Consider the following 144,179-nt stretch of genomic DNA (forward strand, 5'->3'; position numbering starts at 1 on the left):
TTGCAAGAAAACAGCAGAATTCTGCACGAAATCGTCAAAATTCTTAGAGAAAACCGCATATTTCGATGCAAAACGACGATTTCTCGCCGATTTTCGTTGTTTTCTGGCTTGAATTCGCAAAGAAGAGCACGAAATCTACAAAATCATGACTTTTTACAAATCATCGTTTTGCATCGAAATATACGGTTTTCTGTAAGAATTTTGATGATTTCGTGCAGAATTCTGCTGTTTTCTTCCAATTCAGCCGTTGAATCTTGGTAAAAAGTCATGATTTTGTAGATTTCGTGCTCTCCTTGGCGAATTCAAGATAGAAAACAACGAAAATCGGCGAGAAATCGTTGTTTTGCATCGAAATATGCGGTTTTCTCTAAGAATTTTGATGATTTCGTGCAGAATTCTGCTGATTTCTTGCAATTCAGCTGTTGAATCTTGGTAAAAAGTCATGATTTTGTAGATTTCGTGCTCTTCTTTGCGAACTCAAGCCAGAAAACAACGAAAATTGGCGAGAAATCGTCGTTTTGCATCGAAATATGCGGTTTTCTGTAAGAATTTTGATGATTTCGTGCAGAATTCTGCTGTTTTCTTGCAATTCAGCCGTTGAATCTTGGTAAAAAGTCATGATTTTGTAGATTTCGTGCTCTTCCTTGCAAACTCAAGCCAGAATACAACGAAAATCGGCGAGAAATCGTCGTTTTGCATCGAAATATGCGGTTTTCTGTAAGAATTTTGATAATTTCGTGCAGAATTCTGCTGTTTTCTTGCAATTCAGCCGTTGAATCTTGGTAAAAAGTCATGATTTTGTAGATTTCGTGCTCTTCTTTGAGAATTCAAGATAGAAAACAACGAAAATCAGCGAGAAATCGTCGTTTTGCATCGAAAAATGCGGTTTTCTCTAAGAATTTTGATGATTTCGTGCAGAATTCTGCTGTTTTCTTGCAATTCAGCCGTTGAATCTTGGTAAAAAGTGATGATTTTGTAGATTTCGTGCTCTTCTTTGCGAATTCATGCCAGAAAACAACGAAAATCGGCGAGAAATCGTCGTTTTGCATCGAAATATGCGGTTTTCTGTAAGAATTTTGATGATTTCGTGCAGAATTCTGCAGTTTTCTTGCAATTCAGCCGTTGAATCTTGGTAAAAAGTCATGATATTGTAGATTTCGTGCTCTTCTTTGCGAATTCAAGCCAGAAAACAACGAAAATCGGCGAGAAATCGTCGTTTTGCATCGAAATATGCGGTTTTCTGTAAGAATTTTGATGATTTCGTGCAGAATTCGACTGTTTTCTTGCAATTCAGCCGTTGGATCTTGGTAAAAAGTTATGATTTTGTGGATTTTGTGCTCTTCTTTGCGAATTCAAGCCAGAAAACAACGAAAATCAGCGAAAAATCGTCGTTTTGCATCGAAATATGCGGTTTTCTCTAAGAATTTTGATGATTTCGTGCAGAATTCTGCTGTTTTCTTGCAATTCAGCCGTTGAATCTTAGTAAAAGGTTATGATTTTGTAGATTTTGTGCTCTTCTTTGCGAATTTATGCCAGAAAACCACGAAAATCGGCGAGAAATCGTCGTTTTGCATCGAAATATGCGGTTTTCTCTAAGAATTTTGACGATTTCGTGCAGAATTCTGCTGTTTTCTTGCAATTCAGCCGTTGAATCTTGGTAAAAAGTCATGATTTTGTAGACTTTGTGCTCTTCTTTGCGAATTCAATATAGAAAACAACGAAAATCAGCGAGAAATCGTCGTTTTGCATCGAAATATGCGGTTTTCTCTAAGAATTTTGATGATTTCGTGCAGAATTCTGCTGTTTTCTTGCAATTCAGCCGTCGAATCTTGGTAAAAAGTGATGATTTTGTAGATTTCGTGCTCTTCTTTGCGAATTCAAGCCCGAAAACAACGAAAATCGGCGAGAAATCGTCGTTTTGCATCGAAATATGCGGTTTTCTGTAAGAATTTTGATGATTTTGTGCAGAATTCTGCTGTTTTCTTGCAATTCAGCCGTTGAATCTTGGTAAAAAGTCATGATTTTGTAGATTTCGTGCTCTTCTTTGCGAATTCAAGATAGAAAACAACGAAAATCAGCGAGAAATCGTCGTTTTGCATCGAAATATGCGGTTTTCTCTAAGAATTTTGATGATTTCGTGCAGAATTCTGCTGTTTTCTTGCAATTCAGCCGTTGAATCTTGGTAAAAAGTGATTATTTTGTAGATTTTGTGCTCTTTTTTGCGAATTAAAGCTAGAAAACAACGAAAATCGGCGAGAAATCGTCGTTTTGCATCGAAATATGCGGTTTTCTCTAAGAATTTTGACGATTTCGTGCAGAATTCTGCTGTTTTCTTGCAATTCAGCCGTTGAATCTTGGTAAAAAGTCATGATTTTGTAGATTTCGTGCCCATCTTTGCGAATTCAAGATAGAAAACTACGAAAATCAGGGAGAAATCGTCGTTTTTCATCGAAATATGCGGTTTTCTCTAAGAATTTTGATGATTTCGTGCAGAATTCTGCTGTTTTCTTGCAATTCAGCTGTTGAATCTTGGTAAAAAGTGATTATTTTGTAGATTTCGTGCCCATCTTTGCGAATTCAAGATAGAAAACTACGAAAATCAGGGAGAAATCGTCGTTTTGCATCGAAATATGCGGTTTTCTCTAAGAATTTTGATGATTTCGTGCAGAATTCTGCTGTTTTCTTGCAATTCAGCCGTTGAATCTTGGTAAAAAGTCATGATTTTGTAGTTTTCGTGCTCTTCTTTGCGAATTGATGCCAGAAAACAACGAAAATCGGCGAGAAATCGTCGTTTTGTATCGAAATATGCGGTTTTCTGTAAGAATTTTGATGATTTCGTGCAGAATTCTGCTGTTTTCTTGCAATTCAGCTGTTGAATCTTGGTAAAAAGTGATTATTTAGTAGATGTCGTGCTCTTTTTTGCGAATTCAAGCCAGAAAACAACGAAAATCGGCGAGAAATCGTTGTTTTGCATCGAAATATGCGGTTTTCTCTAAGATTTTTGACGATTTCGTGCCGAATTCTGCTGTTTTCTTGCAATTCAGCCGATGAATCTTGGTAAAAAGTCATGATTTGGTAGATTTCGTGCTCTTCTTTGCGAATTCAAGCCAGAAAACAACGAAAATCAGCGAAAAATCGTCGTTAGGCATCGAAATATGCGGTTTTCTCTAAGAATTTTGACGATTTCGTGCAGAATTCTACTGTTTTCTTGCAATTCAGCCGTTGAATCTTGGTTAAAAGTGATTATTTAGTAGATGTCGTGCTCTTTTTTGCGAATTCAAGCCAGAAAACAACGAAAATCGGCGAGAAATCGTTGTTTTGCATCGAAATATGCGGTTTTCTGTAAGAGTTTTGATGGTTTCGTGCAGAATTCTGCTGTTTTCTTGAAATTCAGCCGTTGAATCTTGGTGAAAAGTGATGATTTTGTAGATTTCGTGCTCTTCTTTGCGAATTCAAGCCAGAAAACAACGAAAATCGGCGAGAAATCGTCGTTTTGCATCGAAATATGCGGTTTTCTCTAAGATTCTTGACGATTTCGTGCAGAATTCTGCTGTTTTCTTGCAATTCAGCCGTTGAATCTTGGTAAAAAGTCATGATTTTGTAGATTTCGTGCTCTTCTTTGAGAATTCAAAATAGAAAACTACGAAAATCAGGGAGAAATCGTCGTTTTTCATCGAAATATGCGGTTTTCTGTAAGAATTTTGATGATTTCGTGCAGAATTCTGCTGTTTTCTTGCAATTCAGCTGTTGAATCTTGGTAAAAAGTGATGATTTAGTAGATTCCGTGCTCTTCTTTGCGAATTCAAGCCCGAAAACAACGAAAATCGGCGAGAAATCGTCGTTTTGCATCGAAATATGCGGTTTTCTGTAAGAATTTTGATGATTTTGTGCAGAATTCTGCTGTTTTCTTGCAATTCAGCCGTTGAATCTTGGTAAAAAGTCATGATTTTGTAGATTTCGTGCTCTTCTTTGCGAATTCAAGATAGAAAACAACGAAAATCAGCGAGAAATCGTCGTTTTGCATCGAAATATGCGGTTTTCTCTAAGAATTTTGATGATTTCGTGCAGAATTCTGCTGTTTTCTTGCAATTCAGCCGTTGAATCTTGGTAAAAAGTGATTATTTTGTAGATTTTGTGCTCTTTTTTGCGAATTAAAGCTAGAAAACAACGAAAATCGGCGAGAAATCGTCGTTTTGCATCGAAATATGCGGTTTTCTCTAAGAATTTTGACGATTTCGTGCAGAATTCTGCTGTTTTCTTGCAATTCAGCCGTTGAATCTTGGTAAAAAGTCATGATTTTGTAGATTTCGTGCCCATCTTTGCGAATTCAAGATAGAAAACTACGAAAATCAGGGAGAAATCGTCGTTTTTCATCGAAATATGCGGTTTTCTCTAAGAATTTTGATGATTTCGTGCAGAATTCTGCTGTTTTCTTGCAATTCAGCTGTTGAATCTTGGTAAAAAGTGATTATTTTGTAGATTTCGTGCCCATCTTTGCGAATTCAAGATAGAAAACTACGAAAATCAGGGAGAAATCGTCGTTTTGCATCGAAATATGCGGTTTTCTCTAAGAATTTTGATGATTTCGTGCAGAATTCTGCTGTTTTCTTGCAATTCAGCCGTTGAATCTTGGTAAAAAGTCATGATTTTGTAGTTTTCGTGCTCTTCTTTGCGAATTGATGCCAGAAAACAACGAAAATCGGCGAGAAATCGTCGTTTTGTATCGAAATATGCGGTTTTCTGTAAGAATTTTGATGATTTCGTGCAGAATTCTGCTGTTTTCTTGCAACTCAGCCGTTGAATCTTGGTAAAAAGTCATGATTTTGTAAATTTCGTGCTCTTCTTTGCAAATTCAAGCCAGAAAACAACGAAAATCGGCGAGAAATCGTCGTTTTGCATCGAAATATGCGGTTTTCTGTAAGAATTTTGATGATTTCGTGCAGAATTCTGCTGTTTTCTTGCAATTCAGCTGTTGAATCTTGGTAAAAAGTGATTATTTAGTAGATGTCGTGCTCTTTTTTGCGAATTCAAGCCAGAAAACAACGAAAATCGGCGAGAAATCGTTGTTTTGCATCGAAATATGCGGTTTTCTCTAAGATTTTTGACGATTTCGTGCCGAATTCTGCTGTTTTCTTGCAATTCAGCCGATGAATCTTGGTAAAAAGTCATGATTTGGTAGATTTCGTGCTCTTCTTTGCGAATTCAAGCCAGAAAACAACGAAAATCAGCGAAAAATCGTCGTTAGGCATCGAAATATGCGGTTTTCTCTAAGAATTTTGACGATTTCGTGCAGAATTCTACTGTTTTCTTGCAATTCAGCCGTTGAATCTTGGTTAAAAGTGATTATTTAGTAGATGTCGTGCTCTTTTTTGCGAATTCAAGCCAGAAAACAACGAAAATCGGCGAGAAATCGTTGTTTTGCATCGAAATATGCGGTTTTCTGTAAGAGTTTTGATGGTTTCGTGCAGAATTCTGCTGTTTTCTTGAAATTCAGCCGTTGAATCTTGGTGAAAAGTGATGATTTTGTAGATTTCGTGCTCTTCTTTGCGAATTCAAGCCAGAAAACAACGAAAATCGGCGAGAAATCGTCGTTTTGCATCGAAATATGCGGTTTTCTCTAAGATTCTTGACGATTTCGTGCAGAATTCTGCTGTTTTCTTGCAATTCAGCCGTTGAATCTTGGTAAAAAGTCATGATTTTGTAGATTTCGTGCTCTTCTTTGAGAATTCAAAATAGAAAACAACGAAAATCAGCGAGAAATCGTCTTTTTGCATCAAAATATGCGGTTTTCTCTAAGAATTTTGATGATTTCGTGCAGAATTCTGCTGTTTTCTTGCAATTCAGCCGATGAATCTTGGTAAAAAGTCATGATTTGGTAGATTTCGTGCTCGTCTTTGCGAATTCATGCCAGAAAACAACGAAAATCGGCGAGAAATCGTCGTTTTGCATCGAAATATGCGGTTTTCTCAAAGAATTTTGACGATTTCGTGCAGAATTCCGCTGTTTTCTTCCAATTCAGCCCTTGAATCTTGGTAAAAAGTCATGATTTTGTAGATTTCGTGCTCTTCTTTGCGAATTCAAGATAGAAAACAACGAAAATCAGCGAGAAATCGTCGTTTTGCATCGAAATATGCGGTTTTCTCTAAGAATTTTGATGATTTCGTGCAGAATTCTGCTGTTTTCTTGCAATTCAGCCGTTGAATCTTGGTAAAAAGTCATGATTTTGTTGATTTCGTGCTCTTCTTTGCGAATTCAAGATAGAAAACAACGAAAATCAGCGAGAAATCGTCGTTTTGCATCGAAATATGCAGTTTTCTCTAAGAATTTTGATGATTTCGTGCAGAATTCTACTGTTTTCTTGCAATTCAGCCGTTGAATCTTGATAAAAAGTCATGATTTTGTAGATTTCGTGCTCTTCTTTGGGAATTCAAGCCAGAAAACAACGAAAATCGGCGAGAAATCGTCGTTTTGCATCGAAATATGCGGTTTTCTGTAAGAATTTTGATGATTTCGTGCAGAATTCTGCTGTTTTCTTGCAATTCAGCCGTTGAATCTTGGTAAAAAGTCATGATTTTGTTGATTTCGTGCTCTTCTTGGCGAATTCAAGATAGAAAACAACGAAAATCGGCGAGAAATCGTTGTTTTGCATCGAAATATGCGGTTTTCTCTAAGAATTTTGATGATTTCGTGCAGAATTCAGCTGTTTTCTTGCAATTCAGCCGTTGAATCTTGGTAAAAAGTCATGATTTTGTAGATTTCGTGCTCTTCCTTGCAAACTCAAGCCAGAATACAACGAAAATCGGCGAGAAATCGTCGTTTTGCATCGAAATATGCGGTTTTCTGTAAGAATTTTGATAATTTCGTGCAGAATTCTGCTGTTTTCTTGCAATTCAGCCGTTGAATCTTGGTAAAAAGTCATGATTTTGTAGATTTCGTGCTCTTCTTTGAGAATTCAAGATAGAAAACAACGAAAATCAGCGAGAAATCGTCGTTTTGCATCGAAAAATGCGGTTTTCTCTAAGAATTTTGATGATTTCGTGCAGAATTCTGCTGTTTTCTTGCAATTCAGCCGTTGAATCTTGGTAAAAAGTGATGATTTTGTAGATTTCGTGCTCTTCTTTGCGAATTCATGCCAGAAAACAACGAAAATCGGCGAGAAATCGTCGTTTTGCATCGAAATATGCGGTTTTCTGTAAGAATTTTGATGATTTCGTGCAGAATTCTGCAGTTTTCTTGCAATTCAGCCGTTGAATCTTGGTAAAAAGTCATGATATTGTAGATTTCGTGCTCTTCTTTGCGAATTCAAGCCAGAAAACAACGAAAATCGGCGAGAAATCGTCGTTTTGCATCGAAATATGCGGTTTTCTGTAAGAATTTTGATGATTTCGTGCAGAATTCGACTGTTTTCTTGCAATTCAGCCGTTGGATCTTGGTAAAAAGTTATGATTTTGTGGATTTTGTGCTCTTCTTTGCGAATTCAAGCCAGAAAACAACGAAAATCAGCGAAAAATCGTCGTTTTGCATCGAAATATGCGGTTTTCTCTAAGAATTTTGATGATTTCGTGCAGAATTCTGCTGTTTTCTTGCAATTCAGCCGTTGAATCTTAGTAAAAGGTTATGATTTTGTAGATTTTGTGCTCTTCTTTGCGAATTTATGCCAGAAAACCACGAAAATCGGCGAGAAATCGTCGTTTTGCATCGAAATATGCGGTTTTCTCTAAGAATTTTGACGATTTCGTGCAGAATTCTGCTGTTTTCTTGCAATTCAGCCGTTGAATCTTGGTAAAAAGTCATGATTTTGTAGATTTTGTGCTCTTCTTTGCGAATTCAATATAGAAAACAACGAAAATCAGCGAGAAATCGTCGTTTTGCATCGAAATATGCGGTTTTCTCTAAGAATTTTGATGATTTCGTGCAGAATTCTGCTGTTTTCTTGCAATTCAGCCGTCGAATCTTGGTAAAAAGTGATGATTTTGTAGATTTCGTGCTCTTCTTTGCGAATTCAAGCCCGAAAACAACGAAAATCGGCGAGAAATCGTCGTTTTGCATCGAAATATGCGGTTTTCTGTAAGAATTTTGATGATTTTGTGCAGAATTCTGCTGTTTTCTTGCAATTCAGCCGTTGAATCTTGGTAAAAAGTCATGATTTTGTAGATTTCGTGCTCTTCTTTGCGAATTCAAGATAGAAAACAACGAAAATCAGCGAGAAATCGTCGTTTTGCATCGAAATATGCGGTTTTCTCTAAGAATTTTGATGATTTCGTGCAGAATTCTGCTGTTTTCTTGCAATTCAGCCGTTGAATCTTGGTAAAAAGTGATTATTTTGTAGATTTTGTGCTCTTTTTTGCGAATTAAAGCTAGAAAACAACGAAAATCGGCGAGAAATCGTCGTTTTGCATCGAAATATGCGGTTTTCTCTAAGAATTTTGACGATTTCGTGCAGAATTCTGCTGTTTTCTTGCAATTCAGCCGTTGAATCTTGGTAAAAAGTCATGATTTTGTAGATTTCGTGCCCATCTTTGCGAATTCAAGATAGAAAACTACGAAAATCAGGGAGAAATCGTCGTTTTGCATCGAAATATGCGGTTTTCTCTAAGAATTTTGATGATTTCGTGCAGAATTCTGCTGTTTTCTTGCAATTCAGCCGTTGAATCTTGGCAAAAAGTCATGATTTTGTAGTTTTCGTGCTCTTCTTTGCGAATTGATGCCAGAAAACAACGAAAATCGGCGAGAAATCGTCGTTTTGTATCGAAATATGCGGTTTTCTGTAAGAATTTTGATGATTTCGTGCAGAATTCTGCTGTTTTCTTGCAACTCAGCCGTTGAATCTTGGTAAAAAGTCATGATTTTGTAGATTTCGTGCTCTTCTTTGCAAATTCAAGCCAGAAAACAACGAAAATCGGCGAGAAATCGTCGTTTTGCATCGAAATATGCGGTTTTCTGTAAGAATTTTGATGATTTCGTGCAGAATTCTGCTGTTTTCTTGCAATTCAGCTGTTGAATCTTGGTAAAAAGTGATTATTTTGTAGATTTCGTGCCCATCTTTGCGAATTCAAGATAGAAAACTACGAAAATCAGGGAGAAATCGTCGTTTTGCATCGAAATATGCGGTTTTCTCTAAGAATTTTGATGATTTCGTGCAGAATTCTGCTGTTTTCTTGCAATTCAGCCGTTGAATCTTGGTAAAAAGTCATGATTTTGTAGTTTTCGTGCTCTTCTTTGCGAATTGATGCCAGAAAACAACGAAAATCGGCGAGAAATCGTCGTTTTGTATCGAAATATGCGGTTTTCTGTAAGAATTTTGATGATTTCGTGCAGAATTCTGCTGTTTTCTTGCAACTCAGCCGTTGAATCTTGGTAAAAAGTCATGATTTTGTAAATTTCGTGCTCTTCTTTGCAAATTCAAGCCAGAAAACAACGAAAATCGGCGAGAAATCGTCGTTTTGCATCGAAATATGCGGTTTTCTGTAAGAATTTTGATGATTTCGTGCAGAATTCTGCTGTTTTCTTGCAATTCAGCTGTTGAATCTTGGTAAAAAGTGATTATTTAGTAGATGTCGTGCTCTTTTTTGCGAATTCAAGCCAGAAAACAACGAAAATCGGCGAGAAATCGTTGTTTTGCATCGAAATATGCGGTTTTCTCTAAGATTTTTGACGATTTCGTGCAGAATTCTGCTGTTTTCTTGCAATTCAGCCGATGAATCTTGGTAAAAAGTCATGATTTGGTAGATTTCGTGCTCTTCTTTGCGAATTCAAGCCAGAAAACAACGAAAATCAGCGAAAAATCGTCGTTAGGCATCGAAATATGCGGTTTTCTCTAAGAATTTTGACGATTTCGTGCAGAATTCTACTGTTTTCTTGCAATTCAGCCGTTGAATCTTGGTTAAAAGTGATTATTTAGTAGATGTCGTGCTCTTTTTTGCGAATTCAAGCCAGAAAACAACGAAAATCGGCGAGAAATCGTTGTTTTGCATCGAAATATGCGGTTTTCTGTAAGAGTTTTGATGGGTTCGTGCAGAATTCTGCTGTTTTCTTGAAATTCAGCCGTTGAATCTTGGTGAAAAGTGATGATTTTGTAGATTTCGTGCTCTTCTTTGCGAATTCAAGCCAGAAAACAACGAAAATCGGCGAGAAATCGTCGTTTTGCATCGAAATATGCGGTTTTCTCTAAGATTTTTGACGATTTCGTGCAGAATTCTGCTGTTTTCTTGCAATTCAGCCGTTGAATCTTGGTAAAAAGTCATGATTTTGTAGATTTCGTGCTCTTCTTTGAGAATTCAAAATAGAAAACAACGAAAATCAGCGAGAAATCGTCTTTTTGCATCAAAATATGCGGTTTTCTCTAAGAATTTTGATGATTTCGTGCAGAATTCTGCTGTTTTCTTGCAATTCAGCCGATGAATCTTGGTAAAAAGTCATGATTTGGTAGATTTCGTGCTCGTCTTTGCGAATTCATGCCAGAAAACAACGAAAATCGGCGAGAAATCGTCGTTTTGCATCGAAATATGCGGTTTTCTGTAAGAATTTTGATAATTTCGTGCAGAATTCTGCAGTATTCTTGCAATTCAGCCGTTGAATCTTGGTAAAAAGTCATGATTTTGTAGATTTCGTGCTCTTCTATGCGAATTCAAGCCAGAAAACAACGAAAATCGGCGAGAAATCGTCGTTTTGCATCGAAATATGCGGTTTTCTCTAAGAATTTTGACGATTTCGTGCAGAATTCTGCTGTTTTCTTGCAATTCAGCCGTTGAATCTTGGTAAAAAGTGATGATTTTGTAGATTTCGTGCTCTTCTTTGCGAATTCAAGCCAGAAAACAACGAAAATCGGCGAGAAATCGTCGTTTTGCATCGAAATGTGCGGTTTTCTCTAAGAATTTTGACGATTTCGTGCAGAATTCCGCTGTTTTCTTCCAATTCAGCCCTTGAATCTTGGTAAAAAGTCATGATTTTGTAGATTTCGTGCTCTTCTTTGCGAATTCAAGATAGAAAACAACGAAAATCAGCGAGAAATCGTCGTTTTGCATCGAAATATGCGGTTTTCTCTAAGAATTTTGATGATTTCGTGCAGAATTCTACTGTTTTCATGCAATTCAGCCGTTCAATCTTGATAAAAAGTCATGATTTTGTAGATTTCGTGCTCTTCTTTGGGAATTCAAGCCAGAAAACAACGAAAATCGGCGAGAAATCGTCGTTTTGCATCGAAATATGCGGTTTTCTGTAAGAATTTTGATGATTTCGTGCAGAATTCTGCTGTTTTCTTGCAATTCAGCCGTTGAATCTTGGTAAAAAGTCATGATTTTGTTGATTTCGTGCTCTTCTTGGCGAATTCAAGATAGAAAACAACGAAAATCGGCGAGAAATCGTTGTTTTGCATCGAAATATGCGGTTTTCTCTAAGAATTTCGATGATTTCGTGCAGACTTCTGCTGTTTTCTTGCAATTCAGCCGTTGAATCTTGGTAAAAAGTCATGATTTTGTAGATTTCGTGCTCTTCCTTGCAAATTCAAGCCAGAATACAACGAAAATCGGCGAGAAATCGTCGTTTTGCATCGAAATATGCGGTTTTCTGTAAGAATTTTGATAATTTCGGGCAGAATTCTGCTGTTTTCTTGCAATTCAGCCGTTGAATCTTGGTAAAAAGTCATGATTTTGTAGATTTCGTGCTCTTTTTTGAGAATTCAAGATAGAAAACAACGAAAATCAGCGAGAAATCGTCGTTTTGCATCGAGAAATGCGGTTTTCTCTAAGAATTTTGATGATTTCGTGCAGAATTCTGCTGTTTTCTTGCAATTCAGCCGTTGAATCTTGGTAAAAAGTGATGATTTTGTAGATTTCGTGCTCTTCTTTGCGAATTCATGCCAGAAAACAACGAAAATGGGCGAGAAATCGTCGTTTTGCATCGAAATATGCGGTTTTCTGTAAGAATTTTGATGATTTCGTGCAGAATTCTGCAGTTTTCTTGCAATTCAGATGTTAAATCTTGGTAAAAAGTCATGATATTGTAGATTTCGTGCTCTTATTTGCGAATTCAAGCCAGAAAACAACGAAAATCGGCGAGAAATCGTCGTTTTGCATCGAAATATGCGGTTTTCTGTAAGAGTTTTGATGATTTCGTGCAGAATTCTGCTGTTTTCTTGCAATTCAGCTGTTGAATCTTGGTAAAAAGTCATGATTTTGTAGATTTCGTGCTCTTTTTTGCGAATTCAAGCCAGAAAACAACGAAAATCGGCGAGAAATCATCGTTTTGCATCGAAATTTGCGGTTTTCTGTAAGAATTTTGATGATTTCGTGCAGAATTCGACTGTTTTCTTGCAATTCAGCCGTTGGATCTTGGTAAAAAGTTATGATTTTGTGGATTTCGTGCTCTTCTTTGCGAATTCAAGCCAGAAAACAACGAAAATCAGCGAAAAATCGTCGTTTTGCATCGAAATATGCGGTTTTCTCTAAGAATTTTGATGATTTCGTGCAGAATTCTGCTGTTTTCTTGCAATGCAGCCGTTGAATCTTAGTAAAAGGTTATGATTTTGTAGATTTTGTGCTCTTCTTTGCGAATTTAAGCCAGAAAACCACGAAAATCGGCGAGAAACCGTCGTTTTGCATCGAAATATGCGGTTTTCTCTAAGAATTTTGACGATTTCGTGCAGAATTCTGCTGTTTTCTTGCAATTCAGCCGTTGAATCTTGGTAAAAAGTCATGATTTTGTAGATTTCGTGCTCTTCTTTGCGAATTCAATATAGAAAACAACGAAAATCAGCGAGAAATCGTCGTTTTGCATCGAAATATGCGGTTTTCTCTAAGAATTTTGATGATTTCGTGCAGAATTCTGCTGTTTTCTTGCAATTCAGCCGTCGAATCTTGGTAAAAAGTGATGATTTTGTAGATTTCGTGCTCTTCTTTGCGAATTCAACCCCGAAAACAACGAAAATCGGCGAGAAATCGTCGTTTTGCATCGAAATATGCGGTTTTCTGTAAGAATTTTGATGATTTTGTGCAGAATTCTGCTGTTTTCTTGCAATTCAGCCGTTGAATCTTGGTAAAAAGTCATGATTTTGTAGATTTCGTGCTCTTCTTTGCGAATTCAAGATAGAAAACAACGAAAATCAGCGAGAAATCGTCGTTTTGCATCGAAATATGCGGTTTTCTCTAAGAATTTTGATGATTTCGTGCAGAATTCTGCTGTTTTCTTGCAATTCAGCCGTTGAATCTTGGTAAAAAGTCATGATTTTGTGGTTTTCGTGCTCTTCTTTGCGAATTGATGCCAGAAAACAACGAAAATCGGCGAGAAATCGTCGTTTTGTATCGAAATATGCGGTTTTCTGTAAGAATTTTGATGATTTCGTGCAGAATTCTGCTGTTTTCTTGCAACTCAGCCGTTGAATCTTGGTAAAAAGTCATGATTTTGTAGATTTCGTGCTCTTCTTTGCGAATTCAAGCCAGAAAACAACGAAAATCGGCGAGAAATCGTCGTTTTGCATCGAAATATGCGGTTTTCTGTAAGAATTTTGATGATTTCGTGCAGAATTCTGCTGTTTTCTTGCAATTCAGCTGTTGAATCTTGGTAAAAAGTGATGATTTAGTAGATTCCGTGCTCTTCTTTGCGAATTCATGCCAGAAAACAACGAAAATCGGCGAGAAATCGTCGTTTTGCATCGAAATATGCGGTTTTCTGTAAGAATTTTGATGATTTCGTGCAGAATTCTGCAGTTTTCTTGCAATTCAGATGTTAAATCTTGGTAAAAAGTCATGATATTGTAGATTTCGTGCTCTTATTTGCGAATTCAAGCCAGAAAACAACGAAAATCGGCGAGAAATCGTCGTTTTGCATCGAAATATGCGGTTTTCTGTAAGAGTTTTGATGATTTCGTGCAGAATTCTGCTGTTTTCTTGCAATTCAGCCGTTGAATCTTGGTAAAAAGTCATGATTTTGTAGATTTCGTGCTCTTTTTTGCGAATTCAAGCCAGAAAACAACGAAAATCGGCGAGAAATCATCGTTTTGCATCGAAATTTGCGGTTTTCTGTAAGAATTTTGATGATTTCGTGCAGAATTCGACTGTTTTCTTGCAATTCAGCTGTTGGATCTTGGTAAAAAGTTATGATTTTGTGGATTTCGTGCTCTTCTTTGCGAATTCAAGCCAGAAAACAACGAAAATCAGCGAAAAATCGTCGTTTTGCATCGAAATATGCGGTTTTCTCTAAGAATTTTGATGATTTCGTGCAGAATTCTGCTGTTTTCTTGCAATGCAGCCGTTGAATCTTAGTAAAAGGTTATGATTTTGTAGATTTTGCGCTCTTCTTTGCGAATTTAAGCCAGAAAACCACGAAAATCGGCGAGAAATCGTCGTTTTGCATCGAAATATGCGGTTTTCTCTAAGAATTTTGACGATTTCGTGCAGAATTCTGCTGTTTTCTTGCAATTCAGCCGTTGAATCTTGGTAAAAAGTCATGATTTTGTAGATTTCGTGCTCTTCTTTGCGAATTCAATATAGAAAACAACGAAAATCAGCGAGAAATCGTCGTTTTGCATCGAAATATGCGGTTTTCTCTAAGAATTTTGATGATTTCGTGCAGAATTCTGCTGTTTTCTTGCAATTCAGCCGTCGAATCTTGGTAAAAAGTGATGATTTTGTAGATTTCGTGCTCTTCTTTGCGAATTCAAGCCCGAAAACAACGAAAATCGGCGAGAAATCGTCGTTTTGCATCGAAATATGCGGTTTTCTCTAAGAATTTTGATGATTTCGTGCAGAATTCTGCTGTTTTCTTGCAATTCAGCCGTTGAATCTTGGTAAAAAGTCATGATTTTGTGGTTTTCGTGCTCTTCTTTGCGAATTGATGCCAGAAAACAACGAAAATCGGCGAGAAATCGTCGTTTTGTATCGAAATATGCGGTTTTCTGTAAGAATTTTGATGATTTCGTGCAGAATTCTGCTGTTTTCTTGCAACTCAGCCGTTGAATCTTGGTAAAAAGTCATGATTTTGTAGATTTCGTGCTCTTCTTTGCGAATTCAAGCCAGAAAACAACGAAAATCGGCGAGAAATCGTCGTTTTGCATCGAAATATGCGGTTTTCTGTAAGAATTTTGATGATTTCGTGCAGAATTCTGCTGTTTTCTTGCAATTCAGCTGTTGAATCTTGGTAAAAAGTGATGATTTAGTAGATTCCGTGCTCTTCTTTGCGAATTCAAGCCAGAAAACAACGAAAATCGGCGAGAAATCGTCGTTTTGCATCGAAATATGCGGTTTTCTGTAAGAATTTTGATGATTTTGTGCAGAATTCTGCTGTTTTCTTGCAATTCAGCCGTTGAATCTTGGTAAAAAGTCATGATTTTGTAGATTTCGTGCTCTTCTTGCGAATTCAAGATAGAAAACAACGAAAATCAGCGAGAAATCGTCGTTTTGCATCGAAATTTGCGGTTTTCTCTAAGAATTTTGATGATTTCGTGCAGAATTGTGCTGTTTTCTTGCAATTCAGCCGTTGAATCTTGGTAAAAAGTGATCATTTTGTAGATTTCGTGCTCTTTTTTGCGAATTCAAGCTAGAAAACAACGAAAATCGGCGAGAAATCGTCATTTTGCATCGAAATATGCGGCTTTCTCTAAGATTTTTGACGATTTCGTGCAGAACTCTGCTGTTTTCTTGCAATTCAGCCGTTGAATCTTGGTAAAAAGTGATGATTTAGTAGATTTCGTGCTCTTCTTTGCGAATTCAAGCCAGAAAACAACGAAAATCAGCGAAAAATCGTCGTTAGGCATCGAAATATGCGGTTTTCTCTAAGAATTTTGACGATTTCGTGCAGAATTCTACTGTTTTGTTGCAATTCAGCCGTTGAATCTTGGTTAAAAGTGATTATTTAGTAGATGTCGTGCTCTTTTTTGCGAATTCAAGCCAGAAAACAACGAAAATCGGCGAGAAATCGTTGTTTTGCATCGAAATATGCGGTTTTCTGTAAGAGTTTTGATGGTTTCGTGCAGAATTCTGCTGTTTTCTTGAAATTCAGCCGTTGAATCTTGGTAAAAAGTCATGATTTTGTAGATTTCGTGCTCTTCTTTGCGAATTCAAGCCAGAAAACAACGAAAATCGGCGAGAAATCATCGTTTTGCATCGAAATTTGCGGTTTTCTGTAAGAATTTTGATGATTTCGTGCAGAATTCTGCTGTTTTCTTGCAATTCAGCTGTTGAATCTTGGTAAAAAGTCATGATTTTGTAGATTTCGTGCTCTTCTTGGCGAATTCAAGCCAGAAAACAACGAAAATCGGCGAGAAATCGTGGTTTCGCATCGAAAAATGCGGTTTTCTGTAAGAATTTTGATGATTTCGTGCAGAATCCTGCTGTTTTCTTGCAATTCAGCCGTTGAATCTTGGTAAAAAGTCATGATTTTGTAGATTTCGTGCTCTTCTTTGCGAATTCAAGCCAGAAAACAACGAAAATCGGCGAGAAATCGTCGTTTTGCATCGAAATATGCGGTTTTCTGTAAGAATTTTGATGATTTCGTGCAGAATTCTGCTGTTTTCTTGCAATTCAGCCGTTGAATCTTGGTAAAAAGTCATGATTTTGTAGATTTCGTGCTCTTCTTTGCGAATTCAAGCCAGAAAACAACGAAAATCGGCGAGAAATCATCGTTTTGCATCGAAATTTACGGTTTTCTGTAAGAATTTTGATGATTTCGTGCAGAATTCTGCTGTTTTCTTGCAATTCAGCCGTTGAATCTTGGTAAAAAGTCATGATTTTGTAGATTTCGTGCTCTTCTTTGCGAATTCAAGATAGAAAACAACGAAAATCAGCGAGAAATCGTCGTTTTGCATCGAAATATGCGGTTTTCTCTAAGAATTTTGATGATTTCGTGCAGAATTCTGCTGTTTTCTTGCAATTCAGCCGTTGAATCTTGGTAAAAAGTGATTATTTTGTAGATTTTGTGCTCTTTTTTGCGAATTAAAGCTAGAAAACAACGAAAATCGGCGAGAAATCGTCGTTTTGCATCGAAATATGCGGTTTTCTCTAAGAATTTTGACGATTTCGTGCAGAATTCTGCTGTTTTCTTGCAATTCAGCCGTTGAATCTTGGTAAAAAGTCATGATTTTGTAGATTTCGTGCCCATCTTTGCGAATTCAAGATAGAAAACTACGAAAATCAGAGAGAAATCGTCGTTTTGCATCGAAATATGCGGTTTTCTCTAAGAATTTTGACGATTTCGTGCAGAATTCTGCTGTTTTCTTGCAATTCAGCCGTTGAATCTTGGTAAAAAGTCATGATTTTGTAGATTTCGTGCTCTTCTTTGAGAATTCAAAATAGAAAACAACGAAAGTCAGCGAGAAATCGTCTTTTTGCATCAAAATATGCGGTTTTCTCTAAGAATTTTGATGATTTCGTGCAGAATTCTGCTGTTTTCTTGCAATTCAGCCGATGAATCTTGGTAAAAAGTCATGATTTGGTAGATTTCGTGCTCTTCTTTGCGAATTCATGCCAGAAAACAACGAAAATCGGCGAGAAATCGTCGTTTTGCATCGAAATATGCGGTTTTCTGTAAGAATTTTGATAATTTCGTGCAGAATTCTGCTGTATTCTTGCAATTCAGCCGTTGAATCTTGGTAAAAAGTCATGATTTTGTAGATTTCGTGCTCTTCTATGCGAATTCAAGCCAGAAAACAACGAAAATCGGCGAGAAATCGTCGTTTTGCATCGAAATATGCGGCTTTCTCTAAGAATTTTGACGATTTCGTGCAGAATTCTGCTGTTTTCTTGCAATTCAGCCGTTGAATCTTGGTAAAAAGTGATGATTTTGTAGATTTCGTGCTCTTCTTTGCGAATTCAAGCCAGAAAACAACGAAAATCGGCGAGAAATCGTCGTTTTGCATCGAAATATGCGGTTTTCTCTAAGAATTTTGACGATTTCGTGCAGAATTCCGCTGTTTTCTTCCAATTCAGCCCTTGAATCTTGGTAAAAAGTCATGATTTTGTAGATTTCGTGCTCTTCTTTGCGAATTCAAGATAGAAAACAACGAAAATCAGCGAGAAATCGTCGTTTTGCATCGAAATATGCGGTTTTCTCTAAGAATTTTGATGATTTCGTGCAGAATTCTGCTGTTTTCTTGCAATTCAGCCGTTGAATCTTGGTAAAAAGTCATGATTTTGTTGATTTCGTGCTCTTCTTTGCGAATTCAAGATAGAAAACAACGAAGATCAGCGAGAAATCGTCGTTTTGCATCGAAATATGCGGTTTTCTCTAAGAATTTTGATGATTTCGTGCAGAATTCTACTGTTTTCTTGCAATTCAGCCGTTGAATCTTGATAAAAAGTCATGATTTTGTAGATTTCGTGCTCTTCTTTGGGAATTCAAGCCAGAAAACAACGAAAATCGGCGAGAAATCGTCGTTTTGCATCGAAATATGCGGTTTTCTGTAAGAATTTTGATGATTTCGTCCAGAATTCTGCTGTTTTCTTGCAATTGAGCCGTTGAATCTTGGTAAAAAGTCATGATTTTGTTGATTTCGTGCTCTTCTTGGCGAATTCAAGATAGAAAACAACGAAAATCGGCGAGAAATCGTTGTTTTGCATCGAAATATGCGGTTTTCTCTAAGAATTTTGATGATTTCGTGCAGAATTCAGCTGTTTTCTTGCAATTCAGCCGTTGAATCTTGGTAAAAAGTCATGATTTTGTAGATTTCGTGCTCTTCCTTGCAAACTCAAGCCAGAATACAACGAAAATCGGCGAGAAATCGTCGTTTTGCATCGAAATATGCGGTTTTCTGTAAGAATTTTGATAATTTCGTGCAGAATTCTGCTGTTTTCTTGCAATTCAGCCGTTGAATCTTGGTAAAAAGTCATGATTTTGTAGATTTCGTGCTCTTCTTTGAGAATTCAAGATAGAAAACAACGAAAATCAGCGAGAAATCGTCGTTTTGCATCGAAAAATGCGGTTTTCTCTAAGAATTTTGATGATTTCGTGCAGAATTCTGCTGTTTTCTTGCAATTCAGCCGTTGAATCTTGGTAAAAAGTGATGATTTTGTAGATTTCGTGCTCTTCTTTGCGAATTCATGCCAGAAAACAACGAAAATCGGCGAGAAATCGTCGTTTTGCATCGAAATATGCGGTTTTCTGTAAGAATTTTGATGATTTCGTGCAGAATTCTGCAGTTTTCTTGCAATTCAGCCGTTGAATCTTGGTAAAAAGTCATGATATTGTAGATTTCGTGCTCTTCTTTGCGAATTCAAGCCAGAAAACAACGAAAATCGGCGAGAAATCGTCGTTTTGCATCGAAATATGCGGTTTTCTGTAAGAATTTTGATGATTTCGTGCAGAATTCGACTGTTTTCTTGCAATTCAGCCGTTGGATCTTGGTAAAAAGTTATGATTTTGTGGATTTTGTGCTCTTCTTTGCGAATTCAAGCCAGAAAACAACGAAAATCAGCGAAAAATCGTGGTTTTGCATCGAAATATGCGGTTTTCTCTAAGAATTTTGACGATTTCGTGCAGAATTCTGCTGTTTTCTTGCAATTCAGCCGTTGAATCTTAGTAAAAGGTTATGATTTTGTAGATTTTGTGCTCTTCTTTGCGAATTTATGCCAGAAAACCACGAAAATCGGCGAGAAATCGTCGTTTTGCATCGAAATATGCGGTTTTCTCTAAGAATTTTGACGATTTCGTGCAGAATTCTGCTGTTTTCTTGCAATTCAGCCGTTGAATCTTGGTAAAAAGTCATGATTTTGTAGATTTTGTGCTCTTCTTTGCGAATTCAATATAGAAAACAACGAAAATCAGCGAGAAATCGTCGTTTTGCATCGAAATATGCGGTTTTCTCTAAGAATTTTGATGATTTCGTGCAGAATTCTGCTGTTTTCTTGCAATTCAGCCGTCGAATCTTGGTAAAAAGTGATGATTTTGTAGATTTCGTGCTCTTCTTTGCGAATTCAAGCCCGAAAACAACGAAAATCGGCGAGAAATCGTCGTTTTGCATCGAAATATGCGGTTTTCTGTAAGAATTTTGATGATTTTGTGCAGAATTCTGCTGTTTTCTTGCAATTCAGCCGTTGAATCTTGGTAAAAAGTCATGATTTTGTAGATTTCGTGCTCTTCTTTGCGAATTCAAGATAGAAAACAACGAAAATCAGCGAGAAATCGTCGTTTTGCATCGAAATATGCGGTTTTCTCTAAGAATTTTGATGATTTCGTGCAGAATTCTGCTGTTTTCTTGCAATTCAGCCGTTGAATCTTGGTAAAAAGTGATTATTTTGTAGATTTTGTGCTCTTTTTTGCGAATTAAAGCTAGAAAACAACGAAAATCGGCGAGAAATCGTCGTTTTGCATCGAAATATGCGGTTTTCTCTAAGAATTTTGACGATTTCGTGCAGAATTCTGCTGTTTTCTTGCAATTCAGCCGTTGAATCTTGGTAAAAAGTCATGATTTTGTAGATTTCGTGCCCATCTTTGCGAATTCAAGATAGAAAACTACGAAAATCAGGGAGAAATCGTCGTTTTGCATCGAAATATGCGGTTTTCTCTAAGAATTTTGATGATTTCGTGCAGAATTCTGCTGTTTTCTTGCAATTCAGCCGTTGAATCTTGGTAAAAAGTCATGATTTTGTAGTTTTCGTGCTCTTCTTTGCGAATTGATGCCAGAAAACAACGAAAATCGGCGAGAAATCGTCCTTTTGTATCGAAATATGCGGTTTTCTGTAAGAATTTTGATGATTTCGTGCAGAATTCTGCTGTTTTCTTGCAACTCAGCCGTTGAATCTTGGTAAAAAGTCATGATTTTGTAGATTTCGTGCTCTTCTTTGCAAATTCAAGCCAGAAAACAACGAAAATCGGCGAGAAATCGTCGTTTTGCATCGAAATATGCGGTTTTCTGTAAGAATTTTGATGATTTCTTGCAGAATTCTGCTGTTTTCTTGCAATTCAGCTGTTGAATCTTGGTAAAAAGTGATTATTTTGTAGATTTCGTGCCCATCTTTGCGAATTCAAGATAGAAAACTACGAAAATCAGGGAGAAATCGTCGTTTTGCATCGAAATATGCGGTTTTCTCTAAGAATTTTGATGATTTCGTGCAGAATTCTGCTGTTTTCTTGCAATTCAGCCGTTGAATCTTGGTAAAAAGTCATGATTTTGTAGTTTTCGTGCTCTTCTTTGCGAATTGATGCCAGAAAACAACGAAAATCGGCGAGAAATCGTCGTTTTGTATCGAAATATGCGGTTTTCTGTAAGAATTTTGATGATTTCGTGCAGAATTCTGCTGTTTTCTTGCAACTCAGCCGTTGAATCTTGGTAAAAAGTCATGATTTTGTAAATTTCGTGCTCTTCTTTGCAAATTCAAGCCAGAAAACAACGAAAATCGGCGAGAAATCGTCGTTTTGCATCGAAATATGCGGTTTTCTGTAAGAATTTTGATGATTTCGTGCAGAATTCTGCTGTTTTCTTGCAATTCAGCTGTTGAATCTTGGTAAAAAGTGATTATTTAGTAGATGTCGTGCTCTTTTTTGCGAATTCAAGCCAGAAAACAACGAAAATCGGCGAGAAATCGTTGTTTTGCATCGAAATATGCGGTTTTCTCTAAGATTTTTGACGATTTCGTGCAGAATTCTGCTGTTTTCTTGCAATTCAGCCGATGAATCTTGGTAAAAAGTCATGATTTGGTAGATTTCGTGCTCTTCTTTGCGAATTCAAGCCAGAAAACAACGAAAATCAGCGAAAAATCGTCGTTAGGCATCGAAATATGCGGTTTTCTCTAAGAATTTTGACGATTTCGTGCAGAATTCTACTGTTTTCTTGCAATTCAGCCGTTGAATCTTGGTTAAAAGTGATTATTTAGTAGATGTCGTGCTCTTTTTTGCGAATTCAAGCCAGAAAACAACGAAAATCGGCGAGAAATCGTTGTTTTGCATCGAAATATGCGGTTTTCTGTAAGAGTTTTGATGGTTTCGTGCAGAATTCTGCTGTTTTCTTGAAATTCAGCCGTTGAATCTTGGTGAAAAGTGATGATTTTGTAGATTTCGTGCTCTTCTTTGAGAATTCAAAATAGAAAACAACGAAAATCAGCGAGAAATCGTCTTTTTGCATCAAAATATGCGGTTTTCTCTAAGAATTTTGATGATTTCGTGCAGAATTCTGCTGTTTTCTTGCAATTCAGCCGATGAATCTTGGTAAAAAGTCATGATTTGGTAGATTTCGTGCTCGTCTTTGCGAATTCATGCCAGAAAACAACGAAAATCGGCGAGAAATCGTCGTTTTGCATCGAAATATGCGGTTTTCTGTAAGAATTTTGATAATTTCGTGCAGAATTCTGCTGTATTCTTGCAATTCAGCCGTTGAATCTTGGTAAAAAGTCATGATTTTGTAGATTTCGTGCTCTTCTATGCGAATTCAAGCCAGAAAACAACGAAAATCGGCGAGAAATCGTCGTTTTGCATCGAAATATGCGGTTTTCTCTAAGAATTTTGACGATTTCGTGCAGAATTCTGCTGTTTTCTTGCAATTCAGCCGTTGAATCTTGGTAAAAAGTGATGATTTTGTAGATTTCGTGCTCTTCTTTGCGAATTCAAGCCAGAAAACAACGAAAATCGGCGAGAAATCGTCGTTTTGCATCGAAATATGCGGTTTTCTCTAAGAATTTTGACGATTTCGTGCAGAATTCCGCTGTTTTCTTCCAATTCAGCCCTTGAATCTTGGTAAAAAGTCATGATTTTGTAGATTTCGTGCTCTTCTTTGCGAATTCAAGATAGAAAACAACGAAAATCAGCGAGAAATCGTCGTTTTGCATCGAAATATGCGGTTTTCTCTAAGAATTTTGATGATTTCGTGCAGAATTCTGCTGTTTTCTTGCAATTCAGCCGTTGAATCTTGGTAAAAAGTCATGATTTTGTTGATTTCGTGCTCTTCTTTGCGAATTCAAGATAGAAAACAACGAAAATCAGCGAGAAATCGTCGTTTTGCATCGAAATATGCGGTTATCTCTAAGAATTTTGATGATTTCGTGCAGAATTCTACTGTTTTCTTGCAATTCAGCCGTTGAGTCTTGATAAAAAGTCATGATTTTGTAGATTTCGTGCTCTTCTTTGGGAATTCAAGCCAGAAAACAACGAAAATCGGCGACAAATCGTCGTTTTGCATCGAAATATGCGGTTTTCTGTAAGAATTTTGATGATTTCGTGCAGAATTCTGCTGTTTTCTTGCAATTCAGCCGTTGAATCTTGGTAAAAAGTCATGATTTTGTTGATTTCGTGCTCTTCTTGGCGAATTCAAGATAGAAAACAACGAAAATCGGCGAGAAATCGTTGTTTTGCATCGAAATATGCGGTTTTCTCTAAGAATTTTGATGATTTCGTGCAGAATTCAGCTGTTTTCTTGCAATTCAGCCGTTGAATCTTGGTAAAAAGTCATGATTTTGTAGATTTCGTGCTCTTCCTTGCAAACTCAAGCCAGAATACAACGAAAATCGGCGAGAAATCGTCGTTTTGCATCGAAATATGCGGTTTTCTGTAAGAATTTTGATAATTTCGTGCAGAATTCTGCTGTTTTCTTGCAATTCAGCCGTTGAATCTTGGTAAAAAGTCATGATTTTGTAGATTTCGTGCTCTTCTTTGAGAATTCAAGATAGAAAACAACGAAAATCAGCGAGAAATCGTCGTTTTGCATCGAAAAATGCGGTTTTCTCTAAGAATTTTGATGATTTCGTGCAGAATTCTGCTGTTTTCTTGCAATTCAGCCGTTGAATCTTGGTAAAAAGTGATGATTTTGTAGATTTCGTGCTCTTCTTTGCGAATTCATGCCAGAAAACAACGAAAATCGGCGAGAAATCGTCGTTTTGCATCGAAATATGCGGTTTTCTGTAAGAATTTTGATGATTTCGTGCAGAATTCTGCAGTTTTCTTGCAATTCAGCCGTTGAATCTTGGTAAAAAGTCATGATATTGTAGATTTCGTGCTCTTCTTTGCGAATTCAAGCCAGAAAACAACGAAAATCGGCGAGAAATCGTCGTTTTGCATCGAAATATGCGGTTTTCTGAAAGAATTTTGATGATTTCGTGCAGAATTCGACTGTTTTCTTGCAATTCAGCCGTTGGATCTTGGTAAAAAGTTATGATTTTGTGGATTTTGTGCTCTTCTTTGCGAATTCAAGCCAGAAAACAACGAAAATCAGCGAAAAATCGTCGTTTTGCATCGAAATATGCGGTTTTCTCTAAGAATTTTGATGATTTCGTGCAGAATTCTGCTGTTTTCTTGCAATTCAGCCGTTGAATCTTAGTAAAAGGTTATGATTTTGTAGATTTTGTGCTCTTCTTTGCGAATTTATGCCAGAAAACCACGAAAATCGGCGAGAAATCGTCGTTTTGCATCGAAATATGCGGTTTTCTCTAAGAATTTTGACGATTTCGTGCAGAATTCCGCTGTTTTCTTCCAATTCAGCCCTTGAATCTTGGTAAAAAGTCATGATTTTGTAGATTTCGTGCTCTTCTTTGCGAATTCAAGATAGAAAACAACGAAAATCAGCGAGAAATCGTCGTTTTGCATCGAAATATGCGGTTTTCTCTAAGAATTTTGATGATTTCGTGCAGAATTCTGCTGTTTTCTTGCAATTCAGCCGTTGAATCTTGGTAAAAAGTCATGATTTTGTTGATTTCGTGCTCTTCTTTGCGAATTCAAGATAGAAAACAACGAAAATCAGCGAGAAATCGTCGTTTTGCATCGAAATATGCGGTTATCTCTAAGAATTTTGATGATTTCGTGCAGAATTCTACTGTTTTCTTGCAATTCAGCCGTTGAGTCTTGATAAAAAGTCATGATTTTGTAGATTTCGTGCTCTTCTTTGGGAATTCAAGCCAGAAAACAACGAAAATCGGCGACAAATCGTCGTTTTGCATCGAAATATGCGGTTTTCTGTAAGAATTTTGATGATTTCGTGCAGAATTCTGCTGTTTTCTTGCAATTCAGCCGTTGAATCTTGGTAAAAAGTCATGATTTTGTTGATTTCGTGCTCTTCTTGGCGAATTCAAGATAGAAAACAACGAAAATCGGCGAGAAATCGTTGTTTTGCATCGAAATATGCGGTTTTCTCTAAGAATTTTGATGATTTCGTGCAGAATTCAGCTGTTTTCTTGCAATTCAGCCGTTGAATCTTGGTAAAAAGTCATGATTTTGTAGATTTCGTGCTCTTCCTTGCAAACTCAAGCCAGAATACAACGAAAATCGGCGAGAAATCGTCGTTTTGCATCGAAATATGCGGTTTTCTGTAAGAATTTTGATAATTTCGTGCAGAATTCTGCTGTTTTCTTGCAATTCAGCCGTTGAATCTTGGTAAAAAGTCATGATTTTGTAGATTTCGTGCTCTTCTTTGAGAATTCAAGATAGAAAACAACGAAAATCAGCGAGAAATCGTCGTTTTGCATCGAAAAATGCGGTTTTCTCTAAGAATTTTGATGATTTCGTGCAGAATTCTGCTGTTTTCTTGCAATTCAGCCGTTGAATCTTGGTAAAAAGTGATGATTTTGTAGATTTCGTGCTCTTCTTTGCGAATTCATGCCAGAAAACAACGAAAATCGGCGAGAAATCGTCGTTTTGCATCGAAATATGCGGTTTTCTGTAAGAATTTTGATGATTTCGTGCAGAATTCTGCAGTTTTCTTGCAATTCAGCCGTTGAATCTTGGTAAAAAGTCATGATATTGTAGATTTCGTGCTCTTCTTTGCGAATTCAAGCCAGAAAACAACGAAAATCGGCGAGAAATCGTCGTTTTGCATCGAAATATGCGGTTTTCTGTAAGAATTTTGATGATTTCGTGCAGAATTCGACTGTTTTCTTGCAATTCAGCCGTTGGATCTTGGTAAAAAGTTATGATTTTGTGGATTTTGTGCTCTTCTTTGCGAATTCAAGCCAGAAAACAACGAAAATCAGCGAAAAATCGTCGTTTTGCATCGAAATATGCGGTTTTCTCTAAGAATTTTGATGATTTCGTGCAGAATTCTGCTGTTTTCTTGCAATTCAGCCGTTGAATCTTAGTAAAAGGTTATGATTTTGTAGATTTTGTGCTCTTCTTTGCGAATTTATGCCAGAAAACCACGAAAATCGGCGAGAAATCGTCGTTTTGCATCGAAATATGCGGTTTTCTCTAAGAATTTTGACGATTTCGTGCAGAATTCTGCTGTTTTCTTGCAATTCAGCCGTTGAATCTTGGTAAAAAGTCATGATTTTGTAGATTTTGTGCTCTTCTTTGCGAATTCAATATAGAAAACAACGAAAATCAGCGAGAAATCGTCGTTTTGCATCGAAATATGCGGTTTTCTCTAAGAATTTTGATGATTTCGTGCAGAATTCTGCTGTTTTCTTGCAATTCAGCCGTCGAATCTTGGTAAAAAGTGATGATTTTGTAGATTTCGTGCTCTTCTTTGCGAATTCAAGCCCGAAAACAACGAAAATCGGCGAGAAATCGTCGTTTTGCATCGAAATATGCGGTTTTCTGTAAGAATTTTGATGATTTTGTGCAGAATTCTGCTGTTTTCTTGCAATTCAGCCGTTGAATCTTGGTAAAAAGTCATGATTTTGTAGATTTCGTGCTCTTCTTTGCGAATTCAAGATAAAAAACAACGAAAATCAGCGAGAAATCGTCGTTTTGCATCGAAATATGCGGTTTTCTCTAAGAATTTTGATGATTTCGTGCAGAATTCTGCTGTTTTCTTGCAATTCAACCGTTGAATCTTGGTAAAAAGTGATTATTTTGTAGATTTTGTGCTCTTTTTTGCGAACTAAAGCTAGAAAACAACGAAAATCGGCGAGAAATCGTCGTTTTGCATCGAAATATGCGGTTTTCTCTAAGAATTTTGACGATTTCGTGCAGAATTCTGCTGTTTTCTTGCAATTCAGCCGTTGAATCTTGGTAAAAAGTCATGATTTTGTAGATTTCGTGCCCATCTTTGCGAATTCAAGATAGAAAACTACGAAAATCAGGGAGAAATCGTCGTTTTGCATCGAAATATGCGGTTTTCTCTAAGAATTTTGATGATTTCGTGCAGAATTCTGCTGTTTTCTTGCAATTCAGCCGTTGAATCTTGGTAAAAAGTCATGATTTTGTAGTTTTCGTGCTCTTCTTTGCGAATTGATGCCAGAAAACAACGAAAATCGGCGAGAAATCGTCGTTTTGTATCGAAATATGCGGTTTTCTGTAAGAATTTCGATGATTTCGTGCAGAATTCTGCTGTTTTCTTGCAACTCAGCCGTTGAATCTTGGTAAAAAGTCATGATTTTGTAGATTTCGTTCTCTTCTTTGCAAATTCAAGCCAGAAAACAACGAAAATCGGCGAGAAATCGTCGTTTTGCATCGAAATATGCGGTTTTCTGTAAGAATTTTGATGATTTCGTGCAGAATTCTGCTGTTTTCTTGCAATTCAGCTGTTGAATCTTGGTAAAAAGTGATTATTTTGTAGATTTCGTGCCCATCTTTGCGAATTCAAGATAGAAAACTACGAAAATCAGGGAAAAATCGTCGTTTTGCATCGAAATATGCGGTTTTCTCTAAGAATTTTGATGATTTCGTGCAGAATTCTGCTGTTTTCTTGCAATTCAGCCGTTGAATCTTGGTAAAAAGTCATGATTTTGTAGTTTTCGTGCTCTTCTTTGCGAATTGATGCCAGAAAACAACGAAAATCGGCGAGAAATCGTCGTTTTGTATCGAAATATGCGGTTTTCTGTAAGAATTTTGATGATTTCGTGCAGAATTCTGCTGTTTTCTTGCAACTCAGCCGTTGAATCTTGGTAAAAAGTCATGATTTTGTAAATTTCGTGCTCTTCTTTGCAAATTCAAGCCAGAAAACAACGAAAATCGGCGAGAAATCGTCGTTTTGCATCGAAATATGCGGTTTTCTGTAAGAATTTTGATGATTTCGTGCAGAATTCTGCTGTTTTCTTGCAATTCAGCTGTTGAATCTTGGTAAAAAGTGATTATTTAGTAGATGTCGTGCTCTTTTTTGCGAATTCAAGCCAGAAAACAACGAAAATCGGCGAGAAATCGTTGTTTTGCATCGAAATATGCGGTTTTCTCTAAGATTTTTGACGATTTCGTGCAGAATTCTGCTGTTTTCTTGCAATTCAGCCGATGAATCTTGGTAAAAAGTCATGATTTGGTAGATTTCGTGCTCTTCTTTGCGAATTCAAGCCAGAAAACAACGAAAATCAGTGAAAAATCGTCGTTAGGCATCGAAATATGCGGTTTTCTCTAAGAATTTTGACGATTTCGTGCAGAATTCTACTGTTTTCTTGCAATTCAGCCGTTGAATCTTGGTTAAAAGTGATTATTTAGTAGATGTCGTGCTCTTTTTTGCGAATTCAAGCCAGAAAACAACGAAAATCGGCGAGAAATCGTTGTTTTGCATCGAAATATGCGGTTTTCTGTAAGAGTTTTGATGGTTTCGTGCAGAATTCTGCTGTTTTCTTGAAATTCAGCCGTTGAATCTTGGTGAAAAGTGATGATTTTGTAGATTTCGTGCTCTTCTTTGCGAATTCAAGCCAGAAAACAACGAAAATCGGCGAGAAATCGTCGTTTTGCATCGAAATATGCGGTTTTCTCTAAGATTTTTGACGATTTCGTGCAGAATTCTGCTGTTTTCTTGCAATTCAGCCGTTGAATCTTGGTAAAAAGTCATGATTTTGTAGATTTCGTGCTCTTCTTTGAGAATTCAAAATAGAAAACAACGAAAATCAGCGAGAAATCGTCTTTTTGCATCAAAATATGCGGTTTTCTCTAAGAATTTTGATGATTTCGTGCAGAATTCTGCTGTTTTCTTGCAATTCAGCCGATGAATCTTGGTAAAAAGTCATGATTTGGTAGATTTCGTGCTCGTCTTTGCGAATTCATGCCAGAAAACAACGAAAATCGGCGAGAAATCGTCGTTTTGCATCGAAATATGCGGTTTTCTGTAAGAATTTTGATAATTTCGTGCAGAATTCTGCTGTATTCTTGCAATTCAGCCGTTGAATGTTGGTAAAAAGTCATGATTTTGTAGATTTCGTGCTCTTCTATGCGAATTCAAGCCAGAAAACAACGAAAATCGGCGAGAAATCGTCGTTTTGCATCGAAATATGCGGTTTTCTCTAAGAATTTTGACGATTTCGTGCAGAATTCTGCTGTTTTCTTGCAATTCAGCCGTTGAATCTTGGTAAAAAGTGATGATTTTGTAGATTTCGTGCTCTTCTTTGCGAATTCAAGCCAGAAAACAACGAAAATCGGCGAGAAATCGTCGTTTTGCATCGAAATATGCGGTTTTCTCTAAGAATTTTGACGATTTCGTGCAGAATTCCGCTGTTTTCTTCCAATTCAGCCCTTGAATCTTGGTAAAAAGTCATGATTTTGTAGATTTCGTGCTCTTCTTTGCGAATCCAAGATAGAAAACAACGAAAATCAGCGAGAAATCGTCGTTTTGCATCGAAATATGCGGTTTTCTCTAAGAATTTTGATGATTTCGTGCAGAATTCTGCTGTTTTCTTGCAATTCAGCCGTTGAATCTTGGTAAAAAGTCATGATTTTGTTGATTTCGTGCTCTTCTTTGCGAATTCAAGATAGAAAACAACGAAAATCAGCGAGAAATCGTCGTTTTGCATCGAAATATGCGGTTTTCTCTAAGAATTTTGATGATTTCGTGCAGAATTCTACTGTTTTCTTGCAATTCAGCCGTTGAATCTTGATAAAAAGTCATGATTTTGTAGATTTCGTGCTCTTCTTTGGGAATTCAAGCCAGAAAACAACGAAAATCGGCGAGAAATCGTCGTTTTGCATCGAAATATGCGGTTTTCTGTAAGAATTTTGATGATTTCGTGCAGAATTCTGCTGTTTTCTTGCAATTCAGCCGTTGAATCTTGGTAAAAAGTCATGATTTTGTTGATTTCGTGCTCTTCTTGGCGAATTCAAGATAGAAAACAACGAAAATCGGCGAGAAATCGTTGTTTTGCATCGAAATATGCGGTTTTCTCTAAGAATTTTGATGATTTCGTGCAGACTTCTGCTGTTTTCTTGCAATTCAGCCGTTGAATCTTGGTAAAAAGTCATGATTTTGTAGATTTCGTGCCCTTCCTTGCAAATTCAAGCCAGAATACAACGAAAATCGGCGAGAAATCGTCGTTTTGCATCGAAATATGCGGTTTTCTGTAAGAATTTTGATAATTTCGGGCAGAATTCTGCTGTTTTCTTGCAATTCAGCCGTTGAATCTTGGTAAAAAGTCATGATTTTGTAGATTTCGTGCTATTCTTTGAGAATTCAAGATAGAAAACAACGAAAATCAGCGAGAAATCGTCGTTTTGCATCGAAAAATGCGGTTTTCTCTAAGAATTTTGATGATTTCGTGCAGAATTCTGCTGTTTTCTTGCAATTCAGCCGTTGAATCTTGGTAAAAAGTGATGATTTTGTAGATTTCGTGCTCTTCTTTGCGAATTCATGCCAGAAAACAACGAAAATCGGCGAGAAATCGTCGTTTTGCATCGAAATATGCGGTTTTCTGTAAGAATTTTGATGATTTCGTGCAGAATTCTGCTGTTTTCTTGCAATTCAGCTGTTGAATCTTGGTAAAAAGTGATTATTTTGTAGATTTCGTGCCCATCTTTGCGAATTCAAGATAGAAAACTACGAAAATCAGGGAGAAATCGTCGTTTTGCATCGAAATATGCGGTTTTCTCTAAGAATTTTGATGATTTCGTGCAGAATTCTGCTGTTTTCTTGCAATTCAGCCGTTGAATCTTGGTAAAAAGTCATGATTTTGTAGTTTTCGTGCTCTTCTTTGCGAATTGATGCCAGAAAACAACGAAAATCGGCGAGAAATCGTCGTTTTGTATCGAAATATGCGGTTTTCTGTAAGAATTTTGATGATTTCGTGCAGAATTCTGCTGTTTTCTTGCAACTCAGCCGTTGAATCTTGGTAAAAAGTCATGATTTTGTAAATTTCGTGCTCTTCTTTGCAAATTCAAGCCAGAAAACAACGAAAATCGGCGAGAAATCGTCGTTTTGCATCGAAATATGCGGTTTTCTGTAAGAATTTTGATGATTTCGTGCAGAATTCTGCTGTTTTCTTGCAATTCAGCTGTTGAATCTTGGTAAAAAGTGATTATTTAGTAGATGTCGTGCTCTTTTTTGCGAATTCAAGCCAGAAAACAACGAAAATCGGCGAGAAATCGTTGTTTTGCATCGAAATATGCGGTTTTCTCTAAGATTTTTGACGATTTCGTGCAGAATTCTGCTGTTTTCTTGCAATTCAGCCGATGAATCTTGGTAAAAAGTCATGATTTGGTAGATTTCGTGCTCTTCTTTGCGAATTCAAGCCAGAAAACAACGAAAATCAGTGAAAAATCGTCGTTAGGCATCGAAATATGCGGTTTTCTCTAAGAATTTTGACGATTTCGTGCAGAATTCTACTGTTTTCTTGCAATTCAGCCGTTGAATCTTGGTTAAAAGTGATTATTTAGTAGATGTCGTGCTCTTTTTTGCGAATTCAAGCCAGAAAACAACGAAAATCGGCGAGAAATCGTTGTTTTGCATCGAAATATGCGGTTTTCTGTAAGAGTTTTGATGGTTTCGTGCAGAATTCTGCTGTTTTCTTGAAATTCAGCCGTTGAATCTTGGTGAAAAGTGATGATTTTGTAGATTTCGTGCTCTTCTTTGCGAATTCAAGCCAGAAAACAACGAAAATCGGCGAGAAATCGTCGTTTTGCATCGAAATATGCGGTTTTCTCTAAGATTTTTGACGATTTCGTGCAGAATTCTGCTGTTTTCTTGCAATTCAGCCGTTGAATCTTGGTAAAAAGTCATGATTTTGTAGATTTCGTGCTCTTCTTTGAGAATTCAAAATAGAAAACAACGAAAATCAGCGAGAAATCGTCTTTTTGCATCAAAATATGCGGTTTTCTCTAAGAATTTTGATGATTTCGTGCAGAATTCTGCTGTTTTCTTGCAATTCAGCCGATGAATCTTGGTAAAAAGTCATGATTTGGTAGATTTCGTGCTCGTCTTTGCGAATTCATGCCAGAAAACAACGAAAATCGGCGAGAAATCGTCGTTTTGCATCGAAATATGCGGTTTTCTGTAAGAATTTTGATAATTTCGTGCAGAATTCTGCTGTATTCTTGCAATTCAGCCGTTGAATCTTGGTAAAAAGTCATGATTTTGTAGATTTCGTGCTCTTCTATGCGAATTCAAGCCAGAAAACAACGAAAATCGGCGAGAAATCGTCGTTTTGCATCGAAATATGCGGTTTTCTCTAAGAATTTTGACGATTTCGTGCAGAATTCTGCTGTTTTCTTGCAATTCAGCCGTTGAATCTTGGTAAAAAGTGATGATTTTGTAGATTTCGTGCTCTTCTTTGCGAATTCAAGCCAGAAAACAACGAAAATCGGCGAGAAATCGTCGTTTTGCATCGAAATATGCGGTTTTCTCTAAGAATTTTGACGATTTCGTGCAGAATTCCGCTGTTTTCTTCCAATTCAGCCCTTGAATCTTGGTAAAAAGTCATGATTTTGTAGATTTCGTGCTCTTCTTTGCGAATCCAAGATAGAAAACAACGAAAATCAGCGAGAAATCGTCGTTTTGCATCGAAATATGCGGTTTTCTCTAAGAATTTTGATGATTTCGTGCAGAATTCTGCTGTTTTCTTGCAATTCAGCCGTTGAATCTTGGTAAAAAGTCATGATTTTGTTGATTTCGTGCTCTTCTTTGCGAATTCAAGATAGAAAACAACGAAAATCAGCGAGAAATCGTCGTTTTGCATCGAAATATGCGGTTTTCTCTAAGAATTTTGATGATTTCGTGCAGAATTCTACTGTTTTCTTGCAATTCAGCCGTTGAATCTTGATAAAAAGTCATGATTTTGTAGATTTCGTGCTCTTCTTTGGGAATTCAAGCCAGAAAACAACGAAAATCGGCGAGAAATCGTCGTTTTGCATCGAAATATGCGGTTTTCTGTAAGAATTTTGATGATTTCGTGCAGAATTCTGCTGTTTTCTTGCAATTCAGCCGTTGAATCTTGGTAAAAAGTCATGATTTTGTTGATTTCGTGCTCTTCTTGGCGAATTCAAGATAGAAAACAACGAAAATCGGCGAGAAATCGTTGTTTTGCATCGAAATATGCGGTTTTCTCTAAGAATTTTGATGATTTCGTGCAGACTTCTGCTGTTTTCTTGCAATTCAGCCGTTGAATCTTGGTAAAAAGTCATGATTTTGTAGATTTCGTGCTCTTCCTTGCAAATTCAAGCCAGAATACAACGAAAATCGGCGAGAAATCGTCGTTTTGCATCGAAATATGCGGTTTTCTGTAAGAATTTTGATAATTTCGGGCAGAATTCTGCTGTTTTCTTGCAATTCAGCCGTTGAATCTTGGTAAAAAGTCATGATTTTGTAGATTTCGTGCTCTTCCTTGCAAATTCAAGCCAGAATACAACGAAAATCGGCGAGAAATCGTCGTTTTGCATCGAAATATGCGGTTTTCTGTAAGAATTTTGATAATTTCGGGCAGAATTCTGCTGTTTTCTTGCAATTCAGCCGTTGAATCTTGGTAAAAAGTCATGATTTTGTAGATTTCGTGCTCTTCTTTGAGAATTCAAGATAGAAAACAACGAAAATCAGCGAGAAATCGTCGTTTTGCATCGAAAAATGCGGTTTTCTCTAAGAATTTTGATGATTTCGTGCAGAATTCTGCTGTTTTCTTGCAATTCAGCCGTTGAATCTTGGTAAAAAGTGATGATTTTGTAGATTTCGTGCTCTTCTTTGCGAATTCATGCCAGAAAACAACGAAAATCGGCGAGAAATCGTCGTTTTGCATCGAAATATGCGGTTTTCTGTAAGAATTTTGATAATTTCGGGCAGAATTCTGCTGTTTTCTTGCAATTCAGCCGTTGAATCTTGGTAAAAAGTGATGATTTTGTAGATTTCGTGCTCTTCTTTGCGAATTCAACCCCGAAAACAACGAAAATCGGCGAGAAATCGTCGTTTTGCATCGAAATATGCGGTTTTCTGTAAGAATTTTGATGATTTTGTGCAGAATTCTGCTGTTTTCTTGCAATTCAGCCGTTGAATCTTGGTAAAAAGTCATGATTTTGTAGATTTCGTGCTCTTCTTTGCGAATTCAAGATAGAAAACAACGAAAATCAGCGAGAAATCGTCGTTTTGCATCGAAATATGCGGTTTTCTCTAAGAATTTTGATGATTTCGTGCAGAATTCTGCTGTTTTCTTGCAATTCAGCCGTTGAATCTTGGTAAAAAGTCATGATTTTGTGGTTTTCGTGCTCTTCTTTGCGAATTGATGCCAGAAAACAACGAAAATCGGCGGAAATCGTCGTTTTGTATCGAAATATGCGGTTTTCTGTAAGAATTTTGATGATTTCGTGCAGAATTCTGCTGTTTTCTTGCAACTCAGCCGTTGAATCTTGGTAAAAAGTCATGATTTTGTAGATTTCGTGCTCTTCTTTGCGAATTCAAGCCAGAAAACAACGAAAATCGGCGAGAAATCGTCGTTTTGCATCGAAATATGCGGTTTTCTGTAAGAATTTTGATGATTTCGTGCAGAATTCTGCTGTTTTCTTGCAATTCAGCTGTTGAATCTTGGTAAAAAGTGATGATTTAGTAGATTCCGTGCTCTTCTTTGCGAATTCATGCCAGAAAACAACGAAAATCGGCGAGAAATCGTCGTTTTGCATCGAAATATGCGGTTTTCTGTAAGAATTTTGATGATTTCGTGCAGAATTCTGCAGTTTTCTTGCAATTCAGATGTTAAATCTTGGTAAAAAGTCATGATATTGTAGATTTCGTGCTCTTATTTGCGAATTCAAGCCAGAAAACAACGAAAATCGGCGAGAAATCGTCGTTTTGCATCGAAATATGCGGTTTTCTGTAAGATTTTTGATGATTTCGTGCAGAATTCTGCTGTTTTCTTGCAATTCAGCCGTTGAATCTTGGTAAAAAGTCATGATTTTGTAGATTTCGTGCTCTTTTTTGCGAATTCAAGCCAGAAAACAACGAAAATCGGCGAGAAATCATCGTTTTGCATCGAAATTTGCGGTTTTCTGTAAGAATTTTGATGATTTCGTGCAGAATTCGACTGTTTTCTTGCAATTCAGCTGTTGGATCTTGGTAAAAAGTTATGATTTTGTGGATTTCGTGCTCTTCTTTGCGAATTCAAGCCAGAAAACAACGAAAATCAGCGAAAAATCGTCGTTTTGCATCGAAATATGCGGTTTTCTCTAAGAATTTTGATGATTTCGTGCAGAATTCTGCTGTTTTCTTGCAATGCAGCCGTTGAATCTTAGTAAAAGGTTATGATTTTGTAGATTTTGTGCTCTTCTTTGCGAATTTAAGCCAGAAAACCACGAAAATCGGCGAGAAATCGTCGTTTTGCATCGAAATATGCGGTTTTCTCTAAGAATTTTGACGATTTCGTGCAGAATTCTGCTGTTTTCTTGCAATTCAGCCGTTGAATCTTGGTAAAAAGTCATGATTTTGTAGATTTCGTGCTCTTCTTTGCAAATTCAATATAGAAAACAACGAGAATCAGCGAGAAATCGTCGTTTTGCATCGAAATATGCGGTTTTCTCTAAGAATTTTGATGATTTCGTGCAGAATTCTGCTGTTTTCTTGCAATTCAGCCGTCGAATCTTGGTAAAAAGTGATGATTTTGTAGATTTCGTGCTCTTCTTTGCGAATTCAAGATAGAAAACAACGAAAATCAGCGAGAAATCGTCGTTTTGCATCGAAATATGCGGTTTTCTCTAAGAATTTTGATGATTTCGTGCAGAATTCTGCTGTTTTCTTGCAATTCAGCCGTTGAATCTTGGTAAAAAGTCATGATTTTGTAGATTTTGTGCTCTTCTTTGCGAATTCAATATAGAAAACACCGAAAATCAGCGAGAAATCGTCGTTTTGCATCGAAATATGCGGTTTTCTCTAAGAATTTTGATGATTTCGTGCAGAATTCTGCTGTTTTCTTGCAATTCAGCCGTCGAATCTTGGTAAAAAGTGATGATTTTGTAGATTTCGTGCTCTTCTTTGCGAATTCAAGCCCGAAAACAACGAAAATCGGCGAGAAATCGTCGTTTTGCATCGAAATATGCGGTTTTCTGTAAGAATTTTGATGATTTTGTGCAGAATTCTGCTGTTTTCTTGCAATTCAGCCGTTGAATCTTGGTAAAAAGTCATGATTTTGTAGATTTCGTGCTCTTCTTTGCGAATTCAAGATAGAAAACAACGAAAATCAGCGAGAAATCGTCGTTTTGCATCGAAATATGCGGTTTTCTCTAAGAATTTTGATGATTTCGTGCAGAATTCTGCTGTTTTCTTGCAATTCAGCCGTTGAATCTTGGTAAAAAGTGATTATTTTGTAGATTTTGTGCTCTTTTTTGCGAATTAAAGCTAGAAAACAACGAAAATCGGCGAGAAATCGTCGTTTTGCATCGAAATATGCGGTTTTCTCTAAGAATTTTGACGATTTCGTGCAGAATTCTGCTGTTTTCTTGCAATTCAGCCGTTGAATCTTGGTAAAAAGTCATGATTTTGTAGATTTCGTGCCCATCTTTGCGAATTCAAGATAGAAAACTACGAAAATCAGGGAGAAATCGTCGTTTTGCATCGAAATATGCGGTTTTCTCTAAGAATTTTGATGATTTCGTGCAGAATTCTGCTGTTTTCTTGCAATTCAGCCGTTGAATCTTGGTAAAAAGTCATGATTTTGTAGTTTTCGTGCTCTTCTTTGCGAATTGATGCCAGAAAACAACGAAAATCGGCGAGAAATCGTCGTTTTGTATCGAAATATGCGGTTTTCTGTAAGAATTTTGATGATTTCGTGCAGAATTCTGCTGTTTTCTTGCAACTCAGCCGTTGAATCTTGGTAAAAAGTCATGATTTTGTAGATTTCGTGCTCTTCTTTGCAAATTCAAGCCAGAAAACAACGAAAATCGGCGAGAAATCGTCGTTTTGCATCGAAATATGCGGTTTTCTGTAAGAATTTTGATGATTTCGTGCAGAATTCTGCTGTTTTCTTGCAATTCAGCTGTTGAATCTTGGTAAAAAGTGATTATTTTGTAGATTTCGTGCCCATTTTTGCGAATTCAAGATAGAAAACTACGAAAATCAGGGAGAAATCGTCGTTTTGCATCGAAATATGCGGTTTTCTCTAAGAATTTTGATGATTTCGTGCAGTATTCTGCTGTTTTCTTGCAATTCAGCCGTTGAATCTTGGTAAAAAGTCATGATTTTGTAGTTTTCGTGCTCTTCTTTGCGAATTGATGCCAGAAAACAACGAAAATCGGCGAGAAATCGTCGTTTTGTATCGAAATATGCGGTTTTCTGTAAGAATTTTGATGATTTCGTGCAGAATTCTGCTGTTTTCTTGCAACTCAGCCGTTGAATCTTGGTAAAAAGTCATGATTTTGTAAATTTCGTGCTCTTCTTTGCAAATTCAAGCCAGAAAACAACGAAAATCGGCGAGAAATCGTCGTTTTGCATCGAAATATGCGGTTTTCTGTAAGAATTTTGATGATTTCGTGCAGAATTCTGCTGTTTTCTTGCAATTCAGCTGTTGAATCTTGGTAAAAAGTGATTATTTAGTAGATGTCGTGCTCTTTTTTGCGAATTCAAGCCAGAAAACAACGAAAATCGGCGAGAAATGGTTGTTTTGCATCGAAATATGCGGTTTTCTCTAAGATTTTTGACGATTTCGTGCAGAATTCTGCTGTTTTCTTGCAATTCAGCCGATGAATCTTGGTAAAAAGTCATGATTTGGTAGATTTCGTGCTCTTCTTTGCGAATTCAAGCCAGAAAACAACGAAAATCAGTGAAAAATCGTCGTTAGGCATCGAAATATGCGGTTTTCTCTAAGAATTTTGATGATTTCGTGCAGAATTCTGCTGTTTTCTTGCAATTCAGCCGATGAATCTTGGTAAAAAGTCATGATTTGGTAGATTTCGTGCTCGTCTTTGCGAATTCATGCCAGAAAACAACGAAAATCGGCGAGAAATCGTCGTTTTGCATCGAAATATGCGGTTTTCTGTAAGAATTTTGATAATTTCGTGCAGAATTCTGCTGTATTCTTGCAATTCAGCCGTTGAATCTTGGTAAAAAGTCATGATTTTGTAGATTTCGTGCTCTTCCTTGCAAATTCAAGCCAGAATACAACGAAAATCGGCGAGAAATCGTCGTTTTGCATCGAAATATGCGGTTTTCTGTAAGAATTTTGATAATTTCGGGCAGAATTCTGCTGTTTTCTTGCAATTCAGCCGTTGAATCTTGGTAAAAAGTCATGATTTTGTAGATTTCGTGCTCTTCTTTGAGAATTCAAGATAGAAAACAACGAAAATCAGCGAGAAATCGTCGTTTTGCATCGAAAAATGCGGTTTTCTCTAAGAATTTTGATGATTTCGTGCAGAATTCTGCTGTTTTCTTGCAATTCAGCCGTTGAATCTTGGTAAAAAGTGATGATTTTGTAGATTTCGTGCTCTTCTTTGCGAATTCATGCCAGAAAACAACGAAAATCGGCGAGAAATCGTCGTTTTGCATCGAAATATGCGGTTTTCTGTAAGAATTTTGATGATTTCGTGCAGAATTCTGCAGTTTTCTTGCAATTCAGATGTTAAATCTTGGTAAAAAGTCATTATATTGTAGATTTCGTGCTCTTATTTGCGAATTCAAGCCAGAAAACAACGAAAATCGGCGAGAAATCGTCGTTTTGCATCGAAATATGCGGTTTTCTGTAAGAGTTTTGATGATTTCGTGCAGAATTCTGCTGTTTTCTTGCAATTCAGCTGTTGAATCTTGGTAAAAAGTCATGATTTTGTAGATTTCGTGCTCTTTTTTGCGAATTCAAGCCAGAAAACAACGAAAATCGGCGAGAAATCATCGTTTTGCATCGAAATTTGCGGTTTTCTGTAAGAATTTTGATGATTTCGTGCAGAATTCGACTGTTTTCTTGCAATTCAGCCGTTGGATCTTGGTAAAAAGTTATGATTTTGTGGATTTCGTGCTCTTCTTTGCGAATTCAAGCCAGAAAACAACGAAAATCAGCGAAAAATCGTCGTTTTGCATCGAAATATGCGGTTTTCTCTAAGAATTTTGATGATTTCGTGCAGAATTCTGCTGTTTTCTTGCAATGCAGCCGTTGAATCTTAGTAAAAGGTTATGATTTTGTAGATTTTGTGCTCTTCTTTGCGAATTTAAGCCAGAAAACCACGAAAATCGGCGAGAAACCGTCGTTTTGCATCGAAATATGCGGTTTTCTCTAAGAATTTTGACGATTTCGTGCAGAATTCTGCTGTTTTCTTGCAATTCAGCCGTTGAATCTTTGTAAAAAGTCATGATTTTGTAGATTTCGTGCTCTTCTTTGCGAATTCAATATAGAAAACAACGAAAATCAGCGAGAAATCGTCGTTTTGCATCGAAATATGCGGTTTTCTCTAAGAATTTTGATGATTTCGTGCAGATTTCTGCTGTTTTCTTGCAATTCAGCCGTCGAATCTTGGTAAAAAGTGATGATTTTGTAGATTTCGTGCTCTTCTTTGCGAATTCAACCCCGAAAACAACGAAAATCGGCGAGAAATCGTCGTTTTGCATCGAAATATGCGGTTTTCTGTAAGAATTTTGATGATTTTGTGCAGAATTCTGCTGTTTTCTTGCAATTCAGCCGTTGAATCTTGGTAACAAGTCATGATTTTGTAGATTTCGTGCTCTTCTTTGCGAATTCAAGATAGAAAACAACGAAAATCAGCGAGAAATCGTCGTTTTGCATCGAAATATGCGGTTTTCTCTAAGAATTTTGATGATTTCGTGCAGAATTCTGCTGTTTTCTTGCAATTCAGCCGTTGAATCTTGGTAAAAAGTCATGATTTTGTGGTTTTCGTGCTCTTCTTTGCGAATTGATGCCAGAAAACAACGAAAATCGGCGGAAATCGTCGTTTTGTATCGAAATATGCGGTTTTCTGTAAGAATTTTGATGATTTCGTGCAGAATTCTGCTGTTTTCTTGCAACTCAGCCGTTGAATCTTGGTAAAAAGTCATGATTTTGTAGATTTCGTGCTCTTCTTTGCGAATTCAAGCCAGAAAACAACGAAAATCGGCGAGAAATCGTCGTTTTGCATCGAAATATGCGGTTTTCTGTAAGAATTTTGATGATTTCGTGCAGAATTCTGCTGTTTTCTTGCAATTCAGCTGTTGAATCTTGGTAAAAAGTGATGATTTAGTAGATTCCGTGCTCTTCTTTGCGAATTCATGCCAGAAAACAACGAAAATCGGCGAGAAATCGTCGTTTTGCATCGAAATATGCGGTTTTCTGTAAGAATTTTGATGATTTCGTGCAGAATTCTGCAGTTTTCTTGCAATTCAGATGTTAAATCTTGGTAAAAAGTCATGATATTGTAGATTTCGTGCTCTTATTTGCGAATTCAAGCCAGAAAACAACGAAAATCGGCGAGAAATCGTCGTTTTGCATCGAAATATGCGGTTTTCTGTAAGATTTTTGATGATTTCGTGCAGAATTCTGCTGTTTTCTTGCAATTCAGCCGTTGAATCTTGGTAAAAAGTCATGATTTTGTAGATTTCGTGCTCTTTTTTGCGAATTCAAGCCAGAAAACAACGAAAATCGGCGAGAAATCATCGTTTTGCATCGAAATTTGCGGTTTTCTGTAAGAATTTTGATGATTTCGTGCAGAATTCGACTGTTTTCTTGCAATTCAGCTGTTGGATCTTGGTAAAAAGTTATGATTTTGTGGATTTCGTGCTCTTCTTTGCGAATTCAAGCCAGAAAACAACGAAAATCAGCGAAAAATCGTCGTTTTGCATCGAAATATGCGGTTTTCTCTAAGAATTTTGATGATTTCGTGCAGAATTCTGCTGTTTTCTTGCAATGCAGCCGTTGAATCTTAGTAAAAGGTTATGATTTTGTAGATTTTGTGCTCTTCTTTGCGAATTTAAGCCAGAAAACCACGAAAATCGGCGAGAAATCGTCGTTTTGCATCGAAATATGCGGTTTTCTCTAAGAATTTTAACGATTTCGTGCAGAATTCTGCTGTTTTCTTGCAATTCAGCCGTTGAATCTTGGTAAAAAGTCATGATTTTGTAGATTTCGTGCTCTTCTTTGCAAATTCAATATAGATAACAACGAGAATCAGCGAGAAATCGTCGTTTTGCATCGAAATATGCGGTTTTCTCTAAGAATTTTGATGATTTCGTGCAGAATTCTGCTGTTTTCTTGCAATTCAGCCGTCGAATCTTGGTAAAAAGTGATGATTTTGTAGATTTCGTGCTCTTCTTTGCGAATTCAAGATAGAAAACAACGAAAATCAGCGAGAAATCGTCGTTTTGCATCGAAATATGCGGTTTTCTCTAAGAATTTTGATGATTTCGTGCAGAATTCTGCTGTTTTCTTGCAATTCAGCCGTTGAATCTTGGTAAAAAGTCATGATTTTGTGGTTTTCGTGCTCTTCTTTGCGAATTGATGCCAGAAAACAACGAAAATCGGCGAGAAATCGTCGTTTTGTATCGAAATATGCGGTTTTCTGTAAGAATTTTGATGATTTCGTGCAGAATTCTGCTGTTTTCTTGCAACTCAGCCGTTGAATCTTGGTAAAAAGTCATGACTTTGTAGATTTCGTGCTCTTCTTTGCGAATTCAAGCCAGAAAACAACGAAAATCGGCGAGAAATCGTCGTTTTGCATCGAAATATGCGGTTTCTGTAAGAATTTTGATGATTTCGTGCAGAATTCTGCTGTTTTCTTGCAATTCAGCTGTTGAATCTTGGTAAAAAGTGATGATTTAGTAGATTCCGTGCTCTTCTTTGCGAATTCAAGCCAGAAAACAACGAAAATCGGCGAGAAATCGTCGTTTTGCATCGAAATATGCGGTTTTCTGTAAGAATTTTGATGATTTTGTGCAGAATTCTGCTGTTTTCTTGCAATTCAGCCGTTGAATCTTGGTAAAAAGTCATGATTTTGTAGATTTCGTGCTCTTCTTGCGAATTCAAGATAGAAAACAACGAAAATCAGCGAGAAATCGTCGTTTTGCATCGAAATTTGCGGTTTTCTCTAAGAATTTTGATGATTTCGTGCAGAATTCTGCTGTTTTCTTGCAATTCAGCCGTTGAATCTTGGTAAAAAGTGATCATTTTGTAGATTTCGTGCTCTTTTTTGCGAATTCAAGCTAGAAAACAACGAAAATCGGCGAGAAATCGTCATTTTGCATCGAAATATGCGGTTTTCTCTAAGATTTTTGACGATTTCGTGCAGAACTCTGCTGTTTTCTTGCAATTCAGCCGTTGAATCTTGGTAAAAAGTGATGATTTAGTAGATTTCGTGCTCTTCTTTGCGAATTCAAGCCAGAAAACAACGAAAATCAGCGAAAAATCGTCGTTAGGCATCGAAATATGCGGTTTTCTCTAAGAATTTTGACGATTTCGTGCAGAATTCTACTGTTTTGTTGCAATTCAGCCGTTGAATCTTGGTTAAAAGTGATTATTTAGTAGATGTCGTGCTCTTTTTTGCGAATTCAAGCCAGAAAACAACGAAAATCGGCGAGAAATCGTCGTTTTGCATCGAAATATGCGGTTTTCTGTAAGAATTTTGATGATTTTGTGCAGAATTCTGCTGTTTTCTTGCAATTCAGCCGTTGAATCTTGGTAAAAAGTCATGATTTTGTAGATTTCGTGCTGTTCTTTGCGAATTCAACCCCGAAAACAACGAAAATCGGCGAGAAATCGTCGTTTTGCATCGAAATATGCGGTTTTCTGTAAGAATTTTGATGATTTTGTGCAGAATTCTGCTGTTTTCTTGCAATTCAGCCGTTGAATCTTGGTAAAAAGTCATGATTTTGTAGATTTCGTGCTCTTCTTTGCGAATTCAAGCCAGAAAACAACGAAAATCGGCGAGAAATCATCGTTTTGCATCGAAATTTGCGGTTTTCTGTAAGAATTTTGATGATTTCGTGCAGAATTCTGCTGTTTTCTTGCAATTCAGCTGTTGAATCTTGGTAAAAAGTCATGATTTTGTAGATTTCGTGCTCTTCTTGGCGAATTCAAGCCAGAAAACAACGAAAATCGGCGAGAAATCGTGGTTTCGCATCGAAAAATGCGGTTTTCTGTAAGAATTTTGATGATTTCGTGCAGAATCCTGCTGTTTTCTTGCAATTCAGCCGTTGAATCTTGGTAAAAAGTCATGATTTTGTAGATTTCGTGCTCTTCTTTGCGAATTCAAGCCAGAAAACAACGAAAATCGGCGAGAAATCGTCGTTTTGCATCGAAATATGCGGTTTTCTGTAAGAATTTTGATGATTTCGTGCAGAATTCTGCTGTTTTCTTGCAATTCAGCCGTTGAATCTTGGTAAAAAGTCATGATTTTGTAGATTTCGTGCTCTTCTTTGCAAATTCAAGCCAGAAAACAACGAAAATCGGCGAGAAATCATCGTTTTGCATCGAAATTTACGGTTTTCTGTAAGAATTTTGATGATTTCGTGCAGAATTCTGCTGCTTTCTTGCAATTCAGCCGTTGAATCTTGCTAAAAAGTCATGATTTTGTAGATTTCGTGCTCTTCTTTGCAAATTCATGCCAGAAAACAACGAAAATCGGCGAGAAATCGTCGTTTTGCATCGAAATATGCGGTTTTCTGTAAGAATTTTGATGATTTCGTGCAGAATTCTGCTGTTTTCTTGCAATTCAGCTGTTGAATCTTGGTAAAAAGTGATGATTTAGTAGATTCTGTGCTCTTCTTTGCGAATTCAAGCCAGAAAACAAGGAAAATCGGCGAGAAATCGTCGTTTTGCATCGAAATATGCGGTTTTCTCTAAGATTTTTGACGATTTCGTGCAGAACTCTGCTGTTTTCTTGCAATTCAGCCGTTGAATCTTGGTAAAAAGTGATGATTTAGTAGATTTCGTGCTCTTCTTTGCAAATTCAAGCCAGAAAACAACGAAAATCAGCGAAAAATCGTCGTTAGGCATCGAAATATGCGGTTTTCTCTAAGAATTTTGACGATTTCGTGCAGAATTCTGCTGTTTTCTTGCAATTCAGCCGTTGAGTCTTGGTTAAAAGTGATTATTTAGTAGATGTCGTGCTCTTTTTTGCGAATTCAAGCCAGAAAACAACGAAAATCGGCGAGAAATCGTCGTTTTGCATCGAAATATGCGGTTTTCTGTAAGAATTTTGATGATTTCGTGCAGAATTCTGCTGTTTTCTTGCAATTCAGCCGTTGAATCTTGGTAAAAAGTCATGATTTTGTAGATTTCGTGCTCTTCTTTGCGAATTCAAGATAGAAAACAACAAAAATCAGCGAGAAATCGTCGTTTTGCATCGAAATATGCGGTTTTCTCTAAGAATTTTGATGATTTCGTGCAGAATTCTGCTGTTTTCTTGCAATTCAGCCGTCGAATCTTGGTAAAAAGTGATGATTTTGTAGATTTCGTGCTCTTCTTTGCGAATTCAAGCCCGAAAACAACGAAAATCGGCGAGAAATCGTCGTTTTGCATCGAAATATGCGGTTTTCTCTAAGAATTTTGATGATTTCGTGCAGAATTCTGCTGTTTTCTTGCAATTCAGCCGTCGAATCTTGGTAAAAAGTGATGATTTTGTAGATTTCGTGCTCTTCTTTGCGAATTCAAGCCCGAAAACAACGAAAATCGGCGAGAAATCGTCGTTTTGCATCGAAATATGCGGTTTTCTGTAAGAATTTTGATGATTTTGTGCAGAATTCTGCTGTTTTCTTGCAATTCAGCCGTTGAATCTTGGTAAAAAGTCATGATTTTGTAGATTTCGTGCTCTTCTTTGCGAATTCAAGATAGAAAACAACGAAAATCAGCGAGAAATCGTCGTTTTGCATCGAAATATGCGGTTTTCTCTAAGAATTTTGATGATTTCGTGCAGAATTCTGCTGTTTTCTTGCAATTCAGCCGTTGAATCTTGGTAAAAAGTCATGATTTTGTGGTTTTCGTGCTCTTCTTTGCGAATTGATGCCAGAAAACAACGAAAATCGGCGAGAAATCGTCGTTTTGTATCGAAATATGCGGTTTTCTGTAAGAATTTTGATGATTTCGTGCAGAATTCTGCTGTTTTCTTGCAACTCAGCCGTTGAATCTTGGTAAAAAGTCATGACTTTGTAGATTTCGTGCTCTTCTTTGCGAATTCAAGCCAGAAAACAACGAAAATCGGCGAGAAATCGTCGTTTTGCATCGAAATATGCGGTTTTCTGTAAGAATTTTGATGATTTCGTGCAGAATTCTGCTGTTTTCTTGCAATTCAGCTGTTGAATCTTGGTAAAAAGTGATGATTTAGTAGATTCCGTGCTCTTCTTTGCGAATTCAAGCCAGAAAACAACGAAAATCGGCGAGAAATCGTCGTTTTGCATCGAAATATGCGGTTTTCTGTAAGAATTTTGATGATTTTGTGCAGAATTCTGCTGTTTTCTTGCAATTCAGCCGTTGAATCTTGGTAAAAAGTCATGATTTTGTAGATTTCGTGCTCTTCTTGCGAATTCAAGATAGAAAACAACGAAAATCAGCGAGAAATCGTCGTTTTGCATCGAAATTTGCGGTTTTCTCTAAGAATTTTGATGATTTCGTGCAGAATTCTGCTGTTTTCTTGCAATTCAGCCGTTGAATCTTGGTAAAAAGTGATCATTTTGTAGATTTCGTGCTCGTTTTTGCGAATTCAAGCTAGAAAACAACGAAAATCGGCGAGAAATCGTCATTTTGCATCGAAATATGCGGTTTTCTCTAAGATTTTTGACGATTTCGTGCAGAACTCTGCTGTTTTCTTGCAATTCAGCCGTTGAATCTTGGTAAAAAGTGATGATTTAGTAGATTTCGTGCTCTTCTTTGCGAATTCAAGCCAGAAAACAACGAAAATCAGCGAAAAATCGTCGTTAGGCATCGAAATATGCGGTTTTCTCTAAGAATTTTGACGATTTCGTGCAGAATTCTACTGTTTTGTCGCAATTCAGCCGTTGAATCTTGGTTAAAAGTGATTATTTAGTAGATGTCGTGCTCTTTTTTGCGAATTCAAGCCAGAAAACAACGAAAATCGGCGAGAAATCGTTGTTTTGCATCGAAATATGTGGTTTTCTGTAAGAGTTTTGATGGTTTCGTGCAGAATTCTGCTGTTTTCTTGAAATTCAGCCGTTGAATCTTGGTAAAAAGTCATGATTTTGTAGATTTCGTGCTCTTCTTTGCGAATTCAAGCCAGAAAACAACGAAAATCGGCGAGAAATCATCGTTTTGCATCGAAATTTGCGGTTTTCTGTAAGAATTTTGATGATTTCGTGCAGAATTCTGCTGTTTTCTTGCAATTCAGCTGTTGAATCTTGGTAAAAAGTCATGATTTTGTAGATTTCGTGCTCTTCTTGGCGAATTCAAGCCAGAAAACAACGAAAATCGGCGAGAAATCGTGGTTTCGCATCGAAAAATGCGGTTTTCTGTAAGAATTTTGATGATTTCGTGCAGAATCCTGCTGTTTTCTTGCAATTCAGCCGTTGAATCTTGGTAAAAAGTCATGATTTTGTAGATTTCGTGCTCTTCTTTGCGAATTCAAGCCAGAAAACAACGAAAATCGGCGAGAAATCGTCGTTTTGCATCGAAATATGCGGTTTTCTGTAAGAATTTTGATGATTTCGTGCAGAATTCTGCTGTTTTCTTGCAATTCAGCCGTTGAATCTTGGTAAAAAGTCATGATTTTGTAGATTTCGTGCTCTTCTTTGCGAATTCAAGCCAGAAAACAACGAAAATCGGCGAGAAATCATCGTTTTGCATCGAAATTTACGGTTTTCTGTAAGAATTTTGATGATTTCGTGCAGAATTCTGCTGCTTTCTTGCAATTCAGCCGTTGAATCTTGCTAAAAAGTCATGATTTTGTAGATTTCGTGCTCTTCTTTGCAAATTCATGCCAGAAAACAACGAAAATCGGCGAGAAATCGTCGTTTTGCATCGAAATATGCGGTTTTCTGTAAGAATTTTGATGATTTCGTGCAGAATTCTGCTGTTTTCTTGCAATTCAGCTGTTGAATCTTGGTAAAAAGTGATGATTTAGTAGATTCTGTGCTCTTCTTTGCGAATTCAAGCCAGAAAACAAGGAAAATCGGCGAGAAATCGTCGTTTTGCATCGAAATATGCGGTTTTCTCTAAGATTTTTGACGATTTCGTGCAGAACTCTGCTGTTTTCTTGCAATTCAGCCGTTGAATCTTGGTAAAAAGTGATGATTTAGTAGATTTCGTGCTCTTCTTTGCAAATTCAAGCCAGAAAACAACGAAAATCAGGGAAAAATCGTCGTTAGGCATCGAAATATGCGGTTTTCTCTAAGAATTTTGACGATTTCGTGCAGAATTCTGCTGTTTTCTTGCAATTCAGCCGTTGAGTCTTGGTTAAAAGTGATTATTTAGTAGATGTCGTGCTCTTTTTTGCGAATTCAAGCAAGAAAACAACGAAAATCGGCGAGAAATCGTCGTTTTGCATCGAAATATGCGGTTTTCTGTAAGAATTTTGATGATTTTGTGCAGAATTCTGCTGTTTTCTTGCAATTCAGCCGTTGAATCTTGGTAAAAAGTCATGATTTTGTAGATTTCGTGCTCTTCTTTGCGAATTCAAGATAGAAAACAACAAAAATCAGCGAGAAATCGTCGTTTTGCATCGAAATATGCGGTTTTCTCTAAGAATTTTGATGATTTCGTGCAGAATTCTGCTGTTTTCTTGCAATTCAGCCGTCGAATCTTGGTAAAAAGTGATGATTTTGTAGATTTCGTGCTCTTCTTTGCGAATTCAAGCCCGAAAACAACGAAAATCGGCGAGAAATCGTCGTTTTGCATCGAAATATGCGGTTTTCTGTAAGAATTTTGATGATTTTGTGCAGAATTCTGCTGTTTTCTTGCAATTTAGCCGTTGAATCTTGGTAAAAAGTCATGATTTTGTAGATTTCGTGCTCTTCTTTGCGAATTCAAGATAGAAAACAACGAAAATCAGCGAGAAATCGTCGTTTTGCATCGAAATATGCGGTTTTCTCTAAGAATTTTGATGATTTCGTGCAGAATTCTGCTGTTTTCTTGCAATTCAGCCGTTGAATCTTGGTTAAAAGTGAATATTTAGTAGATGTCGTGCTCTTTTTTGCGAATTCAAGCCAGAAAACAACGAAAATCGGCGAGAAATCGTTGTTTTGCATCGAAATATGCGGTTTTCTGTAAGAGTTTTGATGGTTTCGTGCAGAATTCTGCTGTTTTCTTGAAATTCAGCCGTTGAATCTTGGTAAAAAGTCATGATTTTGTAGATTTCGTGCTCTTCTTTGCAAATTCAAGCCAGAAAACAACGAAAATCGGCGAGAAATCATCGTTTTGCATCGAAATTTGCGGTTTTCTGTAAGAATTTTGATGATTTCGTGCAGAATTCTGCTGTTTTCTTGCAATTCAGCCGTTGAATCTTGGTAAAAAGTCATGATTTTGTAGATTTCGTGCTCTTCTTGGCGAATTCAAGCCAGAAAACAACGAAAATCGGCGAGAAATCGTGGTTTCGCATCGAAAAATGCGGTTTTCTGTAAGAATTTTGATGATTTCGTGCAGAATCCTGCTGTTTTCTTGCAATTCAGCCGTTGAATCTTGGTAAAAAGTCATGATTTTGTAGATTTTGTGCTCTTTTTTGCGAATTCAAGCCAGAAAACAACGAAAATCGGCGAGAAATCGTCGTTTTGCATCGAAATATGCGGTTTTCTGTAAGAATTTTGATGATTTCGTGCAGAATTCTGCTGTTTTCTTGCAATTCAGCCGTTGAATCTTGGTAAAAAGTCATGATTTTGTAGATTTCGTGCTCTTCTTTGCGAATTCAAGCCAGAAAACAACGAAAATCGGCGAGAAATCATCGTTTTGCATCGAAATTTACGGTTTTCTGTGAGAATTTTGATGATTTCGTGCAGAATTCTGCTGCTTTCTTGCAATTCAGCCGTTGAATCTTGGTAAAAAGTCATGATTTTGTAGTTTTCGTGCTCTTCTTTGCGAATTGATGCCAGAAAACAACGAAAATCGGCGAGAAATCGTTGTTTTGTATCGAAATATGCGGCTTTCTGTAAGAATTTTGATGATTTCGTGCAGAATTCTGCTGTTTTCTTGCAACTCAGCCGTTGAATCTTGGTAAAAAGTCATGATTTTGTAGATTTCGTGCTCTTCTTTGCGAATTCAAGCCAGAAAACAACGAAAATCGGCGAGAAATCGTCGTTTTGCATCGAAATATGCGGTTTTCTGTAAGAATTTTGATGATTTCGTGCAGAATTCTGCTGTTTTCTTGCAATTCAGCTGTTGAATCTTGGTAAAAAGTGATGATTTAGTAGATTCCGTGCTCTTATTTGCGAATTCAAGCCAGAAAACAAGGAAAATCGGCGAGAAATCGTCGATTTGCATCGAAATATGCGGCTTTCTCTAAGATTTTTGACGATTTCGTGCAGAACTCTGCTGTTTTCTTGCAATTCAGCCGTTGAATCTTGGTAAAAAGTGATGATTTAGTAGATTTCGTGCTCTTCTTTGCGAATTCAAGCCAGAAAACAACGAAAATCAGCGAAAAATCGTCGTTAGGCATCGAAATATGCGGTTTTCTCTAAGAATTTTGACGATTTCGTGCAGAATTCTACTGTTTTCTTGCAATTCAGGCGTTGAATCTTGGTTAAAAGTGAATATTTAGTAGATGTCGTGCTCTTTTTTGCGAATTCAAGCCAGAAAACAACGAAAATCGGCGAGAAATCGTTGTTTTGCATCGAAATATGCGGTTTTCTGTAAGAGTTTTGATGGTTTCGTGCAGAATTCTGCTGTTTTCTTGAAATTCAGCCGTTGAATCTTGGTAAAAAGTCATGATTTTGTAGATTTCGTGCTCTTCTTTGCGAATTCAAGCCAGAAAACAACGAAAATCGGCGAGAAATCATCGTTTTGCATCGAAATTTACGGTTTTCTGTAAGAATTTTGATGATTTCGTGCAGAATTCTGCTGCTTTCTTGCAATGCAGCCGTTGAATCTTGCTAAAAAGTCATGATTTTGTAGATTTCGTGCTCTTCTTTGCAAATTCATGCCAGAAAACAACGAAAATCGGCGAGAAATCGTCGTTTTGCATCGAAATATGCGGTTTTCTGTAAGAATTTTGATGATTTCGTGCAGAATTCTGCTGTTTTCTTGCAATTCAGCTGTTGAATCTTGGTAAAAAGTGATGATTTAGTAGATTCTGTGCTCTTCTTTGCGAATTCAAGCCAGAAAACAAGGAAAATCGGCGAGAAATCGTCGTTTTGCATCGAAATATGCGGTTTTCTCTAAGATTTTTGACGATTTCGTGCAGAACTCTGCTGTTTTCTTGGAATTCAGCCGTTGAATCTTGGTAAAAAGTGATGATTTAGTAGAATTCGTGCTCTTCTTTGCGAATTCAAGCCAGAAAACAACGAAAATCAGCGAAAAATCGTCGTTAGGCATCGAAATATGCGGTTTTCTCTAAGAATTTTGACGACTTCGTGCAGAATTCTGCTGTTTTCTTGCAATTCAGCCGTTGAATCTTGGTTAAAAGTGATTATTTAGTAGATGTCGTGCTCTTTTTTGCGAATTCAAGCCAGAAAACAACGAAAATCGGCGAGAAATCGTTGTTTTGCATCGAAATATGCGGTTTTCTGTAAGAGTTTTGATGGTTTCGTGCAGAATTCTGCTGCTTTCTTGCAATTCAGCCGTTGAATCTTGCTAAAAAGTCATGATTTTGTAGATTTCGTGCTCTTCTTTGCGAATTCGAGCCAGAAAACAACGAAAATCGGCGAGAAATCGTCGTTTTGCATCGAAATATGCGGTTTTCTGTAAGAATTTTGATGATTTTGTGCAGAATTCTGCTGTTTTCTTGCAATTCAGCCGTTGAATCTTGGTAAAAAGTCATGATTTTGTAGATTTCGTGCTCTTCTTTGCGAATTCAAGATAGAAAACAACGAAAATCAGCGAGAAATCGTCGTTTTGCATCGACATATGCGGTTTTCTCTAAGATTTTTGACGATTTCGTGCAGAACTCTGCTGTTTTCTTGCAATTCAGCCGTTGAATCTTGGTAAAAAGTGATGATTTAGTAGATTTCGTGCTCTTCTTTGCGAATTCAAGCCAGAAAACAACGAAAATCAGCGAAAAATCGTCGTTAGGCATCGAAATATGCGGTTTTCTGTAAGAATTTTGACGATTTCGTGCAGAATTCTGCTGTTTTCTTGCAATTCAGCCGTTGAATCTTGGTAAAATGTCATGATTTTGTAGATTTCGTGCTTTTCTTTGCGAATTCAAGCCAGAAAACAACGAAAATCGGCGAGAAATCATCGATTTGCATCGAAATTTGCGGTTTTCTGTAGGAATTTTGATGATTTCGTGCAGAATTCTGCTGTTTTCTTGCATTCAGCCGTTGAATCTTGGTAAAAAGTCATGATTTTGTAGATTTCGTGCTCTTCTTTGCAAATTCATGCCAGAAAACAACGAAAATCGGCGAGAAATCGTCGTTTTGCATCGAAATATGCGGTTTTCTGTAAGAATTTTGATGATTTCGTGCAGACTTCTGCTGCTTTCTTGCAATTCAGCTGTTGAATCTTGGTAAAAAGTGATGATTTAGTAGATTCTGTGCTCTTCTTTGCGAATTCAAGCCAGAAAACAACGAAAATCGGCGAGAAATCGTCGTTTTGCATCGAAATATGCGGTTTTCTGTAAGAATTTTGATGATTTTGTGCAGAATTCTGCTGTTTTCTTGCAATTCAGCCGTTGAATCTTGGTAAAAAGTCATGATTTTGTAGATTTCGTGCTCTTCTTTGCGAATTCAAGATAGAAAACAACGAAAATCAGCGAGAAATCGTCGTTTTGCATCGAAATATGCGGTTTTCTCTAAGATTTTTGACGATTTCGTGCAGAACTCTGCTGTTTTCTTGCAATTCAGCCGTTGACTCTTGGTAAAAAGTGATGATTTAGTAGATTTCGTGCTCTTCTTTGCGAATTCAAGCCAGAAAACAACGAAAATCAGCGAAAAATCGTCGTTAGGCATCGAAATATGCGGTTTTCTCTAAGAATTTTGACGATTTCGTGCAGAATTCTGCTGTTTTCTTGCAATTCAGCCGTTGAATCTTGGTAAAAAGTCATGATTTTGTAGATTTCGTGCTCTTCTTTGCGAATTCAAGCCAGAAAACAACGAAAATCGGCGAGAAATCATCGTTTTGCATCGAAATTTGCGGTTTTCTGTAGGAATTTTGATGATTTCGTGCAGAATTCTGCTGTTTTCTTGCATTCAGCCGTTGAATCTTGGTAAAAAGTCATGATTTTGTAGATTTCGTGCTCTTCTTGGCGAATTCAAGCCAGAAAACAACGAAAATCGGCGAGAAATCGTGGTTTCGCATCGAAAAATGCGGTTTTCTGTAAGAATTTTGATGATTTCGTGCAGAATCCTGCTGTTTTCTTGCAATTCAGCCGTTGAATCTTGGTAAAAAGTCATGATTTTGTAGATTTCGTGCTCTTCTTTGCGAATTCAAGCCAGAAAACAACGAAAATCGGCGAGAAATCGTCGTTTTGCATCGAAATATGCGGTTTTCTGTAAGAATTTTGATGATTTCGTGCAGAATTCTGCTGTTTTCTTGCAATTCAGCCGTTGAATCTTGGTAAAAAGTCATGATTTTGTAGATTTCGTGCTCTTCTTTGCGAATTCAAGCTAGAAAACAACGAAAATCGGCGAGAAATCATCGTTTTGCATCGAAATTTACGGTTTTCTGTAAGAATTTTGATGATTTCGTGCAGAATTCTGCTGCTTTCTTGCAATTCAGCCGTTGAATCTTGGTAAAAAGTCATGATTTTGTAGATTTCGTGCTCTTCTTTGCAAATTCATGCCAGAAAACAACGAAAATCGGCGAGAAATCGTCGTTTTGCATCGAAATATGCGGTTTTCTGTAAGAATTTTGATGATTTCGTGCAGAATTCTGCTGTTTTCTTGCAATTCAGCTGTTGAATCTTGGTAAAAAGTGATGATTTAGTAGATTCTGTGCTCTTCTTTGCGAATTCAAGCCAGAAAACAAGGAAAATCGGCGAGAAATCGTCGTTTTGCATCGAAATATGCGGTTTTCTCTAAAATTTTTGACGATTTCGTGCAGAACTCTGCTGTTTTCTTGCAATTCAGCCGTTGAATCTTGGTAAAAAGTGATGATTTAGTAGATTTCGTGCTCTTCTTTGCGAATTCAAGCTAGAAAACAACGAAAATCAGCGAAAAATCGTCGTTAGGCATCGAAATATGCGGTTTTCTCTAAGAATTTTGACGATTTCGTGCAGAATTCTGCTGTTTTCTTGCAATTCAGCCGTTGAATCTTGGTTAAAAGTGATTATTTAGTAGATGTCGTGCTCTTTTTTGCGAATTCAAGCCAGAAAACAACGAAAATCGGCGAGAAATCGTTGTTTTGCATCGAAATATGCGGTTTTCTGTAAGAGTTTTGATGGTTTCGTGCAGAATTCTGCTGTTTTCTTAAAATTCAGCTGTTGAATCTTGGTAAAAAGTCATGATTTTGTAGATTTCGTGCTCTTCTTTGCAAATTCAAGCCAGAAAACAACGAAAATCGGCGAGAAATCGTCGTTTTGCATCGAAATATGCGGTTTTCTGTAAGAATTTTGATGATTTCGTGCAAAATTCTGCTGTTTTCTTGCAATTCAGCCGTTGAATCTTGGTAAAAAGTCATGATTTTGTAGATTTCGTGCTCTTCTTTGCGAATTCAAGCCAGAAAACAACGAAAATCGGCGAGAAATCATCGTTTTGCATCGAAATTTACGGTTTTCTGTAAGAATTTTGATGATTTCGTGCAGAATTCTGCTGCTTTCTTGCAATTCAGCCGTTGAATCTTGGTAAAAAGTCATGATTTTGTAGATTTCGTGCTCTTCTTTGCAAATTCATGCCAGAAAACAACGAAAATCGGCGAGAAATCGTCGTTTTGCATCGAAATATGCGGTTTTCTGTAAGAATTTTGATGATTTCGTGCAGACTTCTGCTGCTTTCTTGCAATTCAGCTGTTGAATCTTGGTAAAAAGTGATGATTTAGTAGATTCTGTGCTCTTCTTTGCGAATTCAAGCCAGAAAACAAGGAAAATCGGCGAGAAATCGTCGTTTTGCATCGAAATATGCGGTTTTCTCTAAAATTTTTGACGATTTCGTGCAGAACTCTGCTGTTTTCTTGCAATTCAGCCGTTGAATCTTGGTAAAAAGTGATGATTTAGTAGATTTCGTGCTCTTCTTTGCGAATTCAAGCCAGAAAACAACGAAAATCAGCGAAAAATCGTCGTTAGGCATCGAAATATGCGGTTTTCTCAAAGAATTTTGACGATCTCGTGCAGAATTCTGCTGTTTTCTTGCAATTCAGCCGTTGAATCTTGGTTAAAAGTGATTATTTAGCAGATGTCGTGCTCTTTTTTGCGAATTCAAGCCAGAAAACAACGAAAATCGGCGAGAAATCGTTGTTTTGCATCGAAATATGCGGTTTTCTGTAAAAATTTTGACGATTTCGTGCAGAATTCTGCTGTTTTCTTGCAATTCAGCCGTTGAATCTTGGTAAAAAGTCATGATTTTGTAGATTTCGTGCTCTTCTTGGCGAATTCAAGCCAGAAAACAACGAAAATCGGCGAGAAATCGTGGATTCGCATCGAAAAATGCGGTTTTCTGTAAGAATTTTGATGATTTCGTGCAGAATCCTGCTGTTTTCTTGCAATTCAGCCGTTGAATCTTGGTAAAAAGTCATGATTTTGTAGATTTCGTGCTCTTCTTTGCGAATTCAAGCCAGAAAACCACGAAAATCGGCGAGAAATCGTGGTTTCGCATCGAAAAATGCGGTTTTCTGTAAGAATTTTGATGATTTCGTGCAGAATCCTGCTGTTTTCTTGCAATTCAGCCGTTGAATCTTGGTAAAAAGTCATGATTTTGTAGATTTCGTGCTCTTCTTTGCAAATTCAAGCCAGAAAACAACGAAAATCGGCAAGAAATCGTCGTTTTGCATCGAAATATGCGGTTTTCTCTAAGAATTTTGACGATTTCGTGCAGAATTCTGCTGTTTTCTTGCAATTCAGCCGTTGAATCTTGGTAAAAAGTCATGATTTTGTAGATTTCGTGCTCTTCTTTGCGAATTCAAGATAGAAAACAACGAAAATCAGCGAGAAATCGTCGTTTTGCATCGAAATATGTGGTTTTCTCTAAGAATTTTGATGATTTCGTGCAGAATTCTGCTGCTTTCTTGCAATTCAGCCGTTGAATCTTGCTAAAAAGTCATGATTTTGTAGATTTCGTGCACTTCTTTGCAAATTCATGCCAGAAAACAACGAAAATCGGCGAGAAATCGTCCGTTTTGTATCGAAATATGCGGTTTTCTATAAGAATTTTGATGATTTCGTGCAGAATTCTGCTGTTTTCTTGCAACTCAGCCGTTGAATCTTGGTAAAAAGTCATGATTTTGTAGATTTCGTGCTCTTCTTTGCGAATTCAAGCCAGAAAACAACGAAAATCGGCGAGAAATCGTCGTTTTCCATCGAAATATGCAGTTTTCTCTAAGAATTTTGATGATTTCGTGCAGAATTCTGCTGTTTTCTTGCAATTCAGCCGTTGAATCTTGGTAAAAAGTCATAATTTTGTAGATTTGATTTCGTGCTCTTCTTTGCGAATTCAAGCCAGAAAACAACGAAAATCGGCGAGAAATCGTCGTTTTGCATCGAAATATGCGGTTTTCTGTAAGTATTTTGATTATTTCGTGCAGAATACTGCTGTTTTCTTGCAATTCAGCCGTTGAATCTTGGTAAAAAGTGATGATTTTGTAGAATTCGTGCTCTTCTTTGCGAATTGAAGCCAGAAAACAACGAAAATCGGCGAGAAATCGTTGTTTTGCATCGAAATATGCGGTTTTCTGTAAGAATTTTGATGATTTCGTGCAGAATTCTGCTGTTTTCTTGCAATTCAGCCGTTGAATCTTGGTAAAAAGTCATGATTTTGTAGAATTCGTCCTCTTCTTTGCGAATTCAAGATAGAAAACAAAGAAAATCAGCGAAAAATCGTCGTTTTGCATCGAAATATGCGGTTTTCTCTAAGAATTTTGATGATTTCGTGCAGAATTCTGCTGCTTTCTTGCAATTCAGCCGTTGAATCTTGCTAAAAAGTCATGATTTTGTAGATTTCGTGCTCTTCTTTGCAAATTCATGCCAGAAAACAACGAAAATCGGCGAGAAATCATCGTTTTGCATCGAAATTTACGGTTTTCTGTAAGAATTTTGATGATTTCGTGCAGAATTCTGCTGTTTTCTTGCAATTCAGCCGTTGAATCTTGGTAAAAAGTGATGATTTTGTAGATTTCGTGCTCTTCTTTGCGAATTCAAGCCAGAAAACAACGAAAATCGGCGAGAAATCGTCGTTTTGCATCGAAATATGCGGTTTTCTCTAAGAATTTTGACGATTTCGTGCAGATTTCTGCCTTTTTCTTGCAATTCAGCCGTTGAATCTTGGTAAAATGTCATGATTTTGTAGATTTCGTGCTCTTCTTTGCAAATTCAAGATAGAAAACAACGAAAATCAGCGAGAAATCGTTGTTTTGCATCGAAATATGCGGTTTTCTCTAAGAATTTTGATGATTTCGTGCAGAATTCTGCCGTTTTCTTGCAATTCAGCCGTTGAATCTTGGTAAAAAGTGATGATTTTGTAGATTTCGTGCTCTTCTTTGCGAATTCAAGCCAGAAAACAACGAAAATCGGCGAGAAATCGTCGTTTTGCATCGAAATATGCGGTTTTCTCTAAGAATTTTGATGATTTCGTGCAGAATTCTGCTGTTTTCTTGCAATTCAGCCGTTGAATCTTGGTAAAAAGTCATGATTTTGTAGATTTCGTGCTCTTCTTTGCGAATTCAAGCCAGAAAACAACGAAAATCGGCGAGAAATCGTCGTTTTGCATCGAAATATGCGGTTTTCTTTAAGAATTTTGACGATTTCGTGCAGAATTCTGCTGTTTTCTTGCAATTCAGCCGTTGAATCTTGGTAAAAAGTCATGATTTTGTAGATTTCGTGCTCTTCTTTGCGAATTCAAAATAGAAAACAACGAAAATCAGCGAGAAATCGTCGTTTTGCATCGAAATATGTGGTTTTCTCTAAGAATTTTGATGATTTCGTGCAGAATTCTGCTGCTTTCTTGCAATTCAGCCGTTGAATCTTGCTAAAAAGTCATGATTTTGTAGATTTCGTAATCTTCTTTGCAAATTCATGCCAGAAAACAAAGAAAATCGGCGAGAAATCGTCGTTTTGTATCGAAATATGCGGTTTTCTCTAAGAATTTTGATGATTTCGTGCAGAATTCTGCTGTTTTCTTGCAACTCAGCCGTTGAATCTTGGTAAAAAGTTATGATTTTGTAGATTTCGTGTTCTTCTTTGCGAATTCAAGCCAGAAAACAACGAAAATCGGCGAGAAATCGTCGTTTTGCATCGAAAAATGCGGTTTACTTTAAGAATTTTGATGATTTCGTGCAGAATTCTGCTGTTTTCTTGCAATTCAGCTGTTGAATCTTGGTAAAAAGTGATGATTTTGTAGATTTTGTACTCTTCTTTGCAAATTCAAGCCAGAAAACAACGAAAATCGGCGAGAAATGGTCGTTTTGCATCGAAATATGCGGTTTTCTCTAAGAATTTTGACGATTTCGTGCAGAATTCTGCTGTTTTCTTGCAATTCAGCCGTTGAATCTTGGTAAAAATTCATGATTTTGTAGATTTCGTGCTCTTCTTGAATTGCAAGAAAGCAGCAGAATTCTGCACGAAATCATCAAAATTCTTACAGAAAACCGCATATTTCGATGCAAAACGACGATTTCTCGCCGATTTTCGTTGTTTTCTGGCATGAATTCGCAAAGAAGAGCACGAAATCTACAAAATCATAACTTTTTACCAAGATTCGACGGCTGAATTGCAAGAAAACAGCAGAATTCTGCACGAAATCATCAAAATTCTTAGAGAAAACCGCATATTTCGATGCAAAACGACGATTTTTCGCTGATTTTCTTTGTTTTCTATCTTGAATTCGCAAAGAAGAGGACGAAATCTACAAAATCATGACTTTTTACCAAGATTCAACGGCTGAATTGCAAGAAAACAGCAGAATTCTGCACGAAATCATCAAAATTCTTAGAGAAAACCGCATATTTCGATGCAAAACGACGATTTCTCGCCGATTTTCGTGGTTTTCTGGCTTGAATTCGCAAAGAAGGGCACGAAATCTACAAAATCATGACTTTTTACCAAGATTCAACGGCTGAATTGCAAGAAAACAGCAGAATTCTGCACGAAATCATCAAAATTCTTACAGAAAACCGCATATTTCGATGCAAAACGACGATTTCTCGCCGATTTTCGTTGTTTTCTGGCTTGAATTCGCAAAGAAGAGCACGAAATCTACAAAATCATCACTTTTTACCAAGATTCAACAGCTGAATTGCAAGGAAACAGCAGAATTCTGCACGAAATCATCAAAATTCTTACAGAAAACCGCATATTTCGATGCAAAACGACGATTTCTCGCCGATTTTCGTTGTTTTCTGGCTTGAATTCGCAAAGAAGAGCACGAAATCTACAAAATCATGACTTTTTACCAAGATTCAACGGCTGAATTGCAAGAAAACAGCAGAATTCTGCACGAAATCATCAAAATTTTTACAGAAAACCGCATTTTTCGATGCAAAACAACGATTTCTCGCCGATTTTCGTTGTTTTCTGGCTTCAATTCGCAAAGAAGAGCACGAAATCTACAAAATCATCACTTTTTACCAAGATTCAACGGCTGAATTGCAAGAAAACAGCAGTATTCTGCACGAAATAATCAAAATTCTTACAGAAAACCGCATATTTCGATGCAAAACGACGATTTCTCGCCGATTTTCGTTGTTTTCTGGCTTGAATTCGCAAAGAAGAGCACGAAATCAAATCTACAAAATTATGACTTTTTACCAAGATTCAACGGCTGAATTGCAAGAAAACAGCAGAATTCTGCACGAAATCATCAAAATTCTTAGAGAAAACTGCATATTTCGATGGAAAACGACGATTTCTCGCTGATTTTCGTTGTTTTCTATCTTGAATTCGCAAAGAAGAGCACGAAATCTACAAAATCATGACTTTTTACCAAGATTCAACGGCTGAATTGCAAGAAAACAGCAGAATTCTGCACGAAATTATCAAAATTCTTACAGAAAACCGCATATTTCGATGCAAAACGACGATTTTTCGCCGATTTTCGTTGTTTTCTGACTTGAATTCGCAAAGAAGAGCACGAAATCCACAAAATTATGACTTTTTACCAAGATTGAACGGCTGAATTGCAAGAAAACAGCAGAATTCTGCACGAAATCATCAAATTTCTTACAGAAAACCGCATATTTCGATGCAAAACGACGATTTCTCGCCGATTTTCGTTGTTTTCTATCTTGAATTCGCAAAGAAGAGCACGAAATCTACAAAATCATGACTTTTTACCAAGATTCAACGGCTGAATTGCAAGAAAACAGCAGAATTCTGCACGAAATCATCGAAATTCTTACAGAAAACCGCATATTTCGATGCAAAACGACGATTTTTCACCGATTTTCGTTGTTTTCTGGCTTGAATTCGCAAAGAAGAGCACGAAATCTACAAAATTATGACTTTTTACCAAGATTCAACGGCTGAATTGCAAGAAAACAGCAGTATTCTGCACGAAATCATCAAAATTCTTAGAGAAAACTGCATATTTCGATGCAAAACAACGATTTCTCGCTGATTATCGTTGTTTTCTATCTTGAATTTGCCAAGAAAAGCACGAAATCTACAAAATCATGACTTCTTACCAAGATTCAACGGCTGAATTGCAAGAAAACAGCAGAATTCTGCACGAAATCATCAAAATTCTTAGAGAAAACCGCATATTTCGATGCAAAACGACGATTTCTCGCCGATTTTCGTGGTTTTCTGGCTTGAATTCGCAAAGAAGGGCACGAAATCTACAAAATCATGACTTTTTACCAAGATTCAACGGCTGAATTGCAAGAAAACAGCAGAATTCTGCACGAAATCATCAAAATTCTTACAGAAAACCGCATATTTCGATGCAAAACGACGATTTCTCGCCGATTTTCGTTGTTTTCTGGCTTGAATTCGCAAAGAAGAGCACGAAATCAAATCTACAAAATTATGACTTTTTACCAAGATTCAACGGCTGAATTGCAAGAAAACAGCAGAATTCTGCACGAAATCATCAAAATTCTTAGAGAAAACTGCATATTTCGATGGAAAACGACGATTTCTCGCTGATTTTCGTTGTTTTCTATCTTGAATTCGCAAAGAAGAGCACGAAATCTACAAAATCATGACTTTTTACCAAGATTCAACGGCTGAATTGCAAGAAAACAGCAGAATTCTGCACGAAATTATCAAAATTCTTACAGAAAACCGCATATTTCGATGCAAAACGACGATTTTTCGCCGATTTTCGTTGTTTTCTGACTTGAATTCGCAAAGAAGAGCACGAAATCTACAAAATTATGACTTTTTACCAAGATTGAACGGCTGAATTGCAAGAAAACAGCAGAATTCTGCACGAAATCATCAAATTTCTTACAGAAAACCGCATATTTCGATGCAAAACGACGATTTCTCGCCGATTTTCGTTGTTTTCTATCTTGAATTCGCAAAGAAGAGCACGAAATCTACAAAATCATGACTTTTTACCAAGATTCAACGGCTGAATTGCAAGAAAACAGCAGAATTCTGCACGAAATCATCGAAATTCTTACAGAAAACCGCATATTTCGATGCAAAACGACGATTTTTCACCGATTTTCGTTGTTTTCTGGCTTGAATTCGCAAAGAAGAGCACGAAATCTACAAAATTATGACTTTTTACCAAGATTCAACGGCTGAATTGCAAGAAAACAGCAGTATTCTGCACGAAATCATCAAAATTCTTAGAGAAAACTGCATATTTCGATGCAAAACAACGATTTCTCGCTGATTATCGTTGTTTTCTATCTTGAATTTGCCAAGAAAAGCACGAAATCTACAAAATCATGACTTCTTACCAAGATTCAACGGCTGAATTGCAAGAAAACAGCAGAATTCTGCACGAAATCATCAAAATTCTTACAGAAAATCGCATATTTCGATGCAAAACGACGATTTCTCGCCGATTTTCGTTGTTTTCTGGCTTGAATTCGCAAAGAAGAGCACGAAATCTACAAAATCATGACTTTTTACCAAGATTCAACGCTTGAATTGCAAGAAAACAGCAGAATTCTGCACGAAATCATCAAAATTCTTAGAGAAAACCGCATATTTCGATGCAAAACGACGATTTCTCGCTGATTTTCGTTGTTCTCTATCTTGAATTCGCAGAGAAGAGCACAAAATCTACAAAATCATGACTTTTTACCAAGATTCAACGGCTGAATTGCAAGAAAACAGCAGAATTCTGCACGAAATCATCAAAATTCTTTGAGAAAACCGCATATTTCGATGCAAAACGACGATTTCTCGCCAATTTTCGTGGTTTTCTGGCTTGAATTCGCAAAGAAGAGCACGAAATCTACAAAATCATGACTTTTTACCAAGATTCAACGGCTGAATTGCAAGAAAACAGCAGAATTCTGCACGAAATCATCAAAATTCTTACAGAAAACCGCATATTTCGATGCAAAACGACGATTTCTCGCCGATTTTCGTTGTTTTCTGGCTTGAATTCGCAAAGAAGAGCACGAAATCTACAAAATCATGACTTTTTACCAAGATTCAACGCTTGAATTGCAAGAAAACAGCAGAAATCTGCACGAAATCATCAAAATTCTTAGAAAAAGCCGCATATTTCGATGTAAAACGACGATTGTTCGCTGATTTTCGTTGTTTTCTATCTTGAATTCGCAAAGAAAAGCACGAAATCTACAAAATCATGACTTTTTACCAAGATTCAACGGCTGAATTGCAAGAAAACAGCAGAATTCTGCACGAAATCATCAAAATTCTTACAGAAAACCGCATTTTTCGATGCAAAACGACGATTTTTCGCCGATTTTCGTTGTTTTCTGGCTTGAATTCGCAAAGAAGAGCACGAAGTCTACAAAATCATGACTTTTTACCAAGATTCAACGGCTGAATTGCAAGAAAACAGCAGAATTCTGCACGAAATCATCAAAATTCTTACAGAAAACCGCATTTTTCGATGCAAAACAACTATTTCTCGCCGATTTTCGTTGTTTTCTGGCTTGAATTCGCAAAGAAGAGCACGAAATCTACAAAATCATGACTTTTTACCAAGATTCAACGGCTGAATTGCAAGAAAACAGCAGAATTCTGCACGAAATCATCAAAATTCTTAGAGAAAACCGCATATTTCGATACAAAACGACGATTTCTCGCCGATTTTCGTGGTTTTCGGGCTTGAATTCGCAAGGAAGAGCACGAAATCCACAAAATCATGACTTTTTACCAAGATTCAACGGCTGAATTGCAAGAAAACAGCAGAATTCTGCACGAAATCATCAAAATTCTTACAGAAAACCGCATATTTCGATGCAAAACGACGATTTCTCGCCGATTTTCGTTGTTTTCTGGCTTGAATTCGCAAAGAAGAGCACAAAATCTACAAAATCATGACTTTTTACCAACATTCAACAGCTGAATTTCAAGAAAACAGCAGAATTCTGCACGAAATCATCAAAATTCTTAGAGAAAACCGCATATTTCGATGCAAAACGACGATTTCTCGCCGATCTTCGTGGTTTTCTGGCTTGAATTCGCAAAGAAGAGCACGAAATCTACAAAATCATGACTTTTTACCAACATTCAACAGCTGAATTTCAAGAAAACAGCAGAATTCTGCACGAAATCATCAAAATTCTTACAGAAAACCGCATATTTCGATGCAAAACAACGATTTCTCGCCGATTTTCGTTGTTTTCTGGCTTGAATTCGCAAAGAAGAGCACGAAATCTACAAAATCATGACTTTTTACCAAGATTCAACGCTTGAATTGCAAGAAAACAGCAGAATTCTGCACGAAATCATCAAAATTCTTAGAGAAAACCGCATATTTCGATGCAAAACGACGATTTCTCGCTGATTTTCGTTGTTCTCTATCTTGAATTCGCAGAGAAGAGCACAAAATCTACAAAATCATGACTTTTTACCAAGATTCAACGGCTGAATTGCAAGAAAACAGCAGAATTCTGCACGAAATCATCAAAATTCTTTGAGAAAACCGCATATTTCGATGCAAAACGACGATTTCTCGCCAATTTTCGTGGTTTTCTGGCTTGAATTCGCAAAGAAGAGCACGAAATCTACAAAATCATGACTTTTTACCAAGATTCAACGGCTGAATTGCAAGAAAACAGCAGAATTCTGCACGAAATCATCAAAATTCTTACAGAAAACCGCATATTTCGATGCAAAACGACGATTTCTCGCCGATTTTCGTTGTTTTCTGGCTTGAATTCGCAAAGAAGAGCACGAAATCTACAAAATCATGACTTTTTACCAAGATTCAACGCTTGAATTGCAAGAAAACAGCAGAATTCTGCACGAAATCATCAAAATTCTTAGAGAAAACCGCATATTTCGATGCAAAACGACGATTTCTCGCTGATTTTCGTTGTTCTCTATCTTGAATTCGCAGAGAAGAGCACAAAATCTACAAAATCATGACTTTTTACCAAGATTCAACGGCTGAATTGCAAGAAAACAGCAGAATTCTGCACGAAATCATCAAAATTCTTTGAGAAAACCGCATATTTCGATGCAAAACGACGATTTCTCGCCAATTTTCGTGGTTTTCTGGCTTGAATTCGCAAAGAAGAGCACGAAATCTACAAAATCATGACTTTTTACCAAGATTCAACGGCTGAATTGCAAGAAAACAGCAGAATTCTGCACGAAATCATCAAAATTCTTACAGAAAACCGCATATTTCGATGCAAAACGACGATTTCTCGCCGATTTTCGTTGTTTTCTGGCTTGAATTCGCAAAGAAGAGCACGAAATCTACAAAATCATGACTTTTTACCAAGATTCAACGCTTGAATTGCAAGAAAACAGCAGAAATCTGCACGAAATCATCAAAATTCTTAGAAAAAGCCGCATATTTCGATGTAAAACGACGATTGTTCGCTGATTTTCGTTGTTTTCTATCTTGAATTCGCAAAGAAAAGCACGAAATCTACAAAATCATGACTTTTTACCAAGATTCAACGGCTGAATTGCAAGAAAACAGCAGAATTCTGCACGAAATCATCAAAATTCTTACAGAAAACCGCATTTTTCGATGCAAAACGACGATTTTTCGCCGATTTTCGTTGTTTTCTGGCTTGAATTCGCAAAGAAGAGCACGAAGTCTACAAAATCATGACTTTTTACCAAGATTCAACGGCTGAATTGCAAGAAAACAGCAGAATTCTGCACGAAATCATCAAAATTCTTACAGAAAACCGCATTTTTCGATGCAAAACAACTATTTCTCGCCGATTTTCGTTGTTTTCTGGCTTGAATTCGCAAAGAAGAGCACGAAATCTACAAAATCATGACTTTTTACCAAGATTCAACGGCTGAATTGCAAGAAAACAGCAGAATTCTGCACGAAATCATCAAAATTCTTAGAGAAAACCGCATATTTCGATACAAAACGACGATTTCTCGCCGATTTTCGTGGTTTTCGGGCTTGAATTCGCAAGGAAGAGCACGAAATCCACAAAATCATGACTTTTTACCAAGATTCAACGGCTGAATTGCAAGAAAACAGCAGAATTCTGCACGAAATCATCAAAATTCTTACAGAAAACCGCATATTTCGATGCAAAACGACGATTTCTCGCCGATTTTCGTTGTTTTCTGGCTTGAATTCGCAAAGAAGAGCACAAAATCTACAAAATCATGACTTTTTACCAACATTCAACAGCTGAATTTCAAGAAAACAGCAGAATTCTGCACGAAATCATCAAAATTCTTAGAGAAAACCGCATATTTCGATGCAAAACGACGATTTCTCGCCGATCTTCGTGGTTTTCTGGCTTGAATTCGCAAAGAAGAGCACGAAATCTACAAAATCATGACTTTTTACCAACATTCAACAGCTGAATTTCAAGAAAACAGCAGAATTCTGCACGAAATCATCAAAATTCTTACAGAAAACCGCATATTTCGATGCAAAACAACGATTTCTCGCCGATTTTCGTTGTTTTCTGGCGTCAATTCGCAAAGAAGAGCACGAAATCTACAAAATTATGACTTTTTACCAAGATTCAACGGCTGAATTGCAAGAAAACAGCAGAATTCTGCACGAAATCATCAAAATTCTTAGAGAAAACTGCATATTTCGATGGAAAACGACGATTTCTCGCTGATTTTCGTTGTTTTCTATCTTGAATTCGCAAAGAAGAGCACGAAATCTACAAAATCATGACTTTTTACTAAGATTCAACGGCTGAATTGCAAGAAAACAGCAGAATTCTGCACGAAATCATCAAAATTCTTACAGAAAACCGCATATTTCGATGCAAAACGACGATTTTTCGCCGATTTTCGTTGTTCTCTGGCTTGAATTCGCAAAGAAGAGCACGAAATCTACAAAATTATGACTTTTTACCAAGATTCAACGGCTGAATTGCAAGAAAACAGCAGAATTCTGCACGAAATCATCAAAATTCTTAGAGAAAACTGCATATTTTGATGCAAAACAACGATTTCTCGCGGATTATCGTTGTTTTCTATTTTGAGTTTGCCAAGAAAAGCACGAAATCTACAAAATCATGACTTTTTACCAAGATTCAACGGCTGAATTGCAAGAAAACAGCAGAATTCTGCACGAAATCATCAAAATTCTTACAGAAAACCGCATATTTCGATGCAAAACGACGATTTCTCGCCGATTTTCGTTGTTTTCTGGCTTGAATTCGCAAAGAAGAGCACAAAATCTACAAAATCATGACTTTTTACCAAGATTCAACGGCTGAATTGCAAGAAAACAGCAGAATTCTGCACGAAATCATCAAAATTCTTAGAGAAAACCGCATATTTCGATGCAAAACGACGATTTCTCGCCGATCTTCGTGGTTTTCTGGCTTGAATTCGCAAAGAAGAGCACGAAATTTACAAAATCATGATTTTTTACCAAGATTCAACAGCTGAATTGCAAGAAAACAGCAGAATTCTGCACGAAATCATCAAAATTCTTACAGAAAACCGCATATTTCGATGCAAAACGACGATTTCTCGCCGATTTTCGTTGTTTTCTGGCTCGAATTCGCAAAGAAGAGCACGAAATCTACAAAATCATCACTTTTTACCAAGATTCAACGGTTGAATTGCAAGAAAACAGCAGAATTCTGCACGAAATCATCAAAATTCTTACAGAAAACCGCATTTTTCGATGCAAAACAACGATTTATCGCCGATTTTCGTTGTTTTCTGGCTTCAATTCGCAAATAAGAGCACGAAATCTACAAAATCATGATTTTTTACCAAGATTCAACGGCTGAATTGCAAGAAAACAGCAGAATTCTGCACGAAATCATCAAAATTCTTACAGAAAACCGCATATTTCGATGCAAAACAACGATTTCTCGCCGATTTTCGTTGTTTTCTGGCTTCAATTCGCAAAGAAGAGCACGAAATCTACAAAATCATCACTTTTTACCAAGATTCATCAGCTGAATTGCAAGAAAACAGCAGAATTCTGCACGAAATCATCAAAATTCTTACGGAAAACCGCATATTTCGATGCAAAACGACGATTTCTCGCCGATTTTCGTTGTTTTCTGGCTTGAATTCGCAAAGAAGAGCACGAAATCTACAAAATTATGACTTTTTACCAAGATTCAACTGCTGAATTGCAAGAAAACAGCAGAATTCTGCACGAAATCATCAAAATTCTTAGAGAAAACTGCATATTTCGATGGAAAACGACGATTTCTCGCTGATTTTCGTTGTTTTCTATCTTGAATTCGCAAAGAAGAGCACGAAATCTACAAAATCATGAATTTTTACCAAGATTCAACGGCTGAATTGCAAGAAAACAGCAGAATTCTGCACGAAATCATCAAAATTCTTAGAGAAAACTGCATATTTCGATGCAAAACATCGATTTCTCGCTGATTATCGTTGTTTTCTATCTTGCATTTGCCAAGAAAAGCACGAAATCTACAAAATCATGACTTTTTACCAAGATTCAACGGCTGAATTGCAAGAAAACAGCAGAATTCTGCACGAAATCATCAAAATTCTTACAGAAAACCGCATATTTCGATGCAAAACGACGATTTTTCGCCGATTTTCGTTGTTTTCTGGCTTGAATTCGCAAAGAAGAGCACGAAATCTACAAAATTATGACTTTTTACCAAGATTCAACGGCTGAATTGCAAGAAAACAGCAGAATTCTGCACGAAATCATCAAAATTCTTAGAGAAAACTGCATATTTTGATGCAAAACAACGATTTCTCGCGGATTATCGTTGTTTTCTATTTTGAGTTTGCCAAGAAAAGCACGAAATCTACAAAATCATGACTTTTTACCAAGATTCAACGGCTGAATTGCAAGAAAACAGCAGAATTCTGCACGAAATCATCAAAATTCTTACAGAAAACCGCATATTTCGATGCAAAACGACGATTTCTCGCCGATTTTCGTTGTTTTCTGGCTTGAATTCGCAAAGAAGAGCACAAAATCTACAAAATCATGACTTTTTACCAAGATTCAACGGCTGAATTGCAAGAAAACAGCAGAATTCTGCACGAAATCATCAAAATTCTTAGAGAAAACCGCATATTTCGATGCAAAACGACGATTTCTCGCCGATCTTCGTGGTTTTCTGGCTTGAATTCGCAAAGAAGAGCACGAAATTTACAAAATCATGATTTTTTACCAAGATTCAACAGCTGAATTGCAAGAAAACAGCAGAATTCTGCACGAAATCATCAAAATTCTTACAGAAAACCGCATATTTCGATGCAAAACGACGATTTCTCGCCGATTTTCGTTGTTTTCTGGCTCGAATTCGCAAAGAAGAGCACGAAATCTACAAAATCATCACTTTTTACCAAGATTCAACGGTTGAATTGCAAGAAAACAGCAGAATTCTGCACGAAATCATCAAAATTCTTACAGAAAACCGCATTTTTCGATGCAAAACAACGATTTATCGCCGATTTTCGTTGTTTTCTGGCTTCAATTCGCAAATAAGAGCACGAAATCTACAAAATCATGATTTTTTACCAAGATTCAACGGCTGAATTGCAAGAAAACAGCAGAATTCTGCACGAAATCATCAAAATTCTTACAGAAAACCGCATATTTCGATGCAAAACAACGATTTCTCGCCGATTTTCGTTGTTTTCTGGCTTCAATTCGCAAAGAAGAGCACGAAATCTACAAAATCATCACTTTTTACCAAGATTCATCAGCTGAATTGCAAGAAAACAGCAGAATTCTGCACGAAATCATCAAAATTCTTACGGAAAACCGCATATTTCGATGCAAAACGACGATTTCTCGCCGATTTTCGTTGTTTTCTGGCTTGAATTCGCAAAGAAGAGCACGAAATCTACAAAATTATGACTTTTTACCAAGATTCAACTGCTGAATTGCAAGAAAACAGCAGAATTCTGCACGAAATCATCAAAATTCTTAGAGAAAACTGCATATTTCGATGGAAAACGACGATTACTCGCTGATTTTCGTTGTTTTCTATCTTGAATTCGCAAAGAAGAGCACGAAATCTACAAAATCATGAATTTTTACCAAGATTCAACGGCTGAATTGCAAGAAAACAGCAGAATTCTGCACGAAATCATCAAAATTCTTAGAGAAAACTGCATATTTCGATGCAAAACATCGATTTCTCGCTGATTATCGTTGTTTTCTATCTTGCATTTGCCAAGAAAAGCACGAAATCTACAAAATCATGACTTTTTACCAAGATTCAACGGCTGAATTGCAAGAAAACAGCAGAATTCTGCACGAAATCATCAAAATTCTTACAGAAAACCGCATATTTCGATGCAAAACGACGATTTTTCGCCGATTTTCGTTGTTTTCTGGCTTGAATTCGCAAAGAAGAGCACGAAATCTACAAAATTATGACTTTTTACCAAGATTCAACGGCTGAATTGCAAGAAAACAGCAGAATTCTGCACGAAATCATCAAAATTCTTAGAGAAAACTGCATATTTCGATGCAAAACATCGATTTCTCGCTGATTATCGTTGTTTTCTATCTTGCATTTGCCAAGAAAAGCACGAAATCTACAAAATCATGACTTTTTACCAAGATTCAACGGCTGAATTGCAAGAAAACAGCAGAATTCTGCACGAAATCATCAAAATTCTTACAGAAAACCGCATATTTCGATGCAAAACGACGATTTCTCGCCGATTTTCGTTGTTTTCTGGCTTGAATTCGCAAAGAAGAGCACGAAATCTAAAAAATCATGACTTTTTACCAAGATTCAACGGCTGAATTGCAAGAAAACAGCAGAATTCTGCACGAAATCATCAAAATTCTTACAGAAAACTGCATATTTCGATGGAAAACGACGATTTCTCGCTGATTTTCGTTGTTTTCTATCTTGAATTCGCAAAGAAGAGCACGAAATCTACAAAATCATGAATTTTTACCAAGATTCAACGGCTGAATTGCAAGAAAACAGCAGAATTCTGCACGAAATCATCAAAATTCTTAGAGAAAACTGCATATTTCGATGCAAAACATCGATTTCTCGCTGATTATCGTTGTTTTCTATCTTGCATTTGCCAAGAAAAGCACGAAATCTACAAAATCATGACTTTTTACCAAGATTCAACGGCTGAATTGCAAGAAAACAGCAGAATTCTGCACGAAATCATCAAAATTCTTACAGAAAACCGCATATTTCGATGCAAAACGACGATTTTTCGCCGATTTTCGTTGTTTTCTGGCTTGAATTCGCAAAGAAGAGCACGAAATCTACAAAATTATGACTTTTTACCAAGATTCAACGGCTGAATTGCAAGAAAACAGCAGAATTCTGCACGAAATCATCAAAATTCTTAGAGAAAACTGCATATTTCGATGCAAAACATCGATTTCTCGCTGATTATCGTTGTTTTCTATCTTGCATTTGCCAAGAAAAGCACGAAATCTACAAAATCATGACTTTTTACCAAGATTCAACGGCTGAATTGCAAGAAAACAGCAGAATTCTGCACGAAATCATCAAAATTCTTACAGAAAACCGCATATTTCGATGCAAAACGACGATTTCTCGCCGATTTTCGTTGTTTTCTGGCTTGAATTCGCAAAGAAGAGCACGAAATCTACAAAATCATGACTTTTTACCAAGATTCAACGGCTGAATTGCAAGAAAACAGCAGAATTCTGCACGAAATCATCAAAATTCTTACAGAAAACCGCATATTTCGATGCAAAACGACGATTTCTCGCTGATTTTCGTTGTTTTCTATCTTGAATTCGCAAAGAAGAGCACGAAATCTACAAAATCATGACTTTTTACCAAGATTCAACAGCTGAATTGCAAGAAAACAGCAGAATTCTGCACGAAATCATCAAAATTCTTACAGAAAACCGCATATTTCGATGCAAAACGACGATTTCTCGCCGATTTTCGTTGTTTTCTGGCTTGAATTCGCAAAGAAGAGCACGAAATCTACAAAATCATGACTTTTACCAACATTCAACGGCTGAATTTCAAGAAAACAGCAGAATTCTGCACGAAATCATCAAAATTCTTAGAGAAAACCGCATATTTCGATGCAAAAGGACGATTTCTCGCCGATCTTCGTGGTTTTCTGGCTTGAATTCGCAAAGAAGAGCACGAAATCTACCAAATCATGACTTTTTACCAAGATTCAACAGCTGAATTGCAAGAAAACAGCAGAATTCTGCACGAAGTCATCAAAATTCTTACAGAAAACCGCATATTTCGATGCAAAACGACGATTTCTCGCCGATTTTCGTTGTTTTCTGGCTTGAATTCGCAAAGAAGAGCACGAAATCTACAAAATTATCACTTTTTACCAAGATTCAACGGCTGAATTGCAAGAAAACAGCAGAATTCTGCTCGAAATCATCAAAATTTTTACAGAAAACCTCATATTTCGATGCAAAACGAGGATTTCTCGCCGATTTTCGGTGTTTTCTGGCTTGAATTCGCAAAGAAGAGCACGAAATCTACAAAATCATGACTTTTTACCAAGATTCAACGGCTGAATTGCAAGAAAACAGCAGAATTCGGCACGAAATCATCAAAATTCTTACAGAAAACCGCATTTTTCGATGCAAAACAACGATTTATCGCCGATTTTCGTTGTTTTCTGGCTTGAATTCGCAAATAAGAGCACGAAATTTACAAAATCATGATTTTTTACCAAGATTCAACGGCTGAATTGCAAGAAAACACCAGAATTCTGCACGAAGTCATCAAAATTCTTACAGAAAACCGCATATTTCGATGCAAAACAACGATTTCTCGCCGATTTTCGTTGTTTTCTGGCTTCAATTCGCAAAGAAGAGCACGAAATCTACAAAATCATCACTTTTTACCAAGATTCAACGGCTGAATTGCAAGAAAACAGCAGAATTCTGCACGAAATCATCAAAATTCTTACAGAAAACCGCATATTTCGATGCAAAACGACGATTTCTCGCTGATTTTCGTTGTTTTCTGGCTTGAATTTGCAAAGAAGAGCACGAAATCTACAAAATCATGACTTTTTACCAACATTCAACGGCTGAATTTCAAGAAAACAGCAGAATTCTGCACGAAATCATCAAAATTCTTACAGAAAACCGCATATTTCGATGCAAAACGACGATTTCTCGCCGATTTTCGTTGTTTTCTGGCTTGAATTCGCAAAGAAGAGCACGAAATCTACAAAATTATGACTATTTACCAAGATTCAACAGCTGAATTGCAAGAAAACAGCAGAATTCTGCACGAAATCATCAAACTTCTTAGAGAAAACTGCATATTTCGATGGAAAACGACGATTTCTCGCCGATTTTCGTTGTTTTCTGGCTTGAATTCGCAAAGAAGAGCACGAAATCTACAAAATTATGACTTTTTACCAAGATTCAACGGCTGAATTTCAAGAAAACAGCAGAATTCTGCACGAAATCATCAAAATTCTTACAGAAAACCGCATATTTCGATGCAAAACGACGATTTCTCGCTGATTTTCGTTGTTTTCTGGCTTGAATTTGCAAAGAAGAGCACGAAATCTACAAAATCATGACTTTTTACCAACATTCAACGGCTGAATTTCAAGAAAACAGCAGAATTCTGCACGAAATCATCAAAATTCTTACAGAAAACCGCATATTTCGATGCAAAACGACGATTTCTCGCCGATCTTCGTTGTTTTCTGGCTTGAATTCGCAAAGAAGAGCACGAAATCTACAAAATTATGACTATTTACCAAGATTCAACAGCTGAATTGCAAGAAAACAGCAGAATTCTGCACGAAATCATCAAACTTCTTAGAGAAAACTGCATATTTCGATGGAAAACGACGATTTCTCGCCGATTTTCGTTGTTTTCTGGCTTGAATTCGCAAAGAAGAGCACGAAATCTACAAAATTATGACTTTTTACCAAGATTCAACGGCTGAATTGCAAGAAAACAGCAGAATTCTGCACGAAATCATCAAAATTCTTACAGAAAACCGCATATTTCGATGCAAAACAACGATTTCTCGCCGATTTTCGTTGTTTTCTGGCTTCAATTCGCAAAGAAGAGCACGAAATCTACAAAATCATCACTTTTTACCAACATTCAACGGCTGAATTTCAAGAAAACAGCAGAATTCTGCACGAAATCATCAAAATTCTTACAGAAAACCGCATATTTCGATGCAAGACGACGATTTCTCGCCGATTTTCGTTGTTTTCTGGCTTGAATTTGCAAAGAAGAGCACGAAATCTACAAAATCATTACTTTTTACCAAGATTTAACGGCTGAATTACAAGAAAACAGCAGAATTCTGTACGAAATCATCAAAATTCTTACAGAAAACCGCATATTTCGATGCAAAACGACGATTTCTCGCCGATTTTCGTTGTTTTCTGGCTTGAATTTGCAAAGAAGAGCACGAAATCTACAAAATCATGACTTTTTACCAACATTCAACGGCTGAATTTCAAGAAAACAGCAGAATTCTGCACGAAATCATCAAAATTCTTACAGAAAACCGCATATTTCGATGCAAAACGACGATTTCTCGCCGATTTTCGTTGTTTTCTGGCTTGAATTTGCAAAGAAGAGCACGAAATCTACAAAATCATTACTTTTTACCAAGATTTAACGGCTGAATTACAAGAAAACAGCAGAATTCTGCACGAAATCATCAAAATTCTTACAGAAAACCGCATTTTTCGATGCAAAACAACGATTTATCGCCGATTTTCGTTGTTTTCTGGCTTCAATTCGCAAATAAGAGCACGAAATCTACAAAATCATGATTTTTTACCAAGATTCAACAGCTGAATTGCAAGAAAACAGCAGAATTCTGCACGAAATCATCAAAATTCTTACAGAAAACCGCATATTTTGATGCAAAACAACGATTTCTCGCCGATTTTCGTTGTTTTCTGGCTTCAATTCGCAAAGAAGAGCACGAAATCTACAAAATCATCACTTTTTACCAACATTCAACGGCTGAATTTCAAGAAAACAGCAGAATTCTGCACGAAATCATCAAAATTCTTACAGAAAACCGCATATTTCGATGCAAAACGACGATTTCTCGCTGATTTTCGTGGTTTTCTATTTTGAATTCGCAAAGAAGAGCACGAAATCTACAAAATCATGACTTTTTACCAAGATTCAACAGCTGAATTGTAAGAAAACAGCAGAATTCTGCACGAAATCATCAAAATTCTTACAGAAAACCGCATATTTCGATGCAAAACGACGATTTCTCGCCGATTTTCGTTGTTTTCTGGCTTGAATTTGCAAAGAAGAGCACGAAATCTACAAAATCATGACTTTTTACCAACATTCAACGGCTGAATTTCAAGAAAACAGCAGAATTCTGCACGAAATCATCAAAATTCTTACAGAAAACCGCATATTTCGATGCAAAACGACGATTTCTCGCCGATTTTCGTTGTTTTCTGGCTTGAATTTGCAAAGAAGAGCACGAAATCTACAAAATCATTACTTTTTACCAAGATTTAACGGCTGAATTACAAGAAAACAGCAGAATTCTGCACGAAATCATCAAAATTCTTACAGAAAACCGCATTTTTCGATGCAAAACAACGATTTATCGCCGATTTTCGTTGTTTTCTGGCTTCAATTCGCAAATAAGAGCACGAAATCTACAAAATCATGATTTTTTACCAAGATTCAACGGCTGAATTGCAAGAAAACAGCAGAATTCTGCACGAAATCATCAAAATTCTTACAGAAAACCGCATATTTCGATGCAAAACAACGATTTCTCGCCGATTTTCGTTGTTTTCTGGCTTCAATTCGCAAAGAAGAGCACGAAATCTACAAAATCATCACTTTTTACCAAGATTCATCGGCTGAATTGCAAGAAAACAGCAGAATTCTGCACGAAATCATCAAAATTCTTACGGAAAACCGCATATTTCGATGCAAAACGACGATTTCTCGCCGATTTTCGTTGTTTTCTGGCTTGAATTCGCAAAGAAGAGCACGAAATCTACAAAATTATGACTTTTTACCAAGATTCAACTGCTGAATTGCAAGAAAGCAGCAGAATTCTGCACGAAATCATCAAAATTCTTAGAGAAAACTGCATATTTCGATGGAAAACGACGATTTCTCGCTGATTTTCGTTGTTTTCTATCTTGAATTCGCAAAGAAGAGCACGAAATCTACAAAATCATGAATTTTTACCAAGATTCAACGGCTGAATTGCAAGAAAACAGCAGAATTCTGCACGAAATCATCAAAATTCTTACAGAAAACCGCATATTTCGATGCAAAACGACGATTTTTCGCCGATTTTCGTTGTTTTCTGGCTTGAATTCGCAAAGAAGAGCACGAAATCTACAAAATTATGACTTTTTACCAAGATTCAACGGCTGAATTGCAAGAAAACAGCAGAATTCTGCACGAAATCATCAAAATTCTTACAGAAAACCGCATATTTCGATGCAAAACGACGATTTCTCGCCGATTTTCGTTGTTTTCTGGCTTGAATTCGCAAAGAAGAGCACGAAATCTACAAAATCATGACTTTTTACCAAGATTCAACGGCTGAATTGCAAGAAAACAGCAGAATTCTGCACGAAATCATCAAAATTCTTACAGAAAACCGCATATTTCGATGCAAAACGACGATTTCTCGCTGATTTTCGTTGTTTTCTATCTTGAATTCGCAAAGAAGAGCACGAAATCTACAAAATCATGACTTTTTACCAAGATTCAACAGCTGAATTGCAAGAAAACAGCAGAATTCTGCACGAAATCATCAAAATTCTTACAGATAACCGCATATTTCGATGCAAAACGACGATTTCTCGCCGATTTTCGTTGTTTTCTGGCTTGAATTCGCAAAGAAGAGCACGAAATCTACAAAATCATGATTTTTTACCAACATTCAACGGCTGAATTTCAAGAAAACAGCAGAATTCTGCACGAAATCATCAAAATTCTTAGAGAAAACCGCATATTTCGATGCAAAAGGACGATTTCTCGCCGATCTTCGTGGTTTTCTGGCTTGAATTCGCAAAGAAGAGCACGAAATCTACAAAATCATGACTTTTTACCAAGATTCAACAGCTGAATTGCAAGAAAACAGCAGAATTCTGCACGAAATTATCAAAATTCTTACAGAAAACCGCATATTTCGATGCAAAACGACGATTTCTCGCCGATTTTCGTTGTTTTCTGGCTTGAATTCGCAAAGAAGAGCACGAAATCTACAAAATTATCACTTTTTACCAAGATTCAACGGCTGAATTGCAAGAAAACAGCAGAATTCTGCACGAAATCATCAAAATTTTTACAGAAAACCTCATATTTCGATGCAAAACGAGGATTTCTCGCCGATTTTCGTTGTTTTCTGGCTTGAATTCGCAAAGAAGAGCACGAAATCTACAAAATCATGACTTTTTACCAAGATTCAACGGCTGAATTGCAAGAAAACAGCAGAATTCGGCACGAAATCATCAAAATTCTTACAGAAAACCGCATTTTTCGATGCAAAACAACGATTTATCGCCGATTTTCGTTGTTTTCTGGCTTGAATTCGCAAATAAGAGCACGAAATTTACAAAATCATGATTTTTTACCAAGATTCAACGGCTGAATTGCAAGAAAACACCAGAATTCTGCACGAAATCATCAAAATTCTTACAGAAAACCGCATATTTCGATGCAAAACAACGATTTCTCGCCGATTTTCGTTGTTTTCTGGCTTCAATTCGCAAAGAAGAGCACGAAATCTACAAAATCATCACTTTTTACCAAGATTCAACGGCTGAATTGCAAGAAAACAGCAGAATTCTGCACGAAATCATCAAAATTCTTACAGAAAACCGCATATTTCGATGCAAAACGACGATTTCTCGCCGATCTTCGTTGTTTTCTGGCTTGAATTCGCAAAGAAGAGCACGAAATCTACAAAATTATGACTATTTACCAAGATTCAACAGCTGAATTGCAAGAAAACAGCAGAATTCTGCACGAAATCATCAAACTTCTTAGAGAAAACTGCATATTTCGATGGAAAACGACGATTTCTCGCTGATTTTCGTTGTTTTCTATCTTGAATTCGCAAAGAAGAGCACGAAATCTACAAAATCATGACTTTTTACCAAGATTCAACGGCTGAATTGCAAGAAAACAGCAGAATTCTGCACGAAATCATCAAAATTCTTACAGAAAACCGCATATTTCGATGCAAAACGACGATTTCTCGCCGATTTTCGTTGTTTTCTGGCTTGAATTCGAAAAGAAGAGCATGAAATCTACAAAATCATGACTTTTTACCAAGATTCAACGGCTGAATTGCAAGAAAACAGCAGAATTCTGCACGAAATCATCAAAATTCTTACAGAAAACCGCATATTTCGATGCAAAACGACGATTTCTCGCTGATTTTCGTGGTTTTCTATTTTGAATTCGCAAAGAAGAGCACGAAATCTACAAAATCATGACTTTTTACCAAGATTCAACAGCTGAATTGTAAGAAAACAGCAGAATTCTGCACGAAATCATCAAAATTCTTACAGAAAACCGCATATTTCGATGCAAAACGACGATTTCTCGCCGATTTTCGTTGTTTTCTGGCTTGAATTTGCAAAGAAGAGCACGAAATCTACAAAATCATGACTTTTTACCAACATTCAACGGCTGAATTTCAAGAAAACAGCAGAATTCTGCACGAAATCATCAAAATTCTTAGAGAAAACCGCATATTTCGATGCAAAACGACGATTTCTCGCCGATCTTCGTGGTTTTCTGGCTTGAATTCGCAAAGAAGAGCACGAAATCTACAAAATCATGACTTTTTACCAAGATTCAACAGCTGAATTGCAAGAAAACAGCAGAATTCTGCACGAAATCATCAAAATTCTTACAGAAAACCGCATATTTCGATGCAAAACGACGATTTCTCGCCGATTTTCGTTGTTTTCTGGCTTGAATTCGCAAAGAAGAGCACGAAATCTACAAAATTATACGTCGTTGAAGTTAGCGTCATTTTATCGGATTCGTTTTCATAAATTAAACGCCGCAGTGCTTCGCCTCAAATGACGCATGCATGCCGGTCGCACTTTTCACATGTGAATTTCCAACGATTGTCGCCTTTTTTTCACACAATTTTTGACCAAATGACACCGTAATGACCTTCTGCCCCATCTTCAATCAAAATTCTCCTTCTACATGAGAACAAAGTGGTAAAACTCCACCCTTAACCTAACTAGAAAATTATTATTCATTTCAACCTTCAATAGTAATGTAGCTTCATAAATACGACATCGAAAAATTACAAATAAATCACTTAGTAATCCCCCATATCGCATATACGCCCACCACCCGTCAGAGGGTGGCAATCTCAACCCCTCAAACACCACCTCCCACTATTTTGAAAAATCCGCAATGTAGCCTTTTGAATTTGACATGGAAAAATTACAAATAAATCACTTAGTAATCTCCCATATCGCATATACGCCCACCACCCGTCAGAGGGTGGCAATCTCAACCCCTCAAACACCACCTCCGATTATTTTGAAAAATCCGCAATGTAGCCTTTTGAATTTGGCATGGAAAAATTACAAATAAATCACTTAGTAATTCCCCATATCGCATATACGCCCACCACCCGTCAGAGGGTGGCAATCTCAACCCCTCAAACACCACCTCCGATTATTTTGAAAAATCCGCAATGTAGCCTTTTGAATTTGACATGGAAAAATTACAAATAAATCACTTAGTAATCTCCCATATCGCATATACGCCCACCACCCGTCAGAGGGTGGCAATCTCAACCCCTCGAACACCACCTCCGATTATTTTGAAAAATCCGCAATGTAGCCCTATGAATTTGAACTCGAAAAATTACAAATAAATCACTTAGTAATCTCCCATATCGCATATGCGCCCACCACCCGTCAGAGGGTGGCAATCTCAACCCCTCAAACACGACCTCCGACTATTTCGAAAAATCCGCAATGTAGCCCTATGAATTTGAACTCGAAAAATTACAAATAAATTACTTAGTAATCTCCCATATCGCATATGCGCCCACCACCCGTCAGAGGGTGGCAATCTCAACCCCTCAAACACCACCTCCCACTATTTCGAAAAATCCGCAATGTAGCCCTATGAATTTGAACTCGAAAAATTACAAATAAATCACTTAGTAATCTCCCATATTGCATATACGCCCACCACCCGTCAGAGGGTGGCAATCTCAACCCCTCAAACGCCACCTCCCACTATTTCGAAAAATCCGCAATGGAGCCCTATGAATTTAAACTCGAAAAATTACAAATAAATCACTTAGTAATCTCCCATATCGCATATGCGCCCACCACCCGTCAGAGGGTGGCAATCTCAACCCCTCAAACACGACCTCCGACTATTTCGAAAAATCCGCAATGTAGCCCTATGAATTTGAACTCGAAAAATTACAAATAAATTACTTAGTAATCTCCCATATCGCATATACGCCCACCACCCGTCAGAGGGTGGCAATCTCAACCCCTCAAACACCACCTCCCACTATTTTGAAAAATCCGCAATGTAGCCTTTTGAATTTGACATGGAAAAATTACAAATAAATCACTTAGTAATCTCCCTTATCGCTTATACTCCCACCACCCGTCAGAAGGTGGCAATCTCAACCCCTCAAACACCACCTCCCACTATTTCGAAAAATCCGCAATGTAGCCCTATGAATTTGAACTCGAAAAATTACAAATAAATTACTTAGTAATCTCCCATATCGCATATACGCCCACCACCCGTCAGAGGGTGGCAATCTCAACCCCTCAAACACCACCTCCCACTATTTTGAAAAATCCGCAATGTAGCCTTTTGAATTTGACTTGGAAAAATTACAAATAAATCACTTAGTAATCTCCCTTATCGCTTATACTCCCACCACCCGTCAGAGGGTGGCAATCTCAACCCCTCAAACACCACCTCCCACTATTTTGAAAAATCCGCAATGTAGCCTTTTGAATTTGAACTCGAAAAATTACAAATAAATCACTTAGTAATCCCCCATATTGCATATACGCCCACCACCCGTCAGAGGGTGGCAATCTCAACCCCTCAAACACCACCTCCCACTATTTCGAAAAATCCGCAATGTAGCCTTTTGAATTTGACATGGAAAAATTACAAATAAATCACTTAGTAATCCCTTATATCGCATATACGCCCACCACCCGTCAGAGGGTGGCAATATCAACCCCTCAGACACCACCTCCCACTATTTTGAAAAATCCGCAAGGTAGCCTTTTGAATTTAAACTCGATAAATTACAAATAAATCACTTAGTAATCCCCCATATCGCTTATACTCCCACCACCCGTCAGAGGGTGGCAATCTCAACCCATCAAACACCACCTCCCACTATTTCGAAAAATCCGCAATGTAGCCTTTTGAATTCGACATGGAAAAATTACAAATAAATCACTTAGTAATCCCTTATATCGCATATACGCCCACCACCCGTCAGAGGGTGGCAATATCAACCCCTCAGACACCACCTCCCACTATTTTGAAAAATCCGCAATGTAGCCTTTTGAATTTGAACTCGATAAATTACAAATAAATCACTTAGTAATCTCCCATATCGCTTATACTCCCACCACCCGTCAGAGGGTGGCAATCTCAACCCCTCAAACACCACCTCCCACTATTTCGAAAAATCCGCAATGTAGCCTTTTGAATTTGACATGGAAAAATTACAAATAAATCACTTAGTAATCCCTTATATCGCATATACGCCCACCACCCGTCAGAGGGTGGCAATATCAACCCCTCAAACACCACCTCCCACTATTTTGAAAAATTCGCAATGTAGCCTTTTGAATTTAAACTCGAAAAATCACAAATAAATCACTTAGTAATCCCCCATATTGCGTATTCTCCTAGTTCTTTTGAGAGGGTGGCAATCATAACCCTCTTTCTACAGTATCCGGCATTTTTCAAAACACCTCAATGTAGCCCGTTCAAAATATGTAATATAAAAAAATGTATAAATAAATCGTCTGTTAATTTACATAAGGATTGCCCCCACCGTCAAAGGGTAGAAAACCAGCACCCTTTATGTATTCACGTTCTGTAAATGTAAAAAATTTAAAATTTAGCATAACGTCATTAGTATCAAGAAAATTTAAAAAATTTACTGAATAATGTTTTATTTCAAAAATAGCTTTACTAACTCTCAAAGAGTATCGTTTTATTTAAACAAAATAGCCAGTTTTTTTTATCTAGCAACCCAGAATACAGCTTCTCTTTTTTAGATTTGCAGACTTTACAGGGGATACATTTTACAAATGAGGAGCAGACTTTCAAAATGCAGTTTGTCCTTAATTGCATATTTTTAGAAATTAATAAAATCTGCAGCTCCTTTAAGAAATCTCAACCCTGCAGCTCTGCAGCTCCTTTAAGAAATAACTTGCATTTTTAAACATGTAGCAATAAAATAAGGAAAATTATGTACTATTTGCACACAAATTTCACGACTAGAATAGAAGAGAATTTCGCAAAAAAACAAAATGGCGCCAATATCTCAATTTGTGAAAAAATGGATAAACTGCACTTTGAAAGTCTGCTCCTCAAATAGGATCTGAAGAAACGTTATTTCATTTGAAAACATCGTAGACAAAATGGCGGGCCGACTGATTATGTAGCCAAGTGCATTTCATATTGTAAATCAAATAGAGCTAGGTAAATTAAATTAAATTAAAGGAAATTAAATGGTTCCGTCACGAAACTAAATATTACAATTTGATGCCTAATAGGTGCTAAATGACAAAATGTGCAAGAGGTTACAAAATGTTACAAATCGAAATTGCAAATTCTAAGTAAAATTATCTATACGCATGTACCTATTCCTTAAAATATCAATTATTATTCTGTGTAGGGTAGACACCACCCAGGGTTTTCTATTACAGTTTACCAAACGATCTAGTGCTGTTGTGGCTTTGACTTTTTAAACCGTTTACAGCAATTTTATCGCAAACCTTCATAAACATAATCGTCCTCAAGTGGTTGGGTCTTATCTGCATTGAAATATAGTAACCTCAGTTGACATATACCTAGTAAACATTTTATGGCTTAAGTCAAACCACCCATAGAAATAAAACTGGGTGTTGTAAACTGCAGCCGACAAATTTCTAGGTAGAGGGTTGACCGATGGTTGAATAGGCCCGGACTCATTTCGTGCTCATTTATGGTCCCCAATCGCAAGGATAAGTACTGCCCGGCCCTCTTATAATGTGGCCATAAAATTTACTAGGTATATGTCAAATGGGTTTACTATAAACCGGTAGGATAGACGTATTTTGAAGAATTCTATTGTTTCGATTTGTAAGACTGACCAGCTGGGTAAAAATGTGTATTCCGGTTCAGATCTAACCACCAGAGAATGTTTATGTTTATGGGGGTTTGCGGTAAAGTAGCTGTAAACGATTTAAAAAGTCAAAGCCATAACAGCACTAAATCGTTGCGTGAACTGTACCTCCGTGTCGACGCAGCTCCGAGCCTTGACAAAATCACGTACGTCTGATAAGTAAACGATTAATGATAACAATCACATACATAAATTCCTTGCTGGTGACGTGTCAACGAAAAGGATGGTCAAAACAAAACAACCAACTTAGCGAATTTTTTATTGTTATTAGTCTAATTAGATAATTAGGTGGGTACTCAAAACAGAGTGTCTCAGAACTGGCGAAGATAAGTTAACAACAGATCCTGGCTAAATTTGCTAAAAACAAATTAATTAATGCAATAAAAAATTAAACAATCAAATACGTTTCTTTTTGTGACAAAAACGATGTTGCTAAGTATCTAACAATGTAAGGTACTATTGAATATTGATTCATAAAATATTTGTGATTGGTTGGCGTTACATTGCTCTAATGTAAAATCTAAGGAGCTATTTCAATTTCATTTGCTTAATGCAATAATTAGGCAGAACCTGAGGTTATCGAGTCGTTCAGAAATTCTGAGACACATACATAGTATGTATATGCATTGATTTTCTCAAAATTATTTGTATTTATTTACCTTATAAATAAAAAGTAAATTTAGTTAAAATAAAAATCCAAAGTCAATGCAAAATTGAAATTTCAAATGTGTTACGAAAACCTGTTGCAGCTATTTTTTAAAGAGACAGCGGAAGAGGACATAACAGATAGCTATTTCCTTTAAATAACAAAAAAGTCAAGCAAACCTGCTTGGTAATCTATAATCTATAAAACCTCTATTTTTGTATCTAAAGTTTGAAGAAACTCTAAGGAAAATTTAATGAAAACCTCGAGACATTTTGCGTAAGATTAAACGGCAAAAACGGGCAGTTTTAATTTTCAGATAAAATATCGATTTTAACGTATTCTCGTAAAAAATCCCATGTTCAGTAATTACTTCAATAAAATTCTGGTGCATAGTCAAAACACAATGGCCGTAAATTCAATAAAAAAAATTAGAATGCAACCTACAATTTTACAAGGTGCATTCTGGGTTGTCAGACTAAAAGGTATTATTTTGTTTAAACAATTACACCTTTACCCTCTAACAGTTGGAGGGTGTAAACCGGATATAAGAAATTAGCGATGTCATCGGACTAAATAAGAGTTTTTTGAAAAAAGTTGAAAGTTGTGGAAAGGGGTTGAGATTGCCACCCTCTGACGGGTGGTGGGCGTATAAGCGATATGGGGGATTACTAAGTGATTTATTTGTAATTTTTCGAGTTCAAATTCATAGGGCTACATTGCGGATTTTTCGAAATAGTGGGAGGTGGTGTTTGAGGGGTTGAGATTGCCACCCTCTGACGGGTGGTGGGCGTATATGCGATATGGGAGATTACTAAGTGATTTATTTGTAATTTTTCGAGTTCAAATTCATAGGGCTACATTGCGGATTTTTCGAAATAGTGGGAGGTGGTGTTTGAGGGGTTGAGATTGCCACCCTCTGACGGGTGGTGGGCGTATATGCGATATGGGAGATTACTAAGTGATTTATTTGTAATTTTTCGAGTTCAAATTCATAGGGCTACATTGCGGATTTTTCGAAATAGTGGGAGGTGGTGTTTGAGGGGTTGAGATTGCCACCCTCTGACGGGTGGTGGGCGTATATGCGATATGGGAGATTACTAAGTGATTTATTTGTAATTTTTCGAGTTCAAATTCATAGGGCTACATTGCGGATTTTTCGAAATAATGGGAGGTGGTGTTTGAGGGGTTGAGATTGCCACCCTCTGACGGGTGGTGGGCGTATATGCGATATGGGAGATTACTAAGTGATTTATTTGTAATTTTTCGAGTTCAAATTCATAGGGCTACATTGCGGATTTTTCGAAATAGTGGGAGGTGGTGTTTGAGGGGTTGAGATTGCCACCCTCTGACGGGTGGTGGGCGTATATGCGATATGGGAGATTACTAAGTGATTTATTTGTAATTTTTCGAGTTCAAATTCATAGGGCTACATTGCGGATTTTTCGAAATAGTGGGAGGTGGTGTTTGAGGGGTTGAGATTGCCACCCTCTGACGGGTGGTGGACGTATATGCGATATGGGAGATTACTAAGTGATTTATTTGTAATTTTTCGAGTTCAAATTCATAGGGCTTCATTGCGGATTTTTCGAAATAGTGGGAGGTGGTGTTTGAGGGGTTGAGATTGCCACCCTCTGACGGGTGGTGGGCGTATATGCGATATGGGAGATTACTAAGTGATTTATTTGTAATTTTTCGAGTTCAAATTCATAGGGCTACATTGCGGATTTTTCGAAATAGTGGGAGGTGGTGTTTGAGGGGTTGAGATTGCCACCCTCTGACGGGTGGTGGACGTATATGCGATATGGGAGATTACTAAGTGATTTATTTGTAATTTTTCGAGTTCAAATTCATAGGGCTACATTGCGGATTTTTCGAAATAATGAGGTGGTGTTTGAGGGGTTGAGATTGCCACCCTCTGACGGGTGGTGGGCGTATATGCGATATGGGAGATTACTAAGTGATTTATTTGTAATTTTTCGAGTTCAAATTCATAGGGCTACATTGCGGATTTTTCGAAATAGTGGGAGGTGGTGTTTGAGGGGTTGAGATTGCCACCCTCTGACGGGTGGTGGGCGTATATGCGATATGGGAGATTACTAAGTGATTTATTTGTAATTTTTCGAGTTCAAATTCATAGGGCTTCATTGCGGATTTTTCGAAATAGTGGGAGGTGGTGTTTGAGGGGTTGAGATTGCCCCCTCTGACGGGTGGTGGGCGTATATGCGATATGGGAGATTACTAAGTGATTTATTTGTAATTTTTCGAGTTCAAATTCATAGGGCTACATTGCGGATTTTTCGAAATAGTGGGAGGTGGTGTTTGAGGGGTTGAGATTGCCACCCTCTGACGGGTGGTGGGCGTATATGCGATATGGGAGATTACTAAGTGATTTATTTGTAATTCTTCGAGTTCAAATTCATAGGGCTACATTGCGGATTTTTCGAAATAATGGGAGGTGGTGTTTGAGGGGTTGAGATTGCCACCCTCTGACGGGTGGTGGACGTATATGCGATATGGGAGATTACTAAGTGATTTATTTGTAATTTTTCGAGTTCAAATTCATAGGGCTTCATTGCGGATTTTTCGAAATAGTGGGAGGTGGTGTTTGAGGGGTTGAGATTGCCCCCTCTGACGGGTGGTGGGCGTATATGCGATATGGGAGATTACTAAGTGATTTATTTGTAATTTTTCGAGTTCAAATTCATAGGGCTACATTGCGGATTTTTCGAAATAGTGGGAGGTGGTGTTTGAGGGGTTGAGATTGCCACCCTCTGACGGGTGGTGGGCGTATATGCGATATGGGAGATTACTAAGTGATTTATTTGTAATTTTTCGAGTTCAAATTCATAGGGCTACATTGCGGATTTTTCGAAATAGTGGGAGGTGGTGTTTGAGGGGTTGAGAGTGCCACCCTCTGACGGGTGGTGGGCGTATATGCGATATGGGAGATTACTAAGTGATTTATTTGTAATTTTTTGAGTTCAAATTCATAGGGCTACATTGCGGATTTTTCGAAATAGTGGGAGGTGGTGTTTGAGGGGTTGAGATTGCCACCCTTTGACGGGTGGTGGACGTATATGCGATATGGGAGATTACTAAGTGATTTATTTGTAATTTTTCCATGTCAAATTCAAAAGGCTACATTGCGGATTTTTCGAAATAGTGGGAGGTACTGTTTGAGGGGTTGAGATTGCCACCCTCTGACGGGTGGTGGGAGTATATGCGATATGGGAGATTACTAAGTGATTTATTTGTAATTTTTCGAGTTCAAATTCATAGGGCTACATTGCGGATTTTTCGAAATAGTGGGAGGTGGTGTTTGAGGGGTTGAGATTGCCACCCTCTGACGGGTGGTGGGCGTATATGCGATATGGGAGATTACTAAGTGATTTATTTGTAATTTTTCGAGTTCAAATTCATAGGGCTACATTGCGGATTTTTCGAAATAGTGGGAGGTGGTGTTTGAGGGGTTGAGATTGCCACCCTCTGACGGGTGGTGGGCGTATATGCGATATGGGAGATTACTAAGTGATTTATTTGTAATTTTTCGAGTTCAAATTCATAGGGCTACATTGCGGATTTTTCGAAATAATGGGAGGTGGTGTTTGAGGGGTTGAGATTGCCACCCTCTGACGGGTGGTGGGCGTATATGCGATATGGGAGATTACTAAGTGATTTATTTGTAATTTTTCGAGTTCAAATTCATAGGGCTACATTGCGGATTTTTCGAAATAGTGGGAGGTGGTGTTTGAGGGGTTGAGATTGCCACTCTCTGACGGGTGGTGGACGTATATGCGATATGGGAGATTACTAAGTGATTTATTTGTAATTTTTCCATGTCAAATTCAAAAGGCTACATTGCGGATTTTTCGAAATAGTGGGAGGTACTGTTTGAGGGGTTGAGATTGCCACCCTCTGACGGGTGGTGGGAGTATATGCGATATGGGAGATTACTAAGTGATTTATTTGTAATTTTTCGAGTTCAAATTCATAGGGCTACATTGCGGATTTTTCGAAATAGTGGGAGGTGGTGTTTGAGGGGTTGAGATTGCCACCCTCTGACGGGTGGTGGGCGTATATGCGATATGGGAGATTACTAAGTGATTTATTTGTAATTTTTCGAGTTCAAATTCATAGGGCTACATTGCGGATTTTTCGAAATAGTGGGAGGTGGTGTTTGAGGGGTTGAGATTGCCACCCTCTGACGGGTGGTGGGCGTATATGCGATATGGGAGATTACTAAGTGATTTATTTGTAATTTTTCGAGTTTAAATTCATAGGGCTACATTGCGGATTTTTCGAAATAGTGGGAGGTGGTGTTTGAGGGGTTGAGATTGCCACCCTCTGACGGGTGGTGGGCGTATATGCGATATGGGAGATTACTAAGTGATTTATTTGTAATTTTTCGAGTTCAAATTCATAGGGCTACATTGCGGATTTTTCGAAATAGTGGGAGGTGGTGTTTGAGGGGTTGAGATTGCCACCCTCTGACGGGTGGTGGGCGTATATGCGATATGGGAGATTACTAAGTGATTTATTTGTAATTTTTCGAGTTCAAATTCATAGGGCTACATTGCGGATTTTTCGAAATAATGGGAGGTGGTGTTTGAGGGGTTGAGATTGCCACCCTCTGACGGGTGGTGGGCGTATATGCGATATGGGAGATTACTAAGTGATTTATTTGTAATTTTTCGAGTTCAAATTCATAGGGCTACATTGCGGATTTTTCGAAATAGTGGGAGGTGGTGTTTGAGGGGTTGAGATTGCCACCCTCTGACGGGTGGTGGACGTATATGCGATATGGGAGATTACTAAGTGATTTATTTGTAATTTTTCGAGTTCAAATTCATAGGGCTTCATTGCGGATTTTTCGAAATAGTGGGAGGTGGTGTTTGAGGGGTTGAGATTGCCACCCTCTGACGGGTGGTGGGCGTATATGCGATATGGAAGATTACTAAGTGATTTATTTGTAATTTTTCGAGTTCAAATTCATAGGGCTACATTGCGGATTTTTCGAAGTAGTGGGAGGTGGTGTTTGAGGGGTTGAGATTGCCACCCTCTGACGGGTGGTGGGCGTATATGCGATATGGGAGATTACTAAGTGATTTATTTGTAATTTTTCGAGTTCAAATTCATAGGGCTACATTGCGGATTTTTCGAAATAGTGGGAGGTGGTGTTTGAGGGGTTGAGATTGCCACCCTCTGACGGGTGGTGGACGTATATGCGATATGGGAGATTACTAAGTGATTTATTTGTAATTTTTCGAGTTCAAATTCATAGGGCTTCATTGCGGATTTTTCGAAATAGTGGGAGGTGGTGTTTGAGGGGTTGAGATTGCCACCCTCTGACGGGTGGTGGGCGTATATGCGATATGGGAGATTACTAAGTGATTTATTTGTAATTTTTCGAGTTCAAATTCATAGGGCTACATTGCGGATTTTTCGAAATAGTGGGAGGTGGTGTTTGAGGGGTTGAGATTGCCACCCTATGACGGGTGGTGGGCGTATATGCGATATGGGAGATTACTAAGTGATTTATTTGTAATTTTTCGAGTTCAAATTCATAGGGCTACATTGCGGATTTTTCGAAATAATGGGAGGTGGTGTTTGAGGGGTTGAGATTGCCACCCTCTGACGGGTGGTGGGCGTATATGCGATATGGGAGATTACTAAGTGATTTATTTGTAATTTTTCGAGTTCAAATTCATAGGGCTACATTGCGGATTTTTCGAAATAGTGGGAGGTGGTGTTTGAGGGGTTGAGATTGCCACCCTCTGACGGGTGGTGGACGTATATGCGATATGGGAGATTACTAAGTGATTTATTTGTAATTTTTCGAGTTCAAATTCATAGGGCTTCATTGCGGATTTTTCGAAATAGTGGGAGGTGGTGTTTGAGGGGTTGAGATTGCCACCCTCTGACGGGTGGTGGGCGTATATGCAATATGGGAGATTACTAAGTGATTTATTTGTAATTTTTCGAGTTCAAATTCAAAAAGCTACATTGCAGATTTTTCAAAATAGTGGGAGGTCGTGTTTGAGGGGTTGAGATTGCCACCCTCTGACGGGTGGTGGGAGTATAAGCAATATGGGAGATTACTAAGTGATTTATTTGTAATTTTTCGATGTCATATTTATGAAGCTACATTACTATTGAAGGTTGAAATGAATAATAATTTTCTAGTTAGGTTAAGGGTTGAGTTTTACCACTTTGTTCTCATGTAGAAGGAGAATTTTGATTGAAGATGGGGCAGAAGGTCATTACGGTGTCATTTGGTCAAAAATTGTGTGAAAAAAAGACGACGATCGGTGGAAATTCGCATGTGAAAAGTGCGACCGGGATGCATGCATGTCATTTGAGGCGAAGTACTGCGGCGTTTAATTTAAGAAACTGAATCCGGTAAAATGACGCTAACTTCAACGACGTCAAAATTATCACTTTTTACCAAGATTCAACGGCTGAATTGCAAGAAAACAGCAGAATTCTGCACGAAATCATCAAAATTTTTACAGAAAACCTCATATTTCGATGCAAAACGAGGATTTCTCGCCGATTTTCGTTGTTTTCTGGCTTGAATTCGCAAAGAAGAGCACGAAATCTACAAAATCATGACTTTTTACCAAGATTCAACGGCTGAATTGCAAGAAAACAGCAGAATTCGGCACGAAATCATCAAAATTCTTACAGAAAACCGCATATTTCGATGCAAAACAACGATTTCTCGCCGATTTTCGTTGTTTTCTGGCTTGAATTCGCAAAGAAGAGCACGAAATCTACAAAATCATGACTTTTTACCAAGATTCAACGGCTGAATTGCAAGAAAACAGCAGAATTCTGCACGAAATCATCAAAATTCTTACAGAAAACCGCATATTTCGATGCAAAACGACGATTTCTCGCCGATTTTCGTTGTTTTCTGGCTTGAATTCGCAAAGAAGAGCACGAAATCTACAAAATTATGACTTTTTACCAAGATTCAACGGCTGAATTGCAAGAAAACAGCAGAATTCTGCACGAAATCATCAAGATTCTTAGAGAAAACTGCATATTTCGATGGAAAACGACGATTTCTCGCTGATTTTCGTTGTTTTCTATCTTGAATTCGCAAAGAAGAGCACGAAATCTACAAAATCATGACTTTTTACCAAGATTCAACGGCTGAATTGGAAGAAAACAGCAGAATTCTGCACGAAATCATCAAAATTCTTACAGAAAACCGCATATTTCGATGCAAAACGACGATTTTTCGCCGATTTTCGTTGTTTTCTGGCTTGAATTCGCAAAGAAGAGCACGAAATCTACAAAATTATGACTTTTTACCAAGATTCAACGGCTGAATTGCAAGAAAACAGCAGAATTCTGCACGAAATCATCAAAATTCTTAGAGAAAACTGCATATTTCGATGCAAAACAACGATTTCTCGCTGATTATCGTTGTTTTCTATCTTGAATTTGCCAAGAAAAGCACGAAATCTACAAAATCATGACTTTTTACCAAGATTCAACGGCTGAATTGCAAGAAAACAGCAGAATTCTGCACGAAATCATCAAAATTCTTACAGAAAACCGCATATTTCGATGCAAAACGACGATTTCTCGCCGATTTTCGTTGTTTTCTGGCTTGAATTCGCAAAGAAGAGCACGAAATCTACAAAATCATGACTTTTTACCAAGATTCAACGGCTGAATTGCAAGAAAACAGCAGAATTCTGCACGAAATCATCAAAATTCTTACAGGAAACCGCATATTTCGATGCAAAACGACGATTTCTCGCTGATTTTCGTTGTTTTCTATCTTGACTTCGCAAAGAAGAGCACGAAATCTACAAAATCATGACTTTTTACCAAGATTCAACAGCTGAATTGCAAGAAAACAGCAGAATTCTGCACGAAATCATCAAAATTCTCACAGAAAACCGCATATTTCGATGCAAAACGACGATTTCTCGCCGATTTTCGTTGTTTTCTGGCTTGAATTCGCAAAGAAGAGCACGAAATCTACAAAATCATGACTTTTTACCAACATTCAACAGCTGAATTGCAAGAAAACAGCAGAATTCTGCACGAAATCATCAAAATTCTTACAGAAAACCGCATATTTCGATGCAAAACGACGATTTCTCGCCGATTTTCGTTGTTTTCTGGCTTGAATTCGCAAAGAAGAGCACGAAATCTACAAAATTATCACTTTTTACCAAGATTCAACGGCTGAATTGCAAGAAAACAGCAGAATTCTGCACGAAATCATCAAAATTTTTACAGAAAACCTCATATTTCGATGCAAAACGAGGATTTCTCGCCGATTTTCGTTGTTTTCTGGCTTGAATTCGCAAAGAAGAGCACGAAATCTACAAAATCATGACTTTTTACCAAGATTCAACGGCTGAATTGCAAGAAAACAGCAGAATTCGGCACAAAATCATCAAAATTCTTACAGAAAACCGCATTTTTCGATGCAAAACAACGATTTATCGCCGATTTTCGTTGTTTTCTGGCTTGAATTCGCAAATAAGAGCACGAAATCTACAAAATCATGATTTTTTACAAAGATTCAACGGCTGAATTGCAAGAAAACAGCAGAATTCTGCACGAAATCATCAAAATTCTTTCAGAAAACCGCATATTTCGATGCAAAACAACGATTTCTCGCCGATTTTCGTTGTTTTCTGGCTTCAATTCGCAAAGAAGAGCACGAAATCTACAAAATCATCACTTTTTACCAAGATTCAACGGCTGAATTGCAAGAAAACAGCAGAATTCAGCACGAAATCATCAAAATTCTCACAGAAAACCGCATTTTTCGATGCAAAACAACGATTTATCGCCGATTTTCGTTGTTTTCTGGCTTGAATTCGCAAATAAGAGCACGAAATCTACAAAATCATGATTTTTTACCAAGATTCAACGGCTGAATTGCAAGAAAACAGCAGAATTCTGCACGAAATCATCAAAATTCTCACAGAAAACCGCATATTTCGATGCAAAACAACGATTTCTCGCCGATTTTCGTTGTTTTCTGGCTTCAATTCGCAAAGAAGAGCACGAAATCTACAAAATCATCACTTTTTACCAAGATTCAACGGCTGAATTGCAAGAAAACAGCAGAATTCTGCACGAAATCATCAAAATTCTTACAGAAAACCGCATATTTCGATGCAAAACGACGATTTTTCGCCGATTTTCGTTGTTTTCTGGTTTGAATTCGCAAAGAAGAGCACGAAATCTACAAAATTATGACTTTTTACCAAGATTCAACGGCTGAATTGCAAGAAAACAGCAGAATTCTGCACGAAATCATCAAAATTCTTACAGGAAACCGCATATTTCGATGCAAAACGACGATTTCTCGCTGATTTTCGTTGTTTTCTATCTTGACTTCGCAAAGAAGAGCACGAAATCTACAAAATCATGACTTTTTACCAAGATTCAACAGCTGAATTGCAAGAAAACAGCAGAATTCTGCACGAAATCATCAAAATTCTCACAGAAAACCGCATATTTCGATGCAAAACGACGATTTCTCGCCGATTTTCGTTGTTTTCTGGCTTGAATTCGCAAAGAAGAGCACGAAATCTACAAAATCATGACTTTTTACCAACATTCAACAGCTGAATTGCAAGAAAACAGCAGAATTCTGCACGAAATCATCAAAATTCTTACAGAAAACCGCATATTTCGATGCAAAACGACGATTTCTCGCCGATTTTCGTTGTTTTCTGGCTTGAATTCGCAAAGAAGAGCACGAAATCTACAAAATTATCACTTTTTACCAAGATTCAACGGCTGAATTGCAAGAAAACAGCAGAATTCTGCACGAAATCATCAAAATTTTTACAGAAAACCTCATATTTCGATGCAAAACGAGGATTTCTCGCCGATTTTCGTTGTTTTCTGGCTTGAATTCGCAAAGAAGAGCACGAAATCTACAAAATCATGACTTTCTACCAAGATTCAACGGCTGAATTGCAAGAAAACAGCAGAATTCGGCACAAAATCATCAAAATTCTTACAGAAAACCGCATTTTTCGATGCAAAACAACGATTTATCGCCGATTTTCGTTGTTTTCTGGCTTGAATTCGCAAATAAGAGCACGAAATCTACAAAATCATGATTTTTTACCAAGATTCAACGGCTGAATTGCAAGAAAACAGCAGAATTCTGCACGAAATCATCAAAATTCTTTCAGAAAACCGCATATTTCGATGCAAAACAACGATTTCTCGCCGATTTTCGTTGTTTTCTGGCTTCAATTCGCAAAGAAGAGCACGAAATCTACAAAATCATCACTTTTTACCAAGATTCAACGGCTGAATTGCAAGAAAACAGCAGAATTCAGCACGAAATCATCAAAATTCTCACAGAAAACCGCATTTTTCGATGCAAAACAACGATTTATCGCCGATTTTCGTTGTTTTCTGGCTTGAATTCGCAAATAAGAGCACGAAATCTACAAAATCATGATTTTTTACCAAGATTCAACGGCTGAATTGCAAGAAAACAGCAGAATTCTGCACGAAATCATCAAAATTCTCACAGAAAACCGCATATTTCGATGCAAAACAACGATTTCTCGCCGATTTTCGTTGTTTTCTGGCTTCAATTCGCAAAGAAGAGCACGAAATCTACAAAATCATCACTTTTTACCAAGATTCAACGGCTGAATTGCAAGAAAACAGCAGAATTCTGCACGAAATCATCAAAATTCTTACAGAAAACCGCATATTTCGATGCAAAACGACGATTTTTCGCCGATTTTCGTTGTTTTCTGGTTTGAATTCGCAAAGAAGAGCACGAAATCTACAAAATTATGACTTTTTACCAAAATTCAACGGCTGAATTGCAAGAAAACAGCAGAATTCTGCACGAAATCATCAAAATTCTTAGAGAAAACTGCATATTTCGATGGAAAACGACGATTTTTCGCTGATTTTCGTTGTTTTCTATCTTGAATTCGCAAAGAAGAGCACGAAATCTACAAAATCATGACTTTTTACCAAGATTCAACGGCTGAATTGCAAGAAAACAGCAGAATTCTGCACGAAATCATCAAAATTCTTACAGAAAACCGCATATTTCGATGCAAAACGACGATTTTTCGCCGATTTTCGTTGTTTTCTGGTTTGAATTCGCAAAGAAGAGCACGAAATCTACAAAATTATGACTTTTTACCAAGATTCAACGGCTGAATTGCAAGAAAACAGCAGAATTCTGCACGAAATCATCAAAATTCTTAGAGAAAACTGCATATTTCGATGCAAAACAAGAATTTCTCGCTGATTATCGTTGTTTTCTATCTTGAATTTGCCAAGAAAAGCACGAAATCTACAAAATCATGACTTTTTACCAAGATTCAACGGCTGAATTGCAAGAAAACAGTAGAATTCTGCACGAAATCATCAAAATTCTTACAGAAAACCGCATATTTCGATGCAAAACGACGATTTCTCGCCGATTTTCGTTGTTTTCTGGCTTGAATTCGCAAAGAAGAGCACGAAATCTACAAAATCATGACTTTTTACCAAGATTCAACGCTTGAATTGCAAGAAAACAGCAGAATTCTGCAAGAAATCATCAAAATTCTTACAGAAAACCGCATATTTCGATGCAAAACGACGATTTCTCGCCGATTTTCGTTGTTTTCTGGCATGAATTCGCAAAGAAGAGCACGAAATCTACAAAATCATGACTTTTTACCAAGATTCAACAGCTGAATTGCAAGAAAACAGCAGAATTCTGCACGAAATCATCAAAATTCTTACAGAAAACCGCATATTTCGATGCAAAACGACGATTTCTCGGCGATTTTCGTTGTTTTCTGGCTTGAATTCGCAAAGAAGAGCACAAAATCTACAAAATCATGACTTTTTACCAAGATTCAACGGCTGAATTGCAAGAAAACAGCAGAATTCTGCAAGAAATCATCAAAATTCTTAGAGAAAACCGCACATTTCGATGCAAAACGACGATTTCTCGCTGATTTTCGTTGTTTTCTATCTTGAATTCGCAAAGAAGAGCACGAAATCTACAAAATCATGACTTTTTACCAAGATTCAACGGCTGAATTGCAAGAAAACAGCAGAATTCTGCACGAAATCGTCAAAATTCTTAGAGAAAACCGCATATTTCGATGCAAAACGACGATTTCTCGCCGATTTTCGTTGTTTTCTGGCTTGAATTCGCAAAGAAGAGCACGAAATCTACAAAATCATGACTTTTTACCAAGATTCAACGGCTGAATTGCAAGAAAACAGCAGAATTCTGCACGAAATCATCAAAATTCTTACAGAAAACCGCATATTTCGATGCAAAACGACGATTTCTCGCCGATTTTCGTTGTTTTCTGGCTTGAATTCGCAAAGAAGAGCACGAAATCTACAAAATCATGACTTTTTACCATGATTCAACGGCTGAATTGCAAGAAAACAGCAGAATTCTGCACGAAATCATCAAAATTCTTACAGAACACCGCATATTTCGATGCAAAACGACGATTTCTCGCTGATTTTCGTTGTTTTCTATCTTGACTTCGCAAAGAAGAGCACGAAATCTACAAAATCATGACTTTTTACCAAGATTCAACAGCTGAATTGCAAGAAAACAGCAGAATTCTGCACGAAATCATCAAAATTCTCACAGATAACCGCATATTTCGATGCAAAACGACGATTTCTCGCCGATTTTCGTTGTTTTCTGGCTTGAATTCGCAAAGAAGAGCACGAAATCTACAAAATCATGACTTTTTACCAACATTCAACGGCTGAATTTCAAGAAAACAGCAGAATTCTGCACGAAATCATCAAAATTCTTAGAGAAAACCGCATATTTCGATGCAAACGACGATTTCTCGCCGATCTTCGTGGTTTTCTGGCTTGAATTCGCAAAGAAGAGCACGAAATCTACAAAATCATGACTTTTTACCAAGATTCAACAGCTGAATTGCAAGAAAACAGCAGAATTTTGCACGAAATCATCAAAATTCTTACAGAAAACCGGATATTTCGATGCAAAACGACGATTTCTCGCCGATTTTCGTTGTTTTCTGGCTTGAATTCGCAAAGAAGAGCACGAAATCTACAAAATTATCACTTTTTACCAAGATTCAACGGCTGAATTGCAAGAAAACAGCAGAATTCTGCACGAAATCATCAAAATTTTTACAGAAAACCTCATATTTCGATGCAAAACGAGGATTTCTCGCCGATTTTCGTTGTTTTCTGGCTTGAATTCGCAAAGAAGAGCACGAAATCTACAAAATCATGACTTTTTACCAAGATTCAACGGCTGAATTGCAAGAAAACAGCAGAATTCGGCACAAAATCATCAAAATTCTTACAGAAAACCGCATTTTTCGATGCAAAACAACGATTTATCGCCGATTTTCGTTGTTTTCTGGCTTGAATTCGCAAATAAGAGCACGAAATCTACAAAATCATGATTTTTTACCAAGATTCAACGGTTGAATTGCAAGAAAACAGCAGAATTCTGCACGAAATCATCAAAATTCTTACAGAAAACCGCATATTTCGATGCAAAACAACGATTTCTCGCCGATTTTCGTTGTTTTCTGGCTTCAATTCGCAAAGAAGAGCACGAAATCTACAAAATCATCACTTTTTACCAAGATTCAACGGCTGAATTGCAAGAAAACAGCAGAATTCAGCACGAAATCATCAAAATTCTCACAGAAAACCGCATTTTTCGATGCAAAACAACGATTTATCGCCGATTTTCGTTGTTTTCTGGCTTGAATTCGCAAATAAGAGCACGAAATCTACAAAATCATGATTTTTTACCAAGATTCAACGGCTGAATTGCAAGAAAACAGCAGAATTCTGCACGAAATCATCAAAATTCTCACAGAAAACCGCATATTTCGATGCAAAACAACGATTTCTCGCCGATTTTCGTTGTTTTCTGGCTTCAATTCGCAAAGAAGAGCACGAAATCTACAAAATCATCACTTTTTACCAAGATTCAACGGCTGAATTTGCAAGAAAACAGCAGAATTATGCACGAAATCATCAAAATTCTTACAGAAAACCTCATATTTCGATGCAAAACGACGATTTTTCGCCGATTTTCGTTGTTTTCTGGTTTGAATTCGCAAAGAAGAGCACGAAATCTACAAAATTATGACTTTTTACCAAGATTCAACGGCTGAATTGCAAGAAAACAGCAGAATTCTGCACGAAATCATCAAAATTCTTAGAGAAAACTGCATATTTCGATGGAAAACGACGATTTTTCGCTGATTTTCGTTGTTTTCTATCTTGAATTCGCAAAGAAGAGCACGAAATCTACAAAATCATGACTTTTTACCAAGATTCAACGGCTGAATTGCAAGAAAACAGCAGAATTCTGCACGAAATCATCAAAATTCTTACAGAAAACCGCATATTTCGATGCAAAACGACGATTTTTCGCCGATTTTCGTTGTTTTCTGGTTTGAATTCGCAAAGAAGAGCACGAAATCTACAAAATTATGACTTTTTACCAAGATTCAACAGCTGAATTGCAAGAAAACAGCAGAATTCTGCACGAAATCATCAAAATTCTTAGAGAAAACTGCATATTTCGATGCAAAACAACGATTTCTCGCTGATTATCGTTATTTTCTATCTTGAATTTGCCAAGAAAAGCACGAAATCTACAAAATCATGACTTTTTACCAAGATTCAACGGCTGAATTGCAAGAAAACAGTAGAATTCTGCACGAAATCATCAAAATTCTTACTGAAAACCGCATATTTCGATGCAAAACGACGATTTCTCGCCGATTTTCGTTGGTTTCTGGCTTGAATTCGCAAAGAAGAGCACGAAATCTACAAAATCATGACTTTTTACCAAGATTCAACGCTTGAATTGCAAGAAAACAGCAGAATTCTGCAAGAAATCATCAAAATTCTTACAGAAAACCGCATATTTCGATGCAAAACGACGATTTCTCGCCGATTTTCGTTGTTTTCTGGCATGAATTCGCAAAGAAGAGCACGAAATCTACAAAATCATGACTTTTTCCCAAGATTCAACGGCTGAATCGCAAGAAAACAGCAGAATTCTGCACGAAATCATCAAAATTCTTACAGAAAACCGCATATTTCGATGCAAAACGACGATTTCTCGGCGATTTTCGTTGTTTTCTGGCTTGAATTCGCAAAGAAGAGCACAAAATCTACAAAATCATGACTTTTTACCAAGATTCAACGGCTGAATTGCAAGAAAACAGCAGAATTCTGCAAGAAATCATCAAAATTCTTAGAGAAAGCCGCACATTTCGATGCAAAACGACGATTTCTCGCTGATTTTCGTTGTTTTCTATCTTGAATTCGCAAAGAAGAGCACGAAATCTACAAAATCATGACTTTTTTCCAAGATTCAACGGCTGAATTGCAAGAAAACAGCAGAATTCTGCACGAAATCGTCAAAATTCTTAGAGAAAACCGCATATTTCGATGCAAAACGACGATTTCTCGCCGATTTTCGTTGTTTTCTGGCTTGAATTCGCAAAGAAGAGCACGAAATCTACAAAATCATGACTTTTTACCAAGATTCAACGGCTGAATTGCAAGAAAACAGCAGAATTCTGCACGAAATCATCAAAATTCTTACAGAAAACAGCATATTTCGATGCAAAACGACGATTTCTCGCCGATTTTCGTTGTTTTCTGGCTTGAATTCGCAAAGAAGAGCACGAAATCTACAAAATCATGACTTTTTACCATGATTCAACGGCTGAGTTGCAAGAAAACAGCAGAATTCTGCACGAAATCATCAAAATTCTTAGAGAAAACCGCATATTTCGATGCAAAACGACGATTTTTCGCTGATTTTCGATGTTTTCTATCTTGAATTCGCAAAGAAAAGCACGAAATCTACAAAATCATGAATTTTTACCAAGATTCAACGGCTGAATTGCAAGAAAACAGCAGAATTCTGCACGAAATCATCAAAATTCTTACAGAAAACCGCATATTTCGATGCAAAACGACGATTTCTCGCCGATTTTCGTTGTTTTCTGGCTTGAATTCGCAAAGAAGAGCACGAAATCTACAAAATCATGACTTTTTACCATGATTCAACAGCTGAGTTGCAAGAAAACAGCAGAATTCTGCACGAAATCATCAAAATTCTTAAAGAAAACCGCATATTTCGATGCAAAACAACGATTTGTCGCCGATTTTGGTTGTTTTCTATCTTGAATTCGCCAAGAAGAGCACGAAATCTACAAAATCATGACTTTTTACTAAGATTCAACGGCTGAATTGCAAGAAAACAGCAGAATTCTGCACGAAATCATCAAAATTCTTACAGAAAACCGCATATTTCGATGCAAAACGACGATTTCTCGCCAATTTTCGTTGTTTTCTGGCTTGAATTCGCAAAGAAGAGCACGAAATCTACAAAATCATGACTTTTTACCATGATTCAACGGCTGAGTTGCAAGAAAACAGCAGAATTCTGCACGAAATCATCAAAATTCTTAGAGAAAACCGCATATTTCCATGCAAAACGACGATTTCTCGCTGATTTTCGATGTTTTCTATCTTCAATTCGCAAAGAAAAGCACGAAATCTACAAAATCATGAATTTTTACCAAGATTCAACAGCTGAATTGCAAGAAAACAGCCGAAATCCGCACAAAATCATCAAAATTCTTACAGAAAACCGCATATTTCGATGCAAAACGACGATTTCTCGCCGATTTTCGTTGTTTTCTGGCTTGAATTCGCAAAGAAGAGCACGAAATCTACAAAATCATGACTTTTTACCATGATTCAACGGCTGAGTTGCAAGAAAACAGCAGAATTCTGCACGAAATCATCAAAATTCTTACAGAAAACCTCATATTTCGATTCAAAACGACGATTTTTCGCCGATTTTCGTTGTTTTCTGGCATGAATTCGCAAAGAAGAGCACGAAATCTACAAAATCATGACTTTTTACCAAGATTCAACGGCTGAATTGCAAGAAAACAGCAGAATTCTGCACGAAATCATCAAAATTCTTACAGAAAACAGCATATTTCGATGCAAAACGACGATTTCTCGCCGATTTTCGTTGTTTTCTGGCTTGAATTCGCAAAGAAGAGCACGAAATCTACAAAATCATGACTTTTTACCATGATTCAACGGCTGAGTTGCAAGAAAACAGCAGAATTCTGCACGAAATCATCAAAATTCTTAGAGAAAACCGCATATTTCGATGCAAAACGACGATTTCTCGCTGATTTTCGATGTTTTCTATCTTGAATTCGCAAAGAAAAGCACGAAATCTACAAAATCATGAATTTTTACCAAGATTCAACGGCTGAATTGCAAGAAAACAGCAGAATTCTGCACGAAATCATCAAAATTCTTACAGAAAACCGCATATTTCGATGCAAAACGACGATTTCTCGCCGATTTTCGTTGTTTTCTGGCTTGAATTCGCAAAGAAGAGCACGAAATCTACAAAATCATGACATTTTACCATGATTCAACGGCTGAGTTGCAAGAAAACAGCAGAATTCTGCACGAAATCACCAAAATTCTTAATGAAAACCGCATATTTCGATGCAAAACAACGATTTGTCGCCGATTTTGGTTGTTTTCTATCTTGAATTCGCCAAGAAGAGCACGAAATCTACAAAATCATGACTTTTTACTAAGATTCAACGGCTGAATTGCAAGAAAACAGCAGAATTCTGCACGAAATCATCAAAATTCTTACAGAAAACCGCATATTTCGATGCAAAACGACGATTTCTCGCCAATTTTCGTTGTTTTCTGGCTTGAATTCGCAAAGAAGAGCACGAAATCTACAAAATCATGACTTTTTACCATGATTCAACGGCTGAGTTGCAAGAAAACAGCAGAATTCTGCACGAAATCATCAAAATTCTTAGAGAAAACCGCATATTTCGATGCAAAACGACGATTTCTCGCTGATTTTCGATGTTTTCTATCTTCAATTCGCAAAGAAAAGCACGAAATCTACAAAATCATGAATTTTTACCAAGATTCAACAGCTGAATTGCAAGAAAACAGCCGAAATCCGCACAAAATCATCAAAATTCTTACAGAAAACCGCATATTTCGATGCAAAACGACGATTTCTCGCCGATTTTCGTTGTTTTCTGGCTTGAATTCGCAAAGAAGAGCACGAAATCTACAAAATCATGACTTTTTACCATGATTCAACGGCTGAGTTGCAAGAAAACAGCAGAATTCTGCACGAAATCATCAAAATTCTTACAGAAAACCGCATATTTCGATTCAAAACGACGATTTTTCGCCGATTTTCGTTGTTTTCTGGCATGAATTCGCAAAGAAGAGCACGAAATCTACAAAATCATGACTTTTTACCAAGATTCAACGGCTGAATTGCAAGAAAACAGCAGAATTCTGCACGAAATCATCAAAATTCTTAGAGAAAACCGCATATTTCGATGCAAAACGACGGTTTCTCGCTGATTTTCGTTGTTTTCTATCTTGAATTCGCAAAGACGAGCACGAAATCTACAAAATCATGACTTTTTACCAAGATTCAACGGCTGAATTGCAAGAAAACAGCAGAATTCTGCACGAAATCATCAAAATACTTACAGAAAACCGCATATTTCGATGCAAAACGACGATTTCTCGCCGATTTTCGTTGTTTTCTGGCTTGAATTCGCAAAGAAGAGCACGAAATCTACAAAATCATGACTTTTTACCATGATTCAACGGCTGAGTTGCAAGAAAACAGCAGAATTCTGCACGAAATCATCAAAATTCTTAGAGAAAACCGCATATTTCGATGCAAAACGACGATTTCTCGCTGATTTTCCATGTTTTCTATCTTGAATTCGCAAAGAAAAGCACGAAATCTACAAAATCATGAATTTTTACCAAGATTCAACGGCTGAATTGCAAGAAAACAGCAGAAATCTGCACAAAATCATCAAAATACTTACAGAAAACCGCATATTTCGATGCAAAAGGACGATTTCTCGCCGATTTTTGTTGTTTTCTGGCTTGAATTCGCAAAGCAGAGCACGAAATCTACAAAATCATGACTTTTTACCAAGATTCAACGGCTGAATTGCAAGAAAACAGCAGAATTCTGCACGAAATCATCAAAATTCTTAGAGAAAACCGCATATTTCGACGCAAGACGACGATTTCTCGCTGATTTTCGTTGTTTTCTATCTTGAATTCGCAAAGAAAAGCACGAAATCTACAAAATCATGAATTTTTACCAAGATTCAACGGCTGAATTGCTAGAAAACAGCAGAATTCTGCACGAAATCATCAAAATTCTTACAGAAAACCGCATATTTCGATGCAAAACAACGATTTGTCGCCGATTTTCGTTGTTTTCTATCTTGAATTCGCCAAGAAGAGCACGAAATCTACAAAATCATGACTTTTTACTAAGATTCAACGGCTGAATTGCAAGAAAACAGCAGAATTCTGCACGAAATCATCAAAATTCTTACAGAAAACCGCATATTTCGATGCAAAACGACGATTTCTCGCCGATTTTCGTTGTTTTCTGGCTTGAATTCGCAATGAAGAGCACGAAATCTTCAAAATCATGACTTTTTACCATGATTCAACGGCTGAGTTGCAAGAAAACAGCAGAATTCTGCACGAAATCATCAAAATTCTTAGAGAAAACCGCATATTTCGATGGAAAACGACGATTTCTCGCCGATTTTCGTTGTTTTCTGGCTTGAATTCGCAAAGAAGAGCACGAAATCTACAAAATCATGACTTTTTACCAAGATTCAACGGCTGAATTGCAAGAAAACAGCAGAATTCTGCACGAAATCATCAAAATTCTTAGAGAAAACCGCATATTTCGATGCAAAACGACGATTTCTCGCTGATTTTCGTTGCTTTCTATCTTGAATTCGCAAAGAAGAGCACGAAATCTACAAAATCATGACTTTTTACCAAGATTCAACGGCTGAATTGCAAGAAAACAGCAGAATTCTGCACGAAATCGTCAAAATTCTTAGAGAAAACCGCATATTTCGATGGAAAACGACGATTTCTCGCCGATTTTCGTTATTTTCTGGCTTGAATTCGCAAAGAAGAGCACGAAATCTACAAAATCATGACTTTTTACCAAGATTCAACGGCTGAATTGCAAGAAAACAGCAGAATTCTGCACGAAATCATCAAAATTCTTACAGAAAACCGCATATTTCCGTGCAAAACGACGATTTCTCGCCGATTTTCGTTGTTTTCTGGCATGAATTCGCAAAGAAGAGCACGAAATCTACAAAATCATCACTTTTTACCAAGATTCAACGGCTGAATTGCTAGAAAACAGCAGAATTCTGCACGAAATCATCAAAATTCTTAGAGAAAACCGCATATTTCGATGCAAAACGACGATTTCTCGCTGATTTTCGTTGTTTTCTATCTTGAATGTGCAAAGAAGAACACGAAATCTACAAAATCATGACTTTTTACCAAGATTCAACGGCTGAACTGCAAGAAAACAGCAGAATTCTGCACGAAGTCATCAAAATTCTTACAGAAAACCGCATATTTCGATGCAAAACGACGATTTCTCGTCGATTTTCGTTGTTTTCTGGCTTGAATTTGCAAAGAAGAGCACGAAATCTACAAGATCATCACTTTTTACCAAGATTCAACGGCTGAATTGCAAGAAAACAGCAGAATTCTGCACGAAATCATCAAAATTCTTACAGAAAACCGCATATTTCGATGCAAAACGTCGATTTCTCGCCGATTTTCGTTGTTTTCTGGCTTGAATTTGCAAAAAAGAGCACGAAATCTATAAAATCATGACTTTTTACCAAGATTCAACGGCTGAATTGCAAGAAAACAGCAGAATTCTGCACGAAATCATCAAAATTCTTACAAAAAACCGCATATTTCGATGCAAAACGACGATTTCTCGCTGATTTTCGTTGTTTTCTATCTTGAATTCGCAAAGAAGAGCACGAAATCTACAAAATCATGAATTTTTATCAAGATTCAACGGCTGAATTGCAAGAAGACAGCAGAATTCTGCACGAAATCATCAAAATTCTTACAGAAAACCGCATATTTCGATGCAAAACGACGATTTCTCGCCGATTTTCGTTGCTTTCTGGCTTGAATTCGCAAAGAAGAGCACAAAATCTACAAAATCATGACTTTTTACCAAGATTCAACGGCTGAATTGCAAGAAAACAGCAGAATTCCGCACGAAATCATCAAAATTCTTAGAGAAAACCGCATATTTCGATGCAAAACGACGATTTCTCGCTGATTTTCGTTGTTTTCTATCTTGAATTCGCAAAGAAGAGCACGAAATCTACAAAGTCATGACTTTTTACCAAGATTCAACGGCGGAATTGCAAGAAAACAGCAGAATTCTTCACGAAATCGTCAAAATTCTTAGAGAAAACCGCATATTTCGATGCAAAACGACGATTTCTCGCTGATTTTCGTTGTTTTCTATCTTGAATTCGCAAAGAAGAGCACGAAATCTACAATGTCATGACTTTTTATCAAGATTCAACGGCTGAATTGCAAGAAAACAGCAGAATTCTGCACGAAATCATCAAAATTCTCACAGAAAACCGCATATTTCGATGCAAAACGACGATTTCTCGCCGATTTTCGTTGTTTTCTGGCTTGAATTCGCAAAGAAGAGCACGAAATCTACAAAATTATCACTTTTTACCAAGATTCAACGGCTGAATTGCAAGAAAACAGCAGAATTCTGCACGAAATCATCAAAATTTTTACAGAAAACCTCATATTTCGATGCAAAACGAGGATTTCTCGCCGATTTTCGTTGTTTTCTGGCTTGAATTCGCAAAGAAAAGCACGAAATCTACAAAATCATGACTTTTTACCAAGATTCAACGGCTGAATTGCAAGAAAACAGCAGAATTCGGCACAAAATCATCAAAATTCTTACAGAAAACCGCATTTTTCGATGCAAAACAACGATTTATCGCCGATTTTCGTTGTTTTCTGGCTTGAATTCGCAAATAAGAGCACGAAATCTACAAAATCATGATTTTTTTACCAAGATTCAACGGCTGAATTGCAAGAAAACAGCAGAATTCTGCACGAAATCATCAAAATACTTACAGAAAACCGCATATTTCGATGCAAAACAACGATTTCTCGCCGATTTTCGTTGTTTTCTATCTTGAATTCGCCAAGAAGAGCACGAAATCTACAAAATCATAACTTTTTACCAAGATTCAACGGCTGAATTGCAAGAAAACAGCAGAAATCTGCACGAAATCTTCAAAATTCTCACAGAAAACCGCATATTTCGATGCAAAACGACGATTTCTCGCCGATTTTCGTTGTTTTCTGGCTTGAATTCGCAAAGAAGAGCACGAAATCTACAAAATCATGACTTTTTACCAAGATTCAACGGCTGAATTGCAAGAAAACAGCAGAATTCTGCACGAAATCATCAAAATTCTTACAGAAAACCGCATATTTCGATGCAAAACGACGATTTCTCGCCGATTTTCGTTGTTTTCTGGCTTGAATTTGCAAAGAAGAGCACGAAATCTACAAAATCATCACTTTTTACCAAGATTCAACAGCTGAATTGCAAGAAAACAGCAGAATTCTGCACGAAATCATCAAAATTCTTACAGAAAACCGCATATTTCGATGCAAAACGTCGATTTCTCGCCGATTTTCGTTGTTTTCTGGCTTGAATTTGCAAAGAAGAGCACGAAATCTATAAAATCATCACTTTTTACCAAGATTCAACGGCTGAATTGCAAGAAAACAGCAGAATTCTGCACGAAATCATCAAAATTCTTAGAAAAAACCGCATATTTCGATGCAAAACGACGATTTCTCGCTGATTTTCGTTGTTTTCTATCTTGAATTCGCAAAGAAGAGCACGAAATCTACAAAATCATGAATTTTTACCAAGATTCAACGGCTGAATTGCAAGAAGACAGCAGAATTCTGCACGAAATCATCAAAATTCTTACAGAAAACCGCATATTTCGATGCAAAACGACGATTTCTCGCCGATTTTCGTTGTTTTCTGGCTTGAATTCGCAAAGAAGAGCACAAAATCTACAAAATCATGACTTTTTACCAAGATTCAACGGCTGAATTGCAAGAAAACAGCAGAATTCCGCACGAAATCATCAAAATTCTTAGAGAAAACCGCATATTTCGATGCAAAACGACGATTTCTCGCTGATTTTCGTTGTTTTCTATCTTGAATTCGCAAAGAAGAGCACGAAATCTACAAAGTCATGACTTTTTACCAAGATTCAACGGCGGAATTGCAAGAAAACAGCAGAATTCTTCACGAAATCGTCAAAATTCTTAGAGAAAACCGCATATTTCGATGCAAAACGACGATTTCTCGCTGATTTTCGTTGTTTTCTATCTTGAATTCGCAAAGAAGAGCACGAAATCTACAATGTCATGACTTTTTACCAAGATTCAACGGCTGAATTGCAAGAAAACAGCAGAATTCTGCACGAAATCATCAAAATTCTCACAGAAAACCGCATATTTCGATGCAAAACGACGATTTCTCGCCGATTTTCGTTGTTTTCTGGCTTGAATTCGCAAAGAAGAGCACGAAATCTACAAAATCATGACTTTTTACCAACATTCAACGGCTGAATTTCAAGAAAACAGCAGAATTCTGCACGAAATCATCAAAATGCTTAGAGAAAACCGCATATTTCGATGCAAAACGACGATTTCTCGCCGATCTTCGTGGTTTTCTGGCTTGAATTCGCAAAGAAGAGCACGAAATCTACAAAATCATGACTTTTTACCAAGATTCAACAGCTGAATTGCAAGAAAACAGCAGAATTCTGCACGAAATCATCAAAATTCTTACAGAAAACCGCATATTTCGATGCAAAACGACGATTTCTCGCCGATTTTCGTTGTTTTCTGGCTTGAATTCGCAAAGAAGAGCACGAAATCTACAAAATTATCACTTTTTACCAAGATTCAACGGCTGAATTGCAAGAAAACAGCAGAATTCTGCACGAAATCATCAAAATTTTTACAGAAAACCTCATATTTCGATGCAAAACGAGGATTTCTCGCCGATTTTCGTTGTTTTCTGGGTTAAATTCGCAAAGAAAAGCACGAAATCTACAAAATCATGACTTTTTACCAAGATTCAACGGCTGAATTGCAAGAAAACAGCAGAATTCGGCACAAAATCATCAAAATTCTTACAGAAAACCGCATTTTTCGATGCAAAACAACGATTTATCGCCGATTTTCGTTGTTTTCTGGCTTAATTTCGCAAATAAGAGCACGAAATCTACAAAATCATGACTTTTTACCAAGATTCAACGGCTGAATTGCAAGAAAACAGCAGAATTCTGCACGAAATCATCAAAATTCTTACAGAAAACCGCATATTTCGATGCAAAACGACGATTTCTCGCCGATTTTCGTTGTTTTCTGGCTTGAATTTGCAAAGAAGAGCACGAAATCTACAAAATCATCACTTTTTACCAAGATTCAACAGCTGAATTGCAAGAAAACAGCAGAATTCTGCACGAAATCATCAAAATTCTTAGAAAAAACCGCATATTTCGATGCAAAACGACGATTTCTCGCTGATTTTCGTTGTTTTCTATCTTGAATTCGCAAAGAAGAGCACGAAATCTACAAAATCATGAATTTTTACCAAGATTCAACGGCTGAATTGCAAGAAGACAGCAGAATTCTGCACGAAATCATCAAAATTCTTACAGAAAACCGCATATTTCGATGCAAAACGACGATTTTTCGCCGATTTTCGTTGTTTTCTGGCTTGAATTCGCAAAGAAGAGCACAAAATCTACAAAATCATGACTTTTTACCAAGATTCAACGGCTGAATTGCAAGAAAACAGCAGAATTCTGCACGAAATCATCAAAATTCTTAGAGAAAACCGCATATTTCGATGCAAAACGACGATTTCTCGCTGATTTTCGTTGTTTTCTATCTTGAATTCGCAAAGAAGAGCACGAAATCTACAAAGTCATGACTTTTTACCAAGATTCAACGGCGGAATTGCAAGAAAACAGCAGAATTCTTCACGAAATTGTCAAAATTCTTAGAGAAAACCGCATATTTCGATGCAAAACGACGATTTCTCGCTGATTTTCGTTGTTTTCTATCTTGAATTCGCAAAGAAGAGCACGAAATCTACAAAGTCATGACTTTTTACCAAGATTTAACGGCGGAATTGCAAGAAAACAGCAGAATTCTTCACGAAATCGTCAAAATTCTAAGAGAAAACCGCATATTTCGATGCAAAATGGCGATTTCTCGCCGATTTTCGTTGTTTTCTGGCTTGAATTCGCAAAGAAGAGCACGAAATCTACAAAATCGTGACTTTTTACCAAGATTCAACAGCTGAATTGCAAGAAAACAGCAGAATTCTGCACGAAATCATCAAAATTCTTACAGAAAACCGCATATTTCAATGCAAAACGACGATTTCTCGCCGATTTTCGTTGTTTTCTGGCTTGAATTCGCAAAGAAGAGCACGAAATCTACAAAATCATCACTTTTTACCAAGATTCAACGGCTGAATTGCAAGAAAACAGCAGAATCCTGCACGAAATCATCAAAATTCTTAGAGAAAACCGCATATTTCGATGCAAAACGACGATTTCTCGCTGATTTTCGTTGTTTTCTATCTTGAATATGCAAAGAAGAACACGAAATCTACAAAATCATGACTTTTTACCAAGATTCAACGGCTGAATTGCAAGAAAACAGCAGAATTCTGCACGAAATCATCAAAATTCTTAGAGAAAACCGCATATTTCGATGCAAAACGACGATTTCTCGCCGATTTTCGTTGTTTTCTGGCTTGAATTTGCACAGAAGAGCACGAAATCTACAAAATCATGACTTTTTACCAAGATTCAACGGCTGAGTTGCAAGAAAACAGCAGAATTCTGCACGAAATCATGAAAATTCTTACAGAAAACCGCATATTTCGATGCAAAACGACGATTTCTCCCGATTTTCGTTGTTTTCTGGCTTGAATTCGCAAAGATGAGCACGAAATCTACAAAATCATCACTTTTTACCAAGATTCAACGGCTGAATTGCAAGAAAACAGCAGAATTGTGCACGAAATCATCAAAATTCTAAGAGAAAACCGCATATTTCGATGCATAACGACGATTTCTCGCTGATTTTCGTTGTTTTCTATCTTGATTATGCAAAGAAGAACACGAAATCTACAAAATCATGACTTTTTACCAAGATTCAACGGCTGAATTGCAAGAAAACAGCAGAATTCTGCACGAAATCATCAAAATTCTTACAGAAAACCGCATATTTCGATGCAAAACGACGATTTCTCGCCGATTTTCGTTGTTTTCTGGCTTGAATTCGAACAGGAGTGCACGAAATCTACAAAATCATGACTTTTTACCAAGATTCAACGGCTGAGTTGCAAGAAAACAGCAGAATTCTGCACGAAATTATCAAAATTCTTACAGAAAACCGCATATTTTGATACAAAACGACGATTTCTCGCCGATTTTCGTTGTTTTCTGGCATGAATTCGCAAAGAAGAGCACGAAATCTACAAAATCATGACTTTTTACCAAGATTCAACGGCTGAATTGCAAGAAAACAGCAGAATTCTGCACGAAATCATCAAAATTCTTACAGAAAACCGCATATTTCGATTCAAAACGACGATTTCTCGCTGATTTTCGTTGTTTTCTATCTTGAATTCGCAAAGAAGAGCACGAAATCTACAAAATCATGACTTTTTACCAAGATTCAACGGCTGAATTGCAAGAAAACAGCAGAATTCTGCACGAAATCGTCAAAATTCTTAGAGTACCGCATATTTCGAAGCAAAACGACGATTTCTCGCCGATTTTCGTTGTTTTCTGGCTTGAATTCGCAAAGAAGAGCACGAAATCTACAAAATCATCACTTTTTACCAAGATTCAACGGCTGAATTGCAAGAAAACAGCACAATTCTGCACGAAATCATCAAAATTCTTAGAGAAAACCCCATATTTCGATGCAAAACGACGATTTCTCGCTGATTTTCGTTGTTTTCTATCTTGAATATGCAAAGAAGAACACGAAATCTACAAAATCATGACTTTTTACCAAGATTCAACGGCTGAGTTGCAAGAAAACAGCAGAATTCTGCACGAAATCATCAAAATTCTTACAGAAAACCGCATATTTCGATGCAAAACGACGATTTCTCCCGATTTTCGTTGTTTTCTGGCTTGAATTCGCAAAGAAGAGCACGAAATCTACAAAATTATCACTTTTTACCAAGATTCAACGGCTGAATTGCAAGAAAACAGCAGAATTGTGCACGAAATCATCAAAATTCTTAGAGAAAACCGCATATTTCGATGCATAACGACGATTTCTCGCTGATTTTCGTTGTTTTCTATCTTGATTATGCAAAGAAGAACACGAAATCTACAAAATCATGACTTTTTACCAAGATTCAACGGCTGAATGCAAGAAAACAAGCAGAATTCTGCACGAAATCATCAAAATTCTTACAGAAAACCGCATATTTCGATGCAAAACGACGATTTCTCCCGATTTTCGTTGTTTTCTGGCTTGAATTCGCAAAGAAGAGCACGAAATCTACAAAATTATCACTTTTTACCAAGATTCAACGGCTGAATTGCAAGAAAACAGCAGAATTCTGCACGAAATCATCAAAATTCTTAGAGAAAACCGCATATTTCGATGCAAAACGACGATTTCTCGCTGATTTTCGTTGTTTTCTATCTTGAATATGCAAAGAAGAACACGAAATCTACAAAATCATGACTTTTTACCAAGATTCAACGGCTGAATTGCAAGAAAACAGCAGAATTCTGCACGAAATCATCAAAATTCTTAGAGAAAACCGCATATTTCGATGCAAAGCGACGATTTCTCGCCGATTTTCGTTGTTTTCTATCTTGAATTCGCAAAGAAGAGCACGAAATCTACAAAATCATGACTTTTTACCAAGATTCAACGGCTGAATTGCAAGAAAACAGCTGAATTCTGCACGAAATCATCAAAATTCTTACAGAAAACCGCATATTTCGATACAAAACGACGATTTCTCGCTGATTTTCGTTGTTTTCTATCTTGAATTCGCAAAGAAGAGCACGAAATCTACAAAATCGTGACTTTTTACCAAGATTCAACAGCTGAATTGCAAGAAAACAGCAGAATTCTGCACGAAATCGTCAAAATTCTTAGAGTACCCGCATATTTCGAAGCAAAACGACGATTTCTCGCCGATTTTCGTTGTTTTCTGGCTTGAATTCGCAAAGAAGAGCACGAAATCTACAAAATCATCACTTTTTACCAAGATTCAACGGCTGAATTCCAAGAAAACAGCAGAATTCTGCACGAAATCATCAAAATTCTTAGAAAAAACCGCATATTTCGATGCAAAACGACGATTTCTCGCTGATTTTCGTTGTTTTCTATCTTGAATTTGCCAAGAAGAGCACGAAATCTACAAAATCATGACTTTTTACCAAGATTCAACGGCTGAATTGCAAGAAAACAGCAGAATTCTGCACGAAATCATCAAAATTCTTAGAGAAAACCGCATATTTCGATGCAAAACGACGATTTCTCGCCGATTTTCGTTGTTTTCTATCTTGAATTCGCAAAGAAGAGCACGAAATCTACAAAATCATGACTTTTTACCAAGATTCAACGGCTGAATTGCAAATAAACAGCTGAATTCTGCACGAAATCATCAAAATTCTTAGAGAAAACCGCATATTTCGATACAAAACGACGATTTCTCGCTGATTTTCGTTGTTTTCTATCTTGAATTCGCAAAGAAGAGCACGAAATCTACAAAATCATGACTTTTTACCAAGATTCAACGGCTGAATTGCAAGAAAACAGCAGAATTCTGCACGAAATCATCAAAATTCTTACAGAAAACCGCATATTTCGATGCAAAACGACGATTTCTCGCCGATTTTCGTTGTTTTCTGGCTTGAATTTGCACAGAAGAGCACGAAATCTACAAAATCATGACTTTTTACCAAGATTCAACGGCTGAGCTGCAAGAAAACAGCAGAATTCTGCACGAAATCATCAAAATTCTTACAGAAAACCGCATATTTCGATGCAAAACGACAATTTCTCCCGATTTTCGTTGTTTTCTGGCTTGAATTCGCAAAGAAGAGCACGAAATCTACAAAATCATCACTTTTTACCAAGATTCAACGGCTGAATTGCAAGAAAACAGCAGAATTGTGCACGAAATCATCAAAATTCTTAGAGAAAACCGCATATTTCGATGCATAACGACGATTTCTCGCTGATTTTCGTTGTTTTCTATCTTGATTATGCAAAGAAGAACACGAAATCTACAAAATCATGACTTTTTACCAAGATTCAACGGCTGAATTGCAAGAAAACAAGCAGAATTCTGCACGAAATCATTAAAATTCTTACAGAAAACCGCATATTTCGATGCAAAACGACGATTTCTCGCCGATTTTCGTTGTTTTCTGGCTTGAATTTGCAAAGAAGAGCACGAAATCTACAAAATCATCACTTTTTACCAAGATTCAACAGCTGAATTGCAAGAAAACAGCAGAATTCTGCACGAAATCATCAAAATTCTTAGAGAAAACCGCATATTTCGATGCATAACGACGATTTCTCGCTGATTTTCGTTGTTTTCTATCTTGATTATGCAAAGAAGAACACGAAATCTACAAAATCATGACTTTTAACCAAGATTCAACAGCTGAATTGCAAGAAAACAAGCAGAATTCTGCACGAAATCATCAAAATTCTTACAGAAAACCGCATATTTCGATGCAAAACGACGATTTTTCGCCGATTTTCGTTGTTTTCTGGCTTGAATTTGCAAAGAAGAGCACGAAATCTACAAAATCATCACTTTTTACCAAGATTCAACAGCTGAATTGCAAGAAAACAGCAGAATTCTGCACGAAATCATCACAATTCTTAGAAAAAACCGCATATTTCGATGCAAAACGACGATTTCTCGCTGATTTTCGTTGTTTTCTATCTTGAATTTGCCTAGAAGAGTACGAAATCTACAAAATCATGACTTTTTACCAAGATTCAACGGCTGAATTGCAAGAAAACAGCAGAATTCTGCACGAAATCATCAAAATTTTTAGAGAAAACCGCATATTTCGATGCAAAACGACGATTTCTCGCCGATTTTCGTTGTTTTCTATCTTGAATTCGCAAAGAAGAGCACGAAATCTACAAAATCATGACTTTTTACCAAGATTCAACGGCTGAATTGCAAGAAAACAGCTGAATTCTGCACGAAATCATCAAAATTCTTACAGAAAACCGCATATTTCGATACAAAACGACGATTTCTCGCTGATTTTCGTTGTTTTCTATCTTGAATTCGCAAAGAAGAGCACAAAATCTACAAAATCATGACTTTTTACCAAAATTCAACGGCTGAATTGCAAGAAAACAGCAGAATTCTGCACGAAATCGTCAAAATTCTTAGAGTACCGCATATTTCGAAGCAAAACGACGATTTCTCGCCGATTTTCGTTGTTTTCTGGCTTGAATTCGCAAAGAAGAGCACGAAATCTACAAAATCATCACTTTTTACCAAGATTCAACAGCTGAATTGCAAGAAAACAGCAGAATTCTGCACGAAATCATCAAAATTCTTAGAGAAAACCGCATATTTCGATGCAAAACGACGATTTCTCGCTGATTTTCGTTGTTTTCTATCTTGAATATGCAAAGAAGAACACGAAATCTACAAAATCATGACTTTTTACCAAGATTCAACAGCTGAATTGCAAGAAAACAGCAGAATTCTGCACGAAATCATCAAAATTCTTGGAGAAAACCGCATATTTCGATGCAAAACGACGATTTCTCGCCGATTTTCGTTGTTTTCTATCTTGAATTCGCAAAGAAGAGCACGAAATCTACAAAATCATGACTTTTTACCAAGATTCAACGGCTGAATTGCAAGAAAACAGCTGAATTCTGCACGAAATCATCAAAATTCTTACAGAAAACCGCACATTTCGATACAAAACGACGATTTCTCGCTGATTTTCGTTGTTTTCTATCTTGAATTCGCAAAGAAGAGCACGAAATCTACAAAATCATGACTTTTTACCAAGATTCAACGGCTGAATTGCAAGAAAACAGCTGAATTCTGCACGAAATCGTCAAAATTCTTAGAGTACCGCATATTTCGAAGCAAAACGACGATTTCTCGCCGATTTTCGTTGTTTTCTGGCTTGAATTCGCAAAGAAGAGCACGAAATCTACAAAATCATCACTTTTTACCAAGATTCAACGGCTGAATTGCAAGAAAACAGCAGAATTCTGCACGAAATCATCAAAATTCTTAGAAAAAACCGCATATTTCGATGCAAAACGACGATTTCTCGCTGATTTTCGTTGTTTTCTATCTTGAATTTGCCAAGAAGAGCACGAAATCTACAAAATCATGACTTTTTACCAAGATTCAACGGCTAAATTGCAAGAAAACAGCAGAATTCTGCACGAAATCATCAAAATTCTTAGAGAAAACCGCATATTTCGATGCAAAACGACGATTTCTCGCCGATTTTCGTTGTTTTCTATCTTGAATTCGCAAAGAAGAGCACGAAATCTACAAAATCATGATTTTTTACCAAGATTCAACGGCTGAATTGCAAGAAAACAGCTGAATTCTGCACGAAATCATCAAAATTCTTACAGAAAACCGCATATTTCGATACAAAACGACGATTTCTCGCTGATTTTCGTTGTTTTCTATCTTGAATTCGCAAAGAAGAGCACGAAATCTACAAAATCATGAATTTTTACCAAGATTCAACGGCTGAATTGCAAGAAAACAGCAGAATTCTGCACGAAATCGTCAAAATTCTTAGAGAAAACCGCATATTTCGATGCAAAACGACGATTTCTCGCCGATTTTCGTTGTTTTCTGGCTTGAATTTGCACAGAAGAGCACGAAATCTACAAAATCATGACTTTTTACCAAGATTCAACGGCTGAGTTGCAAGAAAACAGCAGAATTCTGCACGAAATCAACAAAATTCTTACAGAAAACCGCATATTTCGATGCAAAACGACGATTTCTCGCCGATTTTCGTTGTTTTCTGGCTTGAATTTGCAAAGAAGAGCACGAAATCTACAAAATCATCACTTTTTACCAAGATTCAACAGCTGAATTGCAAGAAAACAGCAGAATTCTGCACGAAATCATCAAAATTCTTAGAAAAAACCGCATATTTCGATGCAAAACGACGATTTCTCGCTGATTTTCGTTGTTTTCTATCTTGAATTCGCAAAGAAGAGCACAAAATCTACAAAATCATGATTTTTTACCAAGATTCAATGGCTGAATTGCAAGAAAACAGCAGAATTCTGCACGAAATCATCAAAATTCTTACAGAAAACCGCATATTTCGATGCAAAACGACGATTTCTCGCCGATTTTCGTTGTTTTCTTTCTTGAATTCGCACAGTAGAGCACGAAATCTACAAAATCATGACTTTTTACCAAGATTCAACGGCTGAGTTGCAAGAAAACAGCAGAATTCTGCACTAAATCATCAAAATTCTCACAGAAAACCGCATATTTCGATACAAAACGACGATTTCTCGCTGATTTTCGTTGTTTTCTGGCATGAATTCGCAAAGAAGAGCACAAAATCTAAAAAATCATGACTTTTTACCAAGATTCAACGGCTGAATTGCAAGAAAACAGCAGAATTCTGCACGAAATCATCAAAATTCTTACAGAAAACCGCATATTTCGATTCAAAACGACGATTTCTCGCTGATTTTCGTTGTTTTCTATCTTGAATTCGCAAAGAAGAGCAACGAAATTTACAAAATCATGACTTTTTACCAAGATTCAACGGCCGAATTGCAAGAAAACAGCAGAATTCTGCAAGAAATCATCAAAATTCTTAGAGAAAACCGCACATTTCGATGCAAAACGACGATTTCTCGCTGATTTTCGTTGTTTTCTATCTTGAATTCGCAAAGAAGAGCACGAAATCTACAAAATCATGACTTTTTACCAAGATTCAACGGCTGAATTGCAAGAAAACAGCAGAATTCTGCACGAAATCTTCAAAATTCTTACAGAAAACCGCATATTTCGATGCAAAACGACGATTTCTCGCCGATTTTCGTTGTTTTCTGGCCTGAATTCGCAAAGAAGAGCACGAAATCTACAAAATCATGACTTTTTACAAAGATTCAACGGCTGAATTGCAAGAAAACAGCTGAATTCTGCACGAAATCATCAAAATTCTTACAGAAAACCGCATATTTCGATACAAAACGACGATTTCTCGCTGATTTTCGTTGTTTTCTATCTTGAATTCGCAAAGAAGAGCACGAAATCTACAAAATCATGACTTTTTACCAAGATTCAACGGCTGAATTGCAAGAAAACAGCAGAATTCTGCACGAAATCGTCAAAATTCTTAGAGTACCGCATATTTCGAAGCAAAACGACGATTTCTCGCCGATTTTCGTTGTTTTCTGGCTTGAATTCGCAAAGAAGAGCACGAAATCTACAAAATCATGACTTTTTACCAAGATTCAACGGCTGAATTGCAAGAAAACAGCAGAATTCTGCACGAAATCATCAAAATTCTTACAGAAAACCGCATATTTCGATGCAAAACGACGATTTCTCGCCGATTTTCGTTGTTTTCTGGCTTGAATTCGCAAAGCAGAGAACGAAATCTACAAAATCAAGACTTTTTACCAAGATTCAACGGCTGAATTGCAAGAAAACAGCAGAATTCTGCACGAAATCATCAAAATTCTTAGAGAAAACCGCATATTGCGATGCAAAACAACGATTTCTCGCCGATTTTCGTTGTTTTCTATCTTGAATTCGCCAAGAAGAGCACGAAATCTACAAAATCATGACTTTTTACCAAGATTCAACGGCTGAATTGCAAGAAAACAGCAGAAATCTGCACGAAATCTTCAAAATTCTTACAGAAAACCGCATATTTCGATGCAAAACGACGATTTCTCGCCGATTTTCGTTGTTTTCTGGCTTGAATTCGCAAAGAAGAGCACGAAATCTACAAAATCATGACTTTTTACCAAGATTCAACGGCTGAATTGCAAGAAAACAGCAGAATTCTGCACGAAATCATCAAAATTCTTACAGAAAACCGCATATTTCGATACAAAATGACGATTTCTCGCTGATTTTCGTTGTTTTCTATCTTGAATTCGCAAAGAAGAGCACGAAATCTACAAAATCATGACTTTTTACCAAGATTCAACGGCTGAATTGCAAGAAAACAGCAGAATTCTGCACGAAATCGTCAAAATTCTTAGAGAAAACCGCATATTTCGAAGCAAAACGACGATTTCTCGCCGATTTTCGTTGTTTTCTGGCTTGAATTCGCAAAGCAGAGCACGAAATCTACAAAATCATTACTTTTTACCAAGATTCAACGGCTGAATTGCAAGAAAACAGCAAAATTCTGCACGAAATCATCAAAATTCTTAGAAAAAAACGCATATTTCGATGCAAAACGACGATTTCTCGCCGATTTTCGTTGTTTTCTGGCTTGAATTCGCAAAGAAGGGCACGAAATCTACAAAATCATGACTTTTTACCAAGATTCAACGGCTGAATTGCAAGAAAACAGCAGAATTCTGCACGAAATCATCAAAATTCTTACATAAAACCGCATATTTCGATTCAAAACGACGATTTCTCGCCGATTTTCGTTGTTTTCTGGCATGAATTTGCAAAGAAGAGCACGAAATCTACAAAATCATGACTTTTTACCAAGATTCAACAGCTGAATTGCAAGAAAACAGCAGAATTCTGCACGAAATCGTCAAAATTCTTAGAGAAAACCGCATATTTCGATGCAAATCGACGATTTCTCGCCGATTTTCGTTGTTTTCTGGCTTGAATTCGCAAAAAAGAGCACGAAATCTACAAAATCATCACTTTTTACCAAGATTCAACGGCTGAATTGCAAGAAAACAGCAGAATTCTGCACGAAATCATCAAAATTCTTAGAGAAAACCGCATATTTTGATGCAAAACGACGATTTCTCGCTGATTTTCGTTGTTTTCTATCTTGAATTCGCAAAGAAGAGCACGAAATCTACAAAATCATGACTTTTTACCAAGATTCAACGGCTGAATTGCAAGAAAACAGCAGATTTCTGCACGAAATCATCAAAATTCTTACAGAAAACCGCATATTTCGATGCAAAACGACGATTTCTCGCCAATTTTCGTTGTTTTCTGGCTTGAATTCGCAAACAAGAGCACGAAATCTACAAAATCATGACTTTTTACCAAGATTCAACGGCTGAATTGCAAGAAAACAGCAGAATTCTGCACGAAATCATCAAAATTCTTAGAGAAAACCGCATATTTCGATGCAAAACAACGATTTCTCGCCGATTTTCGTTGTTTTTTATCTTGAATTCGCCAAGAAGAGCACGAAATCTACAAAATCATGACTTTTTACCAAGATTCAACGGCTGAATTGCAAGAAAACCGCAGAATTCTGCACGAAATCATCAAAATTCTTACTGAAAACCGCATATTTCGATGCAAAAAGACGATTTCTCGCCGATTTTCATTGTTTTCTGGCTTGAATTCGCAAAGAAGGGCACGAAATCTACAAAATCATGACTTTTTACCAAGATTCAACGGCTGAATTGCAAGAAAACCGCAGAATTCTGCACGAAATCATCAAAATTCTTACTGAAAACCGCATATTTCGATGCAAAAAGACGATTTCTCGCCGATTTTCGTTGTTTTCTATCTTGAATTCGCAAAGAAGAGCACGAAATCTACTAAATCATGACTTTTTACCAAGATTCAACGGCTGAATTGCAAGAAAACAGCAGAATTCTGCACGAAATCGTCAAAATTCTTAGAGAAAACCGCATATTTCGAAGCAAAACGACGATTTCTCGCCGATTTTCGTTGGTTTCTGGCTTGAATTCGCAAAGAAGAGCACGAAATCTACAAAATCATCACTTTTTACCAAGATTCAAAGGCTGAGTTGCAAGAAAACAGCAGAATTCTGCACGAAATCATCAAAATTCTTACAGAAAACCGCATATTTCGATGCAAAACGACGATTTCTTGCCAATTTTCGTTGTTTTCTGGCTTGAATTCGCAAACAAGATTACGAAATCTACAAAATCATGACTTTTTACCAAGATTCAACGGCTGAATTGCAAGAAAACAGCAGAATTCTGCACGAAATCATCAAAATTCTTAGAGAAAACCGCATATTTCGATGCAAAACGACGATTTCTCGCCGATTTTCGTTGTTTCCTATCTTGAATTCTCAAAGAAGAGCACGAAATCTACAAAATCATGACTTTTTACCAAGATTCAACGGCTGAATTGCAAGAAAACAGCAGAATTCTGCACGAAATCGTCAAAATTCTTAGAGAAAACCGCATATTTCGATGCAAAACGACGATTTCTCGCCGATTTTCGTTGTTTTCTGGCTTCACTTCGCAAAGAAGAGCACGAAATCTACAAGATCATGACTTTTTACCAAGATTCAACGGCTGAATTGCAAGAAAACAGCAGAATTCTGCACGAAATCATCAAAATTCTTAGAGAAAACCGCATATTTCGATGCAAAACGAGGATTTTTCGCCGATTTTCGTTGTTTTCTGGCATGAATTCGCAAAGAAGAGCACAAAATCTAAAAAATCATGACTTTTTACCAAGATTCAACGGCTGAATTGCAAGAAAACAGCAGAATTCTGCACGAAATCATCAAAATTCTTACAGAAAACCGCATATTTCGATTCAAAACGACGATTTCTCGCTGATTTTCGTTGTTTTCTATCTTGAATTCGCAAAGAAGAGCACGAAATCTACAAAATCATCACTTTTTACCAAGATTCAACGGCTGAGTTGCAAGAAAACAGCAGAATTCTGCAAGAAATCATCAAAATTCTTAGAGAAAACCGCATATTTCGATGCAAAACGACGATTTCTTGCCAATTTTCGTTGTTTTCTGGCTTGAATTCGCAAAGAAGAGCACGAAATCTACAAAATCATGACTTTTTACCAAGATTCAACGGCTGAATTGCAAGAAAACAGCAGAATTCTGCACGAAATCATCAAAATTCTTAGAGAAAACCGCATATTTCGATGCAAAACGACGATTTCTCGCCGATTTTCGTTGTTTTCTTTCTTGAATTCGCACAGTAGAGCACGAAATCTACAAAATCATGACTTTTTACCAAGATTCAACGGCTGAGTTGCAAGAAAACAGCAGAATTCTGCACGAAATCATCAAAATTCTTAGAGAAAACCGCATATTTCGATGCAAAACGACGATTTCTCGCTGATTTTCGTTGTTTTCTGGCATGAATTCGCAAAGAAGAGCACAAAATCTAAAAAATCATGACTTTTTACCAAGATTCAACGGCTGAATTGCAAGAAAACAGCAGAATTCTGCACGAAATCATCAAAATTCTTACAGAAAACCGCATATTTCGATTCAAAACGACGATTTCTCGCTGATTTTCGTTGTTTTCTATCTTGAATTCGCAAAGAAGAGCAACGAAATTTACAAAATCATGACTTTTTACCAAGATTCAACGGCCGAATTGCAAGAAAACAGCAGAATTCTGCAAGAAATCATCAAAATTCTTAGAGAAAACCGCACATTTCGATGCAAAACGACGATTTCTCGCTGATTTTCGTTGTTTTCTATCTTGAATTCGCAAAGAAGAGCACGAAATCTATAAAATCATGACTTTTTACCAAGATTCAACGGCTGAATTGCAAGAAAACAGCTGAATTCTGCACGAAATCTTCAAAATTCTTACAGAAAACCGCATATTTCGATGCAAAACGACGATTTCTCGCCGATTTTCGTTGTTTTCTTTCTTGAATTCGCACAGTAGAGCACGAAATCTACAAAATCATGACTTTTTACCAAGATTCAACGGCTGAGTTGCAAGAAAACAGCAGAATTCTGCACTAAATCATCAAAATTCTCACAGAAAACCGCATATTTCGATACAAAACGACGATTTCTCGCTGATTTTCGTTGTTTTCTGGCATGAATTCGCAAAGAAGTGCACAAAATCTAAAAAATCATGACTTTTTACCAAGATTCAACGGCTGAATTGCAAGAAAACAGCAGAATTCTGCACGAAATCATCAAAATTCTTACAGAAAACCGCATATTTCGATTCAAAACGACGATTTCTCGCTGATTTTCGTTGTTTTCTATCTTGAATTCGCAAAGAAGAGCAACGAAATTTACAAAATCATGACTTTTTACCAAGATTCAACGGCCGAATTGCAAGAAAACAGCAGAATTCTGCAAGAAATCATCAAAATTCTTAGAGAAAACCGCACATTTCGATGCAAAACGACGATTTCTCGCTGATTTTCGTTGTTTTCTATCTTGAATTCGCAAAGAAGAGCACGAAATCTATAAAATCATGACTTTTTACCAAGATTCAACGGCTGAATTGCAAGAAAACAGCAGAATTCTGCACGAAATCTTCAAAATTCTTACAGAAAACCGCATATTTCGATGCAAAACGACGATTTCTCGCCGATTTTCGTTGTTTTCTGGCCTGAATTCGCAAAGAAGAGCACGAAATCTACAAAATCATGACTTTTTACAAAGATTCAACGGCTGAATTGCAAGAAAACAGCTGAATTCTGCACGAAATCATCAAAATTCTTACAGAAAACCGCATATTTCGATACAAAACGACGATTTCTCGCTGATTTTCGTTGTTTTCTATCTTGAATTCGCAAAGAAGAGCACGAAATCTACAAAATCATGACTTTTTACCAAGATTCAACGGCTGAATTGCAAGAAAACAGCAGAATTCTGCACGAAATCGTCAAAATTCTTAGAGTACCGCATATTTCGAAGCAAAACGACGATTTCTCGCCGATTTTCGTTGTTTTCTGGCTTGAATTCGCAAAGAAGAGCACGAAATCTACAAAATCATGACTTTTTACCAAGATTCAACGGCTGAATTGCAAGAAAACAGCAGAATTCTGCACGAAATCATCAAAATTCTTACAGAAAACCGCATATTTCGATGCAAAACGACGATTTCTCGCCGATTTTCGTTGTTTTCTGGCTTGAATTCGCAAAGCAGAGAACGAAATCTACAAAATCAAGACTTTTTACCAAGATTCAACGGCTGAATTGCAAGAAAACAGCAGAATTCTGCACGAAATCATCAAAATTCTTAGAGAAAACCGCATATTGCGATGCAAAACAACGATTTCTCGCCGATTTTCGTTGTTTTCTATCTTGAATTCGCCAAGAAGAGCACGAAATCTACAAAATCATGACTTTTTACCAAGATTCAACGGCTGAATTGCAAGAAAACAGCAGAAATCTGCACGAAATCTTCAAAATTCTTACAGAAAACCGCATATTTCGATGCAAAACGACGATTTCTCGCCGATTTTCGTTGTTTTCTGGCTTGAATTCGCAAAGAAGAGCACGAAATCTACAAAATCATGACTTTTTACCAAGATTCAACGGCTGAATTGCAAGAAAACAGCAGAATTCTGCACGAAATCATCAAAATTCTTACAGAAAACCGCATATTTCGATACAAAATGACGATTTCTCGCTGATTTTCGTTGTTTTCTATCTTGAATTCGCAAAGAAGAGCACGAAATCTACAAAATCATGACTTTTTACCAAGATTCAACGGCTGAATTGCAAGAAAACAGCAGAATTCTGCACGAAATCGTCAAAATTCTTAGAGAAAACCGCATATTTCGAAGCAAAACGACGATTTCTCGCCGATTTTCGTTGTTTTCTGGCTTGAATTCGCAAAGCAGAGCACGAAATCTACAAAATCATGACTTTTTACCAAGATTCAACGGCTGAATTGCAAGAAAACAGCAAAATTCTGCACGAAATCATCAAAATTCTTAGAAAAAAACGCATATTTCGATGCAAAACGACGATTTCTCGCCGATTTTCGTTGTTTTCTGGCTTGAATTCGCAAAGAAGGGCACGAAATCTACAAAATCATGACTTTTTACCAAGATTCAACGGCTGAATTGCAAGAAAACAGCAGAATTCTGCACGAAATCATCAAAATTCTTACATAAAACCGCATATTTCGATTCAAAACGACGATTTCTCGCCGATTTTCGTTGTTTTCTGGCATGAATTTGCAAAGAAGAGCACGAAATCTACAAAATCATGACTTTTTACCAAGATTCAACAGCTGAATTGCAAGAAAACAGCAGAATTCTGCACGAAATCGTCAAAATTCTTAGAGAAAACCGCATATTTCGATGCAAATCGACGATTTCTCGCCGATTTTCGTTGTTTTCTGGCTTGAATTCGCAAAAAAGAGCACGAAATCTACAAAATCATCACTTTTTACCAAGATTCAACGGCTGAATTGCAAGAAAACAGCAGAATTCTGCACGAAATCATCAAAATTCTTAGAGAAAACCGCATATTTTGATGCAAAACGACGATTTCTCGCTGATTTTCGTTGTTTTCTATCTTGAATTCGCAAAGAAGAGCACGAAATCTACAAAATCATGACTTTTTACCAAGATTCAACAGCTGAATTGCAAGAAAACAGCAGAATTCTGCACGAAATCATCAAAATTCTTACAGAAAACCGCATATTTCGATGCAAAACGACGATTTCTCGCCAATTTTCGTTGTTTTCTGGCTTGAATTCGCAAACAAGAGCACGAAATCTACAAAATCATGACTTTTTACCAAGATTCAACGGCTGAATTGCAAGAAAACAGCAGAATTCTGCACGAAATCATCAAAATTCTTAGAGAAAACCGCATATTTCGATGCAAAACAACGATTTCTCGCCGATTTTCGTTGTTTTTTATCTTGAATTCGCCAAGAAGAGCACGAAATCTACAAAATCATGACTTTTTACCAAGATTCAACGGCTGAATTGCAAGAAAACCGCAGAATTCTGCACGAAATCATCAAAATTCTTACTGAAAACCGCATATTTCGATGCAAAAAGACGATTTCTCGCCGATTTTCATTGTTTTCTGGCTTGAATTCGCAAAGAAGGGCACGAAATCTACAAAATCATGACTTTTTACCAAGATTCAACGGCTGAATTGCAAGAAAACCGCAGAATTCTGCACGAAATCATCAAAATTCTTACTGAAAACCGCATATTTCGATGCAAAAAGACGATTTCTCGCCGATTTTCGTTGTTTTCTATCTTGAATTCGCAAAGAAGAGCACGAAATCTACTAAATCATGACTTTTTACCAAGATTCAACGGCTGAATTGCAAGAAAACAGCAGAATTCTGCACGAAATCGTCAAAATTCTTAGAGAAAACCGCATATTTCGAAGCAAAACGACGATTTCTCGCCGATTTTCGTTGGTTTCTGGCTTGAATTCGCAAAGAAGAGCACGAAATCTACAAAATCATCACTTTTTACCAAGATTCAACGGCTGAGTTGCAAGAAAACAGCAGAATTCTGCACGAAATCATCAAAATTCTTACAGAAAACCGCATATTTCGATGCAAAACGACGATTTCTTGCCAATTTTCGTTGTTTTCTGGCTTGAATTCGCAAACAAGATTACGAAATCTACAAAATCATGACTTTTTACCAAGATTCAACGGCTGAATTGCAAGAAAACAGCAGAATTCTGCACGAAATCATCAAAATTCTTAGAGAAAACCGCATATTTCGATGCAAAACGACGATTTCTCGCCGATTTTCGTTGTTTCCTATCTTGAATTCGCAAAGAAGAGCACGAAATCTACAAAATCATGACTTTTTACCAAGATTCAACGGCTGAATTGCAAGAAAACAGCAGAATTCTGCACGAAATCGTCAAAATTCTTAGAGAAAACCGCATATTTCGATGCAAAACGACGATTTCTCGCCGATTTTCGTTGTTTTCTGGCTTCACTTCGCAAAGAAGAGCACGAAATCTACAAGATCATGACTTTTTACCAAGATTCAACGGCTGAATTGCAAGAAAACAGCAGAATTCTGCACGAAATCATCAAAATTCTTAGAGAAAACCGCATATTTCGATGCAAAACGAGGATTTTTCGCCGATTTTCGTTGTTTTCTATCTTGAATTCGCGAAGAAGAGCACGAAATCTGCAAAATCATGACTTTTTGCCAAGATTCAACGGCTGAATTGCAAGAAAACAGCAGAATTCTGCACGAAATCATCAAAATTCTTAGAGAAAACCGCATATTTCGATGCAAAACGACGATTTCTCGCCGATTTTCGTTGTTTTCTATCTTGAATTCGCAAAGAAGAGCACGAAATCTACAAAATCATGACTTTTTACCAAGATTCAACGGCTGAATTGTAAGAAAACAGCAGAACTCTGCACGAAATCATCAAAATTCTTACAGAAAACCGCATATTTCGATGCAAGACGACGAATTCTCGCCGATTTTCGTTGATTTCTGGCTTGAATTCGCAAAGAAGGGCACGAAATCTACAAAATCATGACTTTTTACCAAGATTCAACGGCTGAATTGCAAGAAAACAGCAGAATTCTGCACAAAATCATCAAAATTTTTACAGAAAACCGCATATTTCGATGCAAAACGACGATTTCTCGCCGATTTTCGTTGTTTTCTGGCATGAATTCGCAAAGAAGAGCACGAAATCTGCAAAATCATGACTTTTTACCAAGATTCAACGGCTGAATTGCAAGAAAACAGCAGAATTCTGCACGAAATCATCAAAATTCTTAGAGAAAACCGCATATTTCGATGCAAAACGACGATTTCTCGCTGATTTTCGTTGTTTTCTGGCTTGAATTCGCAAAGAAGAGCATGAAATCTATAAAATCATCACTTTTTACCAAGATTCAACGGCTGCATTGCAAGCAAACAGCAGAATTCTGTACGAAATCCTTAAAATTCTTACAGAAAACCGCATATTTCGATGCAAAGCGACGATTTCTCGCCGATTTTCGTTGTTTTCTGGCTTGAATGCGCAAAGAAGAGCACGAAATCTACAAAATCATGACTTTTTACCAAGATTCAACAGCTGAATTGCAAGAAAACAGCAGAATTCTGCACGAAATCATCAAAATTTTTAGAGAATACCACATATTTCGATGCAAATCGACGATTTCTCGCCGATTTTCGTTGTTTTCTGGCTTGAATTCGCAAAGGAGAGAACGAAATCTACTAAATCATCACTTTTTACCAAAATTCAACGGCTGAATTGCAAGAAAACAGCAGAATTCTGCACGAAATCATCAAAATTCTTACAGAAAACCGCATATTTCGATGCAAAACGACGATTTCTCGCCGATTTTCGTTGTTTTCTGGCTTGAATTCGCAAAGAAGGGCACGAAATCTACAAAATCATGACTTTTTACCAAGATTCAACGGCTGAATTGCAAGAAAACAGCAGAATTCTGCACGAAATCATCAAAATTCTTAGAGAAAACCGCATATTTCGATGCAAAACGACGATTTCTCGCTGATTTTCGTTGTTTTCTATCTTGAATTCGCAAAGAAGAGCACGAAATCTACAAAATCATGACTTTTTACCAAGATTCAACGGCTGAATTGCAAGAAAACAGCAGAATTCTGCACGAAATCATCAAAATTCTTAGAGAAAACCGCATATTTCGATGCAAAACGACGATTTCTCGCTGATTTTCGTTGTTCTCTATCTTGAATTCGCAAAGAAGAGCACGAAATCTACAAAATCATGACATTTTACCAAGATTCAACGGCTGAATTGCAAGAAAACAGCAGAATTCTGCACGAAATCATCAAAATTCTTACAGAAAACCCCATATTTCGATGCAAAACGACGATTTCTCGCCGATTTTCGTTGTTTTCTGGCTTGAATTCGCAAAGAAGAGCACGAAATCAACAAAATCATGACTTTTTACCAAGATTCAACAAAATTCTTAGAGAAAACCGCATATTTCGATGCAAAACGACGATTTCTCGCCGATTTTCGTTGTTTTCTGGCTTGAATTCGCAAAGAAGAGCACGAAATCTACAAAATCATGACTTTTTACCAAGACTCAACGCTTGAATTGCAAGAAAACAGCAGAATTCTGCACGAAATCATCAAAATTCTTACAGAAAACCGCATATTTCGATGCAAAACGACGATTTCTCGCCGATTTTCGTTGTTTTCTGGCATGAATTCGCAAAGAAGAGCACGAAATCTACAAAATCATGACTTTTTACCAAGATTCAACGGCTGAATTGCAAGAAAACAGCAGAATTCTGCACGAAATCATCAAAATTCTTAGAGAAAACCGCATATTTCGATGCAAAACGACGATTTCTCGCTGATTTTCGTTGTTTTCTATCTTGAATTCGCAAAGAAGAGCACGAAATCTACAAAATATTGACTTTTTACCAAGATTCAACGGCTGAATTACAAGAAAACAGCAGAATTCTGCACGAAATCATCAAAATTCTTACAGAAAACCGCATATTTCGATGCAAAACGACGATTTTTCGCCGATTTTCGTTGTTTTCTGGCTTGAATTCGCAAAGAAGAGCACGAAATCTACAAAATCATGACTTTTTACCAAGATTCAACGGCTGAATTGCAAGAAAACAGCAGAATTCTGCACGAAATCATCAAAATTCTTAGAGAAAACCGCATATTTCGATGCAAAACGACGATTTCTCGCCGATTTTCGTGGTTTTCTGGGTTGAATTCGCAAAGAAGAGCACGAAATCTACAAAATCATGACTTTTTACCAAGATTCAACAGCTGAATTGCAAGAAAACAGCAGAATTCTGCACGAAATCATCAAAATTCTTACAGAAAACCGCATATTTCGATGCAAAACGACGATTTCTCGCTGATTTTCGTTGTTTTCTATCTTGAATTCGCAAAGAAGAGCACGAAATCTACAAAATCATGACTTTTTACCAAGATTCAATGGCTGAATTGCAAGAAAACAGCAGAATTCTGCACGAAATCATCAAAATTCTTGCAGAAAATCGCATATTTCGATGCAAAACGACGATTTCTCGCCGATTTTCGTTGTTTTCTGGCTTGAATTCGCAAAGAAGAGCACGAAATCTACAAAATCATGACTTTTTACCAAAATTCAACGGCTGAATTGCAAGAAAACAGCAGAATTCTGCACGAAATCATCAAAATTCTTAGAGAAAACCGCATATTTCGATGCAAAACAACGATTTCTCGCCGATTTTCGTTGTTTTCTATCTTAAATTCGCAAAGAAGAGCACGAAATCTACAAAATCATGACTTTTTACCATGATTCAACAGCTGAATTGCAAGAAAACAGCAGAATTCTGCACGAAATCATCAAAATTCTTAGAGAAAACCGCATATTTCGATGCAAAACGACGATTTCTCGCTGATTTTCGTTGTTTTCTATCTTGAATTCGCAAAGAAGAGCACGAAATCTACAAAATCATGACTTTTTACCAAGATTCAACGGCTGAATTGCAAGAAAACAGCAGAATTCTGCACGAAATCATCAAAATTCTTAGAGAAAACCGCATATTTCGATGCAAAACGACGAGTTCTCGCTGATTTTCGTTGTTTTCTATCTTGAATTCGCAAAGAGGAGCACGAAATCTACAAAATCATGACTTTTTACCAAGATTCAACGGCTGAATGCAAGAAAACAGCAGAATTCTGCACGAAATCGTCAAAATTCTTAGAGAAAACCGCATATTTCGATGCAAAACGACGATTTCTCGCCGATTTTCGTTGTTTTCTGGCTTGAATTCGCAAAGAAGAGCACGAAATCTACAAAATCATGACTTTTTACCAAGATTCAACACTGAATTGCAAGAAAACAGCAGAATTCTGCACGAAATCATCAAAATTCTTACAGAAAACCGCATATATCGATGCAAAACGACGATTTCTCGCCGATTTTCGTTGTTTTCTGGCATGAATTCGCAAAGAAGAGCACGAAATCTACAAAATCATGACTTTTTACCAAGATTCAACGGCTGAATTGCAAGAAAACAGCAGAATTCTGCACGAAATCATCAAAATACTTAGAGAAAACCGCATATTTCGATGCAAATCGACGATTTCTCGCTGATTTTCGTTGTTTTCTATCTTGAATTCGCAAAGAAGAGCACGAAATCTACAAAATAATGACTTTTTACCAAGATTCAACGGCTGAATTGCAAGAAAACAGCAGAATTCTGCACGAAATCATCAAAATTCTTACAGAAAACCGCATATTTCGATGCAAAACGACGATTTCTCGCCGATTTTCGTGGTTTTCTGGGTTGAATTCGCAAAGAAGAGCACGAAATCTACAAAATCATGACATTTTACCAAGATTCAACTGAATTGCAAGAAAACAGCAGAATTCTGCACGAAATCATCAAAATTCTTACAGAAAACCGCATATTTCGATGCAAAACGACGATTTCTCGCCGATTTTCGTTGTTTTCTGGCTTGAATTCGCAAAGAAGAGCACGAAATCTTCAAAATCATGACTTTTTACTAAGATTCAACGGCTGAATTGCAAGAAAACAGCAGAATTCTGCACGAAATCATCAAAATTCTTAGAGAAAACCGCATATTTCGATGTAAAACGACGATTGTTCGCTGATTTTCGTTGTTTTCTGTCTTGAATTCGCAAAGAAGAGCACGAAATCTACAAAATCATGACTTTTACTAAGATTCAACGGCTGAATTGCAAGAAAACAGCAGAATTCTGCACGAAATCGTCAAAATTCTTAGAGAAAACCGCATATTTCGATGCAAAACGACGATTTCTCGCCGATTTTCGTTGTTTTCTGGCATGAATTCGCAAAGAAGAGCACGAAATCTACAAAATCATCACTTTTTACCAAGATTCAACAGCTGAATTGCAAGAAAACAGCAGAATTCTGCACGAAATCATCAAAATTCTTACAGAAAACCGCATATTTCGATGCAAAGCGACGATTTCTCGCTGATTTTCGTTGTTTTCTATCTTGAATTCGCAAAGAAGAGCACGAAATCTACAAAATCATGACTTTTTACCAAGATTCAATGGCTGAATTGCAAGAAAACAGCAGAATTCTGCACGAAATCATCAAAATTCTTGCAGAAAATCGCATATTTCGATGCAAAACGACGATTTCTCGCCGATTTTCGTTGTTTTCTGGCTTGAATTTGCAAAGAGCACGAAATCTACAAAATCATGACTATTTACCAAGATTCAACGGCTGAATTGCAAGAAAACAGCAAAATTTTGCACGAAATCATCAAAATTCTTACAGAAAACCGCATATTTCGATGCAAAACGACGATTGTTCTCTGATTTTCGTTGTTTTCTATCTTGAATTCGCGAAGAAGAGCACGAAATCTACAAAATCATGACTTTTTACCAAGATTCAACGGCTGAATTGCAAGAAAACAGCAGAATTCTGCATGAAATCATCAAAGTTCTCACAGAAAACCGCATATTTCGATGCAAAACGACGATTGTTCTCTGATTTTCGTTGTTTTCTATCTTGAATTTGCGAAGAAGAGCACGAAATCTACAAAATCATGACATTTTACCAAGATTCAACGGCTGAATTGCAAGAAAACAGCAGAATTCTGCACGAAATCATCAAAATTCTTACAGAAAACCGCATATTTCGATGCAAAACGACGATTTCTCGCCGATTTTCGTTGTTTTCTGGCTTAAATTTGCAAAGAAGAGCACGAAATCTACAAAATCATGACTTTTTACCAATATTCAACGGCTGAATTGCAAGAAAACAGCAGAATTCTGCACGAATTCATCAAAATTCTTATAGAAAACCGCATATTTCGATGCAAGACAACGATTTCTCGCCGATTTTCGTTGTTTTCTATCTTGAATTCGCAAAGAAGAGCACGAAATCTACAAAATCATGACTTTTTACCAAGATTCAACGGCTGAATTGCAAGAAAACAGCAGAATTCTGCACGAAATCATCAAAATTCTTAGAGAAAACCGCATATTTCGATGCAAAACGACGATTTCTCGCCGATTTTCGTTGTTTTCTGGCTTGAATTCGCAAAGAAGAGCACGAAATCTACAAAATCATGACTTTTTACAAATCATCGTTTTGCATCGAAATATACGGTTTTCTGTAAGAATTTTGATGATTTCGTGCAGAATTCTGCTGTTTTCTTCCAATTCAGCCGTTGAATCTTGGTAAAAAGTCATGATTTTGTAGATTTCGTGCTCTTCTTGGCGAATTCAAGATAGAAAACAACGAAAATCGGCGAGAAATCGTTGTTTTGCATCGAAATATGCGGTTTTCTCTAAGAATTTTGATGATTTCGTGCAGAATTCTGCTGATTTCTTGCAATTCAGCCGTTGAATCTTGGTAAAAAGTCATGATTTTGTAGATTTCGTGCTCTTCTTTGCGAATTCAAGCCAGAAAACAACGAAAATCGGCGAGAAATCGTCGTTTTGCATCGAAATATGCGGTTTTCTGTAAGAATTTTGATGATTTCGTGCAGAATTCTGCTGTTTTCTTGCAATTCAGCCGTTGAATCTTGGTAAAAAGTCATGATTTTGAGCACGAAATCTACAATATCATGACTTTTTACCAAGATTCAACGGCTGAATTGCAAGAAAACAGCAGAATTCTGCACGAAATCATCAAAATTCTCAGAGAAAACCGCATATTTCGATGCAAAACGACGATTTCTCGCTGATTTTCGTTGTTTTCTATCTTGAATTCGCAAAGAAGAGCACGAAATCTACAAAATCATGACTTTTTACCAAGATTCAACGGCTGAATTGCAAGAAAACAGCAGAATTCTGCACGAAATCATCAAAATTCTTACAGAAAACCCCATATTTCGATGCAAAATGACGATTTCTCACCGATTTTCGGTGTTTTCTGGCTTGAATTCGCAGAGAAGAGCACGAAATCTACAAAATCATGACTTTTTACCAAGATTCAACGGCTGAATTGCAAGAAAACAGCAGAATTCTGCACGAAATCATCAAAATTCTTAGAGAAAACCGCATATTTCGATGCAAAACAACGATTTCTCGCCGATTTTCGTTGTTTTCTATCTTGAATTCGCCAAGAAAAGCACGAAATCTACAAACTCATGACTTTTTACCAAGATTCAACGGCTGAATTGCAAGAAAACAGCAGAATTCTGCACGAAATCATCAAAATTCTTACAGAAAACCGCATATTTCGATGCAAAACGACGATTTCTCGCCGATTTTCGTTGTTTTCTGGCTTGAATTTGCAAAGAAGAGCACGAAATCTACAAAATCATGACTTTTTACCAAGATTCAACGGCTGAATTGCAAGAAAACAGCTGAATTCTGCACAAAATCATCAAAATTTTTACAGAAAACCGCATATTTCGATGCAAAACGACGATTTCTCGCCTATTTTCGTTGCTTTCTGGCTTGAATTCGCAAAGAAGAGCACGAAATCTATAAAATCATCACTTTTTATCAAGATTCAACAGCTGAATTGCAAGAAAACAGCAGAATTCTGCACAAAATCATCAAAATTCTTACAGAAAACCGCATATTTCGATGCAAAACGACGATTTCTCGCCGATTTTCGTTGTTTTCTGGCATGAATTCGCAAAGAAGAGCACAAAATCTACAAAATCATGACTTTTTACCAAGATTCAACGGCTGAATTGCAAGAAAACTGCAGAATTCTGCACGAAATCATCAAAATTCTTAGTGAAAACCGCATATTTCGAAGCAAAACGACGATTTCTCGCTGATTTTCGTTGTTTTCTATCTTGAATTCGCAAAGAAGAGCACGAAATCTACAAAATCATGACTTTTTACCAAGATTCAACGGCTGAATTGCAAGAAAACAGCAGAATTCTGCACGAAATCATCAAAATTCTTAGAGAAAACCGCATATTTCGATGCAAAACGACGATTTCTCGCTGATTTTCGTTGGTTTCTATCTTGAATTTGCAAAGAAGAGCACGAAATCTACAAAATCATGACTTTTTACCAAGATTCAACGGCTGAATTGCAAGAAAACAGCAGAATTCTGCACGAAATCATCAAAATTCTCAGAGAAAACCGCATATTTCGATGCAAAACGACGATTTCTCGCTGATTTTCGTTGTTTTCTATCTTGAATTCGCAAAGAAGAGCACGAAATCTACAAAATCATGACTTTTTACCAAGATTCAACGGCTGAATTGCAAGAAAACAGCAGAATTCTGCACGAAATCATCAAAATTCTTACAGAAAACCCCATATTTCGATGCAAAATGACGATTTTTCACCGATTTTCGGTGTTTTCTGGCTTGAATTCGCAGAGAAGAGCACGAAATCTACAAAATCATGACTTTTTACCAAGATTCAACGGCTGAATTGCAAGAAAACAGCAGAATTCTGCACGAAATCATCAAAATTCTTAGAGAAAACCGCATATTTCGATGCAAAACAACGATTTCTCGCCGATTTTCGTTGTTTTCTATCTTGAATTCGCCAAGAAAAGCACGAAATCTACAAACTCATGACTTTTTACCAAGATTCAACGGCTGAATTGCAAGAAAACAGCAGAATTCTGCACGAAATCATCAAAATTCTTACAGAAAACCGCATATTTCGATGCAAAACGACGATTTCTCGCCGATTTTCGTTGTTTTCTGGCTTGAATTTGCAAAGAAGAGCACGAAATCTACAAAATCATGACTTTTTACCAAGATTCAACGGCTGAATTGCAAGAAAACAGCTGAATTCTGCACAAAATCATCAAAATTTTTACAGAAAACCGCATATTTCGATGCAAAACGACGATTTCTCGCCTATTTTCGTTGTTTTCTGGCTTGAATTCGCAAAGAAGAGCACGAAATCTATAAAATCATCACTTTTTATCAAGATTCAACAGCTGAATTGCAAGAAAACAGCAGAATTCTGCACAAAATCATCAAAATTCTTACAGAAAACCGCATATTTCGATGCAAAACGACGATTTCTCGCCGATTTTCGTTGTTTTCTGGCATGAATTCGCAAAGAAGAGCACAAAATCTACAAAATCATGACTTTTTACCAAGATTCAACGGCTGAATTGCAAGAAAACTACAGAATTCTGCACGAAATCATCAAAATTCTTAGTGAAAACCGCATATTTCGAAGCAAAACGACGATTTCTCGCTGATTTTCGTTGTTTTCTATCTTGAATTCGCAAAGAAGAGCACGAAATCTACAAAATCATGACTTTTTACCAAGATTCAACGGCTGAATTGCAAGAAAACAGCAGAATTCTGCACGAAATCATCAAAATTCTTAGAGAAAACCGCATATTTCGATGCAAAACGACGATTTCTCGCTGATTTTCGTTGGTTTCTATCTTGAATTTGCAAAGAAGAGCACGAAATCTACAAAATCATGACTTTTTACCAAGATTCAACGGCTGAATTGCAAGAAAACAGCAGAATTCTGCACGAAATCATCAAAATTCTCACAGAAAACCGCATATTTCGATGCAAAACGACGATTTCTCGCCGATTTTCGTTGTTTTCTGGCTTGAATTCGCAAAGAAGAGCACGAAATCAATAAAATCATGACTTTTTACCAAGATTCAACGGCTGAATTGCAAGAAAACAGCAGAATTCTGGACGAAATCATCAAAATTCTTGCAGAAAACCGCATACTTCGATGCAAAACGACGATTTCTCGCCGTTTTTCGTTGTTTTCTGGCATGAATTCGCAAAGAAGAGCACGAAATCTACAAAATCATGACTTTTTACCAAGATTCAACGGCTGAATTGCAAAAAAAACAGCAGAATTCTGCACGAAATCATCAAAATTCTTAGTGAAAACCGCATATTTTGATGCAAAACGACGATTTCTCTCTGATTTTCGTCGTTTTCTATCTTGAATTCGCAAAGAAGAGCACGAAATCTACAAAATCGTGACTTTTTACCAAGATTCAACGGCTGAATTGCAAGAAAACAGCAGAATTCTGCACGAAATCGTCAAAATTCTTGGAGAAAACAGCAATCTTCGATGCAAAACGACGATTTCTCGCCGATTTTCGTTGTTTTCTGGCTTGAATTCGCAAAGAAGAGCACGAAATCAACAAAATCATGACTTGTTACCAAGATTCAACAAAATTCTTAGAGAAAACCGCATATTTCGATGCAAAACGACGATTTCTCGCCGATTTTCGTTGTTTTCTGGCTTGAATTCGCAAAGAAGAGCACGAAATCTACAAAATCATGACTTTTTACCAAGACTCAACGCTTGAATGCAAGAAAACAGCAGAATTCTGCACGAAATCATCAAAATTCTTACAGAAAACCGCATATTTCGATGCAAAACGACGATTTCTCGCCGATTTTCGTTGTTTTCTGGCATGAATTCGCAAAGAAGAGCACGAAATCTACAAAATCATGACTTTTTACCAAGATTCAACGGCTGAATTGCAAGAAAACAGCAGAATTCTGCACGAAATCATCAAAATTCTTAGAGAAAACCGCATATTTCGATGCAAAACGACGATTTCTCGCTGATTTTCGTTGTTTTCTATCTTGAATTCGCAAAGAAGAGCACGAAATCTACAAAATCATGACTTTTACTAAGATTCAACGGCTGAATTGCAAGAAAACAGCAGAATTCTGCACGAAATCGTCAAATTTCTTAGAGAAAACCGCATATTTCGATGCAAAACGACGATTTCTCGCCGATTTTCGTTGTTTTCTGGCTTGAATTTGCAAAGAAGAGCACGAAATCTACAAAATCATGACTTTTTACCAAGATTCAACGGCTGAATTGCAAGAAAACAGCAGAATTCTGCACGAAATCATCAAAATTCTTAGAGAAAACCGCATATTTCGATGCAAAACGACGATTTCTCGCTGATTTTCGTTGTTTTCTATCTTGAATTTGCAAAGAAGAGCACGAAATCTACAAAATCATGACTTTTTACCAAGATTCAACGGCTGAATTGCAAGAAAACAGCAGAATTCTGCACGAAATCGTCAAAATTCTTAGAGAAAACCGCATATTTCGATGCAAAACGACGATTTCTCGCCGATTTTCGTTGTTTTCTGGCTTGAATTCGCAAAGAAGAGCACGAAATCTACAAAATCATGACTTTTTACCAAGATTCAACGGCTGAATTGCAAGAAAACAGCAGAATTCTGCACGAAATTATCAAAATTCTTACAGAAAACCGCATATTTCGATACAAAACGACGATTTCTCGCCGATTTTCGTTGTTTTCTGGCATGAATTCGCAAAGAAGAGCACGAAATCTACAAAATCATGACTTCTTACCAAGATTCAACAGCTGAATTGCAAGAAAACAGCAGAATTCTGCACGAAATCATCAAAATTCTTAGAGAAAACCGCATATTTCGATGCAAAACGACGATTTCTCGCTGATTTTCGTTGTTTTCTATCTTGAATTCGCAAAGAAGAGCACGAAATCTACAAAATCATGACTTTTTACTAAGATTCAACGGCTGAATTGCAAGAAAACAGCAGAATTCTGCACGAAATCGTCAAAATTCTTAGAGAAAACCGCATATTTCGATGCAAAACGACGATTTCTCGCTGATTTTCGTTGTTTTCTATCTTGAATTCGCAAAGAAGAGCACGAAATCTACAAAATCATGACTTTTTACCAAGATTCAACGGCTGAATTGCAAGAAAACAGCAGAATTCTGCACGAAATCGTCAAAATTCCTAGAGAAAACCGCATATTTCGATGCAAAACGACGATTTCTCGCCGATTTTCGTTGTTTTCTGGCTTGAATTCGCAAAGAAGAGCACGAAATCTACAAAATCATGACTTTTTACCAAGATTCAACGGCTGAATTGCAAGAAAACAGCAAAATTTTGCACGAAATCATCAAAATTCTTACAGAAAACCGCATATTTCGATGCAAAACGACGATTGTTCTCTGATTTTCGTTGTTTTCTATCTTGAATTCGCGAAGAAGAGCACAAAATCTACAAAATCATGACTTTTTACCAAGATTCAACGGCTGAATTGCAAGAAAACAGCAGAATTCTGCATGAAATCATCAAAGTTCTCACAGAAAACCGCATATTTCGATGCAAAACGACGATTGTTCTCTGATTTTCGTTGTTTTCTATCTTGAATTTGCGAAGAAGAGCACGAAATCTACAAAATCATGACTTTTTACCAAGATTCAACGGCTGAATTGCAAGAAAACAGCAGAATTCTGCACGAAATCATCAAAATTCTTACAGAAAACCGCATATTTCGATGCAAAACGACGATTTCTCGCCGATTTTCGTTGTTTTCTGGCTTAAATTTGCAAAGAAGAGCACGAAATCTACAAAATCATGACTTTTTACCAATATTCAACGGCTGAATTGCAAGAAAACAGCAGAATTCTGCACGAATTCATCAAAATTCTTAGAGAAAACCGCATATTTCGATGCAAGACAACGATTTCTCGCCGATTTTCGTTGTTTTCTATCTTGAATTCGCAAAGAAGAGCACGAAATCTACAAAATCATGACTTTTTACCAAGATTCAACGGCTGAATTGCAAGAAAACAGCAGAATTCTGCACGAAATCGTCAAAATTCTTAGAGAAAACCGCATATTTCGATGCAAAACGACGATTTCTCGCCGATTTTCGTTGTTTTCTGGCTTGAATTCGCAAAGAAGAGCACGAAATCTACAAAATCATGACTTTTTACAAATCATCGTTTTGCATCGAAATATACGGTTTTCTGTAAGAATTTTGATGATTTCGTGCAGAATTCTGCTGATTTCTTGCAATTCAGCCGTTGAATCTTGGTAAAAACTCATGATTTTGTAGATTTCGTGCTCTTCTTTGCAAATTCAAGCCAGAAAACAACGAAAATCGGCGAGAAATCGTCGTTTTGCATCGAAATATGCGGTTTTCTGTAAGAATTTTGATGATTTCGTGCAAAATTCTGCTGTTTTCTTGCAATTCAGCCGTTGAATCTTGGTAAAAAGTCATGATTTTGTAGATTTCGTGCTCTTCTTTGCGAATTCATGCCAGAAAACAACGAAAATCGGCGAGAAATCGTCGTTTTGCATCGAAATATGCGGTTTTCTGTAAGAATTTTGATGATTTCGTGCAGATTTCTGCTGTTTTCTTGCAATTCAGCTGTTGAATCTTGGTAAAAAGTCATGATTTTGTAGATTTCGTGCTCTTCTTTGCGAATTAAAGCCAGAAAACAACGAAAATCGGCGAGAAATCGTCGTTTTGCATCGAAATATGCGGTTTTCTGTAAGAATTTTGATGATTTCGTGCAGAATTCTGCTGTTTTCTTGCAATTCAGCCGTTGAATCTTGGTAAAAAGTCATGATTTTGTAGATTTCGTGCTCTTTTTTGCGAATTCAAGCCAGAAAACAACGAAAATCGGCGAGAAATCGTCGTTTTGCATCGAAAAATGCGGTTTTCTGTAAGAATTTTGATGATTTCGTGCAGAATTCTGCTGTTTTCTTGCAATTCAGCCGTTGAATCTTGGTAAAAAGTCATGATTTTGTAGATTTCGTGCTCTTCTTTGCGACTTCAAGCTAGAAAACAACGAAAATCGGCTGAAATCGTCGTTTTGCCTCGAAATGTGCGGTTTTCTGTAAGAATTTTGATGATTTCGTGCAGAATTCTGCTGTTTTCTTGCAATTCAGCCGTTGAATCTTGGTAAAAAGTCATGATTTTGTAGATTTCGTGCTCTTCTTGGCGAATTCAAGATAGAAAACAACGAAAATCAGCGAAAAATCGTCGTTTTGCATCGAAATATGCGGTTTTCTCTACGAATTTTGATGATTTCGTGCAAAATTCTGCTGTTTTTTGCAATTCAGCCGTTGAATCTTAGTAAAAAATCATGATTTTGTAGATTTCGTGCTCTTCTTTGCGAATTCAAGCCAGAAAACCACGAAAGTCGGCGAGAAATCGTCGTTTTGCATCGAAATATGCGGTTTTCTGTAAGAATTTTGATGATTTCGTGCAGAATTCTGCTGTTTTCTTGCAATTCAGCCGTTGAATCTTGGAAAAAAGTCATGATTTTGTAGATTTCGTGCTCTTCTTTGCGAATTCAAGCCAGAAATCAACGAAAATCGGCGAGAAATCGTCGTTTTGCATCGAAATATGCGGTTTTCTGTAAGAATTTTGATGATTTCGTGCAGTATTCTGCTGTTTTCTTGCAATTCAGCCGATGAATTTTGCTAAAAAGTCATGATTTTGTAGATTTTGTGCCCTTCTTTGCGAATTCAAGATAGAAAACAACGAAAATCAGCGAGAAATCGTCGTTTTGCATCGAAATATGCGGTTTTCTCTAAGAATTTTGATGATTTCGTGCAGAATTCTGCTGTTTTCTTGCAATTCAGCCGTTGAATCTTGGTAAAAAGTGATGATTTTGTAGATTTCGTGCTCCTCTTTGCGAATTCAAGCCAGAAAACAACGAAAATCAGCGAGAAATCGTCGTTTTGCATCGAAATATGCGGTTTTCTGTAAGAATTTTGATGATTTCGTGCAGAATTCTGCTGTTTTCTTGCAATTCAGCCGTTGAATTTTGGTAAAAAGTCATGATTTTGTAGATTTCGTGCTCTTCTTTGCGAATTCAAGATAGAAAACAACGAAAATCAGCGAGAAATCGTCGTTTTGCATCGAAACATGCGGTTTTCTCTAAGAATTTTGATGATTTCGTGCAGAATTCTGCTGTTTTCTTGCAATTCAGCCGTTGAATCTTGGTAAAAAGTGATGATTTTGTAGATTTCGTGCTCTTCTTTGCGAATTCAAGATAGAAAACAACGAAAATCAGCGAGAAATCGTCTTTTTGCATCGAAATATGCGGTTTTCTCTAAGAATTTTGATGATTTCGTGCAGAATTCTGCTGTTTTCTTGCAATTCAGCCGTTGAATCTTGGTAAAAAGTCATGATTTTGTAGATTTCGTGCTCTTCTTTGCGAATTCAAGATAGAAAACAACGAAAATCAGCGAGAAATCGTCGTTTTGCATCGAAATATGCGGTTTTCTCTAAGAATTTTGATGATTTCGTGCAGAATTCTGCTGTTTTCTTGCAATTCAGCCGTTGAATCTTGGTAAAAAGTCATGATTTTGTAGATTTCGTGCTCTTCTTTGCGAATTCAAGATAGAAAACAACGAAAATCAGCGAGAAATCGTTTTTTAGCATCGAAATATGCGGTTTTCTCTAAGAATTTTGATGATTTCGTGCAGAATTCTGCTGTTTTCTTGCAATTCAGCCGTTGAATCTTGGTAAAAAGTCATGATTTTGTAGATTTCGTGCTCTTCTCGGCGAATTCAAGATAGAAAACAACGAAAATCAGCGAAAAATCGTCGTTTTGCATCGAAATATGCGGTTTTCTCTACGAATTTTGATGATTTCGTGCAAAATTCTGCTGTTTTTTGCAATTCAGCCGTTGAATCTTAGTAAAAAATCATGATTTTGTAGATTTCGTGCTCTTCTTTGCGAATTCAAGCCAGAAATCAACGAAAATCGGCGAGAAATCGTCGTTTTGCATCGAAATATGCGGTTTTCTGTAAGAATTTTGATGATTTCGTGCAGAATTCTGCTGTTTTCTTGCAATTCAGCCGTTGAATCTTGGTAAAAAATCATGATTTTGTAGATTTCGTGCTCTTCTTTGCGAATTCAAGATAGAAAACAACGAAAATCAGCGAGAAATCGTCGTTTTGCATCGAAATATGCGGTTTTCTGTAAGAATTTTGATGATTTCGTGCAGAATTCTGCTGTTTCCTTGCAATTCAGCCGTTGAATCTTGGTAAAAGTCATGATTTTGTAGATTTCGTCCTCTTCTTGGCGAATTCAAGATAGAAAACAACGAAAATCAGCGAAAAATCGTCGTTTTGCATCGAAATATGCGGTTTTCTCTAAGAATTTTGATGATTTCGTGCAGAATTCTGCTGTTTTCTTGCAATTCAGCCGTTGAATCTTGGTAAAAAGTGATGATTTTGTAGATTTCGTGCTCTTCTTTGCGAATTCAAGCCATAAAACAACGAAAATCGGCGAGAAATCGTCGTTTTGCATCGAAATATGCGGTTTTCTGTAAGAATTTTGATGATTTCGTGCAGAATTCTGCTGTTTTCTTGCAGTTCAGCCGTTGAATCTTGGTAAAAAGTCATGATTTTGTAGATTTCGTGCTCTTCTTTGCGAATTCAAGATAGAAAACAACGAAAATCTGCGAGAAATTGTCGTTTTGCATCGAAATATGCGGTTTTCTGTAAGAATTTTGATGATTTCGTGCAGAATTCTGCTGTTTTCTTGCAATTCAGCCGTTGAATCTTGGTAAAAAGTCATGATTTTGTAGATTTCGTGCTCTACTTGGCAAATTCAAGATAGAAAACAACAAAAATTAGCGAGAAATCGTCGTTTTGCATCGAAATATGCGGTTTTCTCTAAGAATTTTGATGATTTCGTGCAGAATTCTGCTGTTTTCTTGCAATTCAGCCGATGAATCTTTGTAAAAAGTCATGATTTTGTAGATTTCGTGCTCTTATTTGCGAATTCAAGCCAGAAAACCACGAAAATCGGCGAGAAATCGTCGTTTTGCATCGAAATATGCGGTTTTCTGTAAGAATTTTGATGATTTCGTGCAGAATTCCACTGTTTTCTTGCAATTCAGCCGTTGAATCTTGGTAAAAAGTCATGATTTTGTAGATTTCGTGCTCTTCTTTGCGAATTCAAGATAGAAAACAACGAAAATCAGCGAGAAATCGTCGTTTTGCATCGAAATATGCGGTTTTCTGTAAGAATTTTGAGGATTTCGTGCAGAATTCTGCTGTTTTCTTGCAATTCAGCCGTTGAATCTTGGTAAAAAGTCATGATTTTGTAGATTTCGTGCTCTTCTTTGCGAATTCAAGCCAGAAATCAACGAAAATCGGCGAGAAATCGTCGTTTTGCATCGAAATATGCGGTTTTCTGTAAGAATTTTGATGATTTCGTGCAGTATTCTGCTGTTTTCTTGCAATTCAGCCGATGAATTTTGCTAAAAAGTCATGATTTTGTAGATTTCGTGCCCTTCTTTGCGAATTCAAGATAGAAAACAACGAAAATCAGCGAGAAATCGTCGTTTTGCATCGAAATATGCGGTTTTCTCTAAGAATTTTGATAATTTCGTGCAGAATTCTGCTGTTTTCTTGCAATTCAGCCGTTGAATCTTGGTAAAAAGTGATGATTTTGTAGATTTCGTGCTCTTCTTTGCGAATTCAAGCCAGAAAACAACGAAAATCAGCGAGAAATCGTCGTTTTGCATCGAAATATGCGGTTTTCTGTAAGAATTTTGATGATTTCGTGCAGAATTCTGCTGTTTTCTTGCAATTCAGCCGTTGAATTTTGGTAAAAAGTCATGATTTTGTAGATTTCGTGCTCTTCTTTGCGAATTCAAGATAGAAAACAACGAAAATCAGCGAGAAATCGTCGTTTTGCATCGAAATATGCGGTTTTCTCTAAGAATTTTGATGATTTCGTGCAGAATTCTGCTGTTTTCTTGCAATTCAGCCATTGAATCTTGGTAAAAAGTGATGATTTTGTAGATTTCGTGCTCTTCTTTGCGAATTCAAGATAGAAAACAACGAAAATCAGCGAGAAATCGTCTTTTTCCATCGAAATATGCGGTTTTCTCTAAGAATTTTGATGATTTCGTGCAGAATTCTGCTGTTTTCTTGCAATTCAGCCGTTGAATCTTGGTAAAAAGTAATGACTTTGTAGATTTCGTGCTCTTCTTTGCGAATTCAAGCCAGAAAACACCGAAAATCGGCGAGAAATCGTCGTTTTGCATCGAAATATGCGGTTTTCTGTAAGAATTTTGATGATTTCGTGCAGAATTCTGCTGTTTTCTTGCAATTCAGCCGTTGAATCTTGGTAAAAAGTCATGATTTTGTAGATTTCGTGCTCTTCTTTGCGAATTCAAGCCAGACATCAACGAAAATCGGCGAGAAATCGTCGTTTTGCATCGAAATATGCGGTTTTCTGTAAGAATTTTGATGATTTCGTGCAGAATTCTGCTGTTTTCTTGCAATTCAGCCGTTGAATTTTGGTAAAAAGTCATGATTTTGTAGATTTCGTGCTCCTCTTTGCGAATTCAAGATAGAAAACAACGAAAATCAGCGAGAAATCGTCGTTTTGCATCGAAATATGCGGGTTTCTCTAAGAATTTTGATGATTTCGTGCAGAATTCTGCTGTTTTCTTGCAATTCAGCCGTTGAATCTTGGTAAAAAGTGATGATTTTGTAGATTTCGTGCTCTTCTTTGCGAATTCAAGATAGAAAACAACGAAAATCAGCGAGAAATCGTCGTTTTGCATCGAAATATGCGGTTTTCTCTAAGAATTTTGATGATTTCGTGCAGAATTCTGCTGTTTTCTTGCAATTCAGCCGTTGAATCTTGGTAAAAAGTAACGATTTTGTAGATTTCGTGCTCTTCTTTGCGAATTCAAGCCAGAAATCAACGAAAATCGGCGAGAAATCGTCGTTCTGCATCGAAATATGCGGTTTTCTGTAAGAATTTTGATGATTTCGTGCAGAATTCTGCTGTTTTCTTGCAATTCAGCCGTTGAATCTTGGTAAAAAGTCATGATTTTGTAGATTTCGTGTTCTTCTTGGCGAATTCAAGATAGAAAACAACGAAAATCAGCGAAAAATCGTCGTTTTGCATCGAAATATGCGGTTTTCTCTAAGAATTTTGAAGATTTCGTGCAGAATTCTGCTGTTTTCTTGCAATTCAGCCGTTGAATCTTGGTAAAAAGTGATGATTTTGTAGATTTCGTGCTCTTCTTTGCGAATTCAAGCCAGAAAACAACGAAAATCGGCGAGAAATCGTCGTTTTGCATCGAAATATGCGGTTTTCTCTAAGAATTTTGACGATTTCGTGCAGAATTCTGCTGTTTTCTTGCAATTCAGCCGTTGAATCTTGGTAAAAAGTCATGATTTTGTAGATTTCGTGCTCTTCTTTGAGAATTCAAAATAGAAAACAACGAAAATCAGCGAGAAATCGTCTTTTTGCATCAAAATATGCGGTTTTCTCTAAGAATTTTGATGATTTCGTGCAGAATTCTGCTGTTTTCTTACAATTCAGCCGATGAATCTTGGTAAAAAGTCATGATTTGGTAGATTTCGTGCTCTTCTTTGCGAATCCATGCCAGAAAACAACGAAAATCGGCGAGAAATCGTCGTTTTGCATCGAAATATGCGGTTTTCTGTAAGAATTTTGATAATTTCGTGCAGAATTCTGCTGTATTCTTGCAATTCAGCCGTTGAATCTTGGTAAAAAGTCATGATTTTGTAGATTTCGTGCTCTTCTTTGCGAATTCAAGATAGAAAACAACGAAAATCAGCGAGAAATCGTCATTTTGCATCGAAATATGCGGTTTTCTCTAAGAATTTTGATGATTTCGTGCAGAATTCTGCTGTTTTCTTGCAATTCAGTCGTTGAATCTTGGTAAAAAGTCATGATTTTGTTGATTTCGTGCTCTTCTTTGCGAATTCAAGATAGAAAACAACGAAAATCAGCGAGAAATCGTCGTTTTGCATCGAGATATGCGGTTTTCTCTAAGAATTTTGATGATTTCGTG

The sequence above is a fragment of the Gnatocerus cornutus genome, chromosome 7 (assembly GCF_029298725.1).
Source record: "Gnatocerus cornutus isolate USDA-ARS CGAHR chromosome 7, icGnaCorn1.1, whole genome shotgun sequence".
Lineage (NCBI taxonomy): Eukaryota > Metazoa > Arthropoda > Insecta > Coleoptera > Tenebrionidae > Gnatocerus > Gnatocerus cornutus.